This window comes from Miscanthus floridulus, chromosome 19 (genome assembly GCF_019320115.1).
Source record: "Miscanthus floridulus cultivar M001 chromosome 19, ASM1932011v1, whole genome shotgun sequence".
In the NCBI taxonomy this organism is placed as follows: domain Eukaryota; kingdom Viridiplantae; phylum Streptophyta; class Magnoliopsida; order Poales; family Poaceae; genus Miscanthus; species Miscanthus floridulus.
Window position 1 is genome coordinate 23,333,041 of NC_089598.1, and position 144,179 is coordinate 23,477,219.

A 144,179-nucleotide genomic window follows, 5' to 3' on the forward strand; every position below is an offset into this window, starting at 1 on the left:
CGTCCTATAAGTAGGACACCCCGAAGCCTCAGCCACTTCCATCTGCCCCACCACTTCTGTGGCAAACCACACCATCACCACCCACCTGCCCGAGCCCAAGGAGAAGAGAAGGGGGTGAAGAAGGAGAACGGGAGCTTGCTGGAGCCGCTCGAGACCGCCAGAGGCGAGGACGACGCCGTGATTCGCCCACGACGACGTTGCGGCCCTGCCGTCACCGCATCCCCACACCATGGCCTTGACCCTCCACTCGCGCCTGCCTGGACCGCAAGAAGAAGAGGAACCAGAGCCATCCCGATGACACCAGCGCCGCCCGTGCCTGCCGGAGCGGGTGACGTCGCCTCGATCGACCACATCGACGCTGCTGGTCGGAACAGCACTGCACCGCTTTGTCACGGCCACGACTCTCCTCTACGCCACCAGCCTACCACCCCAAGCCCCACGATGAGCTTCCCCTGCCTTATCCCATCCTCACCGTCGTGGACTCGCCATGAACGCCGACATGTTCTCCCAATCTAGGAGGACCAGAAGCCAAGCCCTGGGCTCCACTGCACACACTATGCACGCACGCAGACCACCAAGATCCCTCGCGCAGCCTTGCCGAGCCCTGGTGGCTCGAGAACGCCAGAGCCGCCATGCCTCCTAGTCGCGCTCGCCATGACCGAGCCCAGCCATGGCGCTGCTCCGTTCCGGCCCTACCGTGAAGACCTAGGTGTTAGGAACAGCCTCTTCGTCCAAGCCCTGACGAGGGACACACCCCGCTCTAGCCCTGGCCGAAGAGGAGCCCAAGTACCCCGAGAACCCTCCACCACGCCGGCGCGGACGCGCTCCAGGGCGCCATCATGCCATGCACGTCCTGCTCGTCTCCGGCCGCCTCGCTCGACATGGTCGCGCCGATGAACTCCAGCTTGGCCAGTCGCACTTAGCCACCTAGCTGGTTGAGTCCTTAGCCTGCCCAAACCCCTTCATCGCGGTCGACCAGACTGCATCGGAGCTCCGCCGCGTCTCTCGCGCCGCAGTGGACTCCTCTGTGAGTCTTGGTCACCGGAGCCGCTACCTATAGGTCCGCCTTTAAACCCCACAGCATGCTCCATGTGGCCTTGCGACGCGCACCACCCAGCCATGGGACCCCACCAAAACCAACCCTGCACGCCCTGCCGCCGGCGAGATACCAGAGTAGAAACAGGGGATCCAAGCACCCTTTTTCCCCGTTACCATGTGCACTGGATGCACGATGCACCGCACTCAGCTACGCCCGCGTGGATGTGGTCCACCAAGAACCCTCCCAGCGTTCCACTAGGCCACACCGTGTCGTCCACCACGGACTAGCCCCCAACTTGGCCCAAGCCTGGCCCACCTAAGCCCGTTAAGAGCCTAGTCACTGTTGACTATTGACCAGTCAACGATGATCGTTGACTGGGCCCACATGTCAGTGACCAGTATCGAGGGCCCACCTGTCAGCCACAGTTTAGCTCTAATAACGCCATGCTGATGTCATGCCAAAGATGAGACCGTGCCAGCGTCGAGGACTTCGGCAATCTCACCGACCACGTCGATGACCTCTCCGACCACCTCGGCAACCTTTTCGACCACGTTGGCAACCTTTTCGACCACTTCGGCGATCTCACCAACCATGTTGGTGATCTCTCCGACCACCTCGGCAACCTTTCCGACCACCTTGGCGACCACTCTGACCACCTCCACGATCACTCCGACCACCTCGGCGACCACTCCGACCTACCTCTCCTAGACCAGCAGGAAGACCCCCACCATCTTGTCGGACGCTTTCTTCACTAACTCTTGCGGTGTTTGGTAATAGCAGGCACATCTTAGCCAGTCGCTGCCATGGCCAGCCAGCCATAGCCAGCCTTTGGCCAACCATAGCCACCTGTAGCCAGCCGCAGCCAGCCACAGCAAGTTGCTGCAAGCCACAGCTAGCCACAACAGGCCGTAGCTGGCCTCAGCTGGCCAGAAGAAGCCACAACCCTCCAGGACAAGTTACAACAGCCTATGGCCCTCCACATCTTTGCCGCGAAGTCAAATTCTAGTCGAACACCATTCCCCACCGGCGAAAGCCCCTTCCTACTTATTCTTATACTCGTTCGTACACTTACAATACGTGATCTTGATCTATCTATATCTGTCTGCACTGTGCCCTTGTGCAGGTCTACCCATCCCTATCGCTGTGGAATGTGCTACTCCGCGGTCATGTCAAGTTGTTACGTCTTTCGGTTGTGTGTGGTTCTTATCGCAGGTTGTTGGTGTTGTTGCCTGTGTGCCGAGCCTTCGAGCCGGCTGAGGGATCGTACCACGTTCGGACGTTACAATCGCGAGATCCATCTCGCCATGACCGTGATGCCGAGTGTAACTCGACCCCTCGCTTTTTAGATGACTTCATAGTACCACGAGTGTTAGCTCCTGTCTTCGGCCCTAGAACATGGTCGTGATGGATTCAATGTCGATACTAACATCGATGCGGATATCACCCGCACGCCTTGAGCCCACCAACGACCAAGTCCTGTGGGAGATGACCTGGGAGATAACAATCATGGAACGATGGATGCCAACATGTGTTGATATAGCTTGTGGCTGTGAGTCCACCTCGCCATAACCATGGAGCTACGCATCTCTTTCGCTTTTGGTTGCTTCTTCGTGCCCAAGCCCTTGTATACTTGTACCCCGTTTGACCATCATGTTTCTCTGATTCTCGCTGTGACAACCGCACCGCTTCGAATCCGAGAGATATCTCAGTGCCAGTGCACCTAGGTTGGGTACCCTATGAGTGGCTTACGATCTTGGTGTTCTTGAGTGTCGCTCCTTCCGATGCCCCGCCTTGGTCGTAGCGTGTGCGTTAGAAGATGTTGACCTTGCTCTTGGTTGTTCTTACTCTTATTGCTCTGATAGCCCGCTCTGTTCGATCCCATCTTGCCCGTGACGATTGGATCACAGACCAGACTATTCCCTTTTGTTAGCGAAGCTATGGTCTATGTCGTACCTCGAACCCGTGCGTGTTGACCCGATCGACCATCTAAAACCATCTTCCCCGAAGATGTGTCTGGGAACATAACACGGACGTGCCTAGCTAACCCCGCATCTTTTGCCGTGTTGAGCGACCCTTTTCTCGGCTCCCGACGTTATTGTGTCGTGTGGATCGAGGGGAACCGTTGATGTTCAATCTCTTTGCGCTACCGCTTTCTACCATAGCGGGCGAGCCAAAGTACGTTGGAGCCAAGTCACAATGGTGTTAATCGCTCTTATATGCTACTCGTGTCCAATTGTGACTTGCAGGATAAGGCTATAAGAGCCGAACCCCGTCGTTCTTCTTTCTTGGGGCCCGACTTCCAATCCCCGTCAATTCAATGACACCAGATCAAAAGATCATGAGCCGTGGTGTTTGCTCTAGATAAGCTCTGGCTTAAACCGTTTATCGTAAAGCAATACTGGCTTGGCCATGACTTAAGCTTGTGCTTAGCAAACCACCACTTGTGATTCTTTGGCCCGAGGAAATCGGACAACCGCCGAGAGGGCTAAGCCATGCATCTCTTATTGTCTCGCTAGTGTTATTGGATTTTCCTACGTCTCGTCATCTTTTCGAGTGTTGAGTGCTCTCTTGCCTTGCATGTCGCTCTGTGAAATAGCTAACGATCGGACCAAGAGAACGTGGACGACGACAAGAACTACGGAATGGAGTCAACACAGGAGGAGGTGGCCCCGCTAACGGAACACCAACGAATGGAGAATTGTACCACTACTACCTCTACATCGCAGGTGTCATGGCAGCACCCTCTTTTAGAGAATCCTATTAGACATTGCATAATATCTAGAACTGCTAGCGCTTTATAATTATTCCTTTGATAGTACTTTGATGCATGCTACTACCTGAGCCATTATTACCCTGATGCAACCCACTCTACCATGTCACCTTGCTTTGCGCATTTGCTCACTTATATATGCTTACTTGCCTGCTTGCTTGCATATTACACCACTATCTTATTATTAACTCCACTTCGCATTATATCAGGGATGTGATGCTGGTGGTGAACCCCCTGGGAATGGTTTAGCTATGGGTGCCGGACTTGGTGGTGTGTGAGCGTGCTGCGTGTGTCTTGGGTGCGTGGAGAGTGAGGGTTGTGTCGACCGAGCTAGAATAACGACGAGCCTGGGGCGAGTCTTGCCATGTGGTGCTACCTGGGCACTTGGATATGGTATACCTATGGCGGGTAAATGGTAATTGGAGGTGGCCTTGGGTGTGAACCTCGGAGAGGTGGAGCCTGGGGTAGAGGTGCTGTGGTGGCACGTAAAATGAAAACCCTGATGAAGATATTCTGGCTTGGTCAATCCCTAAGGACTTACTAGTACTCAGACTCACCAGGAATCCTTTACATCCCACTCACCCTATATGGTGCGGGACGGTCGGACTACTTGGTAGAACAATGCCACTACTGCTAGGCGAATGTGTGCAAGGAGGTACGGGGCGCGCGGTTTCCCCCACACCCTTCCAAGACTTTAGGAGGCTTTATGGACCTGGCTCTTGACATCCGGAGGGCCCTGGCTCTGTCTACGACTCACAGTATCAGCCATCCCAGACTAGACTTGGGATGTTCCAGGGCTAAGAGGTAGGGTGGCATCGTTCAAGGCTAGCAAGCGGCCGGAATCTGCCTAGACAGGGCACCGTCAAGGATGGCTATCTTGTGGGTATGTAAAACCTCTGCAGAGTGTATGGTTGATCGATCGATACATATGCCGACTTGTTGGCTATGGACCTTTCCTGGGTTTTGCTTAAACTAGATAGGAGATGAGTCCTTCTTTTCTCCCTCCAGGGATGGGGTATTTTCCGGTCGTGAGCCTTGGGGCTGTGGGCCATTGAGACAAGGCCGAGAGGGAGTTGGCCTGTCGACCTGAGTGTGTGAGATGAGATAAGGTGTGGTGGTGTGGAGATGGTTTGGGATGGATGGTTGGTGGATGGATATGGATGGTGTGGTGGTGAATGTGTTAAAAATTGGATATTATTATTATTATACAATTGTTATTTACTTCTCATGCGCTAAGAATGCAAACCACAGCCAAATATTAGGATTGCCAGATCCCTTGTTTATCTTTTTTCACTAAAGCTCATCGGTGCTGACCATGGCCTGCACACATCTGGCGGTGTGCAGATTTCCTGCTTCTCAGAGATGCTGACTTTAGAAGGATTAGGTGGTCTCGTGCCTACGCTCAAGTTTGGTTCGGAGATGGAATCTACGCTGCACTACGCCAACTCTGATGATGACCCGTGAAGGAGGAGCCTTCACTCGATAGTCTTCCGCTAGATTAACTCTGTAATAGGTGTGTTTCCCCCGTGATATAATATCTTGTATCCTTGTAATCTTACGATGTATGATTATGGTATCGACTGATATATGATAATATGATGGAATCAACTATTGGTTTCATCATATTATAATTCATTCTGTGGATTTTCTCTTCGCGGAAAATTGAGGATGTTTCAGTCATCTTCACCACTGAGTCACTCTGCTCGAAAACAGACAGAACCAAAGCTCACCCCTCTCCTCCATTGTTGCTTCTCCATCCCTCAAGCTAACCCTTGATTCCAACCATCAAAACTTGAGAGAAAAGGCAGCACAACTCGATTGGAGAGAAGATCCACTGATTCCCAAAGTCTAAGAGCATTTGGTTCACGTTTGGCCAGCGGTTCTAGGGTTTGTTACTCTTGGAGCTTGCTCCTAGCCAGCTAGGCGTCGCCCTTATGCTTTCCAACTTATGTGGCAGCCTTGGGAGGTTTGTAACCTCATTCGAAAGCTAAGAAATCACCCCTCACTTCAAGAGTTCACTCTCTTGATTTGAGAATGAGGGTAAGGCAAGCCTTTGTGGCGAGCTCAAGCCTTTTGTGGCTTCCTCAACAATGTGGACTTAGGCAAACCTTAGTGGTGAGCTGAACCACGGGATAAATCTTGTGCCTTGCATGCTTCGTCTTTATTATACTTGCTGTTTACTTTGTTGCTAGCTGTTGTTAGGGTTTAGTTGCTCGATTCACATTTGTGTGAAGTTTCTATGGTATCCAGTCTTCGAACTGGATCTTGAAGTTATATTGCAGGATTAAGCAGCTAGTGGGGTCAGGTTCATATCTATTAAATCTCAATTGTGTTAGATTATTTTTCGTAGAGCGACAGTGCCGCCCTGTAAAGCCGGTAGTGTCGCCCTCTGTTCTAACAGAGTTTTGAGTTGAATTTTTACAGGCCTATTCACCCCCTCGAGGCCTTATTTATCTTCTTGTAGATCCTACAACAAGGGAGAGCGGCAACGGTCGTGGAAGACCATGTTCCCTTCCTCGTAGAATCGGAGCTCTTCCGTGGCCAAGTACGGTGCCGTCCGGTGGAGAAATTCTTGCCGAGATGATCACGTAAGCAAGGTCAACTAGTACGGATGGTTATTTATTTAAACATGTTTTTGAGCTAGAATTTGATGGATATTTGATAGATATAGTTTTTATTTTTTATAGATATATCTAGTGGTGTAAAAGCTAGATGGCTACCCCGAGAGACAACATGGATGAAGAAATGATGGATATTATCAACACCGACACTCAATTGGTCGATGGTGACCAGCAGGATGTAGATGATCTGAGTCAATACCTGGCTCTTGAAGATAACCAAGAAAATATTGTGCAAGAAAACACTAGCGAGGTTTATATATTTATATATATATTTGAATATTATATATATATATATTTGAATATCTATCATCTATTATGTGTACACATGATATTTATTCTTTTTTATACGTAGCCCTTTGGATCGACGACCACAACGACGAAAAGCAAAAATATTCAAGGCCCGAAAAAGCCATTGGAGGGGCGCTATATAATATCGGAATTCAATATCGAGACAGGCGAACCACTTGGTCCACATGCAAGGAAATTCGTGCAACACTATGGGTACCCTGTAAGGAACAGACTTCCGATCAGTGCCCATGAATGGAAGCAAAAGATCAACAAGCCTCATGTTAGTTTTGTCTCTGATCTTGATAAGAATTTAATTTGGGATGATATCCTTCAACATTTCACGTTGCAAACGGATGATTATGATGCTATCAACGATGATGAATTGAAGGAACTAGTTCGAAAGTGGGCTATCAAGAAGATGGCCACACAATTTCAGACTTGGAAGAAATCCCTATATACGAAATACGTCAAGAAGAACCTAACGCCCAATTTCAATACTAGTGGCCCGCTCGCGAAGTTGAGGCCCTTCTGGAATGATTTTGTACAATACAAGACATCGGAAGAGGGTGAGGAATGGGTGAGAAGGAACCAAGAGAATGCCTGACAGAAGGTATACCACCATGGCATGGGATCAGGTGGCTACGCGACTGCCATCCCCAAGTGGGAAAAAATGGAAGCGGACATTCTTGCCAAGAGTATCATACCAGAATCACTCAATTGGCCCAAACATGTGAAGAATTGATTTTTCGCTCATGGGGGAAGACTGGACCTAGAGACCGGGAAGCTGGTTCATAGCCCAAAACTCGAAAGAGCAACACAAAGATTTTCTTATGCTCTACAAGCTAAAGCTATTGGTGCGTTCGGGCCCAATAGAGAGAAGGATGAACTAACGTATGCCATTGGGACTGCTGAACACAGTGGCCGAACGAGAGGTTTAGGACAGAACATTTCTTGGGAGCATAGTTTCCCTAACGACAGAGATACCTACAGAAGCCGGCAGAGAAGGAAGGATGAGGAAGCAACACGGATCAGCAGGTTGGAGGAATATGTTCGTGAGTCACGGGAGGAGTTGCTTCAAGCATAGGAGCGCGAAAAAGACATGCAAGCTAGAATGCAGGATGAAATCATAAAGCAAGTGCAAATAGCAATGAGTGCCCAAAGGCAGGCATCAGATCTAGGAATCAACATTAATATTAGCCCCCATGATCAGTTGAAAAGCAGTTGCGCTTCCACGGAGTTGCCAAATCAAGATGACACAATGCTACGTTTTCCCGTGGATGACATCACTGCACCGTTTATATCATGTGAGCTACATATTCCAAAAGGGAATGCCACAATTATGGTGGCTCTCGGTGTTTTTTCTCCTCCATATCCTACCAAGACACCAAGAATCCATGGGGCAATAATACCACCTGGATATGTTAGCGTCTCAGTGGATAGAGTTAACAAAGGTTTTAGCGGTCTGGCTCTTGACATTACAGGAGGTGATGGGAAGAAGACTCTAGGAGAAGCAGAGAAGACATTCATACTATGGCGCAAGCGCTACATCATTATTTATGGGGTCTCTAGTCCACCGCCGCTTCCTCAACTGCCAGACAATAGGTACGGACAAAAGTGAACGAAATAATTTTTTCACTAATTTTCTATTGACATGCATGATTAATAATAACAATTTCTTATACCTAATTATTATTTTTTGTACTCACACAGCAGGGCCTCCGCCAACCTAAGTCCAATTATTCAATCTCCAGATCATCATAGTGCTCCGGGCAATGATTATACAACACCGCCACCGCCGCCACCTCCAAGGAGGTCTCCAACGCCTCCAAGGAGGTCTCCAACGGCTGCCCCGCCTCCTTTCATGACCAAGAAGTAGCCAACTCCTAAGAGGCCCACCATGTAAACGAAGTCGTTGGCCCACCAGCCGGCAAAGAAGAAAGCCTCCTCCAATCCAGTTATTCCCCAAAAACTGGTTTACGAGAAAAGTGAAAAGGAATTAAATGCTCCAGTACAAAAAGGTGTGAGCAGTTTCTTCGAAAAAGTAAGAAAGCAACGAGAAGTGAGGGAGAACCTAGAGAAACCATACTTCTACCTACCTCCAGATCTTCTAAGAAAGGTGGACCAGAAAAAGCGGGAATCTCAAAAGATCTTGCCAAAATCGGACTACGACCGCTCCCTCACCAAGTCATTTGAGGCGAAGCAGAAAAAGACTAGAGCAGGGAAAGGTGTTGCACAACTCGGACAACAATCGCAACAATCAGTCCCCCCTCTTGTCATTCGTAATGAATATGGTTCAAACTTAGACGTACTGGACGTCAATTTTGAGGACCCGGCTCGGTTTTACGAGAATACCGGTTTGGATCTTACCCAAGTGCTCGCTGAAGGACCATCTGCTCCGAAAGTAGATCCTTGGCAGAAATTTGAACATGAAAAGAGTCTATACAACCCTGAGGCCTTAGGTGAACTGGGTACGTAAATGTACCTGTTAAACAAGTGGTACATGGCGGCGTGTGAACAGGGAGAGACCTTTGTTTCTGTCAGAGTTAGAAACCAACGTTACTTTCGTGGCGATGACATTATATATGTCGAGTTTTCAGAATTACACCAACTATGCCACCTGGACTCTCTCGACAAAAGTCTCATTAGCTGCTATTGTCTGTAAGTGTGATTATTTTCTACTATTAAAATGTATATATATAAAGCTACATGTATATATATAAATTATATATCCTCACACTATATTTTTATATATGCAGATATGAGATGACAGAACTCAGAAAGAGAAAGGATAATGATGTTGGTTTCGTTGATCCAAATGACGTATTCAAACACCCTAATCCCCCGCCTCAATGGAAAGCTGAACTCGAGAAAAATCTCATGAGGTTCTTAGTGAACCAACAAAATAAGGACATACTCTTCCCCTACAACTTCAAGTGAGTGTTAAATAATTAATGTCGATCATATTGATATTTGTTTAGTTATTTGCTTACTAGCTAAGCTATCTCCCATATATATATATATATATATATATTGACTCTAGTTAATGTCGATCATATTTATGTATAAAAACATATGCAGCAATCACTGGATATTGATGGTCATCGATATGGCCAATAATCGGTTGAGCATCTTAGACTCGTTAAGAAAAGAGCAAACAGAGTACCAAGACATGATAAATATTATCCAAGGGTAATTTGGTCTCTCTAGCAACTATATATACCCGATCTCTTAACTGCAACAATTATTAAAGGCCAAATTAATTTTTTATTTTATTGGACGCAGTGTTTAGAAAAGTTTCATTGAGGAACACCATATGAAACATTGCAAAGCGCCACTGGATGTAATCGCACACAAAGTAAGTACTAGCTACATTTATAAATATATAATTCAATTAACACCATGTATGCTTTCAATTCATCGGATCTTTTTTCTCGTAAAAGTGGGTTCTGAGGCAAGAACAGGGGAACAACTACTGCGGATACTATGTTTGCGAGTTCATCATGGCGTACTCAAAAAGAACTCCTGAAGAGAACCTCAAAATACGTTATATAAATATATTCATATATTCACAATTTCTTTTATTGCTCATATATATAAGTAATCACGTGACCAACATATATATATATATATATATATATATATACTTTTCCTTTAACTTTTATTGAAGACTCTATGGTTGAAGAAAAAAGTCATACGACGTGACCAACTGAAAGCAATTCAAGAGACCATACCAGGATTTCTTAATGACCAGGTCATAAACCCTGCCGGCGAGTTCTACAATGACGTGAACGAAACATGGAAGCCAAACCAGATGAAGTGAATTTGTTATGCCTAGAATATGATAGAATATACAATACAAACTTTATTTGTAATATATATATACATATTATATATACATAAAATAACGTACAATATATATATATATATGCATGTAATATATACGTTAGTTTCATACTTTAGTTTGTACAAAATGTTCGAACATTATAAACGTGTAGAATACGTATATTATTAGCGGCGTAGAATGCGTATTCGAAAAGTTATTCAAAAACCAAAATGAATCATCTATTAAAATAGAAATAAAAAAAGAAAAAAAAAGAAAACCTTTAGTCCCGGTTGGTACCGGACCACGTGGCCAGGCCGGGAGGCCTCTTTAGTCCCGGTTGGTACCAACCGGGACTAAAGGTGGACCTTTAGTCTCGGACGCGAAACCGGGACTAAAGGAGGGACCATTTAGTCCCAGATTCATGCTCCCGGTTTCAAAACCGGAACTGAAAGGGATTGAGAACCGAGAGTACAGTCTGTTTCTCTACTAATGCAGTGAACCATCGAACCGATGACCTCACCAGTTCGATGTCCAATCCGGTCATAATAGCTATGACCCAAACCAGCGTTAGCCTTTATATTTTTGTTCGAGTATGTTCTATTCAGCACATGTTAGCACAAGGAAGCCGGTTCCTATAGGCCATGTCCTAGCCACCGTGATCTTGAGGGTCTGTTCAGCTGGTATTAAAGTCGGCTGATAAGCCGGATGAAACTGTTTTGTTGTGAAAGAAAAATACTGTAGATTCTAGCTGATAAGTTGGCTGATAAGTTCAAGCGAAGGGAACAGACCCTGATTCTATTTTTTCAAACATGACCTGCCTGGTATAAGCCTGCGATTACAGTTCGTCTAAGAGCAACTGCAACAGAGTTGCTATTTAAGTCGTGCATTCGAAATTTGACTATTTTAGAAGAAAACAGGGGTTCAACAGATGCTCTATCTTGTAGTCTAAAACAGCACGCTGTCGATTCCGCATATCTCGCTCGCTACAGAAACCAAGCCAGGGGCGCTCGCCATCACCTCCCCTGCGCGCGATTCTCGCATGCAGCTTGCCCTCCCTGCACACGCGCCGAGCGATGGATGTTCTCTGCTCCTTTCCTGCGGCGCACTCGGACTCCGCACACCAAAGGGGCGCTTGGCTGGAGGTACCAGGGTCGGCTCCGGCCAGGCCGCCGGCGGCGGCGCGCGGCGCTCAACGCGGATGGGTACGTGCGTGGCTTCCGCGCGGCCGGTGGCGGTGTGCCATGCATAGGGTGCAAAAGGGCGGCGGAGTCTGAGCGATGGGTAGCTTCAGGGGCCGTGGCGCAACTGCTTGCAGGGAACGTGAGCGGCACATAGTTGTGGAGCAGCATGCGAGAGGTAGAAGAAGATTCAGCCAAAACAGTGGCAGCTTTTTTTAAGCCCCATTTGCTTAGAGAAATTTTAGAGGAATCTGAAGAAATCTGGATGAATTTAGAGGAATTTGTGAGAGAAAACATTGCTCCAGATGAAAAAAGAAGCGGATTAAATCGGGTTTAAGGGCACACAAACGGGGTCTAAATATGGAGTCTTAATTTAGATAGCACGTTGGAGTAGTCTAGTTTATTTTAACCGGGATTCATTTTAGAAAATTCTAGTTTATTTTAACCGGGATTCATTTTAGAAAATAGCCAAAAACTTGGATAGTCATTGTGACTAACCTCTTGAAAATGCTCAAAGAGACTAAGACGTTTTTTTCTATCCTTCCCACTAGAAGTAAAAGGGTGTACCGTAGGCCGTAGCATTGCCCATTCCAGGACGAGAAGCACCCGGCACGCCAAGGTCATCGCTGATTTTCATCGAAAATACACAATGCAAGGTCGTTTTCTTTCTTTCTTTTTTTTCACTTAGCAACTGTTCATCAGCATCAGCAAGGTCGTAATACACACGCCCTTTCATCCGTGAACCGACAAAGCCGTCACCTTGCTCTCAATCTCAGCGGCCCGTCGCACAGCACAGCGCACAGGCGCACTCCGGTAGCCGACGACCAGTTGCCCGCTCGGAGACGGCGACATCGACGGACACGGACCCACCACACCAGCGCGATGCCAGCGTCCAACGCTACAATGGAAGGGCAGCCGCTGCATATCTAGTTATCTACGGAGCACTATGATATATCCCCACCGACACAGGCGGAACCTGAGCGGCGTTGGGTGCAGCAGCAAGTGGAGAGTTCGTCCACCACACCCAGCCCAGGATGGTCGAGATGAGCGGCAGCGGCGTGGGAGTGGTTCTCGCCGCATTCACAGCGGCGCTGGTCCCGTTGCTGTGGGCGGCGCTGGTGCGCCAGGTGTGGCGGCCGTACGCCGTGGCGCGGGCGTTCGCGCGGCAGGGCGTCCGGGGCCCGCCGTACCGCTTCTACGTGGGCAACAACCCGGAAGCGAGGGCGATGCTGGCGGCGGCGGCGAGCGGCGAGGCGCTGGAGCGGAGCTCCAACGACATCGTCCCCCGCGTGATGCCGCACGTTCGCGCGTGGGCGTCGCTCTACGGCAAGGTGTTCCTGTCGTGGACCGGCTCGACGCCGAGGCTGTGGGCGGGCGACATCGACATGGCGAAGCGGATCCTCTCCGACAAGGCCGGGCTGTACGTGAAGCCCGACCCGGGATCCGCCTTGCTAGCGCACTTGGGCATGGGCCTCGCCTTCACCGAGGGCGACGACTGGGCGCGCCACCGCCGCGTCGTGCACCCGGCGTTCGCCATGGACAGGCTCAAGTCGATGATGGCGGCGATGGCAGCGTGCGCGGCGGAGGTGGTCCGGGACTGGGAGGCGCGCACCGCCGCGGCCTCGGCGAGCGGGGAGGCGACGGTGGAGGTCTGCGGCGGTTCACGGAGCTCACCGCCGACGTCATCTCGCGCACCGCGTTCGGGAGCAGGTACCGGCAGGGCAAGGAGGTGTTCCTGGCGCAGCGGGAGCTCCAGCTCATGGTCTTCGCCTCCATTAACAATGTCGTCGATCGTGCGCGTCCCGGGCATGGAGTACGTGCCGACCAAGGCCAACGTGCGCCGGTGGCAGCTCGAGCGCACCGTGCGGAGCACGCTCATGGCCATCATCGACGAGCGCCTGGCCTCGGCTAAGGAATCCAAGGGCTACGGCAACGACCTGCTCGGCCTCTTGTTGGAGGCCAATAATGCCGGCGACGACGATGGCAAGGGGCGGCAGGCCATGAGCATGGACGAGATCATCGACGAGTGCAAGACGTTCTTCTTCGCTGGCCACGACACGACCGCGCACCTCCTGACCTGGGCCATGTTTCTCCTCGGCACCCACCCCGAGTGGCAGCAGCGGCTCAGGGAAGAGGTGCTCCGCGAGTGCGGCGGCGCCGAGGTGCCCCTCAACGACGACGCCCTGAACAAGCTCAAACTTGTAAGTAATTAAAGCCCTGATCGACCATGGTGAGTGACGATGGTGTGGTTAAATCGACGGTGCCGTGGTTAATCTGCAGGTGACGATGGTGCTGTACGAGACGGCTGTACGGCCCGGTCAACACTATCGTGAGGCAGGCGACGGCGGACGTGGACCTCGCGGCGTGAAGGTGCCCAAGGGCACGCACCTGGCGATCCCGTTCGCGATGCTCCACCACGACGAGGAGGTGTGGGGCGCGGAAGCCGGCGAGTTCGACCCGCTTCGGTTCCAGGACGGCGTGGGTAGGGCGGCAGCGCACCCGAACGCGCTGCTGTCCTCCTCGGGCCCTCGGTCGTGCATCGGGCAGGACTTCGCGATGCTGAAGGCCAAGGCGACGCTGGCGCTCATCCTGCGGCGGTTCGCCTTCTCGAGGTGGCGCCGGAGTACGTGCACGCGCCGGTCGCCTTCGTGACTCTGCAGCCGTCGAAAGGGCTCCCCGTCGTGCTCAGGCTCTTGGATCCGCACACTTTGGCCAGTTGAGACATTTAAGATTCCGTAGGCATGCAACATGTGCCTTATCGACCCCTCATGCCAGTGTCAGTGTCGCCTTCTCTTCTTTCTTCTCCGTTGTCTCCAGCAGGATCCACGGCTTGAGCAGTCCCCTGGCGGCAGATTTCGGCGGGCCCTAGCGGCAGATCTCACATTTTTTCCTCCTCTTTCTCATCTCAAATCCAATCAAATTTTAGTATGCATGATTTTTTTTAAAAAAATGTTTCAATAAATTTTGTTCAGAAATAGTTTGTGGCTCATTTTGTGCAAACAAAATTTGTTAAGAAACTTTGCGCATAATTCTTTGTTTTAACAAATTGTACCAGAAACTTTTGCATGCACAATTTATGTTCACAAATTAATCATCTCCTGTTTTCAGAAGTTATGTGAATATTGTTTTTCCATTTTCATATTTCTGTCTACAACTAGCAAATATGCTCGTACGTTGGGACTGCTCTACACAATTCTGCTCCACACAATCCACCATGGAGCAGCTCCACAAAAAACCTAGAGTTTATGGTACACCCTTTTAACTACTCTCACAACTCCATATTTTTTTTCTAGAGCAGAGCTACATGGAGCTGGACCTGTTTGGCTGTGGAACTGAAAAACATGGAAACAAAATGAGGAAAAATCTACACATTTATTTATTTATTATGTTAATTTTTTTAATAAAATTTTAAAACTATAAATTACTCGTTAATAACTATGACTTCTATAATTTAAGTTAATGTTTGCATTAATATGACAGTGTCCTATTAAGTCCGTATCAAATTAAAACACAATTGTAATAGAGTTTTTCTCTCACATCAGTAATATTTACGCGTAAATATGTCATAATATCAATTTTGATACTATATATATCACGTGTTTGATTATGCGGCATCCTGTGGCACTGGCGTGGTTGTTTTCTGGGTGATGTAGATTCTGGAGGGCGTATGCATGTATAACACGCACACACACTCACTCTTATAATCACACGTACGCTAACATCAGCATCTTCGAAGGACTGAGTCGGCAGATCTCGAGATTCATGAAGTTACCATAGGAGCCTCACTGTCGATGAGGACATCACCTACCACTAAAAGCATAGCGTCGATAAATCCTAAAATAAATAAATTTAAAAAAATACGAACACCCATGAAGTCGCCACGAGAAACCCCACCAACTCGTTTGATACCGTCCACTGCATGTGAATTTGTGTGTCACCGTAACAAAAGAAAACGAAACCAGAAACGCTGGGAACTCGGTCGAAGGTCGGTCGTCAAACAGCTTGCGGCAGCATTGGAGTAGAGGCCGTACACGACGCCGAGGTGGTGATTGCTCCGGCTCTCATCCATCTACTTGCATGTGCGTGTGGTGAAGAGGCAAACACCATACGAATCGAAAGCCCACCATAAGCGGCAGGCTTGCATGTTGCCTTGCTTTTCGTCGCCGGCGGATGTGGTCCTAGTGGACGCCGAACACCAACAGCATGCGTGTGTGGAGAGATCGAGAATTCGAGATCGATCTAGATTGCGCAGCAGGCGTTGACGCCAATGAGAGCATGCCCGGCCGTCCTCCGCCTCGGTTCTTCCGTGCGTTTCTTCCGGTGGCCACTCGCGGTGCGGCGTTGATGGGACGCTCAACCCGGAAGAGACCAGGTAGGCACCTCCTCGCCGCACCTCCAGCATGAACTATCTCGTGGCCTCGTCGTCGTCAGCGAAGTCGGTGAGCGAACGGTCAAACGCTGCGCGCGAGCGGGCGTCGTCGTCGAGCCTGACCTCCGCCAGGACGCACTTCGGCGTTCCGGGCCGGGGCACGCCGCCGCGGCCGCGTCGACCAGGACGTAGTGGGTCCACAAGGATGCCGCCCGGTTGTCGTCCTCGTGGGCGCCGCCGTACACCTCGCTCCGGGCACGCCACTCCTAGAAGAGCTCCCTATAGCGGCGGTGGGGTCGTCGGCGCCCATCTCCATGTTGGCCCGGGCGCTGTAGACGGGCGTAGTCGGCGCAGCGGGCGAGCGGGGCACGGAAGACGAGGCGCCCGCGCTCCATGTCATCGCCGCGCTTGTACGCGTGCCCCGTCCAGCGAAAGGCCCGGCCAGGGTCGAGTGACTCGAATCGAAAACTCTAAAAAGCGCTGCCGCGCGGCCTCCGTCGCCGCGTCGCACGACCCGTCTTCTTGTGGGGGCAACTTGCTCGGTGTGATCCCCATCCATGACGTTTGATCAATTGGGGCCACGGCTGCGGGCCTTGTCGTTCAGGATATTGGATATACAAGGGCTGGTATACGCATGCATATATCAGGATTGAACATTGAAGCCTATATTGTGTTTTGAATCGGAATCAAGTGTTTGTTTCGTTTCCCTACTTACGCCGGGAGAAGCCGTGTCCGTTCAGCCCGACGAAAACAATCGTGGGAGACTGTAACAGACGGTTGCATGATTGCCGAAGCCGAGCTATTTTTAGGATTATTAGGTTGGACGGAAATCTAAAGTGGTTAGAAATTTTGTTTCTTTATTAATAGGTATAGATATAGATATCGATATAGAATTATGAGCATAGTTTTTTTCACATATTATGTACAAATTGTGAATATACCTCCACGTAGATTTCAAGGCGGCCCAATGAGCCAAACAATTCCTAAGGGTACACATAATTTGTTGCTTGTATAATATTTTTCCCTACTTACAAACAGACATCATTTCTTGTTTGTATAATAAAATTTTCTACTTACAAACAGTGCAATTTCTTGGACCGTTGGGATTGACGACTACACTGATTAGTAGGCCGCTATTGGCACGCAATTCACAACAGATTGAGCTTCCATCACTGTAGCATGCCGCTATGACGCCCAAGTCACAGTGCAACATGCCAAATGAATAATGTACAGCTGAGGATGAGGAGAAAGTATGATTGTTTCGGCCCACAAAGATTTGACTCACCAAAGATTATCCGATTCGTTTCTTTGTTTTTTTTAACTAGCAAAGTGGCAAGCGCAAAACGCACATCTACTGTGCTGTCAACCCTAAGTACCACTTCGTATAAACTCTAGTATGGCTAAGTGTGCCCTTCCCCTTCTTTTTCTTGTTGTTCTAGGTTGCTTTGGTTTTTCTACCACCGTCTTAGCGGCTTGTAACCTGTGCAACGAGGGCCCTATCTTAGTTGCATCATGTAATTCTGTTTCTCTTAATGAAACAAGTGTAAACACATCACCAAGGCATGTTCGTGAAAAACTACCATAACACAATTGCGGAAGAAACTCCTTGAGATCCTCAATCTACGCTTGGGAGGACACTGGGGAAATGGCCACACACCGAAGACTTAAATTGGTTTTCATCTGGCTCAAAATGCATTCTATGGTAAAAAAAAAAGCTATGTTCAACGATGTCCTATTTGTCAGAAGAATGAGTCCGAAAATGTTCCATACCCTAGACTTCTACAACCTCTCCCTGCCCTTGATATGGCCTTGAGTTATATTTCTACGGATTTCATTGAAGGCCTGCCAAAGTCTAATGGAAAAAATGTGATAATATTTGTGGTTGCATGTTTACTAAGTTTGCCCACTTCTTAACTCTAACACATCCATTTGCTGAAGTATATTTCATTCAGGTTTTAATGTTTTCATGCTCCATGGATCTCCTCTTGCCATTGCCACTGGTTAAGATGGGATCTTTACTAGTATATTATGGCAAGCATGATTGAAATCAATGAGGATCCAACTAAATTTCAGCCGTGGCTATCACCCCTCAATTAGATGGTTAAACCGAGAGAGTCAATCAATGCCTATGCATGGATTTTTGTCAACCCACCAAATGGTTCTATTAGTTCCCTTTGGCAGAGCGGTGGACTGGTGGTACAACACATGCTTCCATACATCACTAAACATGACTCCATTTCAAGCACCTTTTTTTTAACCAAAATGGCAAGAGCTCCGCCTTTCAATTAAGATAGAAAAGAGAGTTGAAAGCACACAATCATCTAATTGATGATCATGGCAACATCAAAGTGGCCCCAGTTATGATTCTTCAACGTCGTCTTGTCCCTCGCAACATTGAATCAGTAGTCCAATGGTTGGTTGAGTGGCTCAACATGCCTGCTTCTAAAGCTACATGGGAGGATGCAACTTTTATTAGGAAGATTTTTCCATCATTTCATACTTAAGGGCAAGGACCTTCAGATGGGAGGTTTTGTCAGCTGAATGTGTTGCAATGCCACTCTTCAGTTTGTTAGGTCAGCCTATGGAATCAGGCTTAGCCACACATTGACAATCTGATGGCACACAAGTGAGTTAGTGGCCTATGCCTTTTGGTGCCTAAATGCACATTATCCATTCTGTCAGATATTTAACAGTGTTAAGGCTCTTTATTATGTTAATGATCGTCCGTGCTATTTAGGTAGACTCAAATGCAGAGTAGAAGTAACAGTAGCTTAATTCCTCGCCACCAGCGACTTCTGTATCAGGATGGACTCATTTGATATCTGGTATCTGCTACTAGTACCACCTGCATCTATTTGCTTCTTGATCCTTCAGGTATTTGCTCTTGCTTTCCAATTTTCTGGGTGTGACTTTCACAGATAGCCAGTAAAATAGAATTCTGTCCTCGGAGTCCTTGACGATATTGATAGACAGCCATTTGTATTCCAAATTTCCAATACAAATATTGAAAAAAGAAGCAGTCTATCAACCTTTCTTTCACAAGTCCACATGTTGATCTCATGCATGACTCAATCAAGTCAGATAAAAAAAGCATGTTACCATCGGAAAGACGGAGATAATAAAGACATTAAAAAAAGATATACCCTAGACATACGCATGCCCCAAGACTCTATATAAGAAATTTATAAATAGGGATTTGCTAACTTTTAGGTGCCTAAAATATAGTATTTGTTTAGGCAGCGGCTGTGTGAGGCATGAGATGAAGATCTAACGGATCAGATGTACGAATCTTAAAGCAAGATCAAAGGATCACGTTATTGCCTGAACCAAAGACAGATTTCAGGCACCTGCTCTTTACGAAAAGTGTTATAAATAAGGCAAAGAGGATCTCCACTCACATCTAAATGGTAGATAATTCCGAGAGCCATCTAGGTCCTTGTTCACAAGACAAGATGATCACTCATAGCGATGTACGTACGAAGAATCTATATGCTAACAAAACATATATGACCACTGAGGATGTATGAAAAAAAAAACGTATACGCTTGCAGCCTTCGAGAAAGCAAGTACGTTGTTGCTATCCAGCCAGTATCCATATGCTCACCGAGTCATCCATGATCTCACCAAAAGGCCCCTGCCGGCTGTCGCCGTGCGAGATCGCTTCAAGCCTGCGCCGTCCATTCGCAAGGCCGTCGCATCTTCCCCCGTCGTCAGGCCTTGATTAGCTGGGTGAAGTTTGAGATTTTGGCTGCCGTAGCACTTTCGTTTTTATTTGACAATTAGTATTGAATCATGGACTAATTAGGCTCAAAACGTTCGTCTCGCGATTTCCAACCAAACTGTGCAATTAGTTTTTTTTCGTCTACGTTTAATGCTCCATGCACGTAGCGCAAGATTCGATGTGATAGCTAATGTAGCACTTTTTAGGAAAATTTTTTGGAACTAAATAAGGCCTCAAACAAAGCTCTTGCCTTGTAGCGTCTGGTTGTTGGCGACATCGCCGAACGCCCTAACCCACGAGACAGCTCCAAGTGCGCGCGTAGCAGAGAAGCCGCTGTCGCATCGACACCATATTTTACGATGGCGAATCAGCTTTTGCACACGATATATACACACAACAGTCACACTGGCGCGCGCACACACACAACGACGACATCACAGCGCAGTACTATCTACGGGTACTGTTTAAATCCAGGCCCTAAAGTCTTAGGGCTCGTTCGGTTACTCCGGAATCAGCCCCTGGATCGATTCCCGGCTCGAATGGTTGACAAATTTGTATAAAGTTGATGAGCAGGAATAGTTTCGGGCTCCGACTAACCGAAGGGGCCCTTAGGGTGTCCCATCGGGTATCATATGGAGGTGTCGCATTAAGTGTTCGGATACTAATAAAAAAACAAATTATAGAATTCGTCAGTAAACCGCTAGACGAATTTATTAAGCCTAATTAATCCGTCATTAGCACATGTGTTACTGTAGCACCACATTGTCAAATCATGGACTGATTAGGCTTAAAAGATTCGTTTCGCAAATTAGTCGCAAACTATGTAATTAATTATTTTTTAGTCTATATTTAATACTCTATGCATATGTCTAAACATTTGATAGGACAGCTCGTAAACTTTCTGGGATGACCTAAACAAGGCCATACCCTCCGTGCGGATTGCAGTTTGCTTCGCAGGGTGGGTGCACCGCGAGTTCTCGTATCCTGTTAGCTGCTCGACATGGGCACGGGAGGTGCAGCGCTGGTCGCCGTCGCCCTCGCCGTGGTGGTGGTCACCAGGCTGTGGACGGTGCTGCTCCACCTGGTGTGGCGCCCGTACGCCGTCGCGAGGGCGTCCGCGGGCCGCCGTACCGTGTCTTCGTGGGCAACAGCAAGGAGGTCCAGGCGATGCGGGCGGCGACACGCTGGACCTAAACTCCCACGACTACATCCCGCGCGTGGATGTCGCTCTAAACGGTAAGGTGTTCCTGACGTGGTCCAGCTCGACTCCGGCGCTGTTCGTGGGCAGCTACGACATGGTGAAGCGGGTCCTCTCCGACAAGTCGGGGCTGTACGGCAAGCCGGACCCGGGCCCCACCATACTGTCCCTGGTGTGGTCCAGGCAAGGTGTTCCTGATGTGGTCCAGCTCGACTCCGGCGCTGTTCGTGGGCAGCTACGACATGGTGAAGCGGGTCCTCTTCGACAAGGCAGGGGAAGGAGGTGTTCCTGGCGCAGCGGGAGCTCCAGTTCATCGCTTTCGCCTCCATCTACAACGTGCGCGTGCCGGGTATGCAGTACGTGCCCACCAAGGCCAACGTGCGCCGCTGGCAGCTCGAGCGCACGGTGCGGGGCACGCTCATGGCCATCATCGGCGAGCGCCTCGCCGCTGCAAAGGAGGCGAGGGGTTACGGCAGCGACCTGCTCGGCCTCATGTTGGAGGCCAACGCCGCCGGCGGCAAGAGGCAGCAGGACATGAGCATGGACGAGATCATCGACGAGTGCAAGACCTTCTTCGTCGCCGGCCACGACACGACCTCGCACCTTCTCACCTGGGCCATGTTCCTCCTCGGCACGCACCCCGAGTGGCAGCAGCGGCTTAGGGAGGAGGTGATCCGGGAGTGCGGCGGTGCCGAGGTGCCTCTCCGCGGCGACGCCCTCAACAAGCTCAAGCTCGTGAGCCTCCTCCGCCTTAAGCTTATTAAGCTAGCTAGCGCCTAGCAGCTGTATATCCACACGGTGACCGCCGGCGAGCGTGCATCACGGCCATGTTCTTATGTTGTTTCGCAGGTGACCATGGTGCTGTACGAGACGCTCCGGCTGTACGGCGCGTTGCCGATGATCGCGAGGCAGGCGACAGCGGACTCGGACCTCTGCGGCGTGAAGGTTCCCAAGGGCACCCTCCTGCTGATCCCGATCGCGATGCTCCACCGCGACGAGGAGGTGTGGGGCGCGGACGCCGGCGCGTTCAACCCGCTCCGGTTCCGGGACGGCATGGGCAGGGCGGCGGCGCACCCGAACTTCGCGTTGCTGGAGGCCAAGGCCACGCTGGCGCTCATCCCCCGGCGGTTCGCGTTCGAGGTGGCGCCGGAGTACATGCACGCGCCGGCCGACTTCCTGACGCTTCAGCCGTCGAAAGGGCTCCCCGTCGTGCTCAGGCTCTTGGATCCGTATAGTTGGCAACAAACATGTTGCAGTCCTATTGGCGTCCATCTCCAGTTTGACGATAGTAATTTGCTCCGAGTGAACGCTTTTGTCTAGAACTCTAGAAGTCCACGTGTGGACTGTGCCTTATCGACTCGACGCCCCATGGGCCGTGGAGGTCGACGTCGACCTGGTGGGGAGTTCGGCCCCCCAGCGAGCGAGCGACGTCGACTTGAGCGGTCCCCTTGCGGCAGATTTCGGCGGGCCCTAGCGGCAGATCTCACGTTATCTACATACATGTGTTTTAGTATAAAAAAACATATAGATTTTCTCTCTCTCCCTCTCTCTTTTCAACTGTCTCCCTCGCCGGTTAACGCCGACGGCGAACCCTCTGGTGAAGCTCCGGACCCACAGCTGGGACCTGGTTGGGGCCCAACCTTCCAGCAGGCGACACCTGCCGTCGTCGGATCCATCCTATGCACGATCTTCCCGGGTCCTGGTCCAACTGGGGGTGCCACACGCAAGCAAGGCTCGCTGCTGAGGGAGGCGTAACGTCGACTGCATTTGTCATGCCGGTTTCGCTTGTCCTCTTGTCCTTCCATAGAAAAAAATTGTTTCTTGTGATATGTGGATCTGTGATCTTGTGATTTGTGATTGTCTGGAGGTAGAAGAAGGCTGGAGGTAGAAGAGGGATGGAGGTTGTTGGATCTTAATTATATGGTGTAAAAAAAATCATATATTAAAACTGAATGAAACACATGGTTGTTAGGTAGATAGACTCTTATCTTTTCCTCTTTCTCATCTGTTATCTCATTCAAATCCAATCAAATTTTTGTATGCATGATTTAAAAAAAAATATGTTTCCATAACTTTTATCCAGAAATTGTTTGTGGATGACTTTGCGCAAACAAATTTTGTTAAGAAAACAGTGGACATTCAGGAGAGATCAAAGAACTAACTGAGGCAATTACAATGTTGTACAATTGATTTTTTTTTTCTACAACAATTGTTGAAACCCTGAAAACCTCTCATCGGGACATTGTTGGGTCAAGCTACATTCAGCTTCAATGGCTTTCAGCAGAGATCACAATCACAATTTAGCTGATATACTCTCTCCATCCTAAATTATATGTTATTCTAATTTTTTTAAAGAGTCAAAGCATATTAAGTTTGACCAAATTTATGTAATAAAATAATAATATTTATGATACTAAATAAGTATTATTAGATTCTTCATTAATTATATTTTCATAGTATACCTATTTATTGTCATAAATCTTTACAATTCTCTCTATAATTTTGATCAAACTTGACATGTTTTTACTCTCCAAGAAAATTGGAACGACTTATAATTTGGAATAGAGAGAGTATAAGATAAGAGTATGTGGATTGTGTGTACATGTAGGGAATTCTTCAGGAATGTGTTCAAGCTGAACGAGAGCATAGTGTCTCCATTTTGGGTTACGGCAAAATGGGCTACAATATAAATTTGTCTAGTCTATTTAAACTTCTATATATTGCTTACCTTACTGTAAAATTATGTCAATCCGTAATAGATTCTACCACAAGTTAGATTAATGACACCGGTCACCATACTCCTTCCATTCCAAATTATAAGTCATTCTATTTTTTTAGAGTCAAAATATCTTAAACTTGACCAAAATTATAGAGAGAATTACAAATATATATGGCATCAGATAGACATACTACAAAAATATAATACTTATATGATATCATAAATATTATTATTTTATTATATAAATTTGGTTAAACTTCAGATGTTGTGACTCTTAAGTAGTTGGAATGGCCAGGGAGTATGGGAAGGAGCAGTTTAACAAACTCGACATGTTCCAGGTCTAACGTTCATACCATCGCTGAGCTATATAACATCTCCTACACGGACGAAATGAGGACATCACGGTTGAATTTTGCATCTTTTATGCCAGCTTGATTTCTAAACTCGATTAACTGTAACATGGACATCAAACTTTTCAGGTTCCCCGTTCCCATTTGCAGCGGATATTGAGCAACTTACTTGCGATAGAGCATTCACGAGCCCGATCGATTCCTTCCTTACTACTAGTGCAAATGCATATCGAAGCGTTCATACGAATCGTTTATCCAAAATGACAAGCCCCGGGCGAATCCTTCCTTACTCGTGCAAAATATATCATTCAGTTCTTCTTCGGCGTCAGAATGCTGTTGAGCCAATTTGCAACCCGTGATAGAAACTTGTGATCGCAATGGCTAACCAGAGGGCGGCCTTGCATTTACAACTACAGCTAATGCTGCCGCTCACAAGTCGAAGGCGATCTCCCAGGATCGTAGTCAAAATAAGGTTGTGTATAAGCAGCGCCGTCGGCAAAGCCATCGCTTGTATCTACGGAGGCAACAAATAACTGTGACAGCGCACGTATTCAGATTCAAATCACAGTGCTCATAAATCACCACAGAAAACACTAGAAAGCTGTGTAATCTGCAGTACACCTTTCAGATCAGGTTATGTACCTCAGAGCATACCAGCACAGGTGCTAGCCATAACGGCAAGATCAAAGATAAACTAGCAAAACAAGAACTAGGATTCGCGAAAGCAACCATATTCTGCGATAATTTGTTCCAAAGGCACTTAGGATAAACAAGTCTACTAAATTATCCAACATAACAAACGAGATATGATGTTCCAGATATCTCGGACACGACAGCTTATAGATACATTCTCCAAAATTAGGCCGAGTCCTGGTACCAGAAAGCCACTGCTTCAGTTCACTCCTTCACTTCTTTGCCTTTTTTGGTGCACTGTGACAATGGAGTGTCAAAAAAAATGTCAACAAACACATGATCATCTAAACCAAGGAACCTAGGTTAGTGAAGTAGTTCCAAGGCACTTACGCTGCAGCTGGGGCAGGAGTTGCTGCTGGTGCTGCGGCGGGTTCTCTTGGGCCCTACACAAGGATGAAACATGCATTTAGAATCCAAACAAATGAAACAATGGAAGAAGAGGTACATCCAAATGCCACAAGCTGTTAGAAAACATGTACCAGATCTAACAGTTTAAAACAAACTAGAAGGCATGGTATGACTATGGAAGACAATGAAAGTAGTACACTAAAACCCACGTCCAATCATATGCCACGAAATAAAGCTCAAACAAAACCAAGCATACTTTTTTTAACAGATCAATATAGAACTAGTGCTTGCAAATTTAATTACCGTTCATCGATATTACAAATCGACAGTTATAACAATGTAAAAATTTGCAGTTTCAGCATGTTCAAATCTTACCTGGGCCAATCTTTCCTCCCTCCTAGCAATTTTCCTTTCACGAGATGCCTTGCTCTTGGCCCGCTTAGCCTCAAACTGATCAGAGAGAGTCTTCTCTCTGGTCTTCTCTGCCTTCGTCTTGTGGATGCTCTCCATGAGCACTCTCTTGTTCTTAAACATGTTGCCTTTCACTTTCATGTACATTGCGTGGTACATGTGCTTGTCAATCTTCTTGGCTTCCCTGTACTTCCGCAGCAGGCGCCTGAGAACACGCATCCTGCGCATCCAAAGGACCTTGGTGGGGAGCCTAGCCTCCCTGGTACCCCTCCTCTTACCTGCAGGGAGATCAGATTAGCATATATTGCAGGACTCGAAAAAACAGAGATCTCAGATATAAATTCACATGGCAATGAACATAGTAAACGAGTGCTGCAGCAGTATACCATAACCAGAGTGCCTGCCCTTCTGTTTTGCTTCATGGGCCCTCCTTGCGCGGGACCTGGAGTGGATCTTTTGCGGCTTCTTGATGATGAAGCCATCCTTGACCAACTTGCGAATATTTTGTCCTGCAAGTATTGCAGAAAAATGGTCATACATATGTACCTTCTGTTACTCAGTAGCAAAACAAGTTTAAGAGTCAATGTTCAAACAAAAGTACAAGCATAGCACTCAAAATTGAACAAGAACAAAAAAAGAGAAAACAACTACACAAGTCCATGAAGGCAAGAATAGCCTGAGCACAATACCTCAGGCTAACATAAAAGCATACGTGTAAATCGTCAGCAGTCCATGAAGGCAAGTAATAGCAGTCATAGCCAGAATCTAAGTAATAAACCAAGTAGGACAGAACATTCGGTTTGCAAGAACAGCATCAACAGAATATGTATTGCTTAATAAACAGTTCTTTGCAAATCATCAGCAGTGCACAAAATAATCAAATTACACAATAAACTTTATGCACAATTGCATCACTTAGCAAACATTCGCTAGATCTTCTTCAGCAAAACAAAACTAGATATCCCAGACAACTTAGACTGTACATTAGTAGCAGGAAATAAATACATTAGTAGCAGGAAATAAATTATAACAGCAAAATCAACATAGGCAAAATTTAACAGTTTAATATCCTGTACGCTAAGATAAGCCACAAAACTAGATGAGATGGCACACCGGCGAAGTGAGTGACCTAATATTAACACCTGCAGCCACAGAATGCAAACGGAACAAGATTTCATTTTCATCGATCCCACAAACTAAACTGCCTCGGTATATATATTCGGCAACAAACCTGAGGTATATCAACAAGCGACCGCGGCACCACGCTGGTGGACGGCGGGTCAAGCCTCCGCGACTGCATCTGGAGGCCTTGTCCGAGGACGGGTCCGCACGAGGCGGCAGCTCATAGGAGCCGCCAAAAAGATACGCGCAGAAACACAGATCTACCTCTACTACACCAACCCAGCCCACAGAGCAATCAAGAGATGAACAGATCGTCCATGGACGGACGCGCTTGCTCGTCGACGGGCGTACTAGCCGCGCAGCAAACACGAAGTGGACGGAGGGGGAGGAGACGTATGGCAAGCGGTGGTGGTCTTACGGGAGTTAGCCATGGAGATCTCGGAGACCTCATTTGGATCGAGCCATACTTTGCCTTTCCCGCACTTGAGCACACTCGCTGCTAGCCGCTTCTGGAGCTTCAAGGACACCATGGTCTCCGCCGGCGAAGAGGGTCTCCCTACCGGGTGTGTGTGGTGGCGCAGAGGCTGGGGGAAGAGTGGCGGCCGCGCGGAGGGTTATATACCAGGGGGTTAGGGTTTCCCTGGAACCCTCTAAAGTGGGCTGGGCCTGTGTGGAGAAGTCGGGCTTATTGGGCCACGGCCTACTAGATGGCCCGGACAAAAAAGAGCGGTTCAAGTCCTTCTGGCCTATTTCTCAAAAGAAGAAAAAAAGTCCCTTCTGGCCTTCTATTTATTTACGTTTGTATTTCGCAAAAAAAATTGATGTGGAAGTACTTTTTCTTAGAGTAAAGGATGATTAACTAGACTATCCTAATTTATTTTTTTATAACTTTGTAGTATACTCGGAGAAGCCTCAGCTGCTTCAGCTAATCTACATGGTTATCCGAGGACCTGAATTTAGCGTTTACACACAAAACCGAACTGAGGGGCTGCATGAGTTTTGCAGAATCTACATGCTTTGATCCTGCCGTCAGCAGGGCACGTTTGCTTATTGCTCCAGAGTGCTAAAGAGCTTCTTTATCTAGCTGCTTCAACCGTATGTGCACAACTGACCATTCTGGTATCCAACACAATCTCCATCGCGCAAGAACCACCCTACCTTGCTTAAAAATTAGCAATGCCGTTACGGAGGTCCAGCTCAGAACTACTATGAAATGTGTGTCATTTTGTTGTGTTTCGATTAATTGGTTCTAGGTTGAAGGGAAACTCTGACCAAATACCATGCGAGAGAAGGTCAAAGCCGAGAATGTGAATTAGAAACCAGTGCTGAACTGTCTCAATTTTGACAACCTCCTCCCTATAGGACAAATTCTTGACCTGCAGCAGGATGTATGTGGTGCTTCCGGGTAAGAGCGCGTTTAGATGCAAATTTTTTTGGATTTTGGCTACGGTAGCACTTTCGTTTGTATTTGGCAATTAGTGTCTAATTATGGACTAATTAGGTTCGAAAGTTTCGTATCGCGATTTCTCACCCAACTGTGCAATTAGTTTTTTTTCGTCTACATTTACTACTCCATGCATGTGCCGCAAGATTCGATGTGATGAGTATTGCACAAAATTTTTTGGGAACTAAACAGGCCCTAACTATCACATTTGTTATTCCTGTATATGATACATGTACTCCATGAGATGAGACATAATACACACATACTAGGAGAGAAAAAAAAAACTGTCTACATGTTTCTTGGGGAAAGGGTGAGATCGAATGGAGAGGTTATCCTTGGGAAGAAAGCAATGTACATGTTTTTGGGGAGAAGGCAATGCAGGTAGTCGACGGTTCTTCTGGGGAGAAAGGAGTCAAAGCAGTGCGGCGTCGACTCGCCTGGCCGCGTGCGGCGCGGAAGCCTGTGCAAGTGTGCTGCGTACTACTCCGTAGACCCTTTGAGACCTCTGTGACCCTGTCATATTTGTAGGGTAATCAATCAGGTTTTCATTTCCTATGAGATGTTTTCTGTGAAGGACAAAAGAAGATTAATTTCTTATGATATGGTTTCTCTGAAGACAAAATAGAGAATAGTTTTAAGAATCGGAACGTTTTCTGCGAGGAGACAAAATAGAGACTCGAAAAAGAAAAGATCAGATAGAGAATCAAAAAATCAAATAAGTAAGAAAAATTAATCATACAAGCAAACGCCGTCCGTGGGATTCGAACCCACGACCACACGGTTAAAAGCCGTGCGCTCTACCGACTGAGCTAGGACGGCTATGGAAATTCATCACACGAAATAATATTAATCTGGTGATATCAATACTTGCGTTCTGTCAATCCTCTACTTCCCCCACGCTATGGTTAGTACCACCGTTTAAAGATGCACTGTCTATCTTCCTAGTTCTCGTTTTATTTTAAGCCAAATTATTTAACTTTATTCTATCTATTTTATATTAAAAAAAGGTATTTTAATGTTTATGATATAGTATAAGTAGGTGAAACGATGCATATATTTAGTAATGAATTTAATGACACTTATTTAGTAATACAAATATTGGTATTTTTTTATAAATTTGATTAAATCTTAGATGGTTTACTTATAACAAAGCTAGAATGTCATTCTTTTCTGAGATGGAGGAGGGATACATCCCTTTTATTTGCAACTTCATCTTCTTCTTTCTTCGCAGAGCCATACCTTCTGTGTGTGTAACTTTAGGTTGGCTTTCTTAACAAGAATACTCGATGCACTAGAGTTTATATGTTAGGAGAGCAATAAATGTATTTGATGCGTTCCTAAACTCAAGTCAAATAGAAATGAAGCAAAGAAGGATAATTCTTCGAAATATATTGTTTCATGCCATCTTAGTCAATCAAGTAAGAATTTGGGAGTCTCCTTTTCTTCATTTGCACTTTTCACACAGATTAATCACTGAAATACTTTATAAATCTCGTTAACTCTTTATATGCATTATCAATCATTCACCAAAACCCACAATAGGGTTAGATATGCCTTAATGGAAGTATGTTGATATTATAAGTTTACATATACATTTGCCACGATCATATGACGTATCATTCCCAATCGACCCATTACATGCTCCCTCTACCGGTCTAAGCAAACTAAGCAATCAACCAACACTCCAATGTATGAAAACAAACAAAGAGCGGTAGGTGTGATAGGTCATGGGCCTACGTACGTAAACATGCATCTTAAGTAACATAATCGAGTTATGATATTAATAAATGGAACAAGATGCTTAGAAGTCTGTCTTGAGGATCAATTTGGGGTTCAATTGGTTCTAGTTTGGCAGCAAACTCAACTTCATGCACACGTCTCGTCTCCTCAGTTGCTCCAGTTCCTATGAGTCCGATGTAACATAAGTAAAACATGATGCATGTGACATACATTGATGATGCATGAATGAGGTAGAAAGACTAGACATAACTTAGAATGAAAATAGGGACCATAAGGTGACATTACTACTTACACTTAGGTACTTAAGCTACAGCTACCGGTCGACATACATGGATCACCTGTCTAATTAGTCTGACTATTTGGATATTTAAGTCGGACCGTCCATCCAAGGAGTCGGATTGTTTCCCGTAGAACTGTGTGTGCTTTAGACTTAAGTGAGCTCACGTGGACCATCAGGTGCTGACTACCAAATCGTCTGAGACTCCGAGTGAACATTTTTAGACTTAAGTGAGCCTAAATCTTGAGACACACCACTGTCCTGATAGATTTACTAAATTCTGGTGCTTACGTGGCATTCCCTTATGTCAAAAATACTTGCTACATATTAATGTGTGTACATCGTTGAAACTGACTGAAAAACACAGTTCCGATTGAATTGTTTTTTTTTTGAGAAATACACTGTTCTGAATAAAAAAAACCGAAAAAGCCGAATATACCTCTGCCCGGCTTCGTTCTCCTGGCGCTTCGTTCGCTCCCAGCAATCGCACGCTCGTCAGCCTGCGGTCAGCGGCCTGAAAAAGGAAGGCCCCGGCTCTCTCGCAATTCCCACGCGCTCCCGCAGTCGCGCGATCGCGATCCCCCGGCGCTCCGTTGTTACATCGCGCGATCAGCAAAAGTTATCGTCCACCGGCAGGACGTCGCCGCCCGATCATGCGCAGCGCCAGCAAATTACGGCAGATCACGGAAATCTTGCCCGATCAGCCGCACCCTGGCACTCAGGGATCCACAGAGAAGCGCAAATCATAGAAGGTAACCACCAATCAAATCTTGTTGCAATTTATGTACGTCCCCACGTCCATGAATATCTCTGCCTCCCGTCCACGACCATGCCGACGCTGCTCCTGCCCCCACGGGCCACGGCCTCACGTCCACTATCACTTCGACGTCGTCCCTGTCCATGCCGAGTACACGGCCACTGGACACCACAGCAAGTCGACATCAAGGTTTGAATCACCTCGACGACGGTCTTTTTCAAATCTCCCGACCTTAGCTTGATAAGGATCACTTTCACTTCTCTGTCTATCTGGTTTTTCCTCGCCGTCCTATTCGTCTCACTCTTGATCTTTATATTTCATCTTAGCTGTGCTTATATATTTGGGACTTCAATCGTCGCGCTTCGCAGTGTTAGGACTTCAAACATCAACTTTGTAAAAATGAGCCTCCAAACGTTGCGCTCTTGATTTTCTTGACATTATGCGTATTTTTTTCTTTCTCTTTGTAGCATGTATACCTGTATTTTTTACATGCATGGACCCTTTTGCCCCGATAACACACGTTATAGCATTTATTATAGTAATACATATAACTATGTTGTAGCATTTATTATAGTGACATAGGCACGTGCGCCACCCATAACTATGTTATTTGAAATTGATTCTACAAACTATCTACAAACAGTTAGTTCTACTTCTAAGAATTAATGTGATCATTTTTTGTTTAAAATCTTTGTACTATGGCTACATGTTTAATATAAGATCAACCATCATTTTTTAATTTGTTGATATTTGCAATTTTTTATGTTTAGATTTTGACATACAGAGCACTCTGAATTCTGCGATGCTAAAAGGTCGTCATTCTAATTAAGGTAAGATATATCTTTAACTGGTTTGGAGATACATGGTTATTGTAATTGCAGTAGTAGCTAAAAAATCTAAAGACGTGCTAGTTGATGGAGGAGCTGTTTGGTTGCCTGCCGACGTGCGCCACATCACACCTGCGGCTGCCACGGAGAGTTAGGCTGGTGTTTGGTTCGCTGCGCACGCAAGCCGTCTGTTCGTTTGGCCGTGACTAGTCATAAACGATCGTAAATTTTTAGCTGGAACAGTATTTTTCTCTCATATAAACCAGTCAGTAATACTTCTTTATAAATTAGCAACGATACGAACCAGCCAACTGAACAGACTGTGCGGCGGCCACCGGTCTGCGGCTGCTGTTTGGTTCGTGTGAAAGCTGCGGCGGCCACAGCTACTCCCAGCACAAAATCACGCCACACCTGTGGCGTCGAAATCCGTCGCCTAACCTTCGGTGCTGCCATTGCTGCAGCGTGGCGGGCCACAACCACAGACCGAAAAAGCTTGGACGGCGCCACACATGGCATGGCAGGCTTCGGCAGCAACCAAACATCCCGGAGTGTTTCTGTATGCATTTTTCCAGAAACCTTTCATACTTTATGACCAATAGCATGTCGGACATAAAAAGATTAAGACTATTTGCTACCATAAAGGTTGTAACTGAGCTCGAGAGAATGTCTTTGACTTGCGAAAAAGGTTGTAACTGAAATTAGCAAGTCTCTACAACTGGACATACCGTGTTTCATATTTGTTTGGTGTTGTAGGTCCAATTGCAACTTGTTATATAACTTAGATTTCAACACTCTACGAGTGAGACAACCATTTGTATTAGAGATGTTACTACTTTCACAAAGTCATCATTAAGACTCAAAGCTATTTTATTTGAAGTGGAAACCCTTCAAATTTTATTGCAAACAAAGCTGTAGTGGATAAATTGTTGCGTGTTCATCAACCTTGACTTTGGCCGCCGCTCGGCCCACGCTGAGGTGGTCAGGCATTATTTTGTTCCCGTTGCATGATCCTAGTCCCTAAAAGCCTTGTATAATTTTGTTTCTTAATTCCTTTTAATTTATTAGAGTTAAAAAGTTTCTAATACAAATCTACACATATATCCTACGTGTTTTAAAAGTGAAATGAAAAAAATTAAAACGATTGATGTCAAAACGATACGTTTTTATGACAAACGGAATACAGAATGCACGCGTCAATAAAAATTCCATCAAAACCTACGGTTTGCTTCTCCAAACAACTCTAAAAAATGTTTATGGCCCTGTTCGCTTGTCTTATAATTCGTATTTTTTAGCTTATTTTTTTTTCAGCTGGAACAATATTTTTCTCTCACAACAAATCAGCCAGAACAATGTTTCGACTTGTTTTTTCAGCAAAACGAACGGGGCATTTGGCCAACATTGCATCCGGAGATAAAAGAAATAAAAAAAAGGAAATGCTAAAGGACATCCGTGTTTTTGTCTCTCCCCGGCACACGGTTTTCTGATCATTCGATCGCTGGGTCTGTCCATAGTTGACCGTCTGATCCCACCGATTTAGCTATCTGTTTTTTTCCTTGTCGCTGACAAGTTGTTCCGCAAGTCTTCTCTCGTTTCATTTCATCGTCTCCCCTTGTCAACAACGACTATAGAAAAAAATGTCTCATTTTATAATATATTATTTATTTTAATTCTTGTCTAACTATAGAAAAAATTATGACTGGTTAATTGTCTTTATGTCAACATTTATATTATTTTTTGTCCTTGCCTAACTATAGAAAAAAAATATGATTTGTTATAGTAAATCACTTAGTAAGGAATTACTGTAATATCGTAAATTAGCATGGTAATTATTGTAACTCAAAGTGACCACAGAATAAATTATTCTATGGTCAGCTGCAGAACAGTAGTTCTCTCTCTATATATATATATATTATTTTTTTGTCTAGCTATAGAAAAAAATGTTACTTGTTAATTGTCTTTGTGTCAACGTATATTAGATTTCGTTAGGTTTGTATAGTTTTGTGTATCGGGTTTTTTATAATCTGATTCGAAAATTGCAGCTGTAATTTTATTATAAAATATATGCAATAAGTATGGTGTCCGTTGGATTTCGATTTAATGGTGGTAGAATTCGTACGCTACTGTTATCTAAAGCAACTGAATTTGTTTTTCATAGAAATCGTGCGTTTTACATGAAACTCACAGCCGTGTGCCAGTTGGTCACGAAACACGTGAATATAATATAGACATCCTCCGTAAAAAAAAACATTGCATACTGTGAGCTGTTGCATTTCTGATTTCTCTTTCCCCACTTCGAAATTTTCCTCCATTCTCTCGAACCCCAACGCAATCGAATCTCGCCTCTGCACGCCCACGCCCCCCCTGCTCTGCGTAAACGTCGCCCAGCTTCCCGCCCGCTCGCCTATCCGCCCCAAAGTCCCCCCAACCCATCTGAAATCACGCCGCGTTGGCGTGTAATCAGCGATTCGGCGGCGGGGGCGATGGAGGTGGGCGACCTGCACAAGGTGTGGGAGGTCCGTGCGCTCAAGACCAAACCCGACGCGGCCGCCGCCCGGGCGACCCTCGACCGCGTCGCCAGGCAGGTCCAGCCCATCATGCGCCGCCACAAGTGGCGCGTCAAGGTCCTCTCCGAGTTCTCGTAAGCGTCCCCCCCACGAACCCTAACCCTAACCTCCCTTCTCCCGATCGATCGATTGATGGACGCCGTGCGTTTCGGGGGGTGTGATTGATCAGGCCGCGGAACCCGAGGCTGCTGGGGCTTAATGTCGGCGCGGGCGTCGAGGTCAAGCTGCGGCTGCGGCGCGCCGGCCGCGACCACGATTTCATCCCCTACGAGGAGGTGCTCGACACCATGCTCCACGAGCTCTGCCACAACCAGCGCGGGCCCCACGATGCGCAGTTCTACAAGCTCTGGGATGAGCTCCGCAAGGTGCGTTGGCTGCTCTGTGCTTTTATGCTGCTGCTTACACAATGTTGGATTCTGGTGGTTGTATATATTGGCATGGAATGGTTTTTGCATATGCGCACAAGTGAATGTATTGCTCTGGTTTAAACTATTCCCAAGACAATGTTCACCCTGATTGAATGATTCATTGTTGCACATGTTAAAAATTTTCTCCTCTTAAAAGGATTATTTGTAATGATGCTGTACTTAAAAATTTAAAGTGATTTTTAGTTCTAGTACATCTAACCTAGATTGATATTTGATTGGATGTCCTACTATGGTTATCAAAAACTAAAATAGATGGAACTTGTTTTTTTTTTCTGTGCAACATCCAAACTTAATTCAATGGGAACATCTTTGTCTCTATCAATCCATATGATTATTACCCCACTTGTATCATAGACATACGACTATTATTTTACTTCGTAATGGTTTATACACTCTGGAGATGTTGGGAGTGGAGTGGGGAGAAGAGCTTTACCTGTGTTTGCCAAGCAATAACGCGAAATGAGGGTATTCAAATCAGAATGAAGTTGTAGTGAGGACACTGGACTATATTTGGGGGAAAGTTGTGGCAATTGGCAAGGTCTTTGGAATGGAGTTTTACTTCTGTTGAAATCCTTACAAAAAACAAATGCAAATCCTGTTATGTTTCAGGACCACGGTTTCTATCACTAAATCGATCTTAACTCAAGTTTGTATTTGGTGACGTGTAAGATTGAGGTAGTGAATCTGTTATTTTTTTATTGTACTTGAGTGAGCTTTGCTGTATCTTTGTACCTTATTTGTGACCAAGCACATCTAGTTCTGTCATTTGTCATTTTCTTTGTGTCAGTTTTGTGCTCTTGAATGCAATTTCAGTTTTGCTCATGTGGTGCCATATTTTTTAATAATGATCCTTCTGTTGTTTATGATATATCTTTCAGGAATGCGAAGAACTTGTTTCAAAGGGTATCACTGGAACAGGACAAGGGTTTGATGGTACAGGAAGGCGAGTCGGTGGATTTACAGTACATCCACCACCACCATCTCTGCGGCAAGCTACGTTAGCTGCTGCACAGAAGCGGGCAAGGAATGGAGCTCTATTGCCTTCTGGACCAAGAAAGTTGGGTGGAAACAGTGAAATTATGAGTGCACTTAGTCCAGTACAAGCTGCTGCAATGGCGGCTGAAAGGAGAATGTATGATGATTTGTGGTGTGGATCGCATGATCAATCTGGTATTGATGATTCGGATGATGTTATTATTCTTCAAGAATCACCAGACTTGGTGACAAGGGATGGAAAAAACTCGAAGGGTAGCTGCTCCAACACTTTTGCAGAGCCCAGCACTTCTTCTGGAATTCATATAGCAGCACGAGATGATAGGACAACAAGTGATGCACTGGATAGTTCAAAGTGGGAATGTGGTGCTTGCACTCTTCTGAACCAGGCAAGTTTTCAAAGTGCCGAATTAAAATATCCATTTCACCTACAAAACTGTGAGTTTATTCATGGATTATGGCTCATTTTTTACTCTATATAGAAAATTTATAGGAGAAATCTCTTAGATGTTATAGTAGGACAAACAGATCTTTTTCATTCTGAACCATTTAAATTTATCTTTGAAATTCATCCATTTCATTAACACATGCATATGCTGAGCATGATAACCCTGTAGAATCTTAGTTAAATGCTTGTTTAGATTAGAGTATGCATGTCTGAGCTTCAGATGTGTATTTATTGTGGTGCTTGTTGATAAGTTCTGAGCCAAGCTCAGTTGGTGAGGGTTATGGATGTATAGCTCTAGGGCCTGTTTGGCAGGGCTCTAGAGCTAGAGTTTCAGCTCTGTTCTACAGGCTACGGCTCCACAGCTCTACAACTCTACCTGTAGAGCCACTCTGTCCGTGTGGGTGTTTGTCTAGCAGGTTAGCTCCAGATCCTTGAATGAGGCCAGAAAGGATGAATTAACATTACTACCCCTGCCAAACAAGCCCCTAACATGTAGTTTTTGGTACCTTTCTTGTTATTACTGCAAGTTCCTCCTATATTTTCTCATTTTTTCTTGAGCTTATAGTAATTTGCTAGTCACATCTTAATCAAAGTCAATGAGTAGTGTCGGATACAGTGAGAAGGGGTACCCTAAGCAGGAACCAAAAAACGACTGCTTAGACTTCGTAAAAGTCGAAACCAGCTAAACACTGCTGGCCTCGGCCGATTCTCCGACTCGCCCGAGGCCCCCTCACCACTAACCTCGAGCGATCCCCCACCAAAGGCCTCGGCCGGGCCACCGACCCTCCGTCTCGCGCGAGGCGGGCTCGGCAGCACTCCGCTGCCTCTTCCTTCACCCGTCCCTCTAACAAAACGTCGTGTCGCATTAACTCAGCCAACTGCTGCCCCTAACATCGGCCGCATGCTCGGCACAGTACGGCGGAATGGCCAACGGGACAGGAGGCAGGACTGGGCAGGGGTTACCCGCCACTGTGCTAACCACTATGCACATGGTTGACGCCCATACCTCACTGTGCTACCAACCCTTGCTCCGAGGACAACGCAGCGTGGGGAGCCACGTCGGGGCTACTGTGGCCTCGGAATCAGTACCCAGGACCAATAATTCCCTCCAAGGCCTCGGCAGTTGACTTCAGGGGCTCGACAGCCTGAGGATCCATGTCCGCCGAGCCCCCCGCGATGGCTCGGCCTCGGCATCTGCAGAGCCACAGCTCCCTACGACGTCATCACACGATGACCAGCTGAAAGGACCTAGGATGCCGCCTAGAGGGGGGGTGAATAGGCGTTTCTGAAAAATCAACACCTTTAAAAGCGGAAATGATTAGTAAAAGGAGTTTCCAAAATGAAAACTCCAAATCAGAATAATACCACCCCTCACAAGTTAGCCACAAAGTATATAAAGATACTAGATAAACCTAGGGAGCCAAATAGCTACAACCAAAGAGTTAAATCAAAATGCACTAGTCAGTTAATGTCGGAAGTCCCGACGTTTGGGTCGGAAGTTCCGACGTGTCAGAAGTCCCGACAGTTTGGGTCAGAACTTCCGACGCAAACTGTCAGCACTTCCGACCCCTACGGGAAATGAACTTCAAGTGCTAAAATGAACTTTGTGATGCCGATAACTTACAAACCCACTTCCTAGTGGTAAGGTAAGGTGTTGGGTCACTCTCTTGACGTTGATAAGCCACCACTCCGTAAATCGAGGCCCAAACCCTAATGAATAGCTAGAGAGGAAGACAACCAAATACATGTAATTTCGAGCAAATCACAACAACAATAAGCACGCGGGAGACAAGAATTTATCCCGAGGTTCGGCAGCCCCACAAAGGAGCTCCTACGTCCTCGTTGTTGAGGTGACCACTTAGGTCGGAGTCTTTTCCACCTCCTTTCCTCACTCAAGGATACCACAAAGGTCACTTGAGTTTCTTCACTAGAAAACAAGGGTAATACAAACTTCCCAAGGCTCTTCCACAAGATGAAAGCGCTTGGGCGACGCCTAGCCGGCTAGGGGAAAATCCCCAAGAGTAACAAATGCAAATCAAACCGGCTTGACGAAGAAATCAAGTGCTCAAGCTTGCTCAAAGTGTTTTTCTCACTCAATCCACTCTCCAATCACTCAAACCCTTTGGGAATCAAAGTTGGAAGTAAAGGAGTGAAGAGAGGGGAGCCTAGAATGCTTGGGGGCTGTTTTGGCCGAGTGTTTGACGCAATGAAATGAGTGGGCAACGGTTAGAATGGAGGAGACGGGTATTTATACCCCAAGGCAAAATCTAACCGTTCAGATCTACGTCGGGAGTTCCGACGCAGCTCCGACGCAGATCTCGGGACTTCCGACGTATGAAGAAAACACTGTTCACACGAGGTCAAAAGTCCACGGGTGCAAGTCAGTGTCGGAACTTTCGACGTTCGTCGGGACTTCCGACGTGCACAGTTGAACAAACAGTCAGCACCACTGATGTCGGGACTCCCGGCCTGGGTCAAGTCAGTGTCGGAACTCCCGACAAACGTCGGGACTTCCGACGGTCGGGACTTCCGATGATCGTCGGGACTTCCGACGGGCACAGACAGCAGGTCAGTAGAACCATCGATGCCGGGACTCCCGGCTTGGGTCGGGACTTCCGACTGTCGGGAGTTCCGACTCACGTCGGGACTTCCGACGTCCACAGTCACCGCGCAGGCTGTGACTGGGAGTCAGCGCTTCCGGCAAGAGTCAAGACTTCCGACTGTCGGGAGTTCCGGCTTACGTCGGGACTTCCGACACCAACAGTCACAGAAAAATTATTCTATGTGCTCGTGAAGTGCTATAGTGTCTCTCTTTGAATTTAATTATTATGCTTGAGCACTCTATCTTCCTCAGACCACCGAAACTTGCATCCCTCTTAATAGTACGGCATACCTATTAACTCAAGATCAAAAGATACGAAATTAAACCTTTTGAGTTGATCTTCTTGAAAATTGATGCCGTGTCTTTCAATCTTCATCAAGTGAGGGTGCCAACATGTCAATATTGATCTTGTCACTTGAGCATAGCCATCTTGAGCACGTGACTTGATTCCATTCATCAAATATGAATAACTCCAAAATGTATCAAGTCACTTCCATCAAACATTCCAATAGTGATTTGATCCTCCACATAAACATGGCCATCATAGCTTGATTAGTACCTCAACTAAATGCAAGTACTTCCTTCTTCACCCTAGCTAGGTTCTTCGGTCGCCAAGCCGTCGCTTGCCCTTCACCCTTGCTTAGTACCTCGAAGCCTTTCCTTGCTATCTTCACCATCTCAAGCCATCAAGTCACATCTTGTGTTGAATCATCCATTCATGTATTGTCATCTTTTTCATTTCAATTTAGCAAGCTTCACTTAAGAGACCATTCCATATGCAATCCCTCATGTCTCATTAATTAATCCTAACGAGCTTGCTTTCACATAGTACATGGAATCCCACAATAGATAAGCCTTTGTATGAGTTTCATTTGCATTGTTGTCTTGTGCTTGAACTAGATTGTTTATACAACAACACATCATTTTGGCTTTTCATTAAGTATCTGTGAGATAACCTATTACCTGTTCACACTTAGCAAACGGGTGAGACCTTTAATCATGTTGTCATTCAATCATCCAAAACCCACTAAAGGGCTAGATGCACTTTCAATCCCCCCCTTTTTAGTGATTGATGACAACTTGATTAAAGCTTACAAAATGATATAAACATTTAAACTTTTGGGTTCAATGATTTATGAGAGGCTCCCCCTTAATATGTGCTTATGATTAGAATTCACAAAATGACCTCAAATGTCAATTGCACATACTAAAACATATAGGAGACTCTCCCTAAATCATTGCATCCGTGGGGTGCATGTGTGTGTGACAAAGTAAAACCGTGATGCATATGACAAGATATATCACACAAGAATAAATATAAAGGCATCACATCAAGTATTTTCATTCTAGCATGTAGAGTCCTTATGAAAATAAATATAACACATGTATGTCACACATAGCACTCATTACACAAATTTCTCAAGTCATATCTCTCCCCTTGTCATAGCTACTCTCCCCTTTCATAGCTAGACACAAGGTTGCACTCTTGAAGCTTTAAACATATCTCTCCCCCTTAAGAGCTATGACAAGGGGAGAGATATCTCTCCCCCTTAAGCTTTCATCTCTCTCCTCCTTAAGCTTTAATCATATCTCTCCCCCTTTGTCATCTATCGCCAAAAAGGGTCACACAAAGCACAAAGGGTGCTTAAGGTTTAAACTTTGTACCAATCTCTCCCCCTTTGTATTAAACTCTCCCCCTTTGTCATAGCGTGGGTCATATTACTTGTCACTCCCCCTTTGTCATCTTAAAGAGGTTGTACTTGTCACTTGTTAGCAATTCAAAATAGATCAAGTACATGGGTTTACTAGCTCATGAACAAACTCATACACTAACCACTAGATCATATAATCATTCAGGCAACAGTGGTAGTCTATGAATCTAAAAATTTTTATTTGTAGTGCATGATCCTATATGCATGTACTATATGCACTAACCGCATACTAGTAAGGGATGAAAAATGATCATGCACAATACAATGATACCTTTGCTATGTTGGAGAGGAAGATAGTCATATAGATTTCAATTCATTTCTCCAATAGCACCATGAAGTCCAATTATAAGCTTGGTGAAGACCAATAGATACCAATTCTTTGAATTCCTATTCTTCACTCATATGAATTGAGAATCACTAATGATCAAGTGTATTTTTCTTGTTGTGGTTGGCTTGCTTCTTCTTTGATCATTGCTTGCTTGAGAGAACTGAAAGATGCACCACTTGTAATACCACTTGAAATTTCATGATACCACTTGAAATTTTATGACTTGTTTTCTTTTGGGTGTTGCTTGCTTTTTAGACCAATCTCTTGATTTTCTTCAACCAAGTACCTCAAATGTCCCTTTAGATTACCACTTAGATTTTAGCCATCCAAGCCTAGAGCGAAGTGACATCTCTCCAAAGAACCATCCTTGATACTCACTTGAAATAACTTGAAAGAAAATCACTTGATCCACTTGAAAGATTTTGTTTGATTGATCCATATTGTTGGACTTAATTTGATGAATAACTTTAAATCATTCTTTAAGTCCTTTTCTTTCTACTTGTGTAAGTCCTTTTCTTTCTATCAAAAGATCTCCAATTATCACTAGAATTTAAACTCCATCTTCATCTTGATCTTGGTCTTGATCTCTAGCTTGAGTACCAAATATGTACTAGATACACTCTTCAAATAAATTGTCTTGTACTCATCATTTGTCATGCTTCTATCTCAAACCAAAACCAAAACATAGGTACCTCAATCACTTATAGATATGATTCTAATTTGCGGACCTTTGAATCTAAGCGACTTTTGATCAATCCGATAATTGTCACTTTCCTGGCAGATTCTGTACTCTTCAAAGAATAAATCATATCTCCCAAAGTACATATCCAAAAACCATGAAATTTGGTGAAGATGTGACACACTAAGTCTTCTAGTAGCTGTAAAAATTTGAGCTTCTTTGGACTTCTATATTGCTACTAGATTTCATATCTTTCCACACAGGTACATGCTGAAAACTGCTACACTATAGCTGATAAGATCTACTCCGAATCCGAAGTATCACTTATCCAAATCTCATGAAATTTTACCATAAGTGTAGAGCATGCAGACTAAATTTCAAGCCAATACAAATAGATTTGATTACTCAAACATGTCTATGATCACTGCTAGCTCAGATTTTCAATATTGGACAGATTTCAATAATTGAGCCATTTTTCTCCAAATTGAACCAAACTTGAAATCAACTTGTTTGAATACTCTCACAAGACATATGTCCATTCAAACCACTTACTAGAAGAAATCTTATGAACATATCCAATCAAACCAACTTCAAACTTGATTACTTAAGCATTTAATCCATTCAAACATCTCATAGCAAGCAACATATGCATATATATCCAATTCAATTAACTCATATGCACCTAAATAAACTTTGATCAACAAGAGATATACCTTGATAGCTTATGATCATCTTTGCAAACTTCAACTCCACTTATTTGCATGCCTTCAAATATATCAATAAATTCCCACAACTTGAATATGACACTTGTATGTTGATAGCATATGGACTTCACTCAATTTTGACTTGGCATTGGGATAGAATTGCACTAGGCTTCAATACTTGACTCAACATAAGATGAACAATAATAATTCCATTAAATCAAGTCTCCAATGCCATGGTACCTACAAACGATCATTCACTTTTTGATGGTACCCAAACTAGTTTGGGTCCTCCCATGTTAGACGCAACATACTTAGGCATAGCCTTAGTATGAATAGCGAAATATTTTTGCAATACTAACCAATAGGGTACCATAACAAACCTTCCTAGGCATAATAATTTCATCAATTGAAATAGGCTTAGGATTCTCACTTAGGGGACATAAATTAGTCAAGAATTGATTTTCTCTTTTTCGAATATTTGGCAAATTTATGATTTTTAAAACTTGAGAGAGATTTTAGTGGGACATAGGGATATTTATAGACTTGAGAGAACCATGTCACATGTGATTAGGCAAATAATCAACCAAGGGTAGCAACAATCACAATATGACATGACTAGGTCACAAAGACCCAAAAACCACATGATTTTCAAAAACCACACCACCTACACATGCTAGTTAGGGATTTTGTAAAACATCTATCCTATATCACACAAATGCACACACTAGCGTATAAAGGTCCTTAGATGCACTTACAATGCACGTATGTAACTACATATCTTTGCCTTGAGCCCACAATATCACCATTGAGATAATACATGGCATGACAACATCATGTTGACCTCACTTGTCAAATAATCATACCATATATGAAATCAATTTTCATCCAAAGGACTACAAATTATGCTAGATAAATTTATTAGTCCACAATGGTGCAAAATAAAAACTGAGGTCCCCCTAAATAAGTACCACAAGTAATTTGAATGACTTTCAACAAGCACTTTATTCTTTTAAGAATTTGGGAGTCAATTTTCTATTTTGACCAACACAAAGTAATTTGCCATATTTAAATTTCGTTGAGACATACTCACAACCCACTTAGGTTTGATAGATCACAAGCTTCTGAGCAAATTAAGGATATATGAAATCATATGGATCAAACCTCAATTGCATCCCAATTAGTGCTCTGGTTCCTGCCATACCAGACACGTCCGGCAGACATACCGGACACGTCCGGCATGTGAAGAACATAAACACTTTTCCTTTCTACGCTGGCCATACCGGACACGTCCGGTAGGTGCAGGACAGAAACAATTGAAGCACTGCTTGTGATTCTTCGTTTTAGTTCTAGTACTTCTTGTATGCCTGCATCTGAACAATTGCATTGCTCTACTAGAGAGCCATTAAAAGCATCACATGGCAAACATGATAATTATTAAATGAAACTAATTAGCCACTTCCAATTATTTCATAAATATACTTATTTGTGAGCCATTTAGCACTAAACACAAAGTGGCTATCCTATAAGGTTTTTAGGTACTTGTTACCAATGGTAGAGATGAAGTAAATGATATGGTCATTGATTTATCTTTGGGTCAACCATATATGAGATTATGATAAAAATTGATTGATAGATTGAGTGAATATTTTCAATTTGCTTGCTCAACCACCCCGAAGCTTCCATCTCATCACCAAGTACCTACATCATTAACCTAAGCACACTTTGGTACCCAACTCTTGTTGGGTCCTTTTGGGTTAGTCAACAAGTGCTTAGGCACCCAAATGGCTTTAGCACTAGTTTGTGGTGAACACATCACTTTGCTAGTGTTAACTCCGTTTGTGGTCTTCCTAAGCATATTATCATAAACAAATGTGTTTGGCTTAGGGATGTTACCATTTGGGCAATCATAACTTAGATGCCCCTTTCTCTTATAAGCATAGCATATGCGGCCTTTGCTTGCTTTATGCTTGTTTTGCTTGTATGGACATCTATCAACCTTGTGGCCCATCTCATTGCATCCATAGCATCTTCTTGTTGCAACTTGGGCTTCCTTTCTTGCATCTTTGTACATTGGGCATTTCTTGGCAGGATGCCTCAATTTCTTGCTCATGAGACAAGCGCTTTGTCCATCACTCTTCATTTGCTTGGCCTCCTTGGTAGAAGCCTTTTGATAGGCGGCTTCAACCTTGTCGGCCCAACTCTTGTGTGGACACATAGCCGACTCATGTCCATTCACTCCACAACCATAGCATAGTCTTTTTTCATGTTTCTTACTCTTGGTTGTGTTGGCCTTGCTTGAAATGTGATTCTTTTGTTGGGATTTGGAGGAAGCAAAGTTTGAACCCTTCTCAAGCTTCTTCACCATGTTAACACGGTTATCTTGAGAAGGTTGTGCTCTCTCCTTACCCTTCAATCGAATCACATCATTTTTTAGCCTTTCCACTTCTTCCTTAAGCTCTACATTTTCTATAAATTTTTGCTCAATCGAAAATTGGCTTGCTTGAGAAGCACACTCATTAGTACAAGAAATATTCAATTGAGAGTGTGTACAAGTGAGTGTGTGAGTGGGAGGTTGAGATGATTTTACCGTTGTAATCACAACCTCATGAGCCACCTCAAGCATAATGCTTGATTCTGCTAATTCTTCATGAGCGCACTTGAGATGAACATAGTTTGCTTGTAGCACATTATAATTGCTTGAGAGTTCATCTAATTTTGCCTTGAGCTCAAAGTTTTCCTTCTCTAGTTGTGAAACACTAGAAGAGGAGTTAGTAACTAAAGCATGCTCAATTGATAATTTTTCATACCTCTCATTTATGGCCTTTAGCTCTTGCAATTTGGAGATGAGAAACTTTTCTTGATTTTGAAGTGATTGCTCTTGTTTCTCATTCTCTTCCTCTAGCTCATCATTCTTCTCAACTAGCTTCATGAGAATGAGCTTGTCTTTGTTGCTTAGATGATCAAGAGTGTAGCTATCTTCAATTTCAATATCACTCTCTTCTTGATCATCTACTTGTGCTATCTCCTTGGCTTGATCTTTCTTGCTAGCCTTCTTCTTGCTTTTCTTGGCCATGAGACACAAGTGATGAGTATCATGAGATACTGAGGTTGACTCATCACTTGGCCACCACCGGGCTTGAGCCTCTTGCTCCGGCTCAGCGCTCTTGAGGTCTTGTGAGGCTTCTTCGCTGCATGAAGACATAATGGACGTATTTTTCATTGACTCGACCTCAAGTGCATCATCGTATTTGGATTTTCCATATAACTCAACGAGTTTGGTCCAAATGAGATGAGCACTCTCCGGAGGTGGTTGTCCATTGAATATTGCCTCATCTTGAACCTCTACACTCAATGTACTCAAAATGATATTAATAGCTTGAGCATTGAGTTGCACACATATCTCTTCCTCTTTTGATAAATTCTTATAGTTGCTCCAATCAACTATAGGAAGAGGTATGCTTGCAAACACAATATGCTCAACAAGAGGACTAATATCTCCAAAAGCATTGAGTACATGAATTGACCAAGGTAGAAAGTTTGAACCATTATTTTGGAGAAGCACCGGCTCCAACTCGATAGGCGTCGACATCCTTTTCTCACGGCGGTGAAGCTTTAGGTGAGAACCTTGCTCTGATACCAATTGAAAGGACCTAGGATGCCGCCTAGAGGGGGGGTGAATAGGCGTTTCTGAAAAATCAACACCTTTAAAAGCGGAAATGATTAGTAAAAGGAGTTTCCAAAATGGAAACTCCAAATCAGAATAATACCACCCCTCACAAGTTAGCCACAAAGTATATAAAGATACTAGATAAACCTAGGGAGCCAAATAGCTACAACCAAAGAGTTAAATCAAAATGCACTAGTCAGTTAATGTCGGAAGTCCCGACGTTTGGGTCGGAAGTTCCGACGTGTCAGAAGTCCCGACAGTTTGGGTCAGAACTTCCGACGCAAACTGTCAGCACTTCCGACCCCTACGGGAAATGAACTTCAAGTGCTAAAATGAACTTTGTGATGCCGATAACTTACAAACCCACTTCCTAGTGGTAAGGTAAGGTGTTGGGTCACTCTCTTGACGTTGATAAGCCACCACTCCGTAAATCGAGGCCCAAACCCTAATGAATAGCTAGAGAGGAAGACAATCAAATACATGTAATTTCGAGCAAATCACAACAACAACAAGCACGCGGGAGACAAGAATTTATCCCGAGGTTCGGCAGCCCCACAAAGGAGCTCCTACGTCCTCGTTGTTGAGGTAACCACTTAGGTCGGAGTCTTTTCCACCTCCTTTCCTCACTCAAGGATACCACAAAGGTCACTTGAGTTTCTTCACTAGAAAACAAGGGTAATACAAACTTCCCAAGGCTCTTCCATAAGATGAAAGCGCTTGGGCGACGCCTAGCCGGCTAGGGGAAAATCCCCAAGAGTAACAAATGCAAATCAAACCGGCTTGACGAAGAAATCAAGTGCTCAAGCTTGCTCAAAGTGTTTTTCTCACTCAATCCACTCTCCAATCACTCAAACCCTTTGGGAATCAAAGTTGGAAGTAAAGGAGTGAAGAGAGGGGAGCCTAGAATGCTTGGGGGCTGTTTTGGCCGAGTGTTTGACGCAATGAAATGAGTGGGCAACGGTTAGAATGGAGGAGACGGGTATTTATACCCCAAGGCACAATCTAACCGTTCAGATCTACGTCGGGAGTTCCGACGCAGATCTCGGGACTTCCGACGTATGAAGAAAACACTGTTCACACGAGGTCAAAAGTCCACGGGTGCAAGTCAGTGTCGGAACTTCCGACGTTCGTCGGGACTTCCGACGTGCACAGTTGAACAAACAGTCAGCACCACTGATGCCGGGACTCCCGGCCTGGGTCAAGTCAGTGTCGGAACTCCCGACAAACGTCGGGACTTCCGACGGTCGGGACTTCCGATGATCGTCGGGACTTCCGACGGGCACAGACAGCAGGTCAGTAGAACCATCGATGCCGGGACTCCCGGCTTGGGTCGGGACTTCCGACTGTCGGGAGTTCCGACTCACGTCGGGACTTCCGACGTCCACAGTCACCGCGCAGGCTGTGACTGGGAGTCAGCGCTTCCGGCAAGAGTCAAGACTTCCGACTGTCGGGAGTTCCGGCTTACATCGGGACTTCCGACACCGACAGTCACAGAAAAATTATTCTATGTGCTCGTGAAGTGCTAGAGTATCTCTCTTTGAATTTAATTATTATGCTTGAGCACTCTATCTTCCTCAGACCATCGAAACTTGCATCCCTCTTAATAGTACGGCATACCTATTAACTCAAGATCAAAAGATACGAAATTAAACCTTTTGAGTTGATCTTCTTGAAAATTGATGCCGTGTCTTTCAATCTTCATCAAGTGAGGGTGCCAACATGTCAATATTGATCTTGTCACTTGAGCATAGCCATCTTGAGCACGTGACTTGATTCCATTCATCAAATATGAATAACTCCAAAATGTATCAAGTCACTTCCATCAAACATTCCAATAGTGATTTGATCCTCCACATAAACATGGCCATCATAGCTTGATTAGTACCTCAACTAAATGCAAGTACTTCCTTCTTCACCCTAGCTAGGTTCTTCGGCCGCCAAGCCGTCGCTTGCCCTTCACCCTTGCTTAGTACCTCGAAGCCTTTCCTTGCTATCTTCACCATCTCAAGCCATCAAGTCACATCTTGTGTTGAATCATCCATTCATGTATTGTCATCTTTTTCATTTCAATTTAGCAAGCTTCACTTAAGAGACCATTCCATATGCAATCCCTCATGTCTCATTAATTAATCCTAACGAGCTTGCTTTCACATAGTACATGGAATCCCACAATAGATAAGCCTTTGTATGAGTTTCATTTGCATTGTTGACTTGTGCTTGAACTAGATTGTTTATACAACAACACATCATTTTGGCTTTTCATTAAGTATCTGTGAGATAACCTATTACCTGTTCACACTTAGCAAACGAGTTAGACCTTTAATCATGTTGTCATTCAATCATCCAAAACCCACTAAAGGGCTAGATGCACTTTCACCAGCACGTCGCCCGGACCGGGCAGGAGTTACCCGCCACTGTACTAACCACCATGCACATGGTTGACGCCCATGCCTCACTGTGCTGCCAACTCCTGCTCCGAGAACAACGCAGCATGGGGAGCCACGTCTGGGATACTGTGGCCTCGGAATCAGTACCCAGGACCGATAATTCCCTCCAAGGCCTCGGCAGTTTGCTTCAGGGGCTCGGCAGCCTGGGGATCCATGTCCGCCAAGCCCCCCACGATGGCTCGGCCTCGGCATCTGCAGAGCCGCTGCTCCCTACGACGTCATCGCACGATGACCAGCACGTCGCCCGCCATGTCCTGCATCAAGCAGTACTGGAGCCCCACGACGCACAAGATCAAGTATGACCGGCGCGTCACTTCTGCACAACAAGGACGGGGCCACTCCATCGACCATACCACAACAGTGGCCGGCTACAGGGTTCGGACACGCCACCCCCATTTATAGAGCGCTATGTATGGACGTCCCGGGTTCTCCCTTAGAGTATAAAAGGGAAGGACCGGGGCCATTTCTAGGAGAGAGCAACAGGCAGAAAGACGAACACACAGATAGAACTACACACTCCTACACTGCTTGGGAACAACGCCTCAAGCAGCCCGCGCCACCCTCGCCGAGACATGGGGCTAGCTCCCTCTCTCACCTAGCTTGTAACCCCATACTACGAGCACTCCGGTGCAAGGAATACAAGATCGATCTCTCAGACTGGACGTAGGGCCTCGATTGCCTGAACCAGTATAAACCTTGTGTCTCTTTGCATCACCATCCGGGATTAGGGGCACGCAGCACAAATTCACTTGTTGGTTGAGGGACCCCCGGTTCCAAAACACCGACAGTTGGCGCGCCAGGTAGGGGCCTCTGCGTGTCAGCTTCGTCATCCTAACAAGTTCCGGATGGCAGACCCCATACGACCACTACATCTCGGCACGATGATCTGGTTCGGGAGCCTAGAGTTCATGTCTCTAGGATGCGAGTACGACATGGTACTCCTCACGCCCCGAGCCCCGCCGACCGACGTCGACATCACGCACCGGCAGCCTAGGCGCAGACGGCGCCCGGGCGGCCGCTCTCGTCATGCTCGCCAGGCGCAACGCGGGCAGGACCACCCCGACACCACGCGAGCTCATGGTGGCGCACCGCGTTCTGCCGGCACCCCATGTCCAGCTGTTGGCACAAGGTCCCTGGTTGGGGACCTGACTTGCCTGAGCCTGGACATGGGTGAAACGCCGGCGGCATGCGGCGACGCCCCGTCGGCATCCCATGCCCGGCTGTTGGTACAGAGTCCCTGGTTGGGGACCTGTCTAGCTTAAGCCTAGGCAGGGGAAAGACGCCGGTGGCGCGGAGCGACGTCCTGCCATCAAGCTCTGCCCCGCCACCCCCTGAGGAGCCGATTTCTTTCATCACCCCATTCGACATGTACTGCTATGTGACTATGCCATTCAGTCTCAGAAATGCAGGGGCCACGTACCAGCGGTGCACCACCTAGGTCTTGGGCGAGCACATCGGACGAACCGTCGAGGCCGGCGTGGACGACATCAAGGACAAGTCCAGGAAGGCCAGTGACCTCATTGACGACTTGGAAGTTGGTGGCCCGCCCAAGTACTAAAGCACGGGACCTACAAGCTAGCCTACGAGAAGGGCGAAATCCTCACCAACACTTGGAACATAGAATAGATACGTCGTTTCTACCCTTAAATTTCCAAACGTTGTTTACATTGTTTCTCGAAATACAATAAAGAAGCGTTCTTAGTTGTTATAATCTTTCGAGGAACCCCCCTATAGACAAGTCGATTGTATAGAACCTAAGGACCGTACGATCGTCTCAAAGGCGAAAAGGCCGGCCGAGCCGTGAGAACGGCCCACGCCTCCGGGCTACGGCAGCTCCCTCACCACCTTTTCACCCAAAGGACAGCATAGGCTCCGAGGAAGTTCTGTGCAGAGAGCTTGTCTATCAATAGGGGCTCGACGTCACAATAGCGCTATAAGGGAGACTCGGCTCTGCCTCTGCAAAGCCGAGCCTCCCTCGGGGGCTAAAAAGGGGGAACCCCCTAAGTCCCGAACACCGTTTGTTAATGGTCTTTCAAAAAATTTCTACGCCAAACTCTCTCGCGCTCCGACGGGACCTTCGCAAGAAACCCAAAGACCAAAAGCTTGTCTGGAGGCCGAAGGGCCGGTCGAGTCGTGAGAACGGCCTACGCCTCTGGGCTACGGCAGCTCCCTCACCACCCTTCGCCGAAGGACGGCTTAGGTTCCGAGGGATTTCTTCGCGGGTTCCCAAGATCGAGACAGAGGGCACAGGCTCGGAAGTAGAACAGAAAACGGTTAAAAGACCCACGCACGCAAATACTTTAAAGGCCTCGACGGCCACAAAAACGTCACGATACGGCAACTAACTCAATCCGGTTACATGGCCCCTTTTGGCCCAGGTCAAAGCTCAAGGATCGGCGGCCGGCGCGGGAGGGACCACCTCTTCTTCAAATAGACCAGCCAGCGCTGTGCCAGGTGCCTCGGCCGCCTCCAACAGCTTCACGACCTCCGCATCAGCCTCCTCGTCATCTTCTGGCAACACGTAGCCGTCGCTGACAGCCTCGAGGTTGATGGCGTAGTGCGACGAGACGACGGCCAGGGCGCGCTTGACACCCGTGTGCAACGCCCCCCGGAGCCTCTCGTGGACGCGGCCGCTCAACGCAATCAGGCGGCTCCCAAGGGAGCTGGCTGATTGGACCTCGACGTCTAGGGCCTCGCAGGCGGTACGGACAGCGCTGCGCAGCGCCTTGTGCTCCCGGACCTCAACATCCAGCGCTGCTTGCGCTGCGACGGAGGCCTCAGCCGCCTGGGAAGCCTCTTTCTCCAGATCTACGTCGCAACGAGGGGTCAGGAGTCAAACGCGAACCGGAACAAATGAAACAAGGAACACGGTTCAGCGGAACTTACCCTCGGCCTTGCTCTTCCAGGCTAAGACCTCGACCCGAGAGGCCTCGGCCGCCTTGGTAGCCTCTGCCAAGGCGACTTTCGTCGCCTGATGCTCGCTCTGCTCCGCACCCAGCTGCCCGGCTGTGGCCTTCGCAGAGGCCGTCGCTTCTTGGGCCCGAGACCTGAAGGAGTCTCGCTCCTCCTCCAGTTCCTTGATCTTCGCCACCAGAGGGGCAGACTGCCCCTTAGCCGTGGCCAACTCGGCGTGAAGGTCAGCACAACGAAGGCGGAGGTCCTCCACTTCCGCACTCCGCGCCGACAAAAGCCCCTGGGCATCGGCAAGCAGGCCCTTCTGCCGCTGGAGCTGGTCCCAGATATCCCTCTCCCTTCGTAGGAACACCGATTTCCCAAGGGATCGGGTCTCGAGCTCCTAAAGAGGTAAAAAACGCACGTCAAACGCTGCGAGGGGGCTCGAAGAGAAAACAACTCGGCACGAGAGACGAAAGTACTTACCTGAGTGACACCAGGCAAGTCCCCTTCCATAACAGTCATCGCTGTCTGCAGCGACCGCACTGCCAGTTGGCGGTACTGCTCGAGGGTATCCCACCACCCCCCCTCTGCGATATCTTCAAGGGCGAACACAGGCTCCCCCTCGGGATCAGCCTGGTTCCGCCAGAAAACACGCGGGAAGTTCCACCCATGGGGCTCGGGCCGTAGCCGGGCAAGGGCCGAACTCCCCTCGGCGGGATCTGGGACTGGCTGCTCCGCGGTACTGGCCGCCTCGACGTCCGCCGCCTCCTTCCCTCGGGAGGAATCATCAGACGAGATTGTCTGAACCAGGGGCGGCGCCAAAACTTGCTCCGTCTCCACCTCCATCGCCTCGGCCTCGACGGACCTGGGGGCTCTGGCCTCCGCCATCTCTACCTCGGTGGCCTCGGCGTCCACCGCCCTGACTTCGGAGGTCTTGGGGGCTCCGGCCTCACCCTCAATGGCCTCGGCAATGGTGGACGCCCCAGCCTCCTTCGCCCTAAGGCCCGCGACATCGCGAGGCGTGGGCTCCTCCTCCACTCGCTCCGCGGCCGCCTCGGCACCCTTTTCCTGGGCAGCCGCCTCCTCCGAAACGGCCCCGCCCGACGCCGCGCCACGCTGCACGCCAGCCTGCGCCTCCGCTGCCTGATGGGCGGAGGAGCTAACGTTCACCTTGAGCGCCTTACGGGGCGCCAAGGCAGGATCTTCCACCAGATGCGTCTGGCTGGAAGCAAAGACACTCCCAAGGTCAGCATGCGACCAAGGGGCAAACAAGAAGTACTACGGACTCCACCAGAAAAGACGCTTACCGCGAACGGGGATGCAGCCGCTTCGACACCGCCAGCCTCCTCTGCAACGGCGGCGGTGGTGGCAGCAGCGCGGCCTCGGTGTCCACCGGTGCCAGCTGGACTCCGTCGGACCCCGGCACCTCCTCGACCCTTCGCGGAGACAATGGGGTCGCCCCCACCGTCGCTCGCTCCACCTCCACCGTCGAACCCATCGGGCTGACGGCACGCTCCTCCGACACCCGCGCCTCGGGCGCGTCGGCCTCGGCCCCGGGACGGGCCGCCACCGGCCCCGGGACACCTCCTCCTAGGAGCGTCAGGCTCCTTGCCGGCGCCCCGGGCACCATCTCCCTAATGTCGGGGAGGTGTTCCAGGCAGGCCGTCCCCACCTCGCGCCCGCCGCCGTCGCCCGAAGAATCCGACACCGACGACGAGGGAGACGGCTCCAACGGGAGACCGTCGAGCTTCTGACGCCGGCGACGGGCGTCCAGCTTTTCGCGCGCGAGGAGCTTCTTCGTGCGCTTCGCCTCCTTGGCATCTTTCTTCTTCTTCTCCTCCTCGGCGCGCGCCCTGTTCACGGATCGCCGCCGGGCGTCCTCGGGAACGGGCGGCGGGGAGCCTCGCACGTCTCTTATCCCCTGTGGGAACGACGAAGTAAGACAACAGACAAAAAAGGCGAAAAACAAGAAGGCCGTGAAAGCCTCGGCAACATCCAACTGACCAGTGAAATGTGCCCCCGCGACGGGCGCATCGGGAACGGCATCAAATCGTCGATCTTCGGCTTCCCGTCTACCGCCTCTCTCACCCGACGCAGGGTCTCGTCGTCGGTAAGGGGGAAGGCGGACATCTTGATACCGGCAATCGGGTCGCTCGGGGTCATCTCGAACAGCCGCCGCCGCCGGGCCATCAGCGGCAACACCCTCCGGCGGTGAAAGGCCGCCACGACCACGGCCGCCGAAAGGCCGCGGTCACGCAGCTTCCCCATGGCCCGCAAGAGCGGCTCCAGCCTAGGCTGATTAGCCTTGATAACGCCGTATCCCCATTTCTCTGGTTGACTCTCTACAACCCGCCCGGTATAAGGAGGAAGTCCTCCGTCGTCATTGCGGAGGTAGAACCAGCTGTCGTACCAACGACGGTTGGACGATGACAGCTGGGCCGGGATGTAGAGGGACTGCCGGTCTTGGCGCACGTGAAGGGTGCAGCCGCCGGCCCTCTGCACCTTCCGGGCCCCCCTCGTTCCCCCCGGCTTGGTGGTGAACGTCGCCCGGAACAAGTGGAGCCACAACTCCCAGTGGGGAGCGATCCCCAAGTACCCCTCACAGACGGCGACGAAGATGGCCGCCTGCGCGATGGAGTTGGGGCTGAAATTGTGGAGCTCCACGCCATAGTAGTGCGGGAGCGCCCGCATGAAGTTATCCACCGGCGACCCGAGGCCTCGCTCGTGGAAGACGACGAAGCTCACCACGTAGCCGTCGCGCGGCCTCGGCTCCGACTCGTTCCCCGGAGCAATCCACTCCGGCTCGTCAGGGTCGGTGATCGGGCGAAGAAGACCGGCCTCCACGAGCGACTGCAGCTTCTCCTTGGTGACGTCAGACCGCTCCCAGGGATCCGCCGGGAGGATGACGGGACCACCAGCCATTGCGCGGTGGAGGTCGCTGCTACGGCGGTAATCTCTCTCTCTCTTTCTTTCAGTCTCTCGCTCTCGCCCTTCTCCTCCCCGGCGCTCTACGCTCTCAGCAATGGCACAGAGGCAGCGAAAGCGAATGCGGAAAAGGTAAGAAGGGGGAGGGCGAGGCTCTTTGCGTATTTATGCAGGGACGAAACGAAACCACCGGGCGACGAAATCGGGGAAGTTCCCCCCAAAAAATCCGGCGCGGTTATCCAGATCCGGTCTTACCGCCCACGCGCCCACTCCCTCCTCATTAATCGCGCGTGCAGATACGTCCCGTCGGCTGACGCCACGTCGCGTCCAACCACAGCAGCAGCAGGCGCCGTTTCGCCTCCCCGAAAAAGCCGCCTCAAAAGACGCGCCTGCCGTTATTAGCCGTAGGAAGAGAAATAACCCCCCCCATTCCTTTCAGGCAAAGGAACTGGGCACCGAGACCGCTACGGTCCAGGGGTTCGAAGGCTGGGCCCTTAGGGGTTTCGACAGCCGCCCCAGGGCAACAGAGTCAGGGGCGACTACGGGCGAGCCTATACGAGGCCGAGGCCCAAGCAAGCGCAACGCTTGGGAACGCCCGGTGTCGTGTCCGAGACCGGCAGGGAGGTCTCCGAATGGGATCCCACCGTAGGGAGGCACCGAGCCACCGAGGCCCAGCGAACGGCCTCGGCACCCACTAGAGAAACCCTCCGGTACTCTTGGAGCGCGTCTCCGGACCGCTAGCCGACCCCCAGCGAACGGGGTACGGGCCTCCACTCGGACTTACCCGATAACAGCTCACCGGAAGTGCCATCGCTCGCACCCACCGAGGGTAGCGCGGCACATTCCACCCCTCCTTCCGAGCGAAAAGGAAGCGTGAGGGTCGAGTAAAAAGTCAGGAGAATCCCCGACGGCCCTCTTGCTCCACGCAGAGGCTAAGGGACTCTTCCTGCAAACCATTGCCGAGGCCCAGCGACTAAGGCTCGCACACGAGGGGGCTCGGCAAAACAAACCCTCCTTCCGAGCGAAAAGGAAGCGCGAGGGTCGTTCAAAAAGCCAGAAGATCTCCTGACGGCCCTCTTGCTCCGTGCAGAGGCTAGGGAGCTCCTTCTGCAAAAGACGCCGAGACCCCGCGACCTAGGCTCGCACCCGAGGGGGGCTCGGCAGACAGACCCTCACGCGCGAGGGGCGAACCAAAAGCCAGGGGGACCTCTGACCGCTCTCTCGCTCCGTGCGAGAGACTCGGGGGCTCCTCCTGCAACTTTGCCGAGACCCAGCGGCTCAAGCTCGCACACGAGTGGGCTCGGCAAACAGCCCCCGTCCGAGCGAAAAGGACATGCGGGAGACGGACAAAAAAGTCGGGAGGACCCCTGACCGCCCTCTCGCTCCGTGCGGAGGCTCGGGGGCTCTTCCTGCACCCAAGATAAAGACAAGCGACCCGAGCCCGTTACAGTCCAGGGGTTCGAAGGCTGGGCCCCCAGGGCAAAAGAGTCAGGGACGACTACGGGCGAGCCTGTATGAGCGCGCCCTGTGTCGTGTCCGAGACCGGCAGGGAGGTCTCCGAATGGGATCCCACCGTAGGGAGGCACCGAGCCACCGAGGCCCAGCGAACGGCCTCGGCCCCCACTAGAGAAACCCGCCGGTACTCTTGGAGCGCGTCTCCGGACCGCTAGCCGACCCCCAGCGAACGGGGTACGGGCCTCCACTCGGACTTACCCGATAATAGCTTACCGGAAATGCCGTCGCTCGCGCCCACCGAGGGTAGCATGGCATCTTCCACCCCTCCTTCCGAGCGAAACGGAAGCACGAGGGTCGTACAAAAAGCCGGGGGAACCCCTGACGGCCCTCTCGCTCCAGGCGGAGGCTAAGGGGCTCTTTCCGCAGCATCGATGAGGCCCTGCGATCCGAACTCGCACCCACGGGCCCGGCAAACGCAACGAAAACCCCTCACTCGAAAGAGAAAAAAGCCCCTGAAGAAGTGAAATCACTCCTCCAGGGCCTCGGGGGCTACACCCGGCGGGTGCGCTCGCGCGCACCCACCGAAACCTCAAGTACAAAACACCATCCCAACAGGAACTATCAAGAGCCAATTCTCGTCAGAACCTTAGGGGGAGTGCCTCCACTCCCCCCAAGGCTCGGGGGCTACTGTCGGATACAGTGAGAAGGGGTACCCTAAGCAAGAACCAAAAAACGACTGCTTAGACTTCGTAAAAGTCGAAACCAGCTAAACACCGCTGGCCTCGGCCGATTCTCCGACTCGCCCGAGGCCCCCTCACCACTAACCTCGAGCGATCCCCCACCAAAGGCCTCGGCCGGGCCACTGACCCTCCGTCTCGCGCGAGGCGGGCTCGGCAGCACTCCGCTGCCTCTTCCTTCACCCGTCCCTCTGACAAAACGTCGTGTCGCATTAACTCAGCCAACTGCTGCCCCTAACATCGGCCGCATGCTCGGCACAGTACGGCGGAATGGCCGACGGGACAGGAGGCAAGACTGGGCAGGGGTTACCCGTCACTGTGCTAACCACTATGCACATGGTTGATGCCCATACCTCACTGTGCTGCCAACCCTTGCTCCGAGGACAACGCAGCGTGGGGAGCCACGTCGGGGCTACTGTGGCCTCGGAATCAGTACCCAGGACCAATAATTCCCTCCAAGGCCTCGGCAGTTGGCTTCAGGGGCTCGACAGCCTGAGGATCCATGTCCGCCGAGCCCCCCGCGATGGCTCGGCCTCGGCATCTGCAGAGCCACAGCTCCCTACGACGTCATCACACGATGACCAGCACGTCGCCCGGACCGGGCAGGGGTTACCCGCCACTGTACTAACCACCATGCACATAGTTGACGCCCATGCCTCACTGTGCTGCCAACTCCTGCTTCGAGAACAACGCAGCATGGGGAGCCACGTCTGGGATACTGTGGCCTCGGAATCAGTACCCAGGACCGATAATTCCCTCCAAGGCCTCGGCAGTTTGCTTCAGGGGCTCGGCAGCCTGGGGATCCATGTCCGCCAAGCCCCCCACGATGGCTCGGCCTCGGCATCTGCAGAGCCGCTGCTCCCTACGACGTCATCGCACGATGACCAGCACGTCGCCCGCCATGTCCTGCATCAAGCAGTACTGGAGCCCCACGACGCACAAGATCAAGTATGACCGGCGCGTCACTTCTGCACAACAAGGACGGGGCCACTCCATCGACCATACCACAACAGTGGCCGGCTACAGGGTTCGGACACGCCACCCCCATTTATAGAGCGCTATGTATGGACGTCCCGGGTTCTCCCTTAGAGTATAAAAGGGAAGGACCGGGGCCATTTCTAGGAGAGAGCAACAGGCAGAAAGACGAACACACAGATAGAACTACACACTCCTACACTGCTTGGGAACAACGCCTCAAGCAGCCCGCGCCACCCTCGCCGAGACATGGGGCTAGCTCCCTCTTCACCTAGCTTGTAACCCCATACTACGAGCACTCCGGTGCAAGGAATACAAGATCGATCTCTCAGACTGGACGTAGGGCCTCGATTGCCTGAACCAGTATAAACCTTGTGTCTCTTTGCATCACCATCCGGGATTAGGGGCACGCAGCACAAATTCACTTGTTGGTTGAGGGACCCCCGGTTTCCAAAACACCGACAGTTGGCGCGCCAGGTAGGGGCCTCTGCGTGTCAGCTTCGTCATCCTAACAAGTTCCGGATGGCAGACCCCATACGACCACTACATCTCGGCACGATGATCTGGTTCGGGAGCCTAGAGTTCATGTCTCTAGGATGCGAGTACGACATGGTACTCCTCACGCCCCGAGCCCCGCCGACCGACGTCGACATCACGCACCGGCAGCCTAGGCGCAGACGGCGCCCGGGCGGCCGCTCTCGTCATGCTCGCCAGGCGCAACGCGGGCAGGACCACCCCGACACCACGCGAGCTCATGGTGGCGCACCGCGTTCTGCCGGCACCCCATGTCCAGCTGTTGGCACAAGGTCCCTGGTTGGGGACCTGACTTGCCTGAGCCTGGACATGGGTGAAACGCCGGCGGCATGCGGCGACGCCCCGTCGGCATCCCATGCCCGGCTGTTGGTACAGAGTCCCTGGTTGGGGACCTGTCTAGCTTAAGCCTAGGCAGGGGAAAGACGTCGGTGGCGCGGAGCGACGTCCTGCCATCAAGCTCTGCCCCGCCACCCCCTGAGGAGCCGATTTCTTTCATCACCCCCATTCGACATGTACTGCTATGTGACTATGCCATTCAGTCTCAGAAATGCAGGGGCCACGTACCAGCGGTGCACCACCTAGGTCTTGGGCGAGCACATCGGACGAACCGTCGAGGCCGGCGTGGACGACATCAAGGACAAGTCCAGGAAGGCCAGTGACCTCATTGACGACTTGGAAGTTGGTGGCCCGCCCAAGTACTAAAGCACGGGACCTACAAGCTAGCCTACGAGAAGGGCGAAATCCTCACCAACACTTGGAACATAGAATAGATACGTCGTTTCTACCCTTAAATTTCCAAACGTTGTTTACATTGTTTCTCGAAATACAATAAAGAAGCGTTCTTAGTTGTTATAATCTTTCGAGGAACCCCCCTATAGACAAGTCGATTGTATAGAACCTAAGGACCGTACGATCGTCTCAAAGGCGAAAAGGCCGGCCGAGCCGTGAGAACGGCCCACGCCTCCGGGCTACGGCAGCTCCCTCACCACCTTTTCACCCAAAGGACAGCATAGGCTCCGAGGAAGTTCTGTGCAGAGAGCTTGTCTATCAATAGGGGCTCGACGTCACAATAGCGCTATAAGGGAGACTCGGCTCTGCCTCTGCAAAGCCGAGCCTCCCTCGGGGGCTAAAAAGGGGGAACCCCCTAAGTCCCGAACACCGTTTGTTAATGGTCTTTCAAAAAATTTCTACGCCAAACTCTCTCGCGCTCCGACGGGACCTTCGCAAGAAACCCAAAGACCAAAAGCTTGTCTGGAGGCCGAAGGGCCGGTCGAGTCGTGAGAACGGCCTACGCCTCTGGGCTACGGCAGCTCCCTCACCACCCTTCGCCGAAGGACGGCTTAGGTTCCGAGGGATTTCTTCGCGGGTTCCCAAGATCGAGACAGAGGGCACAGGCTCGGAAGTAGAACAGAAAACGGTTAAAAGACCCACGCACGCAAATACTTTAAAGGCCTCGACGGCCACAAAAACGTCACGATACGGCAACTAACTCAATCCGGTTACATGGCCCCTTTTGGCCCAGGTCAAAGCTCAAGGATCGGCGGCCGGCGCGGGAGGGACCACCTCTTCTTCAAATAGACCAGCCAGCGCTGTGCCAGGTGCCTCGGCCGCCTCCAACAGCTTCACGACCTCCGCATCAGCCTCCTCGTCATCTTCTGGCAACACGTAGCCGTCGCTGACAGCCTCGAGGTTGATGGCGTAGTGCGACGAGACGACGGCCAGGGCGCGCTTGACACCCGTGTGCAACGCCCCCCGGAGCCTCTCGTGGACGCGGCCGCTCAACGCAATCAGGCGGCTCCCAAGGGAGCTGGCTGATTGGACCTCGACGTCTAGGGCCTCGCAGGCGGTACGGACAGCGCTGCGCAGCGCCTTGTGCTCCCGGACCTCAACATCCAGCGCTGCTTGCGCTGCGACGGAGGCCTCAGCCGCCTGGGAAGCCTCTTTCTCCAGATCTACGTCGCAACGAGGGGTCAGGAGTCAAACGCGAACCGGAACAAATGAAACAAGGAACACGGTTCAGCGGAACTTACCCTCGGCCTTGCTCTTCCAGGCTAAGACCTCGACCCGAGAGGCCTCGGCCGCCTTGGTAGCCTCTGCCAAGGCGACTTTCGTCGCCTGATGCTCGCTCTGCTCCGCACCCAGCTGCCCGGCTGTGGCCTTCGCAGAGGCCGTCGCTTCTTGGGCCCGAGACCTGAAGGAGTCTCGCTCCTCCTCCAGTTCCTTGATCTTCGCCACCAGAGGGGCAGACTGCCCCTTAGCCGTGGCCAACTCGGCGTGAAGGTCAGCACAACGAAGGCGGAGGTCCTCCACTTCCGCACTCCGCGCCGACAAAAGCCCCTGGGCATCGGCAAGCAGGCCCTTCTGCCGCCGAAGCTGGTCCCAGATATCCCTCTCCCTTCGTAGGAACACCGATTTCCCAAGGGACCGGGTCTCGAGCTCCTAAAGAGGTAAAAAACGCACGTCAAACGCTGCGAGGGGGCTCGAAGAGAAAACAACTCGGCACGAGAGACGAAAGTACTTACCTGAGTGACACCAGGCAAGTCCCCTCCCATAACAGTCATCGTTGTCTGCAGCGACCGCACTGCCAGTTGGCGGTACTGCTCGAGGGTATCCCACCGCCCCCCCCCTCTGCGATATCTTCAAGGGCGAACATAGGCTCCCCCTCGGGATCAGCCTGGTTCCGCCAGAAAACATGCGGGAAGTTCCACCCACGGGGCTCGGGCCGCAGCCGGGCAAGGGCCGAACTCCCCTCGGCGGGATCTGGGACTGGCTGCTCCGCGGTACTGGCCGCCTCGACGTCCGCCGCCTCCTTCCCTCGGGAGGAATCATCAGACGAGATTGTCTGAACCAGGGGCGGCGCCAAAACTTGCTCCGTCTCCACCTCCATCGCCTCGGCCTCGACGGACCCGGGGGCTCTGGCCTCCGCCATCTCTACCTCGGTGGCCTCGGCGTCCACCGCCCTGACTTCGGAGGTCTTGGGGGCTCCGGCCTCACCCTCAATGGCCTCGGCAATGGTGGACGCCCCAGCCTCCTTCGCCCTAAGGCCCGCGACATCGCGAGGCGTGGGCTCCTCCTCCACTCGCTCCGCGGCCGCCTCGGCACCCTTTTCCTGGGCAGCCGCCTCCTCCGAAACGGCCCCGCCCGACGCCGCGCCACGCTGCACGCCAGCCTGCGCCTCCGCTGCCTGATGGGCGGAGGAGCTAACGTTCACCTTGAGCGCCTTACGGGGCGCCAAGGCAGGATCTTCCACCAGATGCGTCTGGCTGGAAGCAAAGACACTCCCAAGGTCAGCATGCGACCAAGGGGCAAACAAGAAGTACTACGGACTCCACCAGAAAAGACGCTTACCGCGAACGGGGATGCAGCCGCTTCGACACCGCCAGCCTCCTCTGCAACGGCGGCGGTGGTGGCAGCAGCGCGGCCTCGGTGTCCACCGGTGCCAGCTGGCCTCCGTCGGACCCCGGCACCTCCTCGACCCTTCGCGGAGACAATGGGGTCGCCCCCACCGTCGCTCGCTCCACCTCCACCGTCGAACCCATCGGGCTGACGGCACGCTCCTCCGACACCCGCGCCTCGGGCGCGTCGGCCTCGGCCCCGGGACGGGCCGCCACCGGCCCCGGGACACCTCCTCCTAGGAGCGTCAGGCTCCTTGCCGGCGCCCCGGGCACCATCTCCCTAATGTCGGGGAGGTGTTCCAGGCAGGCCGTCCCCACCTCGCGCCCGCCGCCGTCGCCCGAAGAATTCGACACCGACGACGAGGGAGACGGCTCCAACGGGAGACCGTCGAGCTTCTGACGCCGGCGACGGGCGTCCAGCTTTTCGCGCGCGAGGAGCTTCTTCGTGCGCTTCGCCTCCTTGGCATCTTTCTTCTTCTTCTCCTCCTCGGCGCGCGCCCTGTTCACGGATCGCCGCCGGGCGTCCTCGGGAACGGGCGGCGGGGAGCCTCGCACGTCTCTTATCCCCTGTGGGAACGACGAAGTAAGACAACAGACAAAAAAGGCGAAAAACAAGAAGGCCGTGAAAGCCTCGGCAACATCCAACTGACCAGTGAAATGTGCCCCCGCGACGGGCGCATCGGGAACGGCATCAAATCGTCGATCTTCGGCTTCCCGTCTACCGCCTCTCTCACCCGACGCAGGGTCTCGTCGTCGGTAAGGGGGAAGGCGGACATCTTGATACCGGCAATCGGGTCGCTCGGGGTCATCTCGAACAGCCGCCGCCGCCGGGCCATCAGCGGCAACACCCTCCGGCGGTGAAAGGCCGCCACGACCACGGCCGCCGAAAGGCCGCGGTCACGCAGCTTCCCCATGGCCCGCAAGAGCGGCTCCAGCCTAGGCTGATTAGCCTTGATAACGCCGTATCCCCATTTCTCTGGTTGACTCTCTACAACCCGCCCGGTATAAGGAGGAAGTCCTCCGTCGTCATTGCGGAGGTAGAACCAGCTGTCGTACCAACGACGGTTGGACGATGACAGCTGGGCCGGGATGTAGAGGGACTGCCGGTCTTGGCGCACGTGAAGGGTGCAGCCGCCGGCCCTCTGCACCTTCCGGGCCCCCCTCGTTCCCCCCGGCTTGGTGGTGAACGTCGCCCGGAACAAGTGGAGCCACAACTCCCAGTGGGGAGCGATCCCCAAGTACCCCTCACAGATGGCGACGAAGATGGCCGCCTACGCGATGGAGTTGGGGCTGAAATTGTGGAGCTCCACGCCATAGTAGTGCGGGAGCGCCCGCATGAAGTTATCCACCGGCGACCCGAGGCCTCGCTCGTGGAAGACGACGAAGCTCACCACGTAGCCGTCGCGCGGCCTCGGCTCCGACTCGTTCCCCGGAGCAATCCACTCCGGCTCGTCAGGGTCGGTGATCGGGCGAAGAAGACCGGCCTCCACGAGCGACTGCAGCTTCTCCTTGGTGACGTCAGACCGCTCCCAGGGATCCGCCGGGAGGATGACGGGACCACCAGCCATTGCGCGGTGGAGGTCGCTGCTACGGCGGTAATCTCTCTCTCTCTTTCTTTCAGTCTCTCGCTCTCGCCCTTCTCCTCCCCGGCGCTCTACGCTCTCAGCAATGGCACAGAGGCAGCGAAAGCGAATGCGGAAAAGGTAAGAAGGGGGAGGGCGAGGCTCTTTGCGTATTTATGCAGGGACGAAACGAAACCACCGGGCGACGAAATCGGGGAAGTTCCCCCCAAAAAATCCGGCGCGGTTATCCAGATCCGGTCTTACCGCCCACGCGCCCACTCCCTCCTCATTAATCGCGCGTGCAGATACGTCCCGTCGGCTGACGCCACGTCGCGTCCAACCACAGCAGCAGCAGGCGCCGTTTCGCCTCCCCGAAAAAGCCGCCTCAAAAGACGCGCCTGCCGTTATTAGCCGTAGGAAGAGAAATAACCCCCCCCCCATTCCTTTCAGGCAAAGGAACTGGGCACCGAGACCGCTACGGTCCAGGGGTTCGAAGGCTGGGCCCTTAGGGGTTTCGACAGCCGCCCCAGGGCAACAGAGTCAGGGGCGACTACGGGCGAGCCTATACGAGGCCGAGGCCCAAGCAAGCGCAACGCTTGGGAACGCCCGGTGTCGTGTCCGAGACCGGTAGGGAGGTCTCCGAATGGGATCCCACCGTAGGGAGGCACCGAGCCACCGAGGCCCAGCGAACGGCCTCGGCACCCACTAGAGAAACCCTCCGGTACTCTTGGAGCGCGTCTCCGGACCGCTAGCCGACCCCCAGCGAACGGGGTACGGGCCTCCACTCGGACTTACCCGATAACAGCTCACCGGAAGTGCCATCGCTCGCACCCACCGAGGGTAGCGCGGCACATTCCACCCCTCCTTCCGAGCGAAAAGGAAGCGTGAGGGTCGAGTAAAAAGTCAGGAGAATCCCCGACGGCCCTCTTGCTCCACGCAGAGGCTAAGGGACTCTTCCTGCAAACCATTGCCGAGGCCCAGCGACTAAGGCTCGCACACGAGGGGGCTCGGCAAAACAAACCCTCCTTCCGAGCGAAAAGGAAGCGCGAGGGTCGTTCAAAAAGCCAGAAGATCTCCTGACGGCCCTCTTGCTCCGTGCAGAGGCTAGGGAGCTCCTTCTGCAAAAGACGCCGAGACCCCGCGACCTAGGCTCGCACCCGAGGGGGGCTCGGCAGACAGACCCTCACGCGCGAGGGGCGAACCAAAAGCCAGGGGGACCTCTGACCGCTCTCTCGCTCCGTGCGAGAGACTCGGGGGCTCCTCCTGCAACTTTGCCGAGACCCAGCGGCTCAAGCTCGCACACGAGTGGGCTCGGCAAACAGCCCCCGTCCGAGCGAAAAGGACATGCGGGAGACGGACAAAAAAGTCGGGAGGACCCCTGACCGCCCTCTCGCTCCGTGCGGAGGCTCGGGGGCTCTTCCTGCACCCAAGATAAAGACAAGCGACCCGAGCCCGTTACAGTCCAGGGGTTCGAAGGCTGGGCCCCCAGGGCAAAAGAGTCAGGGACGACTACGGGCGAGCCTGTATGAGCGCGCCCTGTGTCGTGTCCGAGACCGGCAGGGAGGTCTCCGAATGGGATCCCACCGTAGGGAGGCACCGAGCCACCGAGGCCCAGCGAACGGCCTCGGCCCCCACTAGAGAAACCCGCCGGTACTCTTGGAGCGCGTCTCCGGACCGCTAGCCGACCCCCAGCGAACGGGGTACGGGCCTCCACTCGGACTTACCCGATAACAGCTTACCGGAAATGCCGTCGCTCGCGCCCACCGAGGGTAGCATGGCATCTTCCACCCCTCCTTCCGAGCGAAACGGAAGCACGAGGGTCGTACAAAAAGCCGGGGGAACCCCTGACGGCCCTCTCGCTCCAGGCGGAGGCTAAGGGGCTCTTTCCGCAGCATCGATGAGGCCCTGCGATCCGAACTCGCACCCACGGGCCCGGCAAACGCAACGAAAACCCCTCACTCGAAAGAGAAAAAAGCCCCTGAAGAAGTGAAATCACTCCTCCAGGGCCTCGGGGGCTACACCCGGCGGGTGCGCTCGCGCGCACCCACCGAAACCTCAAGTACAAAACACCATCCCAACAGGAACTATCAAGAGCCAATTCTCGTCAGAACCTTAGGGGGAGTGCCTCCACTCCCCCCAAGGCTCGGGGGCTACTGTCGGATACAGTGAGAAGGGGTACCCTAAGCAAGAACCAAAAAACGACTGCTTAGACTTCGTAAAAGTCGAAACCAGCTAAACACCGCTGGCCTCGGCCGATTCTCCGACTCGCCCGAGGCCCCCTCACCACTAACCTCGAGCGATCCCCCACCAAAGGCCTCGGCCGGGCCACCGACCCTCCGTCTCGTGCGAGGCGGGCTCGGCAGCACTCCGCTGCCTCTTCCTTCACCCGTCCCTCTGACAAAACGTCGTGTCGCATTAACTCAGCCAACTGCTGCCCCTAACATCGGCCGCATGCTCGGCACAGTACGGCGGAATGGCCGACGGGACAGGAGGCAAGACTGGGCAGGGGTTACCCGTCACTGTGCTAACCACTATGCACATGGTTGACGCCCATACCTCACTGTGCTGCCAACCCTTGCTCCGAGGACAACGCAGCGTGGGGAGCCACGTCGGGGCTACTGTGGCCTCGGAATCAGTACCCAGGACCAATAATTCCCTCCAAGGCCTCGGCAGTTGGCTTCAGGGGCTCGACAGCCTGAGGATCCATGTCCGCCGAGCCCCCCGCGATGGCTCGGCCTCGGCATCTGCAGAGCCACAGCTCCCTACGACGTCATCACACGATGACCAGCACGTCGCCCGGACCGGGCAGGGGTTACCCGCCACTGTACTAACCACCATGCACATAGTTGACGCCCATGCCTCACTGTGCTGCCAACTCCTGCTTCGAGAACAACGCAGCATGGGGAGCCACGTCTGGGATACTGTGGCCTCGGAATCAGTACGCAGGACCGATAATTTCCTCCAAGGCCTCGGCAGTTTGCTTCAGGGGCTCGGCAGCCTGGGGATCCATGTCCGCCAAGCCCCCCACGATGGCTCGGCCTCGGCATCTGCAGAGCCGCTGCTCCCTACGACGTCATCGCACGATGACCAGCACGTCGCCCGCCATGTCCTGCATCAAGCAGTACTGGAGCCCCACGACGCACAAGATCAAGTATGACCGGCGCGTCACTTCTGCACAACAAGGACGGGGCCACTCCATCGACCATACCACAACAGTGGCCGGCTACAGGGTTCGGACACGCCACCCCCATTTATAGAGCGCTATGTATGGACGTCCCGGGTTCTCCCTTAGAGTATAAAAGGGAAGGACCGGGGCCATTTCTAGGAGAGAGCAACAGGCAGAAAGACGAACACACAGATAGAACTACACACTCCTACACTGCTTGGGAACAACGCCTCAAGCAGCCCGTGCCACCCTCGCCGAGACCTGGGGCTAGCTCCCTCTCTCACCTAGCTTGTAACCCCCTACTACGAGCACTCCGGTGCAAGGAATACAAGATCGATCTCTCAGACTGGACGTAGGGCCTCGATTGCCTGAACCAGTATAAACCTTGTGTCTCTTTGCATCACCATCCGGGATTAGGGGCACGCAGCACAAATTCACTCGTTGGTTGAGGGACCCCCGGTTCCAAAACACCGACAAGTAGATTGAATTATCAAAATATTTGGCATTTCCTGTAATGTATAACTCCACTCATAATAGTAACATACTCGGCCTAGTATTGAACTGCATGATAACTGTATGCCTCTTTAGTTTTGGGAAACCTGCTGTTTGTGATTTATGCAGAGAGTTTCTGTCTGCAGGTTTTATGACTTATAGCTAGTAGCCTAGTGTACTGGTCACCACCCATATTTATTTTGACTGTACGCAAGCCAAATTCCAATTTAAGCTACCAAAATCACCAACATAGTTCCATCCTTGCAAAGTGTTGAAAGTTTCTTTTGTCCCAGAAAAACATACCTTGTAGTCACATTTGCTTGCTTAACTATACTTCTTTTCTCATTCTTTGGTATATATACTTGTGGTTTGGTCTTACATCTAGTCTTCACTTCTTCCATATTTTTTTTCTACTACACATTTTACTTATAGTTATTAGCATGCTTTTCTCTAACACATTACAAAATCTGAACCTCTGCAGCCTCTGGCACCAATCTGTGAAGTTTGTGGCACCACAAAACCTAAAATTGCAAAGGCGAAGTACATGACTTGGTCTTGTAAATTTTGTACTCTAGAGAACAGCACTAAGCTTGACAAATGCTCAGCATGTGATCAATGGAGATACTCATATGGGCCACCTGTAGCCACATATGGCCCAAGCTATGATTGAGATGACGGTGAAGGCTACAATAGTACAGTAAGTAATCCAGAGTACTGTGTCAGGTTTATAATAATCTTTTAACTTTCCCGTGTGCACTATTCACTTTTAATTTTGTTGTGTTGAAGCGCATATCATTTACACTGACCTGTTGGATTTATAACAGCCACTAGTGTTCTGCACACCTTATTTCTCAAGATTGCTTTGTTACTTCCAATTAACATTAGGTGCTTGCATGCCCAAATAGACATTATGCTAGATTTTATTGTGGTGTATGCACCGAAGGCTTAGTGTGGGACACACTATATCTAACACTTTAAATAGTCTCTGCAGTTGTTATTTTGCTTGGAGCTTTTTAGTAAACTTCCTTTTGTTTTCTAGGCTATTTAGTTCTATCAGGACCCCATACTTGGACCTACACAAACTGATTTCTTGATAAATCCTTTTAAACTGCATGTTTGCACATCTGAAATGAAATATAAGCTACTTAACACGCAGACTATTCTTGGAACTAAGTCTTCACTTGAAGTGTATATCTGAATGTGCAAAGCTGCAGCTCGTTTTAGTTAACTAACACAGGCTCGTTCAGGATATAGCTTTAGTTGATCGCCATTTGAATATTCTGTTTCCTGCATTTGCTTCCACTGCAATAACATTTGAAGAGTTACCCTTATTTAAAATTATCTGCATAACTCAACTCTAAAAATGATTTCATGTGGTTCTTACAGGATGACACTTCTGAGCAGGCATCTGCTGCATTGTCGATATAAGTTGTCTTATCTGCAACAGTTCTTGCTCTATTACCACCCCCTTTTGTGGACGCTGCTTGGAGCAATGAGCGGATTGGTAGAAAGAAACAATCTTAGTCCATGGCTGTAAACTTTAGCCCCAAGCCCGGGGCATACAGCCTCTGAACCAGGTTGCCCATCCATGTCTCGCCTTCTTGGTGACAGATAACAGCTGGTACCTAAGGGCACACTGTGGTCTTTTATCTGCTCCGATGTCGTCTGCTCATGTTGCCGTATGGGTGACTGGGTGAGGAAATTTATTAATTACATTAATGTAAGGGTTAATACAAGTATCTGCAATGTTCTTTTAAAAGAATTTACCTGCTCGTCAGATCAAACCCAGAAAATCCAGAGCCAAAGCTTTTACATTTGCTCATCCATGCCGTCACGCTTTGCGTCATCAGTGAAGTAACCAAGTACACTGTATTTTAATTATCCTCGTGGAAGCTCTGTAGTTAGAGCGACGAGTGTCGCAGGGTCGCCACTGACTGCTACCGAATGGTCAGGTTATCTTGCTAGCACTTCAGAAGCAGATGATCACCCTGGCCTGAAAGGCATCCCCATTATCCCCGTGTAAGAAACTGGAAAGTGAGGTCGACAGGTTCTGCAGTCCATCGATCTTTGCCATTTTTCTGGACACAGGTGCGTGCACGGACCGCGTATGAATCTTTTATCGCACGTGGTCTGGAAGATGCTCAGCGATGACATTCGTAGCTTCTTTCGGTAGAGTTGTGTACCTTATAATCATTGATCACAGGAAGATCACCGAAGACTTCATGTATTGACACGCCGCGCCGTCCAACCTTTCCCGCTGTTCGGCACTAGCTGATCATTCGAATTTCGAGCACGTTCTGTGAAAGCCGGCCTGGGTTTTATTGGCCATCAGCGGCTAGGTGCGCGTTACCAGATTCTCCCTGAATTAGGTCGACTTGAACCTGAGATTTTTACCCTTCTTACTTCTTATCACACAGCCGTCGTATGTCAAGGGGCTTTTGCTTCGTGACTACACTCTAGCGGCATATGTTCGCTTGTTCATAAATGATCGTAAATTTTCAGTCAGAATAATATTTTTTTCTCACACTAAACCAGCCAACAGTAATAATCCACGATCGTATACGATCGTTTCAGCCCCAGCCAAACAGGCTGTAGTACTATACAAAAGTTAGACAATAATATCATAATCCAACTAATAACAAAAATAAATCTGGTGTGGCTTGCGTTGCACAATTTGTGGGGGTGGCAAATCCTTGCAGTCAGGCAGGCACGTAGGAGTATCATGTACGAACATGAATGATGTAGTACATGTACGGGTCATGTATCAACATCGCATACCTGTGAAACAGTAGGACAGTGCATCCGAAACCGTTAGCATTCCTAATACGCGGAACAATCACCTGTTCGCTGGCTGGCGCTGATGCTGGTTTGAACTTGCTGGTGCTAATATTTTATGAGAAAAAAATACTATTGACTGGTTGAATAAGCCTGGCTGAAACCAAGTATGAAGATGAATAATTGTACTTGTACGGCGGCAGCAAGTAGTAGTGAAGGTCGGTACGCCACGGTCCGTCTCCAACGAGGCATCGCGTCGCATCTCCGTTCGTCCTCCAGCTGTTGGGGTTGCCGTCAGGCGAGGTCGTCGCCTCGTGAGGAACAGCGACTCAATTGCTGTAGTGGCCTCCGGGGTCCCCGGCTCCCTCCCGTCCCGTTCCTCAACCCGACGAGCGATCAGGCTGTGTGCTCCAATAAACGGGCACCGCAGCGCCACACGACAAACCCCGAGCGGCAGCGGGGAGGAGAAGAAGAACCGAGACGCAGTCACGCAGACGCCATCACCACCACCCCCCGCCTAACGAACTCCTCCCCACCCCGTCCACGCCATGCGTCCGGGCGGCCTGCCGACCCAGCAGCAGCCCGGCACGCCGAGCCGCGCGCGCCGCCGCCCGGATCTCACCCTCCCCATGCCCCAGCGCGAGGTCGCCACCTCCCTCGCCGTCCCGCTCCCTCTCCCGCCAGTCCCCGCCTCCGCCGGGGGGCCCACCCCGCCGGGCGTCCCCGCTTCAGGCGCCGCGCAGCAGCAGCAGCCGCCCCCGCTCGCGGAGCTGGAGCGCGTGCGCCGCGTCGGCAGCGGCGCCGGCGGGACGGTGTGGATGGTGCGTCACCGCGGGATGGGGCGGCCCTACGCGCTCAAGGTGCTCTACGGGAACCACGACGACTCGGTGCGGCGGCAGATCGCGCGCGAGATCGCCATCCTCCGCACCGCTGAGCACCCGGCCGTGGTCCGGTGCCACGGCATGTACGAGCGCGGCGGGGAGCTGCAGATCCTGCTCGAGTACATGGACGGGGGGTCCCTCGACGGTCGCCGCATCGCCGCCGAGCCGTTCCTCGCCGACGTCGCGCGCCAGGTACTGTCCGGGATCGCCTACCTCCACCGCCGCCACATCGTGCACCGCGACATCAAGCCCTCCAACCTCCTCATCGACTCGGCGCGCCGCGTCAAGATCGCCGACTTCGGCGTGGGGCGCATCCTCAACCAGACCATGGACCCCTGCAACTCCTCCGTCGGCACCATCGCTTACATGAGCCCCGAGCGGATCAACACCGATCTCAACGACGGCAGCTACGACGGATACGCTGGGGACATCTGGAGCTTCGGCCTCAGCATTCTCGAGTTCTACCTGGGCAGGTTCCCCTTCGGGGAGAACCTCGGTAGGCAGGGGGACTGGGCCGCGCTCATGGTCGCCATCTGCTACTCCGATCCGCCCGAGCCACCGCCCACCGCCTCGCCCGAGTTCAGGGGATTCATTAGCTGCTGCCTGCAGAAGAACCCGGCCAAGCGGCTCACGGCCGCGCAGCTGCTGCAGCACCCCTTCGTCGCCGGCCCACAGCCGCAGCCCCTAGCTGCTCCTCCCCAGTCATGACCACCGTTTCGGATTGGGATCTCATCTCAGTTCGGACTTGGCTGCAGGCAGTGTGGACTCCAATCCGGCATTCCAGGTGTATCCTTGGATGGACGGAACTGATGTGTGAAGGGAATTGGCTGGCCAGATTCGGTGGTGTTCTATCCATCATCGTCGTCCTCATCCATCCATGGTTGCTGCTGCTGCTGCAGTTAAGGTCCCCTTTGATGTTCTTCAAACCAATTTTGGGTGCTGTGTCCATCACCAATTCATCACCACGATCGTCCTCAACCAGCTCCTCGCTGCGATTAAGGTTCTTTCTCCTTCCTGTTGTTTGATGTTCTTTTTACTTCCAGCGATGATAGCACAACGAGAGGAAAAAAAGTGTGTACAAATGATTTTGTAAAAGACCATATCATATCATATGTCAAGTACAGAGAGGTCCACTTCGTACCAATTTTCATTGTTCTAAAAAGGTTTGGTTAGAAACTTCAACTTTTCCTTTTTATCTCCAATCTCCATGTAGCAGAGCTGTCACATGAACTGGCAATTGTGCTAGGCTGCTAGCATCTCTCTCTGATATTTTTGGCGCATAATTGGTTGACGATGATTGAGCGCATGATGATGATGATACTGCTGCCGCAGCTGCTGCTGCTTGATAGGTTCTTGGATTCCTTTATCCGGATATATGATTGCATAGAGCGATTCCGGAAATGCGAATAGAACCCAACTTTAATTAGTTTATTGTCTCTCTCTTGATGCTGCTCCTGAAATCTCAACCATGCCTTTCTCTCTTGCCAAATCCGATCTGCCTTTTTCTTAGCCCCGGGCAAAGGTGGTGGTGGCAAGTGGCATGCCGATGTTCTTTTGTTTCTTGAGACTTGAGAAAGTCGTTTCTTATAGCACCGCCGTGTTTAGATCCGGCGCGTAAAGTTATGGGATATCACAGATGTTATATTGGGGTGTCGTATGGGGTGTTCGGATACTAATAAAAAAATAAATTACAGAATCCGCCGGTAAACCGCGAGACGAATTTATTAAGCCTAATTAACACGTCATTAGCACATGTGTTACTGTAACACTTTATTGTCGAATTATGGAATAATTAGCCTTAAAAGATTCGTCTCGCAAATTAGTCGCAAACTGTGCAATTAATTATTTTTTAAGTTTATATTTAATACTTTATGTATGTATCCAACACATTCGATTTGACGGGATGTAAAGTTTTGGGGTTTGATCTAAGCAAGGTTTATATCTCCTCACTTGGCACTACCTACAAAGCACGTTACCATATCGGCACGTGGTAATATATCATGGTAGGCGGTAGGCCCATGGCAGACGCAGAGGAGAGTCATGAAACATGCGTTGCATTGCACTTGCACCGGGTAAGAGTGTCAGACTTGTGATGTCCATGATCTTGGAGACTTTTTGTGGATTCATAGGGCAGGGCCAACGCAGGCAGCAGCAAATGTCCCATTCGCTTAGTTGATAAGCTATGACTGAAAGTACTGCTGACTAATTTGTTGTAAGAGAAAAATATTGTTGACTTGATTGACTTAAAAAATATACGGCTCATAAACGAGCGAACAGGACCGGAATGAGGTTGAGACGGAGTGCATGCCGTGAATCTCCCAAGGGAGGCAGTACTTTTCCAGAGCTTTTGTCAGCCACACCACTTCCCACTCCGTCTCCCTCTGGTGCTACTCTCCAACGCGGGCTCAAACAAGTGCTTCGTGTTTTTGTCAGTTGAAGCATAGGAAGCTCTGACGCCCTGCGAGGATGCTGTTCGCTGTGACATGGAGCCATGGCTCGGACGTGGAGGCTGGGGCAGCTGTCCAAGCTGGTGCGTTGGGCACGGACACTGCAAAGAAACAGAGCGCGCGAGGGAAAAGTCTCAGAACGTGGCTAGCTCCCTCAACTCAAGAGCGTCATCCTGGGCTCCTGGCAAGTGGTGCTGTACCAGTTGGTGGGGATGATAGTGTGTACCACGACAGATTGAGAGATCCGTCTGTTGTGAATGCTGTCTGTGCTTGATGAATGAACGCTGTGCAGGGTGCAGACCAGCTAGGATTAGGATGGAGCCCTGCCCTCTGCCAAGTGCCCAGCCCATGCTGCTCTTGTCTTCTCGCAATCCCACGGGTCTGTTCGCTTGAACTTATCAGCTAGAATCTACAGTATTTTTCTCTTACAACCAAACAGTTTTAACCGACTTTAATACCAGCCGAACGAGCCCGTGAATCCTTGCACAAGCGAAACCGGGGCTTGCGAGTTGCGACAGAAGTCACAGAACCGCACAACACGCCAACAAAATAAAGGGAGTTGCTATCCTTGGTTGTCTGAATTTTTTGTGTTTCAGGCAACAATTTGCAAGAGACAATTGATACAATTATTACTTTTTTTATAGCCAAATAATAATAAATTACATTTTATCTGAGCACAAAAAAAAAAATCAGACACCTGAGATATAGGGGAACCGGAGAAGTGACAAAATAAACAAGGCTGGCAGCAGACAGCAGTAGGTAAGGTGAAGAGCCTCCGGAACAGGCACCGGTTGCTGTCGCTGGCACTGTTTGGAGTCTCCATCTCCGTCTCGGCTGCCTGCAAATGTGATGAGCAACTAATCGGCATCTCCGTCGTATCCAAGATTCCATGTTGGGAGGGATTGAGGAGGTTTGGCTCGGCCCTAGGCCCAGACCTCAAAGGAATTAGAGGTTTGCACACCTCTGGCTTCATCTTCCATTCGTTGTCTATAGCCTATGCCCTGTAGAAAAGGATTGATTGGGAGGAGGGTTTCGTTTCTGCCTCTATGTTTCCCTGCTAGTACAAGAATATCTTTGCGCCCTTTCAGAATCAGAAAAAGGAATACATCTTTGCGAAATCTGCTTTCTGATATCGGGGGCGTTCGGCTGGGGAAAAAAAAAACACTGTAGCGACTGAAAGTTACTGTTTATAAATGAAAAAAGAAACAAAGCCGGGTTTGATGTCAGCCGAACAAGGCAAGCAGAACTGCTGCTGTGGTCATCTGGTACGCCACGAAGTCCTGTTGGGTCACGACGGATTCCTTTTCTGGTGGAAGATTGTGGTGATGTTTACTGATCATCCTCTCGTGCTCTCGCTCCATTGTACTAATAAATCATATAGCTTAGTTTGGCATTATTCTAATAAACACGATATTAAACAAGTTTGGGCATTGGAGTTTGAAAGCTTGGTTGCCAAACCATCTATCAAAAACCGAGTTATTATTAAACAAGTGCTCCCATTATTAAATATAATATGATAAAGTTTTAAACTTGCCCTCAATCATATAAATTGGATCCTCAGGGTCAAAAATAGCCGAGTTATATGGCCCTCCATCGGTTTTAATGCTATGAACCCCACTATCAACATAATGGCTCCGTTCGTTTCGCTGAAAAAACAAACCAAAACAATGTTCTGACTGATTTATTGTGAAAGAAAAATATTATTCCGGCTAAAAAAATAAACTAAAAAATACGGATTATAAGAGAAGCGAATATGACCAATCATACTACAACGAGGATGTTGGTAAGATTATCCAACTCATATAGAAAATATAACCACATATACATCACCAATTTCTCACAAATTACTATGCGGGTAATGAATGAGTTATATATGAACAAGACAACGACGAGGACGGATACGAGTTATTTGGACAAGGTATGCTCGACGCCTTAAAAATATATTTCAATCATTACGTAACTCATACTTAACTTTTCCATGCTTCAAATAGAACTAGAAAAGGACAGAGAAGTGGAAATGGAAACAAGACAAGATGATCAAAAATCAATACACGGGATTGTGACATCCCTGGTCCAAATGAGGTCGTCTATAGCAATATACCAAAGAAAACACACATGCTGAAAAGTTTAGAAAATTGTAGATACTATAATGAAAAAAATATAGTATGAAAGTAAGGGATTATGTTGCAGAAAAAGTTAAATCAGACTAGCCAATCCAGACACGCCACCTGAACTCATGAGACTTTGCACAAGCAAAGCCAAACCACCTCCTCTTCATTCTTAAAAAAGACGATTGGACTTGGCCATCCATTCACAAAAGGGTGTGTCTCTATGGCAGCTACCTGCTTTTCCATCGGTCATCTTCAACCTCCAGCCTCCTCCTCGTGACCCCTTCTTCCTCGTGCCCCACCCACGCCTTCTTCCTCCTCGCACCACCCCCGCCTGCCTTTACAGCGGCCGCGCCCTCTTCCTGGTCCTCGCCTTGCCGCGGCGCGCTACAGGTCCGTAGAGCTCCGGCGAATCCCTACCGCGTCCGTGGTGGCCGCCTTCTTCCCCTACCCCCTCCTTCTATGGCGAGCTCCGACCATGGAAGCCCCTGCCCCGACCTAACCTGGCCGCCTCCACCACCACCAGGACCCTAAGCCATCCTCCTGCCGTCCCCACCACCTGGCCGCCCTGCCTCCCCCGAGCCCTTCTCTCTAGGCCCGCCAGAGTTGGAAAAGAAAAGAGGAAGAGTCAGAGAGAGAGAGAGAGAGAGAGAGAGAGAGAGAGAGAGAGGTGCCGCCACCGCTGCCACCATCTTCTTCTTCATCTCCGGCGTGGGCGCGACGCGTGGGAGGAAGAGCATGGAGAGGCGGGTGACTGATGCAATTGCAAAATATCAAGCGACGGTGAAGGAGTAAGTATGTTCACAAAATCACAATATTATAGTTCCATTGTGAAATACGATAACGAAACTGAGAAAACACATCCCTGTTCACTTCGCTCAAAAGCCAGGCTGAAAAGTACTGTTCGCTGATTTATTATGAGGAAAAAAAATGTACTATAGCTGATAAGCCAGGCTAATAAGTTCACGCGAATAGGGCCTCGCAGAGGACAGAAGCCTAATTAATGACTTGCCAGGTCACACATGAATGCCGTAGGAAATTTATACTCCTACTTTAGTTGTAGTTCCTTGTTCGCTTGTCTTATGAACCGTACTTTTTTAGCGAACAAACAGCGTTTTTCTCTCACAACAAATCAGTCAACGGTACTTTTTAGCCTGGCTTATCAGCCGAGTGAACGGAGCCCTAGTACGAGGTGGCGTCTAGCTGAAAACCAAACCACCTCCTCTTCTTCTTTTAAAAAAAAAAAGATGATTGGACCTGGCCCATCCATTCACAAAATCACAGTATTTATTAGTTCCATTATGAAATACGATAACAAAACTGAGATAACACACAGCACAGGATAGAAGCCTAATCAATGACTGGAAGGTCACCCATGAACGTTGTAGGAAATTTATACTCCTACTTCAGTTCAAATGGAACTTGTGACAAAGATGGCTTCTAATCCTCTCTACTACACATCCAAGAGCTTGAGCACGACCGGGAGCCCTTTGGACGGCTGCAGCGTGAGGAAGTCGACCGGCGCGTGCACGTACTCCGGCGCCACCTTGAACGCGAACCGCCGCAGGATGAGCGCCAGCGTGGCCTTGGCCTCCAGCAACGCGAAGTCCTGCCCGATGCACGACCGCGGTCCCAAGGAGAAGGACAGCAACGCGTTCGGGTGCGCCGCCGCCCTGCCCATGCCGTCCCGGAACCGGAGCGGGTTGAACGCGCCGGCGTCCGCGCCCCACACCTCCTCGTCGCGGTGAAGCATCGCGATCGGGATCAGCAGGAGGGTGCCCTTGGGCACCTTCACGCCGCAGAGGTCCGCGTCCGCCGTCGTCTGTCTCACGATCATCGGCACCGCGCCGTACAACCGGAGCGTCTCGTACAGCACCATGGTCACCTGCGAAACAACATAAGAACATGGCCGTGATGCACGCTCGCCGGCGGTCACCGTGTGGATATACAGCTGCTAGGCGCTAGCTAGCTTAATAAGCTTAAGGCGGAGGAGGCTCACGAGCTTGAGCTTGTTGAGGGCGTCGCCGCGGAGAGGCACCTCGGCACCGCCGCACTCCCGGATCACCTCCTCCCTAAGCCGCTGCTGCCACTCGGGGTGCGTGCCGAGGAGGAACATGGACCAGGTGAGGAGGTGCGAGGTCGTGTCGTGGCCGGCGAAGAAGAAGGTTTTGCACTCGTCGATGATCTCGTCCATGGTCATGGCCTGCTGCCTCTTGTCGCCGTCGTCGCCGGCGGCGTTGGCCTCCAACATGAGGCCGAGCAGGTCGCTGCCGTAACCCCTCGCCTCCTTTGCAGCGGCGAGGCGCTCGCCGATGATGGCCATGAGCGTGCCCCGCACCGTGCGCTCGAGCTGCCAACGGCGCACGTTGGCCTTGGTGGGCACGTACTGCATGCCCGGCACGCGCACGCTGTTGATGGAGGCGAAGGCGATGAACTGGAGCTCCCGCTGCGCCAGGAACACCTCCTTCCCCTGCCGGTAGCTGCTGCCGAACGCCGTGTGCGAGATCACGTCGGCGGTGAGCTCCGTGAACTGATGCCCCACCTCCACCGTGACCCCCTCCCCGTCCCCGCTTGCGGCGGCGCGCGGCTCCCACGCCCGGATCACCTCCGCCGCGCACGCCGCCATCGCCCCCGTCATCGACTTGAGCTTGTCCATGGCGAACGCCGGGTGCACGACGCGGCGGTGGCGCGACCAGTCGTCGCCGTTGGTGAAGGCGAGGCCCATGCCCATCAGGGACAGTATGGTGGGGCCCGGGTCCGGCTTGCCGTACAGCCCCGACTTGTCGGAGAGGACCCGCTTCACCATGTCGTAGCTGCCCACGAACAGCGCCGGAGTCGAGCTGGACCACGTCAGGAACACCTTACCGTAGAGCGACATCCACGCGCGGTACTGCGGCATCACGCGCGGGATGTAGTCGTGGGAGGAGATGTCCAGCGTGTCGCCGCTCGTCGCCGCCCGCATCGCCTGAACCTCCTTGCTGTTGCCCACGAAGACACGGTACGGCCGCCCGCGGATGCCCTGCCGCGCGAACGCCCACGCGACGGCGTACGGGCGCCACACCAGGTGGAACAGCACCGTCCACAGCCTCGTGACCACCACCACGGCGAGGGCGGCGGCGACCAGCGCTGCACCTCCCGTGCCCATGTGGAGCAACAGGAGGATACGCCCTGCGAAGCGAACTGCAATCAGCACGGAGGAGGGTAGTACTGCGATGTGATGTCGTTGTGTGTGCCATTGCCACTGTGTGTGTGTGTGTGTGTGTGTGTGTGTGTGTGTGTGTGTGTGTGTGTCTATATATATATATATATATATATATATATATATATATATATATATATTATTAAGCCGAAGCTGAATTGCCGTCGTAAAATACGGTGTCTATGTCAAATTTTCAACAGCTTCTCTGCTTCGCACTTGGAGGTTTGCCGCTTTGTTGTGCCTCCGGTGATGTCACCAGCGACTGATTGCGAGTTGCGACCGGCGTTAAGTACAAGGCAAGGGCTTTGTTTGACGAGGGAAGTTGCCGTCTTGCTGACGGACGGTCGTAGACTTCAAGCGATCTCGCAACGGCGCTACTAGCGTCCAGACGCCTGGATCTAGGGGCGTGTCCAGACGCACCTCCATCCCCGTCCGAGTGTCCCGCTTCCACACACGAAACCATGCCCCCACCGCCTCCGGAACAGTAGACTCGTATCGATCCCCGACCAAAACAACGAAGCACCTAGCGCCCCGCCGCCCCACAAAACAGTAGATTCGTTCCGTCCTGCAGGCGCCGCCATCCCACCACCCCACGCGCTGCCCCATCCCCCCCCCATCCCGTCGCGCCGCCCATCCCCCGCCGCGCCCACGCTAGGCGCGTCGCATCCTCATCGCGCTCTCATCCTCATCACAAATGTAACGACAGAACAAAGCTACAGCAATATGAGATGCAACATCAGAAAATAGAAACTAATACAACAAAAAATATTACTTGTTGCAACACCGTAACAAGGCTACTAAAACAAAAAAAACAGAACAAAAGCGCAAATACGAGAAATCAACATCAGAAAAAAGATCAATGCAATAAAGAAAAATTACCTGTTGCAACAACAAAACAAAGTTACTGCAACAACAACAACAAAAGAACAATGCGAGATGCAACATCAGAAAAAAGACTAACGCAACCAAGAAAAAATGCTTGTTGCAACAGCAAATTAACGATACTGCAACAACAGAAACAAAGCGCAATATGAGATGTAACATCAGAAAAAAGAGACTAATACAACAAAGGAATATTACTTGTTGCAACAACAAAACAAGGTTACGGCAACAAAGCTCGCCGGAACCCGAGTCAGCGCGTCGTCCCTCAGATCTAGATCCAGAGGAGGAGGAGGAGGAGGAGGAGGAGGAGGAGGAGAGTTCAGATCCAGAAAAGGAGGTGGAGGAGGAGGGCTCAGATCCACCTGTCAATCTAAGGTGGGTAGGAAGTTTTTCTGGTGACAATAGATTTTCAATTCCTTCGCTTCTTTATAGTATAGATTAGGTATAGATATAGTCCAGTTGATACATGTCCTAGTAGGACTTCATACATGATTGAGTAGGACTCTACATCTACTTGGAGTATGATACTATTTCTAAACCTATTGTATCTTTAGAACTTTGTCTCTATCCAGAACCATATCTATATATACTTCTATAACAAAGATCATATCTGAAATTAATAAGAACATAATTTCCTTATAGAAGAAGTAAAGCGATCCATCTTTTCTTGTAACAACCGTACACAACATATCTGAAATTAATAAGAACATAATTTCCTTATAGAAGAAGTAAAGCGATCCATCTTTTCTTGTAACAACCGCACACACCACAAGGTTCACGCTTATCATTCCAGTAGATGAGCACGTCCTTGGGATCCCGGCATACGTACACGATCCGGCACCGGGAACCCTCCTCCGTGATGGCATGGGGAAGCTAGGAGTAGGGAAGGTGTGTTGCAAACAGCCGTGGAGAAGAAGGGAGGGCCTCATACAAACCCCTTGCACCGGCGTCGTCGTGCTGCTGCTGCTGGATGATCATGAACTCCAGGAAGCCGACACAGTCGTGCGGGTTCCGGTGGTTGAGCGGGTGATGGCCGTCGGACGGCGAGTGTGTGGCATGGTTGAGCGTCGCGAAGGCAAGGGCCTTGAGCCAGGTGGTGCCGGACTTGGGTAAGCTGGCGAGGAAGATGTCTGATGCTTCTGGCTCGAAGCATGTGCTAGCGGTAGCCATGCCCTTGACACTACTGCAGACGGGCTCTTTGCCGAGTGCTTAGGGCACTCGGCAAAGCCCCTATTGCACTCGGCAAAGGCTTTGCCGAGTGCCGCACTCGGCAAAGAGAAGTCGGCAAAGAACCCGTCGGCAAAGGTTTCTTTGCCGAGTGCCACATATCGGGCACTCGGTAAAGCCTTTGCCGAGTGTCACGTCAGCACTCGACAAAAAAAATTCCGACGTCAACTCTGACGACCTCTTTGCCGAGTGCCACCTCAGCGGCACTCGGCAAAGAATTTTTTTTAATTCTTTGCCGAGTGCCATACTCTTGCACTCGGCAAAGAATTTTTTTTTAAAAAAAATCTTTGGCGAGTGACATGGCTCTGGCACTCGGCAAAGCTGAGAAATTGGGTCTCTGCTTCCCAGCTTTGCCGAGTGCCATGGTCACGACACTTGGCAAAGCTCTCTTTGCCGAGTGTGGCACTCGGCAAAGAGGGGGAAAATGCTATTTTTTTTGTTTTTTGCTTTCCATCAGCACAAACAAAGAAATCACATATATATCAACACACAACACAGGATATATCACATACACATCCATAACCCATCACATACACATCCACCATCCATAATACATCACATACAAATCCATTGTCCATAATCCATCACATACATTCGCATTATCCATGCCAATATCCATCACAATATATATATATCTCTAGTAGTAGTCCAACATAAGGCTAAATCTAACACAAGTCCATACAACATGAAAAGAAACAAATAAACGGTACCTACTGCCAGCCTCCCCACCTAGAGTGTGAACTGCCACCTTGAGGAGGGCTAGTTGGCCACCCGGCCTGTGGAGAAGGGCCACCTTGAGGAGTCGGGTTCGAACCCGTCGACTGTGGCTGCACAAAGGAGAAGCGAATTCATGAGTATCTACAGGAGGGCCGCACAAGCTAAAGGAATAAACAACCATATATACTCACCGGAGTCCCTACAGGAGGAGGAGCCACAACTGGAGCGAGCAGCGACTGGGGCACGACCACACCTGGCAAGGCCTAAAGGCTCGCCATGAAGCTGAACATGTCCTGCAGCCTCTGCGCCTCGGCCGCCCTCTGGGCTTGTACAACCTCCATCTCCAGCCGATGGGCCTCCGCCTGGGCCGCCTGCTGGGCCTCCAACCTCCACAAGTCGGCCTGCAACATTCCACCCGCAATGTTTAAACAATACAAAGGCAAGGTAGATGTGTAAAAGCAATGAACGACGAATAAAACAGTACTAACCTAGAGTTCCGCCATCTGCTGCTGTGAGCTCTGCTGTCGAGAGCGTATGGGGAGGGAGGAGCTCGTGCTCCTTGCTCGAATCTCGACGAGGATGGGAACAGAGGCAGAGTCGACTGTGCTGTCCGCCATCCAGTACCGGTCGTGCTGCTTCCCTCCTCCCAGCCTCATCGGGAGGTCTGTGTCCAGGGGCTGGGTGGCCGGATCGAAGTCCTCCCCATGGCGTTCGCGGGCCGCTGAGGTGTACTCGCTAAGCTTGCTGTGGATGCTCGTGTTGGTGTACGCCTCGGGCCCGTCCGCCGGGTTGTAGGTGACTTCCGGGGCCGTCGCCTTGCCCTTGTGTGCCAGGGCGTACGCCATGAACTCGTTGCATTCCTGGCCTTGGTGCGCCTGGGACTGCGAGGAAAACACAAAGATGATTACAAGTAATGAGAATTGAGCGTTAGAATAAATAAATAAAGATGAAAACATAAAGAAGATTACCCATGTCTGGACGTACGTGCTGATGCTCGGTTGCCTTGGTGGTGTGGCGCCCCACCCATCTACAGGCGGCAGTCCCGATGGATGTTGTGCTTCTCCGCCCACTCCTCTGTCCACAATGGCCTCCCAGCAGAGGCGGTGCCTAGCGCACCAATCAGGACATTGTTGCATGCCATCAAGTTATTGATATGTCAGAAGATGAAATGAAGCCTACCTATTCTTCATGGAAGGAGTCAGTATTAATGTTTCGTACTTATCGAGAGATACTGCTCCTTGGTGAGCGTCCTAGTCCTGGCATCGGCCTTCCTCACCACCTGACCAAGGACGTCGGCGCTGTAGTTGATGATGCACTGGAGTCGTGTCTCGTGGTACAGGTCCGAGAGTCGGGACCTACAGACCTTGTCCTGCACTCGCACCGCCCGGTCCTCAAACCCTTCGTCGCATCTGAAGAAGTCCTGCATACAAACATCATGTATCGTTTCATTATTTCAAGAACGACCAATGAATGTGTAGTACTGACCAATTTAGTGTGATGAAGACTCACCAGAACTCAGCCTTGATCCACGCCACAACGGTGCCGAACTCACTGTCCTCGGCAGCATAGAAGTGGTCCCATGTCCAGGGCGGCGAAGTCACCGAGGCGTAGGTGACCATGCCAGGGTAGTGCTGCCGAATCAGAAGGCCCAGGGTGCCATTGATGTGCCGACCCGTTCCGGACACAACTTCCCAGTTGCTGCAAGAGTCATTAAGAAGAATTGTTAGTCTCCAGTTCGTTTTTCAACATGTCATATGAAATAGTAGTGAAATAATACTTACTTGTCGCCGCTGGGTCGAATCACCAGGCGCCGGTGAAGTGGGATCGGCCGCGCCGGGAGCTGCGAGGGCCCGCGCAAGTAGACTCCCGATGAGGTAGAGCCAGAGGTAGTGCAAGTGGAACCCCTGCTGTCGCTATCGCCGCCTCCCCATGGTTTGATGAGTCAGAGGAAGTGCCACCCCCTCCTATGTGCAGGCCCACTGCCTGGTCATCCTCGTCCACTGATGGGGTGGCAGCCGGCTGCACCCTCGTCCTCGGACGGCCGCGGGGGCGGCCGCTCCTCGTCGTCCTCGTCGACGGCTCTGGCAAGGGGTCCTCCTCAGCGTGGGGTGGTGAGCGCTCCCTCATGTAGAGGGAGTTGACCCCCCGACGGGCCTGCCTTCCGCCCGGCATTTTGTCGAGTGCCTGCAATTTCAAAGAGTAAACCAATTAGCACAGTTAAATTACAAGTACTTATAAAGAGATGCAAAATGAACAAAACATAATTGCAATAATAATAATAATAATAATAGTAATAATAATAATATAGTATTACATGAATTAGAAATATTCTTCACGATCGGCAGCGGCTGGATCATACGTGTCGTCATCACTATCAATATTGTTGAGTAAATCGGGCTCATCTCCATTGTTGTCATCATTGTCATCGCCTAACTGTAATCGCTCAAGCATTTGTAAGTCCTTAGCATTTTGCACCTCTTCTCCGTCGTCCTCATCTCCATCGTCCTGATCAATGTCATTGTCTACTTCCATGCCCATCAGTGAAAACATGTCTATGTCAAACCTCCCTTCTAGCCCCTCTGGTTGATAGAACTCCCGTGTGTTTGGGTCAAAGTTGTAATCCTCATCGTTTGGGATAGGCAGTTTACTGTGTGGCGATACCAACTGCACAAGGTACCAACCGATAAGATTGGGGTCTTTTGGCACGCCCATGGGAGATAATAAACTTGCGTGGCCTGTTGAGCCACAATATAGACATCCTCTCCTTGATAGACAGAATCCTGTCGAATTTCGACTTGTCCAATCTCAGGGGCTGTTCTCGTGACATTAGGATCAAACCAATGGCATTTGAATATGACTGGATTAGGAGCTTTGCGACACTCAAAATTGAGCTCGTATATTTCTTCTACTATGCCATAATAGTCGCGCTCATCGGTGCCGGGCGTACGAACTCCGGTATTCGTGGTTTTCCGATTGGGCCGACTCCGCTCGTAGTTTCTTGTGTGAAAGCGATAGCCATTCACATCATAAACGGTCAATGACTTGACCTTGTAGGCAAAGCCTTTGGTGAGCCCTTTCAACTCAGCATCCATTTCCGCATCCTTGCGGGCCTGCAAGGTGAGGCCGGATAGATCGTTACATTACTCGCTCGTAGGAGCAAAGTGGGATGTCAAAGATTGAACGAGGTAAATTGGACGGTACCTTCGTATCGAACCAGGATATGAAATCGGGCACACCATCTTTGAGAAGACTATCTTCTTCTTGAGGGGAAGGAGCCCTATTCCCTCTCTAGTATTTATTCAGAAATTCCCTGAAAAAACAAGAGATAAGGGGGTTGGATAGATGGAGGATAGTGACAAGGGCGTATGTAACAAGCTCATTGAGAACTTACTGCACATAAGGCTTCACTTCGTCAAGGTTCAACAACACATACAACATGATAGTGCGCCACTCATCATGCCGCAAGGTCTTGGTGCCCGATGCGCTTGCCTTTCCGAGTTGCCCTTTGAAAAGGCTGAGGTTCGATGAACTCTCGTCCGCGTTGTAACGAGGGGGACGATTGTGCACGCTGGGAAGGCCATCCTTATAGTATGCTGTTGTGAAGTTTGACACCTCCTCCAGAATGAATGCCTCTGCCACAGAAGCCTCAATTTTGGCTTTATTTCTACACTTTTTTCGAAGAATCTTTAGACATCTCTCAATTGTATAGCACCAACGGGCCTGCACGGGCCCCCCATTCGTGCCTCGTACGGCAGGTGCAAAATCAGATGCTGCATCGCTAGGAAGAAGCTGGGTGGGAAGATCTTCTCCAACTTGTAGAGCAACATAGGTGCCACTTTCTCTAAGTCATCAATCATGTCCCGAGATAACTCCTTGGCACAAAGCTGGCGGAAGAAATAGCTCAACTCTGCCAGCACGCGCCACACATGCTCAGGGACGTATCCTCGGGTCATCGCAGGAAGGAGCCGCTCAATCCATATGTGGTAGTCATGACTCTTCATCCCTAAGACTCGCATAGTGGACAAGTTCACTCCTCTACTCAAATTCGCCGCATGCCCATCAGGTAACATTAACGTCTGGATCCACTGCAGTACTTCCTTCCTTTGGTCCTTTTTCAAGATGAAATCACCGGAGTCCTTCTCCATTTCTTGCCAGCGCGCGGGAGGCTTCATCACTTGCTTTGGCCTATCGCACATCGTTGCCAGGTCCAGTCTAGCCTTAACGATGTCCTTTGACTTATCAGGAATGTCCATGAGTGTTGCAAAAAGCGCCTCGGCGATATTCTTTTCTGTGTGCATTACATCAATGTTGTGTGGAAGAAGAAGGTCATTGAAATAGGAGAGCCTAGTCAAGCCCGATTTATGAGTCCACTGGTGTTTCTCACCATATCCAATAAAACCACCTTTCTCTTTATCATCTTTGAGAGCCTCTATCTCAGCACGGACCTTGGCACCGGTCATCATCTGAGGTGCAGGGTCGGTGACTTGAACCCCTTTTCTGAAGTTCTTGACGTCTCGTCTGAATGGATGGTCAAGAGGGAGGAATTGACGATGTTGGTCAAACGAAGAAAACTTGCCACCCCTCTTCAGCCAAGTGAACCTCATAGGTGTCTTGCATATTGGGCATGGGAACTTCCCGTGAACACGCCACGCGCAGAATATGCCATATGCCAGGAAGTCATGCAGGGAGTAGTGGTACCACACATGCATTGTGAAGTTCTTCTTTGTAGCTCGGTCGTATGTCAGTACCCCCTTTTCCCAAGCAAGGATCAATTCATCAATGAGAGGCTCCATGAACAAACCCATCTTGTTCCTCGGGTGTCCAGGAATTATCAGTGACAAGAATACGTTCTTGGGTTGAAACATGACGCCGGGGGGGGGGGGAGATTGAGGGGGATCACGAACACGGGCCAACAAGTGTATGGGGATGCCAGCAATCCATAGGGGTTGAACCCATCTATTACCAGTGCTACACATACATTCCGAGCCTCCTTAGCTTTACCATGATGTATGCCATCGAAATGGGTCCATGCATCGCCATCTGATGGGTGTACCATCTTGTTAGCATTGTATCTTTTGCCATGTTTGTGCCATGTCATCTATTTCGTGGACTCCTCTATCATGTACAGCCGTTGGATCCTCGGTATGACAGGAAGGTACCATAGGACCTTCGCAGGGATACCAAGCTGTTCCTTCTTGCCATCACTAGTGTCGACCTCCAGATGCCTAGAGGATTTGCACTTTGGATAGTGCGTTGCTTTCTCATGATCTTTCCTAAATAGGACGCAACCATTCGGACAAGCATGGATGTGCTCATACGACATCTTAAGGGCACGAAGAAGTTTCTGTGACTCATACAAGTTCTTCGGCAGAATGTGACCCTCCGGAAGCAGGGATCCAACAACTGCCAACATACCATCGAAGTTGTCTCGACTCATGCTACACTGCGACTTGAATGCCATTAGGCGTCCAATGGCATCCAGTTGCGAAACCATTGTCTTTTCGTGAAGGGGCTTCTATGCCGAAGACAACATATCATAGTATGCCTTTGCGGATTCCTCTGGCTCGTCCTCTAATCCTTCACCAAACCGTGCCTCCTAAAAGTCATCCATCCAGTCTGCTACCCCAGCATCTCCATCAAAAGCCTCGAGGCGTGGTCTCACCACCTCCTCTCTAATATGATCGGCTTCACCATGGTGGATCCAGCAGGTATAGTTTGGCGTGAATCCATACTTACAAAGATCTTCCCCCATGTTCTTCCTATTCTTTCTTACACGGTTGTCACATTTGCTGCAGGGACACGACATCCGACTCGACCCTCTAGCAGCCTCGCTAAATGAATGCTCCAAGAAAGCATTAGTCTTAGTCATCCATTCTGGGGTCATACTTGTGTGGCCCGTGTACATCCAATCACGGTTCTCCATCCTCTGGCATATACATATGTAAGCGAGTAATATAACCAGCAATTACATCTGCACGGCGTTCCTACCATCTAATAGGTGAGGATAGGTCCTAATCCCACCCACGGATGCATAGATGAGGTCAGTTTCAATGCTCCGCTCCTATCCGAGACAGAATTTCGGCAGCACCTCCCTGCTATTCTCCCGATACACGTCCTGTAAGGGAGAGTGTGTATCCGAAGAACAATAGGGAGGTGATGCCGAAAGTCTGTCTCGGACCGGAGCGAACCATGGAAACTAACCTCATCTATGCATCCACAGGCTGTCCAAAATACATGGACAATTCGAAAGAGATACGGTCGCAGATATGCAAAGATCTGCATACCTCCGACCGTATCTCTTTCAAACGGGAGATGCCTAACTAGGCTACGTGACCATATAAAACATGCATGCAAAGGAGGAGGGGGTTATACCTAGGGTGGCGGTGGAGTCAGGCTAGCGGGGCAGTGGCGTGTCGGTGCAGTGGTAAGGCGATACGGTGCAGGCAGACCAGCAGCGCCGACGAAGACGATCGGGGTCGCCGAGTCCCTCCCACGGGTCCTTCTCCTACATAAAAAGGCAATAGGTTAGAATCCATTGAAAATTTCGGCAGCACCTCCCCTGCACGGGGAGGTTTCCAAAACCTACAAGAAACGTAGGCGCGATGGCCAACAACCACATATATACCAAACATAGGCACGAAGGCCAACAAACATATATATACCAAGACGAGCCATGTACTTTAGTTCTCTTTCCATGCAGATGAAAGTATCGAAGTAGTACAACAAGTACTACTACCACTACAACTACTACTAACACTAACACTACTACTACTAACACTACTACTATCACTACTTACTACTAACAATACTACTAACACTACTAACTACTAACTACTACTACTTACTAACTACTACTAACACTACTAAGTACTACTACTAACTACTACAGGTGTAGGGCATACCTTCGCGACGAGAATGGCAACAACGAGGGTCGGCGACGATGGCGGGGACGACCGCAGCGGCGTGAGGGTCGACGGGCCTAGGCCGGCACCTTCCTTCTCCTCTCCTTCTCCTTCTCCTCCTCTCTTCTCCCCTCCTCCTCTCTTCTCCCCTTCTCCTCTCTTCTCCCCTGCCTCCTCCTCCTCTCTTCTACAGTGGCCGCCGGCGGGGGCAGTGGCCGCCGACGGGGGAGGTAGCCGCCGACGGGGGCGTGCAGGTGGGGGAGGTGGCCGCCAAGGGGGCCGGCGTGGGCGGTGGAGTCCGGGCGGGGGCAGCGGCTGCGCGAGGACCCGGCGCGGGGAGGTAGACAGGGACGGGCCGCGCGGGCCACCGCGTGAGGCGCCGGCGCGGGGAGGCGGACGGGGACGGGCGCGGCGGGGGCCCGCGCGGTGGCCGAGGCAGAGGCGCGGGCCGGCGATGTGCGGCGGCGGCGGCTGAGGGAGAGAGAGGTGAGAGGGAGAGAGAAATGAGAGAAAGAGAGAGAGAGCGCGCCGGCCGGGCGCGGGTGAAGGGATAAGGGCGGCTTTGCCGAGTGCTAGATCGGCGGCACTCAGCAAAGTCAATTTTCTTCGCCGAGTGTCGTGATCTGGCACTCGGCGAAGTTTTTAAAAAAATTCAGCAGCTCTTTGCCGAGTGCCAGCTGGGCGGCACTCGGTAAAATAATTTTTTTTTGGTTTTTTGCCACCAATTTTTTGAAGCTTTAGTACACTACCACAAACAACATGTTTAAATTTGGGACATTTTCATTGCCTTTTGGCATATTTCTATAGTTTATTTTATTTTGTTGAATTTTTCCAAAAAATGTAAGTTTGAATTGCAGGTGCATCGAATAATGGATTACATTCATTCAAAAAATGTTATCCTTGTTTCTTAGTGTAAATTTAGGCTAAATCCAGGAACTGTCTCGAAATTTCGATCAACGTGCTCACGGGGCAACGCCGCCAACTTGCGTGGGAGTGGTATTTTAATTGTATAAAATGCGAACGAATTCCGAAAATCATGAAACTTGTGGAGTTGTCGCCGTATCGTATGCGTATGCCGTGGAAAAAATTTGAAAAAGTTTCGAGCACGTTGTCACGTATGATGCTCACAAACCAGGACATCTCCATCCCCCGCCGCGCCCATGCTAGGCGCGTCGCATCCTCATCGCGCTCTCATCCTCATCGCGACTGTAACAACAGAACAAAGCTACAGCAATATGAGATGCAACATCAGAAAATAGAAACTAATACAACAAAAAATATTACTTGTTGTAACACCGTAACAAGGCTACTACAACAAAAACAGAACAAAAGCGCAAATACGAGAAATCAACATCAGAAAAAAAGATCAATGCAACAAAGAAAAATTACGTGTTGCAACAAGAAAACAAAGTTACTGCAACAACAACAAAAAAAAGCACAATGCGAGATGCAACATCAGAAAAAAAGACTAATGCAACCAAGAAAAAATGCTTGTTGCAACATCAAATTAACGATGCTGCAACAACAGAAACAAAGCGCAATACGAGATGTAACATCAGAAAAAAGAGACTAATACAACAAAAGAATATTACTTGTTGTAACAACAAAACAAGGTTACTGCAACAAAGCTTGTCGGAACCCTAGTCACCGTGGCGTCCCTCAGATCCAGATCCAGAGGAGGAGGAGGAGGAGGAGAGCTCAGATCCAGAAGAGGAGGTGGAGGAGGAGGGCTCAGATCCACCTGTCAATCTAAGGTGGGTAGGAAGTTTTTCTGGTGACAATAGATTTTCAATTCCTTCGCTTCTTTATAGTATAGATTAGGTATAGATATAGTCCAGTTGATACATGTCCTAGTAGGACTTCATACATGATTGAGTAGGACTCTACATCTACTTGAAGTATGATACTATTTCTAAACCTATTGTATCTTTAGAACTTTGTCTCTATTCAGAACCATATCTATATATACTTCTATAACAAGGATCATATCTGAAATTAATAAGAACATAATTTCCTTATAGAAGAAGTAAAGCGATCCATCTTTTTTTGTAACTACCGTACACAACATATCTGAAATTAATAAGAACATAATTTCCTTATAGAAGAAGTAAAGCGATCCATCTTTTCATGTAACAACCGCACACACCACAAGGTTCACGCGTATCATACCAGACTAGAGTAGCCCATGTGCCTCCTGACCATACGTGACGTATGGATGCAAAACACCAAACCTAATGATCGATACACAACTAGATCCATGATTCCATGCAAACACAAGTTGTACAATCTTTATTTTTCGATGATGGAAAGTAATCTCTAGATCGAACACAGTGCCATCGATCTAAGATGATGGTGAGAACGCTTCTTAATTAACCTCGACCGAGGAGTGAGGAGTCCCCAAAGGTGAGCCCAGAACCTCGGGTGGCCTCCTCAACAATCTTATCCAGCTAGCCTCGCCGCCATGTCCATGGTCATGTAGTTTTTCCAGTCGACGACCTGCCCCTTCCTGAAGAATGACTCACTCTTGATGCCCAGCCGCGTACTCCCGTTCTTGTTGACGTCCTTGCTCTTGAGATTCTCCAAGCTGCACAGCTCCACGATCTGATCCACCACCCCATCCTCCTCGTCCTCCTCAGAGAAGGTGCACCCCATGAACGCTGCTAGCTTCTTGAGGTTACCCACCGGATCTCCCAGCATGTCTTCTCGTACCTGAGGAACAGCACCTGGTCCGGCCTCCTCTGGCTCGCGTGCCAGTATTCTAGGGCATGCAGCCAGTGTGGCCCTCCGGGGAACCGTCCCTCACAGAAGAGCTCAAAAGCCTCCTCGAATTTGGTCACGCCTGCAGAGTCCTGGCCGTCGCCGTCGCCACCGGCAGTGGCGGCTGCCGTCGCTGCCACCTTCTTGTAGAAGTTCCAGTAGGAGATGAGCACGTCCTTGGGATCCCGGCATACGTACACGATCCGGCACCGGGAACCCTCCTCCGTGATGGCATGGGGAAGCTGGGAGTAGGGAAGGTGTGTTGCAAACAGCCGTGGAGAAGAAGGGAGGGCCTCATACAAACCCCTTGCACCGGCGTCGTCGTGCTGCTGCTGCTGGATGATCATGAACCCCAGGAAGCCGACACAGTCGTGCGGGTTCCGGTGGTTGAGCGGGTGATGGCCGTCAGACGGCGAGTGTGTGGCACGGTTGAGCGTCGCGAAGGCAAGGGCCTTGAGCCAGGTGGTGCCGGAGTTGGGTAAGCTGTCGAGGAAGATGTCTGATGCTTCTGGCTCGAAGCATGTGCCAGCGGCAGCCATGCCCTTGAGTAGGAACTCAGCTTGCCAGAAGCCTCCATACTGCCGACGGCGCACCATGAGCCGCGTCTCCAGGGGGAGCGAGTCAATTATCTCAGCTGCAGGTACGTTGGCGTACAGGCTCGGGTTCCTATGCTTCCTCGTCGAGGGAGCTGCTGTTGCTTCCGATGATGCAGGTGCAGTAGCCACTTCTTCACCGGCGGCTGCGGGGACGGCTGCAGGGGGAGCAGCATCAGTGCTCATGGTACCCTGTGTTTCGCATAAGCGTTTACATGCATCAGAACATCCTTCAGTGACGACAGAAGGCTACAAGCTAAGGGATTGCATGCCAAAACTCACCAGAATGTCCTCCAGATCGAGTTGTTGTTGCTCCTCAGCTCGCCCCTGTTCTTGATGCACAACGCCGGCCCCCAACCACTACCAGAAACACTGAGAGTATGCCGCCAACCTGCAGTACCAATAATTAAGTGCCCATTAGGAGTTGTTTTGTGGGACAACGGTTGGGGCTTTGGCATCCTGACATTATTGGTGAAGCTTGTTCTATCTCTATATACAAGGATGCAGCAGAGGTCAAACCTGCGCTGCCTTCCCCAGAAAATATTCTTTTTTCAAGGGACATTTATTACATATATTTTATACTGAAATTCTAGTTTTAATTCGTTGCAATTTAATCCCTCTATCCAGAATTAGAAGACGTTCTAGAAGTTGTCGCAGAGACCAACGTGGACGCAAAAAAGACTCTGGCAGGAGCAGCGCTCCGGCTGGGAGGCCTCCCACACCATCTGATTCTTTTCATTTTTTTTGTTGGTATAGTGGATGACAGGAGGTGATGGATGGACCAGTACTCTGGTATAGGAGCTAGTAGCTAAAACGTCTTCGTTTCTGATATTTTTTTAAATGCTACGACGGCCTCTATTCTGGGACGGGACGGAAGGAGTACATAAGTATAATCTACAATTTTCGGTTTCGACAATAAGAAGCCTGTGACAAAATCACAAATCTGATAAAATATGATTTGTGTTGGCACAAAGATAATTAATAATTTACATTTGTTTATATAGTTTGGCAATGACAAAATTTTAATATGTTATAATACAAAGACAAATAACAATCAACCTATACTAGTTGGTTGTACCAAATTGTTGTCTAAAATCATCTTTAAATTCAGACATCTGAAATATAGAAGTGATAATAAAATTGTTCCGTTAGTTGAGAACAAAATTTGGAATTTGAGTGGAAGAAAACACCCACAGTCCCAATAAATACGTAAACAGAGGTCATAGAAGCAGAACAAACACATAATTGTACAAGTAGAACTGGGCATAGCAAACTCCAGAAAATACAAGCATGGAGACAAAACAAAATCGTAAGTAGCGGGCATACAATGTAATCACCAATAAGTATCATGAATGCATGGCAGCTGCTATAGGAGTTCTGGCCCTTGTGTTTATTAGCACAACAAGAATGTAGGACACTGAGCAATTATTGATGTGGGCGTGTTTACCTCTTATTGACCTAACAATAAAATCATGAGGCCAATCCCCAAATGTTTGTGTGATCATGTAACATCCTCTAGATTATCCAACTCTCTCTCTCTCTCTCACACACACACTAAGGGTGAAAATATAACCACATATACATCACCAATTTCTCACAAATTACTATGCGGGTAATGAAGGAGTTATATATGAACAAGACAACGACGAGGACGGATACGAGTTATTTGGACAAGGTATGCTCAACGCCTTAAAAATATATTTCAATCATTACGTAACTCATACTTAACTTTTCCATGCTTCAAATAGAACTAGAATAGGACAGAGAAGTGGAAATGGAAACAAGACAAGATGATCAAAAATCAATACACGGGATTGTGACATCCCTGGTCCAAATGAGGTCGTCTATAGCAATATACCAAAGAAAACACACATGCTGAAAAGTTTAGAAAATTGCAGATACTATAATGAAAAAAATCTAGTATGAAAGTAAGGGATTATGTTGCAGAAAAAGTTAGATCAGACTAGCCAATCCAGACACGCCGCCTGAACTCACGAGACTTTGCACAAGCAAAGCCAAACCACCGCCTCTTCATTCCTAAAAATGACGGTTGGACTTGGCCCATCCATTCACAAAAGGGCGTGTCTCCATGGCAGTTACCTATTTTTCAATCAGTCATCTTCAACCTTCAGCCTCCTCCTCGTGGCCCCTTCTTCCTCGTGCCCCACCCACGCCTTCTTCCTCCTCGCACCACCCCCGCCTGCCTTTACAGCGGCCACGCCCTCTTCCTCGTCCTCGCCTCGCCGCGGCGCGCTAGGGGGCCGCAGGGCTCCGGCGAATCCCTACCGCGTCCGTGGCGGCCGCCTTCTTCCCCTACCCCCTCCTTCTATGGCGAGCTCCGAACATGGATGCCCCTGCTCCGACCTAACCTGGCCGCCTCCGCCACCACCAGGACTCTATGCCGTCCTCCTGCCGTCCCCACCGCCTAGCCGCCCTGCTTCCCCCAAGCCCTTCTCTCTAAGCCCGTCAGAGTTGGGAAAGAAAAGAGGAAGAGTCAGAGAGAGAGAGAGAGAGAGAGAGAGAGAGAGAGAGAGAGAGAGAGAGAGGTGCCGTCGCCGCTGCCAAAACCCTATTGCTGCCACCATCTTCTTCTTCATCTCTGGCGTGGGCGCGACGCGTGGGAGGAAGAGCATGGAGAGGCGGGTGACTGATGCAATTGCAAAATATCAAGCGACTGTGAAGGAGTAAGTATGTTCACAAAATCATAATATTATAGTTCCATTGTGAAATACGATAACGAAACTAAGGAAACACATCCATGTTCGCTTCGCTCAAAAGCCAGGCTGAAAAGTACTGTTCGCTGATTTATTGTGAGGAAAAAATAATGTACTATAGCTGATAAGCCAGACTAATAAGTTCACGCGAACAGGGCCTCGCAAAGGGCAGAAGCCTAATTAATGACTTGCCAGGTCACACATGAATGCTGTAGGAAATTTATACTCCTATTTTAGTTCTAGTTCTAGGCCATGTTCGCTTGTCCTATGAGCCATACTTTTTTAACGAATGAACAGTGTTTTTCCCACTACTACAGAATCGATTTTTAGGGGCGGCTCGTAACTATTTATAGGGGCGGTTTGGCCAGCCGCCCCTACCGAACCGTCTCTACAAATCATATATTTGTAGGGGCGGTTCCCAGGCCGTCCCTACAAATCAATTTGTATGGGCGGCTGTAGTACCAGCCGCCCCTACAAATAGGTATTTGTAGGCGCGGTTCAATCCAGAACCGCCCCTACAGTACGTTTTCCCGCAAAAAAAATTCAAATTTATAATTCAAAATTACGTTGCCGAACGTCCCGCGACCAACGTTCCGAACCGCGTTCGCGTTACCGAACGCCCCGCGACCAACGTTCCGAACCGTGTTCGCGTTGCCGAACGCCCCGCGACCGCGACTACAAGCACAAGAGTATTCTATAAACTACAATTACAAGTCCAATTCACAAGAATATATACAATCCATCATTAAATATACAAATTCCATACACATTGTTATCAACGTCCTAGAGCTAGCCTTTCAGTCTCACGAAGGTGTTGGTACTGAGGATCTGTACCTAACTCAGACTCTCGGTCATGGTAGGCGCCTCTGACGTGTACAATCTGGTCCAATATGAAGTTGCAAAGGTCGCCGACGAGCTCTAAGAGTTGGTCATCCTTGTATTGGTCTCTTTTCATTCCTTTCTCTTCTCTCCACTATAAGAGAACAAGTTTTGGTTTAGTATTTCATACCATATACGAAGTTTTTATACTACGGATGAAGAGGTTCAAACTTACCCTTAAGGGGTGTCTTCTGTAGGCACCGGTGTTACTCATCATATAACATATATAGTATCCACAATGTACACTCCCAGGCTTCTGCTTGGGGCACTGTGTGTTTTGCATATGAAAATATTAAGTAATGCTTTTGACAGCCACGTAACGGAGTACTGAAGAAGTAAGTTACACTTACCGCACATAGTATTTTTATAGCCAGTTTTTTCTTCCTTGCTGGATCATACCTTCTATGATGATTAGTGACATAGAACCTAAATGCCCTGTTCGAATTATTTTAGCAAATACAACTTGTTAGTTTCCAAAAGTGAACGTTACAAGTATGTATACAAACATATAAGCTAATGAGGATTGTCGATATGTATACGTCTTGAGAATCGATATGAAGTCTTTGTATGTCACCGTGTCCCTATCTAATGAATCAAAGACTCATGCCATGCTCTTCCCGACATCGATGGCTATACAAATCCAGTGGTTGCTGTATGGATTTAATCATAGAACTATATAAGCTCTTTTGCATCGAATAAAATATATCGAACAAAGCTTTAAGTGTAGAGTTGAACTTACTCGAAGTTGTATGGTAGCCATATAGTAGAGTGTTGTTGGAGATTTTTGAAAGCCAGGGCAATGTATGTCGCAACCTTAAGGGACTCTTTCCTTAGTTTCACCGTACGGATGCGCTCTTTGTCCCGAAGAGTCTTTGCAGCAGCTAGCTCTTTGGCATCCAGTGTCCACCGTTTAGGGTAATTAAAATTTGTTTGGGTTATAGCTTGAGAGTCTACATACCCGACTTTCACACTTGGCATTTGTTTGACAATGTGCACTTGCATTCTACAAATCACGGCGTGGGTTAGTTACAACAAAATTCAAAGATTACATTCATATCATATCGGGAGGACAAGGACTTATAGGCACCACGTGCGAATTAGATTCATCTCCATTTCTCCCAAGTGAAAGCATGTGTGCATGTCATTGAAGTCAAAGACAATTTTCCCGGCTGGGCTTCCAAATGTGCCGGTAGGGAAGCATGCTTGTATGAGATCTATGCTCGTGGGAGAACACGCAAGTACCAATCATGGAACCTTTTCATTCCAAGTGGTAGGCGCTGGATGTCCTAGTTTGGTAGGAAGGACTTGCCTCTTTCATATGTTTTCGGGCAATCCTTTGACCATTTGATGGCATCAACATTTGAATACTGCTTTGCAATTTGGTGGAGTTTGCTAGTGACGGCCTCCTTAGAACCCCATGATGGGACTTTTTAACTTGGTTCTCAGGCTTGAACTGGTCATGGGAAAACCACTTGGACACTGACGAGACGTCTTTGATTGGAACATAAACTGGCCTTATGGTGATTGGATGCTTCTTTTGAAGTTCCCATTCAGGCACATGCTCATCTTCTTGTGCATCACCTTCTTCAGGAGGCACTCGTTGTTCATGTATCGGCTGTGCTTGTTGAGAAGACTGTGGTATCTCATGATGCACTTGCTCGGTACGAGCTGGAGAAGGTTGTGGCATCTCGTCAGGCACATACTCGCTAGGAGGCAGGGAAGAATATGGCATCTCAGGAATGTGGGGGTCACGAGATGGTGAAAATATCTCCCCGACCTCAACAACTCGCTCCAAATTTGGGAGAGGGGGAGGCGGCGAAGAAGCAGTCAATATAATGTCCCGTTTGTGCCAGAGGATGAACTGCCCCATAACGTCTCCGAGTAACACCAGCCCCTCGGGAGTTGCGTAGTCTATCCTCCACTGCATGAACTCAGGCTTCACTGTATGCACCTCGACCCTAGTGTAGTCCGGCGGTATCTTATTATTGTGGTGTAAGCCACCGGGAGGATGTGCCACACCTGTTGCCACCTCCATCACAGTGTTCTGCCGGCCGCTGAGAAACACCAAGGTGCAACTAGTTGGTTCCCGTATGCGATCGACGGGGGTTGTGGCTACAGTGAAACCTTGGCTGCTAGGAACTTTCGGAGGGCTGCCAACTAATGCCAGTTCTCCCGACGGCGTCACTAATATCCGTGGCTCCATAGACAGTCCTTGCTCCTCCAGCGCCTTCGCAACTAGAGCCTTCACTTGGAGCTCAAGACTAGTCTCCCGATCTTTGCCATGTTTCTTGTACATGTGCCTATCCTCTTCGAATTCTTGCTTCCAGGTCGTCCTTTTCCCTAGCCCCCTGGTGCGGCCTGTGTGCTCCTTATTTCCCAAGCCAAGGCTAAGCTCGTCCCTCTCTCTGGAAGGATTGAATGTGCCCTTCTCCTTGTCTTCAGCATATTTCAGTATCCTTGATACTGCCTCTTGGGTTTCTGGCTTATCAAACTTAAGATTACCGCCGGATGATTCTGTACTCCTCGCATATATCCAGTTCCTTGAGCATACCTTCAAATTCGTCACATCGATATTCCCAACAGTTGTGGCCTCTTCATCCATCTTCCTAAACTGCTCTTCCTTGGCATAGTAGCCACCGAGGCCTAGATGATGGTGGTGTTTGTTTCTCTTCGCCAGCTCGATGTTACGGGCACTGAGCTCCAATGCCTCCGGTGAAGTCTTCTGAGCCACGAGTTCCTCCCATTGACTAGGAGTTATTTTGCCGAACTCGTTGAAGGGAGTTAACCCCTTTTGGATATACTTCATGTTGAGCTCCGACCTCCAACGTCGGAATGACTCTCCCATCATCCTGAAAGCATTTTTTTACCAATTTGTGCTTACCCTCCAGAAATCTAAAATTGAGCTTCAGCTGCCTATCCCATAGTGCATTCTTTGTGTTCTCTGGTACGTCTTTCCAGTTAGGGATTGCTGGGTTCAATTTATCTCTTACTAGGGCTCCGATAGTATTACGGAATCGTCCTCTTAATTCCTTTGGCGCAAGGATCTCCCCTGCTGGCCCGACCTCTGTTATCACATAGCATGCCTTATCTGGATATAGATTTCCTTTTCTATCCCCTCGTTTCCTCTTAGGCTTAGTAGTCGTGGTTGTGTCTTGAGGTTGTGGAGCAGAGGCATCGTGATCCGTCTCTGTGGTTGTTGCCTCTGCTCTCCTTTCCTCTACTCCGTCTTGTCCAGCGAGATGTCGCGGACGTCGACGTCGTCTTTTCCGAGTTTCAGGAGGGACCTGTATATACGACAGGTTAAAGTGTTAGCAGAGGTAACACAATCAAAGCTTTAGCAAAATTTACAAGCTAAGGCTTTTTCACTACCTCCTCGTTCGGGTCAAAATCCCTGTCCAAATCTTCCTCCGTTGGCCTCCTTCTGGCTTCACGTGGGAAAGGATCCTCGGGACTTTCATATCCCTCTTCTGAGTCATCATCATCATCACCCTCTTCTTCTTCGCCTTCAGCAGCCTCTCCTTCGGGGCCTTCCTCCTCGTCACACTGCTCCTGAGTAAGTATCACTTCTAGATCCTTTTCTACCTCGTTATCGAACTGTTCCTGAGTAAGCTAGTCCTCTAGTGCTTGCTCCTCAAGAGTTGGCTGCTCATCATGCTCGGGGCATCGGGCTGCACTGTCTGGTATCCGCGATATTATTTCGCGCTTTGTTCTAATAGATACAAGAAAGTGTGCTTTAGGTACGCGAGAAGGTATAAGAAATAAAAAATGTCTATAAAACAAAGTAGTCCTATAAAACAACAATATGTCAAAAAAACGAGAAGTAGCAGTAGTAGAGGTCTCAGAAACATGTCAATCATCATCTGATCTTGAACTTGGAGCATCAAGGCATCATAACAGAGAAGAGAGGGGAAGGTAATGTAGGGGCGGCTGCTAATGATGCCAAGTTCCTCACAAGTTTTTGATCATCAGCTCATATTTCATATAATGTATGGACTTAGACAATTTCATCATCGGCAAAACAAAGGAGAGGGTAGATTTGGCCAAAAAAAAGCTACAGCTACTTAACAAACATAGAGAGGAAAATTTGTAAAAACAAGCAGCTGCTGCTTCCCAAACATAGGGGATAGAAAAAATAGCCAAAAAAATAGTTGACTGCTGCCACATGGTTGGAAGACCCCTGCAGATCAAAATCTGATAACTTAGATAGCCAGCTAGTAGTAGTAGGAGAGTAGCTAGCAGACAGCTAGTACCAGTAGTAGTTTCTAAGAGTATAGGGAAAAGGGCAGAGCAGCAGCCAACACTAGAGTAGTATAGAGTAGTAGTAGAACAGCAGCAGCAGCAACAGCAGCAGTAGTAGTAGTAGGACACTAGTATAGTAGTAGTAGAACATCCAATGTGTTTCAGGAAATAAAGTCATTAATAAGAACAATGTGATAGAATACAAGCATCAGTAGTACCATGTTGACAATGTGATAGGAAATAAAGCCAATTTGTTGACAGTTTAAATGAGCAATTGAGGAAATATGATTTATTAACTTGCAAGAAGACTCACTGTGCATATATAAAACAGTGGCATATATAAGCATATATTAAAACAGTTGGCATATATAAAACAGTCCCCATGTTAAAAATTGACAACAGTCCCATGGAATAGTGGTGCATTGCCCACTATTCCACCACGGCAGGCTATTGCGCTTAGTAACCCTCCAAAGCCAGTGCAAGATCTGGAAGTGTTTGTTTGGGCCTGGATGGGCATCCTCACAAATGTTCCGGCCGAACAAACCCGGGGGGGGGGGGGGGGGGGGGGGGGGGGGGGGGGGGGGGGGGGGAGAGGGGGGGGGAGGCATACTGATGAAGCAGCTAGCTGATTTCAAACCCGTGCAAGTTACTGCTGTGTATGGTGACAATGGGTATACTGGTTACGTCATTGTTCTTTTCACCAAGGATTGGATTGGGTTCAAGAATGCCTTAGCATTCCATAACTATTTCAAGTCACAGCGCTTGGGTAAACTGGAATGGAAGGAAACAAAGCAACATGTAAAATATGTGTTTGGATGGCTGGCAAAAGAAGAGGATTACAAATCAGGTGACCCAGTTGGTAGGTTCTTGTCAGCAAATGGTGACCTCAAGACAGTGTCTGAATTGGAACAAGAGATGTCCAGCAAGACTGACAATCTCATAGCTAATTTGACTCAACAGATCACCGCTAAAAGCAAGCATCTGCAGGAACTAGAGTGTTGTAATCAAATGAATCTCTCCCTTCAGAAAGTTATGCAAGAAAGTGATTTGCTGCACAAACGTTACACTCATTGAATTCCAGTTGTGAAATATTCTCCTGTCTGAACTTTATGGATGTTATGCTCATTTATATTGCCTAAAATGATTGTGCCTATTGTATTTTTATTTATCCTTTTCACAGAAATGAGGAATATGCAGTCAGCTGCCCGTGAGCATACACAGAGAGTTTTTCAGGAGACTGAAAAACTGAGAAAACAGTTGGCTGAGAAAGAGAGTAGCATCGAAAGGAGGTCCAACGAACTAAATGAACAAGTTGCTCAAACTGACATGGAAAGAAGAAAACTGGAGGAAGAGAGGAAAAAGGTATTGGTGCATCCTCATTTCTATTGGTGCTTCTTACCAACCAACCATGTGCTTCTACTCTAGGAATAACTAACGATTCTGCGGTAAAGACTCTAGTAGAATTCAAGTGATTTCTTTCAACCGGCATCTCAAGCCAGCCTCCTGACCACAGAATTAGCAGTAAACGGCAAGATAAATAACGTAAGAGAGTTGATTGCTTCCCTGTTGTGAACCTAAAACTGTTCCAAAAATTGTGCTAAAATAGTAAAAAACTCTAAGTGACAGCATACCTAAAGCTCAGGCCATCTAGACATAATGTAACTAATTTGATTGCCTTTTCTTAAACCAGAGATGAGCGCACGCATTAAAACTCAGTCCATGATTGCAGGACACAGTCATGCAAACAATGTAAAAGTTTGAATAAATGCAAATATTCGCATGGAATGGCATTACAGGAGATAACGAATTCCCAAAAGCTGAAAAATCACTCTTGGGATTTCACCCATTTCTATTGACTAGTAATGACTAATGGCGCTGCAGTTAAGAACCTAGCAGGCAGAAAAGTGAAGTTAAAGTGATTTCATAAAGATGGCATCACAGGCCAGCATCATTTAAACTAGCAATACACAGATGGTGCTTATTTTAGAGCCTCCTGACCACAGCACCAGCAGCAAATGGTAAGATAAACAAGACAAGAGTAAACATTTCTTTTTATTGCTTCCCAATTTTGAACCTAACTATCACGCCTGAGGGGGATTAGAGTTAGACAGTCCGTCACCAAATCCGAATGCAGCAAGTTCGTTGCATTCAATTCAACAAAAGGGCTATGAACCTACAAATCTACACAATATTTCAGTCTCCATTCATACCCATAGCAACACAGAGAAATCGCTAACAGAGGACTTAGGTCATGGCTGCGCTACACGGATGGCGGGTGCTAGAGGACTCACCGGAGATCCACGGAGACGGGGACTAGAGGCACGCCGCAGCGGTCGATTTGGTCGATGGAGGGAGGGAGCGTCCGCGGGCCGCGGCGGGTCAGGCTACTCGAGCCCGTCCGTTGGATGGCAGACGGGGGGACGCCGATGCCGGTCCGCCACAACTCAAGCCCTAGCTGTGGCCCGGGGGTGCGGAGAGGGGGGCGCCGATGTCGGGAGAGGTCCGGGAGGCGGCAGCGTCGGGGGAGGCCGGTCGGGGGTGCGGAGAGGCAGCCTGACAGTGTTGGGAGGAAGAAGAGAGCGCCCAACAATTTGTCACCCGAGCGCCCCTGTTTATATACCAAGGGTGATTTGTAGGGGCGGTTCCTGATCCAGCCGCCCCTAGAAATGCATTTGTAGGGGCGGTTCCTGATCTAGCCGCCCCTAAAAATATTTCTATTTAATTTAATTATTAATTCTGTATTTTGATATCACAAAAACACAAAGTAATATAAAAACAATTGTATATATGCACAAATATAATATTTTGTATTATTCTATATATGCAGAAATATATATAACTAAACAATTGTAGTCAAAACAATATAGAAAACAAAAAAGTAAAAAATAAAAATTTGAATTTTAAAACTTCGACTACAATTTTATGACATTAAATGAAATAAAATGAAAATGTTGTAAACATAAAAGTTGTATAACTCATCAACATGTACACCTTTTATTTTGGTCATCTTGTCATGTGACTTTTTTTGAACGATTTAAAATTTGAAATTCAAACAATTTTAACTTGAAACAATATTTTGAAAGAGTAAATGATTTCAGCTAAAAAACTCATGAATACCAAAGTTGTAGAACTCATCAATATGTACAACTTTTATTTTGATCATCTTTTCATCTAACCAAATTTGAATAGTTGAAATTTTGAATTTCAATAAATGGCAACTTCAAACAAGATTTTGAAACCTTAAATGATTTCAACAATAAAAGTCATGAACATAAAAGTTGTTTAACTCATCACTATGTACAACTTTTATTTTGATCACTTCTTCATGTGATAAAGTATTAGTAAACATTGTTCATAAATTCACATATGACTCATAGTTTCATAAACTATCTGAAAGTGCATCTAGCCCTTTAGTGGGTTTTGGATGATTGAATGACAACGTGATTAAATGACTAACCCGTTTGCTAAGGGTGGACAGGTAATAGGTTATCTCACAGGTACTTAATGAAAGCCAAAATGATGTGTTGTTGTGTAAACAATCTAGTTCAAGCACAAGACAACAATGCAAATGGAATTAATGCAAAGGCTTAATTATTATGGGATTTCCATGTACTATATGAAAGCAAGCTTGTAAGAATTAACTAATGAGACATAAGGGATTGCATATGGAATGGTCTCATATTTGAAGCTTGCTAAATTGAAATGAAAAAGATGACAATACATGAATGGATGATTCAACACAAGATGTGACTTGATGGCTTGAGATGGTGAAGATAGCAAGGAAAGGCTTCGAGGTACTAAGCAAGGGTAAAGGGCAAGCGACGGCTTGGCGGCCGAAGAACCTAGCTAGGGTGAAGAAGGAAGTACTTGCATTTAGTTGAGGTACTAATCAAGCTATGATGGTCATGTTTATATAGAGGATCAAATCACTATTGGAATGTTTGATGGAAGTGACTTGATACATTTTGGAGTTATTCATATTTGATGAATGGAATCAAGTCACGTGCTCAAGATGGCTATGCTCAAGTGACAAGATCAATATTGACATGTTGGCACCATCACTTGATGAAGATTGAAAGACACGGCATCAATTTTAAAGAAGATCAACTCAAAAGGTTTAATTTCATTTTTCTTTTGATCTTGAGTTAATAGGTATGCCGTACTATTAAGAGGGATGCAAGTTTAGGTGGTCTGAGGAAGATAGAGTGCTCGAGCATAATAAATAAAATTAAAAGAGAGACACTCTAGCACCTCACGAGCACATAGAATAATTTTCTGTGACTGTCGGTGTCGGAAGTCCTGACGTAAGCCGGAACTCCCGACAGTCGGAAGTCATGACTCTTGCCGGAAGTGCTGACTCCCAGTCATAGCCTGCACGGTGACTATTGATGTCGGAAGTCCCGACGTGAGTCGGAACTCCCGACAGTCGAAAGTCCCGACCCAAGCCGGGAGTCCCGGCATCGATGGTTCTACTGACCTGCTGTCTGTGCCCGTCGGAAGTCCCAACGATCGTCGGAAGTCCCGATGTTTGTCGGGAGTTCCGACACTGACTTGACCCAGGCCGGGAGTCCCGGCATCAGTGGTGCTGACTGTTTGTTCAACTGTGCACATCGGAAGTCCCGATGTTTGCCGGGAGTTCCGACACTGACTTGCACCCGTGGACTTTTGACCTCGCGTGAACAGTGCTTTCTTCATACGTCGGAAGTCCCGAGATCTGTGTCGGAACTCCCGACGTAGATCTGAATGGTTAGATTTTGCCTTGGAGTATATATACCCCTCTCCTTTCTTCTAACCGTTGCCCACTCATTTCATTGCAACGAACACTCGGCCAAAACAGCCCCCAAGCATTCTAGGCTCCCCTCTCTTCACTCCTTTGCTTCCAACTTCAATTCCTAAAGGGTTTGAGTGATTGGAGAGTGGATTGAGTGAGAAAAACATTTTGAGCAAGCTTGAGCACTTGATTTCTTCGTCAAGCCGGTTTGATTTGCATTTGTTACTCTTGGGGATTTCCCCTAGCCGGCGAGGCGTCGCCCAAGAGCTTCCATCTTGTGGAAGAGCCTTGGAAAGTTTGTATTACCCTTGTTTTCTAGTGAAGAAACTCAAGTGACCTTTGTGGTATCCTTGAGTGAGGCAAGGAGGTGGAAGAGACTCCGACCAAAGTGGTCACCTCAACAATGAGGACATAGGAGCTCCTTTGTGGAGCTGCCGAACCTCAGGATAAATTCTTGTCTCCCGCGTGCTTGTTGTTGTTGTGATTTGCTCGAAATTACTTGTATTTGGTTGTCTCCCTCTCTCTAGCTATTTCTTAGGGTTTGGGACTTGATCTACAGAGTGGTGGCTTATCAACGTCAAGAGAGTGACCCAACACCTTACCTTACCACTAGGAAGTGGGTTTGTAAGTTATCGGCATCACAAAGTTCATTTTAGCACTTGTAGTTCATTTCCCGTAGGGGTCGGAAGTGCTGATAGTTTGCGTTGGAAGTTCTAACCCAAACTGTTGGGACTTCTGACACGTCGGAAGTTCTGACCCAAACGTCGGGACTTCTGACACGTCGGAAGTTCTGACCCAAACTGTCGAGACTTTCGACATTAACAGACTAGTGCATTTTGATTCAACTCTTTGGTTGCAGCTGTTTGGCTCCCTAGGTTTATCTAGTATCTTTTATATAATTTGTGGCTAACTTGTGAGGGGTGGTATTACTCTGATTTGGAGTTTCCATTTTAAAAACTCCTATTACTAATCGTTTCCGCTTTTAAAGGTGTTGATTTTTTAGAAACGTCTATTCACCCCCCTCTAGGCGGCATCCTAGGTCCTTTCAATTGGTATCAGAGCCAGGACTCACTACAAGCTTCACCGCTATGAGAAAAGGATGTCGACGCCTATCGATTTAGAGCCGGTGCTTCTCCAAAATGATGGTTCAAACTTTCTACCTTGGTCAATTCATGTACTCAATGCTTTTAGAGATATTAGTTCTCTTGTTGAGCATATTGTGTTTGCAAGCATACCTCTTCCTATAGTTGATTGGAGCAACTATAAGAATTTATCAAAAGAGGAAGAGATATGCGTGCAACTCAATGCTCAAGCTATTAATATCATTTTGAGTACATTGAGTGCAGAGGTTCACGATGAGGCAATATTCAATGGACAACCACCTCCGGAGAGTGCTCATCTCATTTGGACCAAACTCATTGAGTTATATGGAAAATCCAAATGCGATGATGCACTTGAGATCGAGTCAATGGAAAATATGTCCATTATGTCTTCATGCAGCGAAGAAGCCTCACAAGACCTCAAGAGCGCTGAGCCGGAGCAAGAGGTGCAAGCCGAGGCGACTACGCTGTCTGCAAGCACATACCTGCCGTGTCCAGTATCCCTACCAGACGTGTTCGGTATGGCCGAGGCAGCCGGACAACAGGCAATCTGTGATGATGAGGCTCAAGCCCGGTGGTGGCCAAGTGATGAGTCAACCTCAGTATCTCATGATACTCATCACTTGTGTCTCATGGCCAAGAAAAGCAAGAAGAAGGCTAGCAAGAAAGATCAAGCCAAGAAGATAGCACGAGTAGATGATCAAGAAGAGAGTGATATTGAAATTGAAGATAGCTACACTCTTGATCATCTAAGCAACAAAGACAAGCTCATTCTCATGAAGCTAGTTGAGAAGAATGATGAGCTAGAGGAAGAGAATGAGAAACAAGAGAAATCACTTCAAAATCAAGAAAAGTTTCTCATCTCCAAATTGCAAGACCTAAAGGCCATAAATGAGAGGTATGAAAAATTATCAATTGAGCATGCTTTAGTTACTAACTCCTTTTCTAGTGTTTCACAACTAGAGAAGGAAAACTTTGAGCTCAAGGCAAAATTAGATGAACTCTCAAGCAAATATAATGTGCTACAAGCAAACTATGTTCATCTCAAGTGCTCTCATGAAGAATTAGTAGAATCAAGCATCATGCTTGAGGTGGCTCATGAGGTTGTGATTACAACGGTAAAATCATCTCAACCTCCCACTCACACACTCACTTGTACACAATCTCAATTGAATATTTCTTGTGCTAATGAGTGTGCTTCTCAAGCAAGCCAATCTTCGATTGAGCAAAAATTTATAGAAAATGTTGAGCTTAAGGAAGAAGTGGAAAGGCTAAGAAATGATGTGATTCGATTGAAGGGTAAGGAGAGAGCACAACCTTCTCAAGATAACCGTGTTAACATGGTGAAGAAGCTTGAGAAGGGCTCAAACCTTGCTTCCTCCAAATCCCAACAAAAGAATCACATTTCAAGCAAGGCCAACACAACCAAAAGCAAGAAACATGAAAAAAGACTATGCTATGGTTGTGGAGTGAATGGACATGAGATTACCATGTGTCCACACAAGAGTTGGGCCGACAAGTGTGAAGTGACCGATCAAATGGCCTCAAACAAGTTGGCCAACCAAAGGAAAAGTGATGGACAAAGCACTTGTCTCATGTGCAAGAAGTTGGGGCATCCAACCAAGAAATGCCCAATGAACAAGGAGGCAAGAAAGGAAGCCCAAGTTGCAACAAGAAGATGCTATGGATGCAATGAGATGGGCCACAAGGTTGATGGATGTCCATACAAGCAAAACAAGCATAGAGCAAACAAAGGTCGCATATGCTATGCTTGTAAAAGAAAGGGGCATCTAAGCTATGATTGCCCAAATGGTAACATTCCTAAGCCGAACACATTTGTTTATGATAATATGCTTAGGAAGACCACAAATGGAGTTAGCACTAGCAAGGTGATGTGTTCACCACGAACTAGTACTAAGGCCATTTGGGTGCCTAAGCACTTGTTGACTAACCCAAAAGGACCCAACAAGAGTTGGGTATCAAAATGTGCTTAGGTTGATAATGTAGGTACTTGGTGGTGAGATGAAAACTTCAGGGTGGTTGAGCAAGCAAATTAAAAATATTCACTCAATCTATCAATCAATTCTTATCATAATCTCATATATGGTTGACCCGAAGATAAATCAATGACCATATCGTTTACTTCATCTCTACCATTGGTAACAAGTACCTAAAAACCTTATAGGATAGCCACTTTGTGTTTAGTGCTCAATGGCTCACAAATAAGCTTATTTGTGAAATAATTGGAAGTGACTAATTAGTTTCATTTAATAATTATCATATTTGCCATGTGATGCTTTTAATGGCTCTCTAGTAGAGCAATGCATTTGTTCAGATGCAGGCATACAAGAAGTACTAGAGCTAAAATGAAGAATCACAAGCAGCGCTTCAATTGTTTCTGTCCTGCACCTACCGGACGTGTCCGGTATGCCTACCGAACGTGTCCGGTATGGCCAGGGCAGAAAGAAAAAGTGTTTATGTTCTTCACATGCTGGACATGTCCGGTATGTCTACTGGACGTGTCCGGTATAGCAGGAACCAGAGCACTAATTGGGATGCAATTGAGGTTTGATCCATATGATTTCATATATCCTTAATTTGCTCAAAAGCTTGTGATCTATCAAACCTAAGTGGGTTGTGAGTATGTCTCAACGGAATTTAAATATGGCAAATTACTTTGTGTTGGTCAAAATAGAAAATTGACTCCCAAATTCTTAAAAGAATAAAGTGCTTGTTGAAAGTCATTCAAATTACTTGTGGTACTTATTTAGGGGGAGCTCAGTTTCTATTTTGCACCATTGTGGACTAATAAATTTATCTAGCATTATTTGTAGTCCTTTAGATGAAAATTGATTTCATATATGGTATGATTATTTGACAAGTGAGGTCAACATGATGTTGTAATGCCATGTATTATCTCAGTGGTGATATTGTGGACTAACAAATTTATCCAGCATTATTTGTAGTCCTTTGGATGAAAATCGATTTCATATATGGTATGATTATTTGACAAGTGAGGTCAACATGATGTTGTAATGCCATGTATTATCTCAGTGGTGATATTGTGGGCTCAAGGCAAAGGTATGTATTTACATACATGCATTGTAAGTGCATCTAAGGCCCTTTATATGCTAGTGTGTGCATTTGTGTGATATAGGATAGATGTTTTTCAAAATCCCTAACTAGCATGTGTAGGTGGTGTGGTTTTTAAAAATCATGCGGTTTTTGGGTCTTTGTGACCTAGTCATGTCATATTGTGATTATTGCTACCCTTGGTTGATTATTTGCCTAATCATATGTGACATGGTTCTCTCGAGTCCATAAAAATCTCTATGTCCCTCTAAAATCTCTCTCAAGTTTTGAAAATCATAAATTTGCCAAATATTCGAAAAAGAGAAAATCAATTCTTGGCTAATTCATGTCCCCTAAGTGAGAATCCTAAGCCTATTTCAATTGATGCAAATATTATGTCTAGGAAGGTTTGTTATGGTACCCTATTGGTTAGTATTGCAAAAATATTCTGCTACTCATACTAAGGCTATGCCTAAGTATGTTGCGTCTAACATGAGAGGACCCAAACTAGTTTGGGTACCATCAAAAAGTGGATGATCGTTTGTAGGTACCATGGCATTGGAGACTTGGTTCAATAGAATTATTATTGTTCATCATATGTTGAGTCAAGTATTGAAGCCTAGTGCAATTCTATCCCAATGCCAAGTCAAAATTGAGTGAAGTCCATATGCTATCAACATACAAGTGTCATATTCAAGTTGTGAGAATTTATTGATATATTTGAAGGCCTGCAAATAAGTGGAGTTGAAGCTTGCAAAGATAATCATAAGCTATCAAGGTATATCTCTTGTTGATCAAAGTTTATTTGGGTGCATATGAGTTAATTGAATTGGATATATATGCATATGTTGCTTGCTATGAGATGTCTGAATGGATTAAATGCTTAAGTAATCAAGTTTGAAGTAGGTTTGATTGGATATGTTCATAAGATTTCTTCTAGTAAGTGGTTTGAATGGACATATGTCTTATGAGAGTATTCAAACAAGTTGATTTCAAGTTTGGTTCAATTTGGAGAAAAATAGCTCAATTATTGAAATCTGTCCAATATTGAAAATCTGAGCTAGCAGTGATTATAGACATGTTTGAGTAATCAAATCTATTTGTATTGGCTTGAAATTTGGTCTGCATGCTCTACACTTATGGTATTAGTTGCTGTGCAAATTTCATGAGATTTGGATAAGTGATACTTCGGATTTGGAGTAGATCTTATCAACTATAGTGCAGCAGTTTTCAGCATGTAGCAGTGTGGAAAGATATAAAATCTGGTAGCAATATATAAGTCAAAAGAAGCTAAAATTTTTACAGCTACTAGAAGACTTAGTGTGTCACATCTTCACCAAATTTCATGGTTTTTGGATATGTACTTTGGGAGATATGATTTATTCTTTGAAGAGTACAGAATCTGCCAGGAAAGTGACAATTATTGGATTGATCAAAAGTCACTTAGATTCAAAGGTCCTCAAATTAGAATCATATCTATAAGTGATTGAGGTACCTATGTTTTGGTTTTGGTTTGAGGTAGAAGCATGACAAATGATGAGTACAAGACAATTTGTTTGAAGAGTGTATCTGGTACACATTTAGTACTCAAGCTAGAGATCAAGACCAAGATCAAGATGAAGATGGAGTTTAAGTTCTAATGATAATTGAAAATCTTTTGATAAAAATAAAATGACTTAAACAAGTAGAAAGAAAATGACTTAAAGAAGGATTCAAAGTTATTCATCAAATTAAGTCCAACAATATGGATCAATCAAACAAAATCTTTTAAGTGGATCAAGTGATTTTCTTTCAAGTTATTTCAAGTGAGTATCAAGGATGGTTGTTTATAGAGAGGTCACTTCGCCCTAGGCTTGGATGGCTAAAATCGAAGTGGTAATCTAAAGGGACATTTGAGGTACTTGGTTGAAGAAAATCAAGAGATTGGTCTAGAAAGCAAGCAACACCCAAAAGAGAACAAGTCATGAAATTTCAAGTGGTATCGTGAAATTTCAAGTGGTGCATCTTTTAGTTCTCTCAAGCAAGCAATGATCAAAGAAGAAGCAAGCCAACCACAACAAGAAGAGTGCACTTGATCATTAGTGATTCTCAATTCTTATGGCTGAAGAATAGGAATTCAAAGAATTGGTATCTATTGGTCTTCACCAAGCTTATAATTGGACTTCATGGTGCTATTGGAGAAATGAATTGAAATCTATATGACTATCTTCCTCTCCAACATAGCAAATGTATCATTGTATTGTGCATGATCATTTTTCATCCCTTAATAGTATGCGGTTAGTGCATATAGTACATGCTTATAGGATCATGCATTACAAATGAAAATTTTTAGATTCATAGACTACCACTATTGCTTGAATGATTATATGATCCAGTGGTTAGTGTATGAGTTTGTTCATGACCTAGTGAACCCATGTACTTGATATATTTTTGAATTGCTAACAAGTGACAAGTACAACCTCTTTAAGATGACAAAGGGGGAGAGTTTAATACAAAGTTTGAACCTTAAGCACCCTTTGTGCTTTGTGTGACCCTTTTTGGCGATAGATGACAAAGGGGGAGAGTTATGATTAAAGCTTAAGGAGGAGAGAGAGATGAAAGCTTAAGGGGGAGAGATATGTTTAAAGCTTCAGGAGTGCAACCTTGGGTCTAGCTATGACAAGGGGAGAGATATGACTTGAGAATTCTTTGAGATGAGTGCTATGTGTGTGATATATATGATATATTTACTTTCATAAGGACCATGCATGTTTTAGAGTGACTTTGTATGGTGTGATGCTTTATGTTTATTCTTGTGTGATATATCCTGTCATATGCATCACAATTCTACTTTATCACACACACATGCACCCCATGGATGCAATGATTTAGGGGGAGTCTCCTATATATTTTAGTATGTGCAATTGACAAATCAAGGTCATTTTGTGAATTCTAATCCTAAGCATATATTAAGGGGGAGCCTCTCATAAATCATTGAACCCAAAATCTTAAATGTTTATATTCTTTGGTAAGCTTTAATCAAGTTGTCATCAATCACCAAAATGGGGGAGATTGAAAGTGCATCTAGCCCTTTAGTGGGTTTTGGATGATTGAATGACAACGTGATTAAAGGACTAACCTATTTGCTAAGTGTGGACAGGTAATAGGTTATCTCACAGGTACTTAATGAAAGCCAAAATGATGTGTTGTTGTGTAAACAATCTAGTTCAAGCACAAGACAACAATGCAAATGGAATTCATGCAAAGGCTTAATTATTGTGGGATTTCCATGTACTATATGAAAGCAAGCTTGTAAGAATTAACTAATGAGACATAAGGGATTGCATATGAAATGGTCTCATATTTGAAGCTTGCTAAATTAAAATGAAAAAGATAACAATACATGAATGGATGATTCAACACAAGATGTGACTTGATGGCTTGAGATGGTGAAGATAGCAAGGAAAGGCTTCAAGGTACTAAGCAAGGGTGAAGGGCAAGCGATGGCTTGGCGGCCGAAGAACCTAGCTAGGGTGAAGAAGGAAGTACTTGCATTTAGTTGAGGTACTAATCAAGCTATGATGGTCATGTTTATGTGGAGGATCAAATCACTATTGGAATGTTTGATGGAAGTGACTTGATACATTTTGGAGTTATTCATATTTGATGAATGGAATCAAGTCACGTGCTCAAGATGGCTATGCTCAAGTGACAAGATCAATATTGACATGTTGGCACCCTCACTTGATGAAGATTGAAAGACACGGCATCAATTTTAAAGAAGATCAACTCAAAAGGTTTAATTTTATTTTTCTTTTGATCTTGAGTTAATAGGTATGCCGTACTATTAAGAGAGATGCAAGTTTAGGTGGTCTGAGGAAGATAGAGTGCTCGAGCATAATAAATAAAATCAAAAGAGAGACACTCTAGCACTTCACGAGCACATAGAATAATTTTCTGTGACTGTCGGTGTCGGAAGTCCCGACGTAAGCCGGAACTCCCGACAGTCGGAAGTCATGACTCTTGCCGGAAGTGCTGACTCCTAGTCACAGCCTGCACGGTGACTGTGGACGTCGAAAGTCCCGACCCAAGCCGAGAGTCCCGGCATCGATGGTTCTACTGACCTACTGTCTGTGCCCGTCGGAAGTCCCGACGATCATCGGAAGTCCCGACCGTCGGAAGTCCCGACGTTTGTCGGGAGTTCCGACACTGACTTGACCCCGGCCGAGAGTCCCGGCATCAGTGGTGCTGACTGTTTGTTCAACTGTGCACGTCGGAAGTCCCGACGAATGTCGGAAGTTCCGACCGTCGGAAGTCCCGACGTTTGCCGGGAGTTCCGACACTGACTTGCACCCGTGGACTTTTCACCTCGCGTGAACAGTGCTTTCTTCAAACGTCGAAAGTCTCGAGATCTATGTCGGAACTCCCGACGTAGATCTGAACGGTTAGATTTTGCCTTGGAGTATATATACCCCTCTCCTTTCTTCTAACCGTTGCCCACTCATTTCATTGCAATGAACACTTGGCCAAAATAGCCCCTAAGCATTCTAGGCTCCCCTCTCTTCACTCCTTTGCTTCCAACTTCAATTCCTAAAGGGTTTGAGTGATTGGAGAGTGGATTGAGTAAGAAAAACACTTTGAGCAAGCTTGAGCACTTGATTTCTTCGTCAAGCCGGTTTGATTTGCATTTGTTACTCTTGGGGATTTTCCTCTAGCCGGCGAGGCGTCGCCCAAGAGCTTCCATCTTGTGGAAGAGCCTTGGGAAGTTTGTATTACCTTTGTTTTCTAGTGAAGAAACTCAAGTGACCTTTGTGGTATCCTTGAGTGAGGCAAGGAGGTGGAAGAGACTCCGACCAAAGTGGTCACCTCAACAACAAGGACGTAGGAGCTCCTTTGTGGGGCTACCGAACCTCGAGATAAATTCTTGTCTCCCGCATGCTTGTTGTTGTTGTGATTTACTCGAAATTACTTGTATTTGGTTGTCTCCCTCTCTCTAGCTATTTCTTAGGGTTTGGGACTCGATCTACGGAGTGGTGGCTTATCAACGTCAAGAGAGTGACCCAACACCTTACCTTACCACTAGGAAGTGGGTTTGTAAGTTATCAGCATCACAAAGTTCATTTTAGCACTTGTAGTTCATTTCCCGTAGGGGTCGGAAGTGCTGACAGTTTGCGTTGGAAGTTCTGACCCAAACTGTCGGGACTTCTGACACGTCGGAAGTTCTGACCCAAACGACGGGACTTCTGACACGTCGGAAGTTCTGACCCAAACTATCGGGACTTCCGACATTAACATACTAGTGCATTTTGATTCAACTCTTTGGTTACAGCTGTTTGGCTCCCTAGGTTTATCTAGTATCTTTTATATACTTTGTGGCTAACTTGTGAGGGGTGGTATTACTCTGATTTAGAGTTTCCATTTTGAAAACTCCTATTACTAATCGTTTCCGCTTTTAAAGGTGTTGATTTTTCAGAAACGCCTATTCACCCCCCTCTAGGCGGCATCCTAGGTCCTTTCACTATCCGAGAAACATGTTGATTTGTGAACAATGTTTACTATAACTTTGTCAGATGAAGAAATGATCAAAATAAAAGTTGTAGATCTTGATGAGTTATACAACTTTGGTATTCATCACTTTTTCAGCTGAAATCATTTAATGGTTGAAAATCTCGTTAGAACTTGTTATTTTTTTAAATTTGAAAATTTAAATTGCTCAAACTTTGTCAAATGAAAAGAATGACCAAATCAACACAGTAACTTGATAGGGCATGATTTTAGAAAATTTTAGGGAAAAAATCATCACATTTGGAGTTAGTATGAGGGAGAAAGACTAGTTACAAATTTTACCCAGAGATTAAAAAGAAAATCACAACTGTTCATGATGATCAATGATGAACAAGTGTGATTTCTCTTTTTAATCTGTGGCCGAAACTTGTAACTAGTTTTTCTTCCTCATACTAACTCCAAATGTGATGGGGGTTTTTTCCTAAAATTTTCTAAAATCATGCTCTATCATTTGAGTCTAGTCATCTATCTTTGTCACTAATTTTGAACAGATCAAATTTTGAGTTTCAGAAAATGACAGCTTGAAACCTGATTTTCAACCAATAAATTATTTCAGCTGTCAAGGTGATGAATATAAAAGTTATTGAACACATCACTATCTACAACTTTTATTTTGGTCATCTTTTTATTTGATAAAATTTGAACAGTTCAAATTTTGAATTTTAGAAAATGACAGTTTCAAACCTAATTTTCAGCCACTAAATGATTTCCAGTAAAGGTGATGAATATAAAAGTTGTATAACTCATCAAGATCTTCTACTTTTATTTTGGCCATTTCTTCATTTCATAAAGTGTTAAGTGATTTCATAAAGTTTTAGTAGTAATAGAATGAATGTTGAAATAGATTCATCTGGATGTTGCAAAGGGTAATCTCACACATGCATAAATATAGTCTCACACATATACAAAAACATATAGTCTTACACGCATACATAAATATATAGTCTCACACGCATGTATAAATGAAGTCTTACAAACACACACTTACACAAACACTCCACATTCAACAACTAGCTAGCCCGCTGTAACGACTTTCCCCTTGACACCTTTTCGTTCCCATAGCAATATGCCTTTGGGAAGGTTCTTTTCCACAACACTAATCTTCTTAGGAAAGTCTGTGAATAGCGGCATCTCATCGTAGTTATTGTAAGCTTCAACATCGTCCACGCCATCAACTCCAATAATATGTTGTTTTCTAGAGGCAACCACGTGCTTTATCTTCTTCTTCGGGGGGAGGTTACTTTGTGGGTCAGGCATATAGAAAACTTGTGCGACACGTGAAGCGAGCACCCAAGGGTCATCTTGGTAGCCTAGATTCTCGAGGTCTAGGACTCTCAATCCAATCTCGTTCAGTTGATGTTGTTTGATCCAGCGGCATCGAAACAGGGCCACCGTTATATCCCTTCTATAGTCAAGTTCCCATATCTCTTCAATGATGCCAAAGTATTGGATCTTTCACCCTAATCCATCGAGAGCCTCTATTCGAATGCCGCTGTTTTGGTTCACATATTTACTATCCTTTGCATGGGTATAGTACGTATACCCATTGATGTCATAAGCATTTCAAGATGTCACTTGTCTCGATGGCCCCTCTACTAACCTACTGATGGTAATAGAGTCTATGGTTTCTCCAGGCGGTATGTTTTGGTCCTTCAACCATGTAGTTAGTCGTTGCTTGTGTTGTTTCATGACCCAATCATCCGAACGGCTATTTCTCTCCGTCATAATGATAGCCAAGTGTTCATCAATGTACGGCTGCATCAGTTGTGTACTCTACAAGACACTGTAATACGCCCGACTCACCTCTTTGTAATCATGGTCGATGAACATTTTTCTACCACTGGTGCCCTTCCTAGCTAGCCTACCCTTGTGATGAGAATCAGGTTTACCAATCCCTTTCTGTACTTTTAGGTACTCTTGACAGCACTCGACGACTTCTTCAGTACTGTAACCCTCTATCATGGAGCCCTCTGGGTATGCTCGATTATGCACGTATCGACTTAGAACTGACATAAACTGCTCGTAGAACCACATTTCATGCAAGTAGCAAGGGCCCAACGCCTGTATCTGATGAACCATTTGAATCATGAGATGTGTCATTATATCAAAAAAAGCAAGAGATAAACACATCTCCAGTTGATTTTGTGTCTCCACCACAAATTCATGTAGGTCACTCAGCTCTTGCTTGCCAATCGTCTTCTGTGAGATCTTCGAAAAGAAGTAGCACATGCGGGTGATGGCCATTTTCAAGAACTCTGGCTTTATAGCCCTGATTGCAATAGGTAGAAACACTGTCAGCATCACATGGCAATCGTGAGCCTTATAGTGTGTTATTGACAAGTCCTTCATCGACACTAGCTTCTTCACATTTGTTGAAAACCTAGTCAGGACTTTGATCCCCCTCAGAAAAGTGCATATAGCTCTCTTCTCGTCTGGTGTTAGGTTGAAGTACGCCGCGGGCAGAGTGTATTTTCCATTAGCCTCAGGTACCGGGTGAAGCTGTGGCATCACGTTTAGCTGCACCATGTCTTTCCGTGCTTTCAGACCATCCTTTGACTTACCTGTGTCCATCAAGGTAGCAATGAGACTCTCAAAGACATTCTTCTACACGTGCATAGCATCAATGGCATGGGGGACCTCCAAGTCTGGCCAATAAGGCAGATACTGAAAGAAGATCGATTGTTTCTTGAAAGGTACTCCTTCGACAGGAGGTGTGCTTCTATCTCTATTCGTCCCATCTGGATTCTTTTTTCCATAGACGACGCGTATGTTTTTCACCATTCTGTACACGTGTTCTCCGTTATGACGTCTCTCCGAAGGGGGTTCAATCTCCGGGGTGTTGTCATAAAATCTAAAGAACAATTTGTTGCGGTACTTGTGACTTATCTTTAAGAAGCGTCAGGTCCTTAGATAAACTATCTTCTTGGATGCATCCAGGTACACCCATGTAGTACCATCCAAGCAAACCAAGCATCCCGTGTTTCCTTTGATCTGTCCAGACAAAGCAAACAACGCGGGGTAATCATTGGTAGTAACAAATATTATTGCTCTACATATGAAGTTCTCCTTTCGGAACACATCGTACATCTGCTCCCCATGCCTCCATAGCCTCTCCATTTCTTGCATCAAAGGCTCGAGGAACATGTCTATATCAATGCCTGGTTGTTTAGGGCCAGAAATAAGAATAGTGAGGAGAAGGTACTTTCTCTTCTAACACAACCATGTTGGGATGTTGTACATGGTCAAGATCACTGGCCATGTGCTGTGGTCGCTTGTTCTCTCATTGAAGGGATTCATTCCATCGATGCTCAAGCCAAACCGTACGTTCCTTGGATCATCGCTGAATTCTTTGTGCTTCTCATCAAACCTTTGCCACTGACTACAATCAGCCGGGTGTGCAATCTTATCATCATCCACCTTACGCTCATCATCCCACCATGTCATGAGTGTGGCTTCTTTAGGGTTTAGGAAGATAAGTCTCAAGCGGTCGGTCACTAGCAGGTACCACATTACCAAGACAGGAATTCTTCTCTGCTTTGCATCGTTGCCTAATGGAGTGTCCTCTGGGGGCTGAGATTCTTGTACCACCTTTTTTGTACCCTTGTTATTCCTCTTTTCCCCTGTGGAGGCTTCGTTCCCACCGTAAAGGTCATTGTTCTTGTATCGGTTGGCCCCCACACCGGGGACATTTATCCTGTAACTTGAACATTTCACCACGAAAAAGTATACAGTGGTTGGGACATGCATGGATTTTTTCAACCCCCATTGTCAATGGACTTATGACCATCTTTGCGTGGTATGTGTTGGAGGGAACTGAGTTTGGTTGTGGTAGCACCCATGACAGGAGATGCAATAGATCATTGAAACTACAGTCTGACCAGCCGTACTTAGCCTTCAGGATGAGCAGCTCAAGCACAAAATGTAGCAATGTCCAATGTGTCGGACAGCCCTTTTCAACACCATACACAGTCTCCTTCGATGCTTTTGTCACTCTTTTCAAATTTTCTAAACATTTTGGGCTATTTAGTAAAATCTCTGGTCCAAGGGCTCAAATCATGTCCTCCAAATCATGTTCATCCCCGACACGTGCTCCATCATCATTATTGGCACTACCTTCGTCGTTACCATCCCAACCACCAGCATCACCACCTTGTTCATTGCCAAACTCGAAATCCATTCATATATCAAGCTCTGCTGAATATTGGGACATGGATTCTAGGGTTTCGTCGTCGTATTCGTCCTCATCCTCGTCGTTAACAATAACCGTTTCACCATGATGAATCCACACTGTGTAGTCCTCAACAAATCCTCGCATAATCAAATATAATCTGATGATAGTCACATCTGTTTATGCCATACGGTTCTTGCAATCTTTACATAGATACATAATTGTATCCTTATTCTCTTTCAATGTCGTTGCATACTTTTTTACGGTTTCAATAAATTTATCCACCTCTTCATGAAAACCTGCCTTGAACCTTAACGAACCATACATCCAAGAGTTCCTGTACTCCATCTTTTACAACAACAACAAAATAAACATTAAATGACTACTTATTCAGATATATATAAAAATAAAATAAATTAATAATTACTTGAGAATAATTGTATATACTTTAAATATATATGAATATAAATCTAATATAATTACATGAAGCATACAAACACACCATGGTAGAGGAAAATTAATTAATGGCCCATTTATCCATAAATAATTAAAATACATATTTATTGATTACAATAAACAATTTTAAAGACAACAATTAGCAACAATTATACTTTACCCAATATCTTTCGTACAAACCCTAGTCCAATTTCATCAAACATAAATTTACAAAAATAAAATTAATAAAAAAACCAAACCCTAGATCTAGATCCACATGCACATGAAACATCCATAAAACTAACTAATTGTTCACTAAAATCAAGAAACATAGACCAAATAAGGGTATGACCTTGTTCCCCTCCCTAATTTACCCTAGTACATTTAAAACTTGGGTCTAATTTGCTTCATCAGTAGCTCAAGCACCATAGAAGAGAGAGAAAAATAAAACTCTAATTACTCACTAACCAACCATTAAAACTTCAAAAAAAATGTGGAATAACATTTTCTTACCTTCTACAACATCTTCACCAAAGAATTTGAGACCAAAATATTCCCCCTTAGTAGAGTAATTTTTGGGAGGTGCCCAAGGCCTCCCCACCTTTCTTTCACGGGTTGGAGTAAGTGACCCGAGAAGAAAGAATGTGCTGCAGCTGTTTTATATGTGGGTCATTTGTAGGGGCGCCTGGTGATTGAGCCGCTCCTACAAATCGGAGCTATATATACGGGGGTATTTGTAGGGGCGGCTCAATCACCAGCCGCCCCTACAAATAGCAACTCTAGGGACGGCTGGTGATTGAGCCGCCCCTACGAATCTGACCCTATTTGTAGGGGCGGCTCGTATCACCAGCCGCCCCTGCTGATAACACACTGCAGAGGATAGAAGCCTAATCAATGACTGGAAGGTCACCCATGAACGTTGTAGGAAATTTATACTCCTACTTCAGTTCAAATGGAACTTGTGACAAAGATGGCTTCTAATCCTCTCTACTACACATCTAAGAGCTTGAGCACGACCGGGAGCCCTTTCGACGGCTGCAGCGTGAGGAAGTCGACCGGCGCGTGCACGTACTCCGGCGCCACCTTGAACGCGAACCGCCGCAGGATGAGCGCCAGCGTGGCCTTGGCCTCCAGCAACGCGAAGTCCTGCCCGATGCACGACCGCGGTCCCAAGGAGAAGGACAGCAGCGCGTTCGGGTGCGCCGCCGCCCTGCCCATGCCGTCCTGGAACCGGAGCGGGTTGAACGCGCCGGCGTCCGTGCCCCACACCTCCTCGTTGCGGTGAAGCATCGCGATCGGGATCAGCAGGCGGGTGCCCTTGGGCACCTTCATGCCGCAGAGGTCCGCGTCCGCCGTTGCCTGCCTCGAGATCATCGGCACCGCGCCGTACAGCCGGAGTGTCTCGTACAACTATGGTCACCTGCGAAACAACATAAGAACATGGCCGTGATGCACGCTCGCCGGCGGTCACCGTGTGGATATACAGCTGCTAGGCGCTAGCTAGCTTAATAAGCTTAAGGCGGAGGAGGCTCACGAGCTTGAGCTTGTTGAGGGCGTCGCCGCGGAGAGGCACCTCGGCACCGCCGCACTCCCGGATCACCTCCTCCCTAAGCCGCTGCTGCCACTCGGGGTGCGTGCCGAGGAGGAACATGGACCAGGTGAGGAGGTGCGAGGTCGTGTCGTGGCCGGCGAAGAAGAAGGTTTTGCACTCGTCGATGATCTCGTCCATGGTCATGGCCTGCTGCCTCTTGCCGCCTTCGTCGCCGGCGGCGTTGGCCTCCAACATGAGGCCGAGCAGGTCGCTGCCGTAACCCCTCGCCTCCTTTGCAGCGGCGTGGCGCTCGCCGATGATGGCCATGAGCGTGCCCCGCACCGTGCGCTCGAGCTGCCAGCGGCGCACGTTGGCCATGGTGGGCACGTACTGCATGCCCGGCACGCGCACGCTGTTGATAGAGGCGAAGGCGATGAGCTGGAGCTCCCGCTGCGCCAGGAACACCTCCTTCCCCTGCCGGTAGCTGCTTCCGAACGCCGTGTGCGAGATCACGTCGGCGGTGAGCTCCGTGAACTGATGCCCCACCTCCACCGTGACCCCCTCCCCGTCCCCGCTTGCGGCGGCGCGCGCCTCCCACGCCCGGATCACCTCCGCCGCGCACGCCGCCATCGCCCCCGTCATCGACTTAAGCTTGTCCATGGCGAACGCCGGGTGCACGACGCGGCGGTGGCGCGACCAGTCGTCGCCGTTGGTGAAAGCGAGGCCCATGCCCATCAGGGACAGTATGGTGGGGCCCGGGTCCGGCTTGCCGTACAGCCCCGACTTGTCGGAGAGGACCCGCTTCACCATGTCGTAGCTGCCCAGGAACAGCGCCGGAGTCGAGCTGGACCACGTCAGGAACACCTTACCGTAGAGCGACATCCACGCGCGGTACTGCGGCATCACGCGCGGGATGTAGTCGTGGGAGGAGATGTCCAGCGTGTCGCCGCTCGTCGCCGCCCGCATCGCCTGAACCTCCTTGCTGTTGCCCACGAAGACACGGTACGGCCGCCCGCGGATGCCCTGCCGCGCGAACGCCCACGCGACGGCGTACGGGCGCCACACCAGGTGGAACAGCACCGTCCACAGCCTCGTGACCACCACCACGGCGAGGGCGGCGGCGACCAGCGCTGCACCTCCCGTGCCCATGTGGAGCAACAGGAGGATACGAACGAGAACTCGGCGTGCACCCTGCGAAGCGAACTGCAATCAACACGGAGGAGGGTAGTACTGCGATGTGATGTCGTTGTGTGTGCCATTGTCACTGTGTATATATATTATTAAGCAGAAGCTGAATTGCCGTCGTAAAATACGGTGTCTATGTCAAATTTTCAACAGCTTCTCTGCTTCGCACTTGGAGGTTTGTCGCTTTGTTATGCCTCCGGCGATGTCACCAGACTGATTGCTGAATTGCCGTCGTAAAATACGGTGTCTATGTCAAATTTTCAACAGCTTCTCTGCTTCACACTTGGAGGTTTGTCGCTTTGTTATGCCTCCGGCGATGTCACCAGACTGATTGCGAGTTGCGACCGGCGTTAAGTACAGGGCAAGGGCTTTGTCTGACGAGGGAAGTTGCTGTCTTGGTGACGGACGGTCGTAGACTTCAAGCGATCTCGCAACGGTTTCCTAGAGTCCGGACGGTCCGATTTAAGGGCGTGTCCGGACGCACCTCCAGCCCCGTCCCAGTGTCCTGCTCCCACGTACGAAGTCATGCTCCCGCCGCTTCAAGAACAGTACTCATTTCGATCTCTGACCAAAACAACGAAGCACCTAGCGCCCCGCCGCCCCATGGAACAATAGACTCGTTCCGTCCCACAGGCGTCGCCATCCCACCATCCCACCGCGCCGCCCATCCCCCGTCGCGACCACGCTAGGTGCGTCGCATCCTCATCGTGACTGCAACAACAGAACAAAGCTACAGCAATATGAGATGCAACATCCGCTGCGCTCATCGCGTCCTTCAGATCCAGATCCAAAAGAGGAGGAGGAGGAGGAGGGAGGAGGAGGAGGAGAGCTCAGATCCAGAAGAGGAGGTGGAGGAGGAGGGCTCAGATCCACCTACCTCGTAGGAAGCTGCCACCGCCGTCCTCCTCTCGGGTGGCATGGAGGTCGCGGAGGGAGGGAGGGAGGGAGGGGCGGCTCGCCGGAAGCCGCCGCCGTCGCCCTCCTCTCCGGTGGCATGGAGGTCGCTGAGGGAGAGAGGGAGGGAGGGGAGGCTAGCCGGAAGCCGTCGTCATCGCCCTCCTCTCCGGTGGCATGGAGGTCGCGGAGGGAGGGAGGGAGGGAGGGGCAGCGGTGCGCGAGCGCTGCGTGACAGCAGCGGGATAGTGGAGGAGCGGGAGGAGCAGGCGAGCTGTAACACCCTGGGTGTTAAGCATGCATTAACCTTGACATTGCATGATCACAAGCATCATTGAGCATAAGCATATCATGTATTCTATCTTTGTTGGCTTATATTGTATGTGATGTTACTTAATTGCCTTACTTAGATTAGGGTTTACATGTAACCAATGTATGAAATGTGTGTGGAACCTTGGGAATACCTTAAACATGTTTAGAATATCTTAAGGAACAACTTTGGTATTTATGACTAAGTCTAGTTTGGTCTCTAAGTCATTGGTAATGTGTAAGTCATCATTTTTAAGTTGTATGTTTGAATAGTTTGAACTATGTCATGGAGTCTTTGCATGGCAGCGAACCTTTAAGCAAAGTTGTAGTATTTGAGTAGAGCAACAACTTTTATTTTTGGGTCATGAGCTAATTCAGTGCATAGCTTAGTCATTTTGTGCTCACAAAATCAATATTTCACTATTTTGCAACACTTGAATTTTTCTAAGTCATTAGCGTGTTACAGTTTCGCTGGCTCGACATTGGTGATGAATTTACTCCTTATTCATTGAGAATTAGAACTTGATCCTTAAAGAAGAATTGTAGATGGTATGTAGGGCTATCACTTTTGTTAAGATTGTTTGCACTGATGAACTACGGATTAGGAGTTTGATCACCTCGAAAACATGCTGTCAGGCTACCTCGCTCGCTCTGTTGGCCAAACTGAATCGCGCCACAGTGCCGACCGGTTCAGAACTTGGACGCCGCGTGGCGGCCGTGTGTCGCCGTCGGCGCGCTCAGTCAGGCCACGTCGGGTTCCAGCGCGCCAACTCAAGCCCTAGCGCTCGCCCGTGACTCCCCAGCGCTCGCATTTCCATTTCCTGCTTTCTCCTTCGCCTTCCCGCAGTGCCCGTGGCAGCCGCAGCAGCTCAGGCAGCACCGCCGTCGCCATTGCCGGACCCAGCGCGCACCACGTCCCTCCTCCGCCACCGCAGTAGCTTCGTAGTACTTCCACCGCACCACCACACCCACATTTGCTTGCTAGCCACGCCAGGTAAGCCGTCGCGCTGCGCACGACCTTACCGATGTTCCGCCGCCGTGCCCCGTCACCGTGGCTGGGACACCTCCGTCCGTCATTCGCCGAAATAGTTGGTGCGCTAGCTTCGCCGTAGCCTATAGATGCTTGGCCGAACCCTAGATCGAGCCGTCACGGCCAGCTCCGGCGCCTCGCCGTCGGCCCACTCCGCCGCACTGCCATGAACGCCGCCGTCATCGATAGCTTCGGCAATAGGTCCAATTAGTTAGCTCAGTGTGTTCGCGATGTCTTGGTGATCATCGTAGTGTCGGTGCCGTCGCCGGAAAAGCTCGCCATCGGTGAACTCCGGCCGATCCGCGTCGAGCAGCGCCGCTCCTCTGTTTTTTCTTTCACTAATATGCGGGCCCGTCTGTTTCGAGGACCCCTGCTGTCAGCGACGGTGGAATAGAAAGCTAGTTCATTTATTTCCAGATTTGCATGCAACTTTGGAAAATCATAAGTGGAGTTTTAGAGGTCTAATTCTTGTGAACCAAATTTTGTTGTGTTCCTCATGAAGTGTAGTTTTTTTTATAAAAATATGAAATATACAGTTTATGATGTTTTTCTTGGTGATTAAAATATATTTAAATAAGTGTTTTTTGAATGTTAGTAATCTTGTAAAATAGATATCTTGAGCTAGAAAACTCATAAAATTGTGATTCCAATTTTGTTAGTTTTGTGTTGATATGCTCTAGCTAGAAAAAATAATAAACTTACTGTAAACTTGATTGAAGTAGGGTATTTCTATTTATCTAGTAATAAATGGTATTTTCTAAGGAAAATTGTAGGGATAAAAATATGTAACATATTGATATACAAATTTTTGTACAATAGTATGGCACTAATATGATGCTAGGAAAAATATATAATCTATTTTTTGGCACTTTTCTATAGGGTTTACTATTTTCTCTAAAATAGACCTTGCTAGGTTTTCATTTTTGCAAAGGATGTTATACAAGGTCAAATGGTATGAAACTTTTATAGTAGTCTACGGGTAGCACTTGTAAGCCACTGTAATTTTCTCAGAATTTATTGTACACATTTGGTATATGTTTATTATTTTCCCTTATCTAATTAAATTGATAAAGGCATTTAAATAAATAGTTTGGGCTTGGCCATTATGTTTTCTTGAGTGTTTTTGATGTTCTTGAACTGTTGGTATACTTGGTGATGTCAAATTTTGAATACTTACATGTAGTACAAATATTGTTGCTTTATAATTCGAGTTAGAAAGGTTTTCGGACAGATTCTGTGGTTTGGTATGTTGCATAGTGAAAATGATGTTTGCTGTAGAAATGGGTATTAACAAAGTTGTAGGGAACTTCTTCATCTATTTTGTGTAAAAATTTTAGGGCAATAGGCCAAAGGGTTTAGGAGTTATAGCTGTTTAAAGTTAGTCTCCCAAAATACTTGTTCTCTGGAATTTCTGGACAGCACTGGATAGATTGCTTGTTTTGGTTAGGATAGAGTGTGCATTAGCTTTTGGTGATTAAATAAGAGTTGTAGAAAATTTTATAATCTTTTCAGAAAGTCCAAGATCACAACATTTGGATAAGTAGAACTTTAGTTATGATATAAACTTGTAACTGTCATGTGTAGCTTAGATATTGCCTTGTGTGAAATTTGCAAGTAGATAGAGAAGAGGTATGCACCTACTAGGTAAACATGGAGTTAGCATTGTTATCATTGTGTAACTCAACATCATTGTTGCAGCATGTACCTTCCTCTATCACATCATCTGTGATCCTTCTTATGCATTCATGGGACTTACTTATGCATATGCATGCAATAGGTGCCACCGAGGAGATCACATTAGTGGAGCTCGACGTCGATCCTCAGGAGAAGAATCAGGAAGCGCAGCACCAGGAGGTTCTTGGAGAAGGCGAGCCTGAAGTTGATCACCTCCTGGAGTGCCCTAATCACCAGCTTTCAACGTTCATGAAAGGCAAGCCCCGGAGCATTATAAGCCTCTCTATTTTATTAATATCACTTAAAGTTATTCGTATTGATGCATTACGTGACATGAGTTCTTTGGAAACACTTGCTGCATATTACCTTTCCTTGATCAAAATTATCTACCCTGAATCCTATTTAAGTCCAAGAACGTTTATCATGCTTAGCTATGCTTAGACCGGTAGAAGTCGGGTGATTTTCTGTCACCTGCGAGCTATAGGTGATAACTTGATCACAGTTGGCTATACTGTGCTATCATGGAACATAACCTGGTATTGTTGAATAAATGGAGACTGGGCGGAGTCTTATATGTGGTATTGTAGTAATTCTGTCTGTGTCATTTAAGGACCGGACATTGGAGGTCATCTTGTCTTGTTGAACGCCTCTCATATAGTTAGCCGGATAAGTCGTTCCGACCGCGAAGCCGTGTCGACACGAAATTTCGTCCTGTGCCGAGGGCACATGAGCAAGACAGAAGGGTCTGCTTGATGGAGCTGTAGATCCGCCTAGCTTCAACGCAGGGGTTGTCGATCCTATGCACTCCTCCCGAGATGTGCCATTTAATTTGATCCTACAATTGACAAGGAGAGAAAGCTAATTATTAATTTAGGGCGAAACATGCTGGTGTTGCCAGACAGTCCCAAATGTGCGGCTTTGAGAGCCGATTTGGAAGAAGATCGACTAAATAGCCAATTCTAGCATGCTCATAAGAATAAATCAGTTGAAGCACATGGAATTATGGAAGAAAAATTGGTTATCATTCATGATGAACATTGTTATTTGGACAAATATTAGTCAATGGCAATAGGATATCAACATTAACTAGTCTATATTAAGCCAATGACTGCAAACAACCGAATTCCTTTTTACATAAAAGAAATAGTTTATCTTCATTTAACCATTTAATAGAGATAAACCTAATGAACATATTAGATCTCATCTATCGCTATGACCAGTGGGGCATGGGGCAGAATCATGCAGGCCGTAGAAATAACAATAGATTCGACGACCCTAACTTGTTACTAATATCAGTAGGGCATGAGGCAGAATCATACAGGCCATAATACAATAATAAGATCATGGGGCTAACACATCTTTCAATCTATCTTTACTTCAACGATCTCGTAACGTGAACTGTATGTGAAAGCACTCGATATCGGCTAAAACAGCCAATTCAGGCATAGCGCACAGTTAAGGTCATGCCCTATCAGGACCAGATCTACCAAATAACGATCCCCACTCCATGGTGCTAACAGTGGGGTGTGAGGCAGAATCACACAGGCCGTGATAACAGGCCACGGAATGGTTTTCGTTAGCCAATAGATCTATTCAAGACTAGACATGCCTTAACTGCATACTATGCACGATCAAGATTGACATAAAACAGTCGATAAAACATAACTCATCATTTTGAGGTGCAGATTAGATTAATTTTAGATTAATAAATGATGGGTTAAAAAGGATATAAGGCCGATCTAGATCAATCCCAATCGGGCGAAGTGATATTACTGTAATTAAATAAATAATGAAAGAAATAGGCAATATCGGTAACTTAATGAATCTATCCGAAGGACGCCACCCTTAGATAGAGCCGATAACTTGACCTTAATCTAGTTCGAGCAGTGGAGGTCGACCGGATCGATGCAGCCGTACTTGAACTAAACAAGAGTCGATAACTAACTTATTCGATCGGATCGATACAGCCGTACGAACAGAAGTATCAGCCATGACGGTACTTACAGACAAGTCAGAGGTCGGCCGGACCAATGCAGCCCTGCTCACTAAAGAACCCGCCGAGATCTACTCTACTCCTACTCCTAAGGGGTGGCCGGAGCCAAAAAAGTAAGTAACTTGTATTTGATTGATTGTGTGTCTTTACAATAGCCGGGGTTTAATATTTATACCCGGAGCCTAAACACGAATCCTACTCAGGTACGACTTGGTACAATCTTCGGTATGAAGAAAACATTCCTATCTTAAGATAACTTGGACCCTAATCTTTCCCCTTTTGTAGAGTCCGATATATATCTCCCTGACACCGATCGTAGCTCATCATCGTTATCTGCCGACGTCATTCAAAGAGAGCCGCTTCTAGTGTCGCATCCGAACCGGCTGATATCGACCCTTATGCAATCGATTTCTTGATTGGCACAATCTTGGAAGCCTGTGAGTTCCTGTGTTCGTCTCCTAAATTTTGGTGTAAACACATGCCCCCCATTTTTGGGATAAAATAATTTTATTCCAAAATTCCAGTTTATTGGTTTATCACGCTGCAACTGTTCTATCCCGAGATATACGCATGACTCCTGACTTCCTGGCATAAGTCTTATATAACATCCCAATAGTATCTCTTCCAGCTCACTTGGCCTGTTTGCTTTCTCCTTTCTTTCTTGAGCCAACTTTAACAGCCAACGCTGTTATCGCCAAGGCCTCAAACCATAGCAAATCATCTGTTCTAACAAGCCGTCATCCAAGCGATCCTCATCAGATTCAAACCAATTTCGGCTACAATGGCGACCATTGACCACGTCCCTAAGGTATGTCTCCAAGTTTCCACGCTCCAAGCATTGGCCGCTACCTTGTATTTCTTTTCTTCTCAAACTTATTTCGTCCGATTTTTAGGAAATGAGGAACGAAATCTTGATTCCATCAGCTGTTGCTCCTAATATCTATTTTCTTGGGCCTATGGGTGACCCTGATCCATCTGATTTCATCCATCAAGAAACAAACCAAATCCCCTTCAAACAGTCCGCAATGGATTTGTCATCTTGGAACATCAAAACTCCCTTCAGAAACTGGCCCAAAATGCCTAAGGGATGGAGAAATTGGTTTCATAGGGTGTCTGAGAAAAGGGTGGAGATTGGGAGCTTTATTATTTGAACCAATGCTTGACACTCTCATTGTCTGGGATGGAGAGGAATGATTCACTCCTGATATTCACATCTTATTTCTGGTCAAATGCCCTGAATGCCTTTATATTTGGTCACAGTCCAATGACTATCACTCTGGCCGATGTTTACATGTTGACCGACCTTAGAATCACTGGATCAATGTAGCCTTATGAGTACTTGAGTGCTGGTTCTAAGAAATTAGCCAAGATATCGGATTGCACATGATGGGCTAGTTACATTCTTAACCATATTGGAGATGGATCAGTCGTTAGCGAAAGAGAGTATGTGGCCTTCCTGAACATGTGGTTAGAAAAATTTGTCTTTTGTGGGTCATCTTGTGGTCCAACTTATAATCATAAACTCATGGCTGGGCATCTAGCATTAGGCAAGGATATCTCTCTTGGAAAGTATCTGCTAGGGGTTGCTTATCATCTGATGTACCAGGTGGCTGCCCAATTACTGAAGAATGAACCAGTGCATACTATCAGTGGCCCTTGGTGGTTGATACAACTGTGGCTTAACCTGTATGTGCACAAGATTACAAGACCCGACCTCAGAAACCTGAGTTTTCCTTCCTCCAAGTTTGATGAGGAATATAGAGGCGAAGAAGGAAGGACCCGTCAGTGCACAGCTATGGTGAGGCCGCATCGGTCATAATGATTGACATCAACATTGGTCATCTCTTCAAAAAGTTTTTCAGAGGGTTTGATGCAGATGTCTTGACTTGGCTACCATATGATGAGGATGAGGACAATGAGCTGACCTTTTCATTCAAATTTCGATTTGAATCAAGCTATTCGGATGAAATGGCGGCCGCAATCTTCAATTCTTTCATCAAGCCCTGTGTTCTTCTAGTCGAGTTTCGTCATGGACGTGGCAAAATAGCTACATGCTCTTTTCTTCTAGGCAACCTTCCAACTTATGAGTTTTACAATCTATCCTTTGCAGCTCGTCAGTTTGGTTTCGATCAATTGCCTCCTCAGCTATTCTTCAAGAACATATTGAAGCCACGGGAAGATATCAGAGAAGTACTTGAAGCCCCCAGAGTTTTTCAACTAGGATCAGCTCTTCCTTCCCTTTGCTTGCATGACTGGATTAGAGTCAGTCTCTCCTCCACTCTCTTTGACTCCTGGTGGCAAGACTGGCGCTCCCATCTTTTCTGTGGATTGGTCCATCCTTTGTGTATAGCTCTGGATAGGGAATTTGCTTCTGACAGAGAGGTAACTTGCCATTTCTTTTAAGGGAAATTATTCAATGAATCCTCTTGCCAACTGTTCTAACCGATCCTTTCAGGACATTGAATTTGACCCTCCAAGCTTGGATAGGAAGGGGCGTCCTATAAATTATCAGCCACCATACCCAGTTTCAAGAATAGGATCGGCCGCACCTTCACTGAAGAAATTGATGAACACTCACGCTGCCCCCATGATCGTAACATATCAATCTTCAAAGCGCAAGGCGGTCCAAGGGGCAACTCAGAAAGCCGTCACTAGGAAAAGACTCCACAGATCGAGGCCATCAGCTGCTCAGGTAAACAATTCATATCTTTCTCAAAATGACATTCAACTTCTGATCTCCTTTCTTCACAGTTATCATCCATGGCATCCCAATTGGCTCTGGGAGTGGAGCTGTTGTCTTAGGCGTTCGGGTCAGCATCAACTAGACCTTCATCAGCCGACCCCCGAGAAGAGTCGATTGTGGTTGAAGCAACAGATGCTTCCAAAACAACAGAAGATGTGAGTCCTTCTATTTTATCCTTAATGCTGCCGAAGTGTTTTCTCAAAGATTCTTGATTCTATTCAGCTTTTATTCTTCATCTGACTTCTTACCATGCCAAATACTTCTCGAGGAAACACCCATACAAGAGCAAAAGTCTGGCAGTTCACCCATTGGCAATGATCCTCTTGATGTTGAGAATGATCCCGTTGTTGACACTCATACTACTGACTCCCCAGTCCAGCATACAACTGATGGTAAGAAAATCATACATCCCTTTTATCCTTCTGCAATGATTATGAACTAAAAATTTTCCTTGATACTTGCAGATACCAATGTTGAAAGTTCAGAGCTGATTCAACCAGTCATCACTGGTGCATCATTAGCCATCCCTTCTCTTCAGATGGAGGCTATCATAGAAAAGGTATTGTATCCACTTTGCCATCCATTTTGTCATGAACTGATCCAAACCTTGTAATCAAGATTTTCTTAGATATAGGCACTCGATCTCCCAGCTTTGAGCTATTCATTCAATCTTGGGGAATATTTAGATGAAGATGAAGTCAGTTTGTCAGCCACCTCTTCTAAGGAAGCTTTGTCAGAAGAGACCAGAAATTGACTAAGAGATGTATTGCCAATGTTTGAGAAGAATATAGTCGATTTGGTCCAAGACACCGATTCAATGCAGAGAGTCCTCTTGGCCATCAATAGCAATCCATCTCCAGTTCTCTCCAGAGTCTTATCATCTTTATCTATCTTTGAAGTTCAGGCCCTAAAGGTGAAAAAGGCTCAAAGGAATCTGTCTGATCATGAAACTTTACTGGCCAAGAGGAACTTGAACAAGCAAGAGGCTAAAGAGCTGACATAGTTGATTGATGATCTAAAGAACTCCTCCCTCAGGATTGACCCAGAGTTGTCCCAACTAGAAATCAGGCGTGCAGAACTTGAGAAGGAACTAGAGAAGGTGAAAATCACCATTGATCATCACAAGTCCAACCTGGCTCAAATACCTGATGCCATTAAGCAAAAGAAACAAGAACTGCTGGCCAAGGTCAGAGAAGGCAGGGTCATCCGCAACGGCCTTGAGGACATCCCTGGATCGACCGAAGAAGACAAGCAACAGATTGTAGAAGCTGATGCCATCCGGCTAGAAGTACTGAAAGCAATCTAGGATGTTCTAGACTTGTAATTTGTATGATAACACGTTGAAAGCTCTAGTTTGGTTTTGGTGAATTGATGAAACCCTAAGTGCTAACCTAGTTTATCAAGTGATCATGAGATAGGTAGCACATTCCAAGTGGTGAAGCGAATGAAGATCATGATGATGGTGATGCCATGGTGATGATCAAGCGCTTGGACTTGAAAAGAAGAAAGAGAAAAACAAAAGGCTCAAGGCAAAGGTATAAATTGTAGGATCCATTTTGTTTTGGTGATTGAGACACTTAGTGAGTGTGATCACATTTAGGATCGATAGCGTACTATTAAGAGGGGTTAAACTCGTATCAAAATGCGGTTATCAAAGTACCACTAGATGCTCTAACTCATTGCATATGCATTTAGGATCTAGTGGAGTGCTAACACCCTTGAAAATGTTTGTGAAAATATGCTAACACATGTGCACAAGGTGATACACTTAGTGGTTGGCACATTTAAGCAAGGGTTAGGAACTTCACCAGTGGAATGTTCACCCGTTGAGTGTGAAAAGTCCAACGGTGCCACCAGCGCCCTAGACAAAAAAGATGGAGGTCATTGTAAGTGACCGGATGCTGGTCTCTGAAGAACCGGCACGTCCGGTCAGTAGCAGCAGAAAAAGCACAGCATCGGTCATCGACCGGATGCTGGCGCTAAAACGACCGGACGCTGGCTGGCTGCGTCCGGTCACACTGACATGGTCACGCATAGAGGAGTTGCCGAGTGACCGGACGCTGGGTGTGTCCGGTCGAGCATGAACGGATGCGTCCGGTCGTGAAAAGTCATGTCTGGATGCTTACTGGAAACGACCAGATGCTGGGGTTCAGCGTCCGGTCACTTTGAGCTATAGTGTCAGGTCATCACTTGACTGTTGAGATCAGGCGATCAACATTTGAAGAGAGGGGACATGTGGCACACATCGCGTGACCGGACGCTGAGGTCCAGCGTCCGGTCAATATTACCGGAGCGTCTGGTCACCCCGTGTTGTGCCCAGTGAAGGGGTACTATGACTCTATTTCATGGGGGCTTCTATTTAAGCCCCATGGCTGGCTCAAGCTCACTCTCTTGGCCATTTGCATTGACATAGCAACCTTGTGAGCTTAGCCAAAGCCCTCCCACTCATCTCCATCATTGATTCATCATCTTTGTGAGATTGGGAGAGGATCCAAGTGCATTGCTTGAGTGTTTGCATCTAGAGGCACTTGGTGTTCGTGTTTCGCTGCGGGATTCGCTTGTTACTCTTGGTGGTTGCTGCCACCTAGATGGCTTGGAGCAGCAAGGATCATCGAGCGGAGGGTGGTGATTGTCTCCGGCTCCGATCGTGGTGATTGTGAGGGGTTCTTGACCTTTCCCCGACGGAGAGCCAAAAGGTACTCTAGTGGATTGTTCGTGGCTTGTGTGATCCTCATCTTGTGTTGGTTGTGTGGCACCCTATTGAAGGTTTGGCATGTGATGCCAATTAGCGCGTGAACCTCCAAGTGAGTGAATCGTCACAACGAGGAGTAGCTTGCCGGCAAGCAAGTGAACCTCGGTAAAAAATCATTGTGTTCATCATTTGATTACGAGATGATTGGTCTTCATTGATATTGATTCTTGTGATTGATTGGTTCACTCCTCAACACGTCGGTATAACTATCTTGCTCTCTCTCTTTACCTTACCACAACTAGTTGTCAAGCTCTTTAGTATAGCTAGTTGTGAGAGCTTGTTAGTTTGGTTAGTGTGGCTCTTTAGTTAGCATTTGAGAGCACACTAACTTAGTGTAGTGACGTAGCTTCTGTGTGGATAGAAACTATATAAACTAGAATTGTGGTAGGTGGCTTGCATTTTTAGTAGGCTAGCGCAACACTTGCTTCGCCTCATAATTGTCTAACCGGATTGTTAAGTGTTGTTGTAGAATTTTTAATAGGCTATTTACCCCCCCTCTAGCCATTAGGACCTTACACACATATCTTGTGTAAAATCAATGATAACCATACTTCCCGTCGCTTCATTGTATTTCTCGTTTTTGGCTAAAGAGCCGATTTGAAAATAGCCGATCCCAGACTTCTAACCTTAATCTAATTAAGTTTGAAAATGCAGCCTTCATTAAGAGAACCCCTCGATCCTCTGTCCTTAGTCATCCGGCGCCGTATTCTCTTCAGTATTATTGGGGTGGCGTTTTGCCTTCTATTAATTGATGTTGCCTTTTGCACATCTCGAGGCGTCCACCTCTTCGCTCTGTGGCTTCAAATACCAGACAAGGGCTCCGGCCTCGAAAATATCCGCACTCGCAACCGTTCCTGTTCCTTTGCATTTCTCCACCCTCGTAGAACACTGTAGCAACCTTCCTCCCTTCCTGTAGTTCCGATCAACTTCATGGTCGGTGAGGAGAACCGCGGCAAGCGTGCGGTGGTGGAGGTTCTGAAGGAGAACATGCTGGTGAATCAGCGCCTCCGATGCATGGGGTGAGATCGACATCTTCTGCTTGTAACGACGAACTGTTCTGATTTATCTATAGATTCATTTTGAATGACAGTCTTCGTCCTCTTCCCAGGGCTAAAGAGCCCTCTGACGCTGCATCTTTCGTGCCGGCCTCATCGTCGGACTCCTCCGACTCATACAACGGCGATGACACCCGACATTTTCTTCGAGAGTGGAGGGCGGCTCAGAACCGCTATTCCGAGGTGACTCGGGAGAATGGCCAACTCAAGATCCACCTCAAGGTCTCTTAGGCTGCTCTTCATGCGGCCGAGGAGGAGGCCAGCGCCGTCCGAGTGCGGTTGGCCAAGTCTGACGCCATGGTGGTGGGAAAGATGAATTCTAGGAACACTTTATTCTGATTTCCATTATCTCTTATGTTGACAACTCTCCTATTTCTGCGATCGTCCGCCCTGACAGTGCAGTTGGAGTCTCTCCAACTAGCGGCGAACGCGACCGTGGATGCCGTCAATGCCCGGGGCTCCCTCATCAATGCTCGCCTCCATGACGTTCCACCCTGCGTTCAGGAGATCGCCCTCCACTACGTTCATCGTGGTGTAGCGATGGCGCTGACCGCGGCGCAAGTCCAGACTGGGTATGAGCTCCACACCATGGAGACTGGTTTCTAAATGGGCGATGGCCCCGAGGAGCATGAGGATTTGCTTGAGGAGTTTGTCATCGCGGCGGAGGCCGTTGTGGACATCACATCTGCTCAAGATGTGGTGAACAAGGTCTTCGATTAGCTTGTATCTAGGGCAAACTAATGAATGAAACCTTCTGTTCTTTCATGAATGTGTCTCAGTGCAATGCCCCTACATGTGTCATGAATGTCTTTGTTCTTTTTTGTTTTTGCTCTAGAGGCGATACATATAGTATCGGCTTTTCACATCTTCAATCTTATTTTTGAACTAGATGCGATATCCTTCTGGTACCGGCTATTAGAGCCGACGACTAAACAAATCGGCTATCAAGTGTTGATCAAATGCTGGGATAATACCCTTCAAATATATTTCACCAATCGCTATTGATAGATTGTACCAGAACTTTTCAGACCAAAGGTTAAACGATCGATCGATCTAGGCCAAGCATCTCATTAATCAAAACATAACTTCCTTTAATACATCCATCAACTCTGACTCGCACTTAGGATTCCACTTAGTGCTCACATACGTCGGCCTAAACCTATTTTTTGAACCAATGCTTATTTCTCTTAATCCATCAGTCGACATGAAGCCATGACTATTTACTAAAACAAACTCTTAGATCCGATTGCTTGGATCGACTGTTGTCCTTCATTACTGATCCTTATGAAGTCTCCTTCCCATATCTTGCAAAAAGCATTTGAAGTCTCCTAGTTCCTAAAAGACTGGATCGGCTATCACGATACTCACAGACTCATCAACGCGAACTAGCTCGACATCATCTCCATGCCATTGAATCAAACACTGATGCATGATCGATGGCACACAATAGTTTGCATGAATCCAATCATGACCAAGGAGTAAATTGTATGTCCCTTTTCCATCGATGACGAAGAATGTGGTAAGCAGAGTCTTACTCCCGATTGTTAGTTCAACATTCATTTCCCCTCGGGTCTTAGACGTATTACCCCTAAATTCCTTGAGCATCATGTCAGTCTCAATCAGATCTCCTGGTCCCTTGCCAAGTTTACAAAAAGTGGTGTAATGCATAAGATTGACAGAAGCACCTCCGTCCACCAACATTTTGTTCATCGGCTTCCCATCAACAAAACCTTTCACATATAAAGCTTTTAAGTGCCGATGCTTGACTGGTTTATCAAATATTGCTTGTTGTATGACAGTCAACTTGGCAACTATCTCCTCATACTATGATTCATCGAAATCCGAATAAACTTCTTGATCTACCGGAGCTCTGAACTCTGATGGCAACAGAAAAGCCATTTGAATATTAGCCGATGGTTGTATTTTATCTACTGTCTGCTTAGCATGCCATACTTGAGGTTTATCGGATGCCTGAGCCTGTTCTAACTCTCTATTCCTTAGGTGTTGCACCCTTCTCTTCTAGCTTCTTGTCAAACCTCCTGGACACCGTTGGCCTTGCTGCCAAACATATTCTTCTTTATTACTCTCCTCTTCATAATTAGCCCAGTTTTGATCAACAACTCTTTTTCCAAGCCAATTGTGAGTACTTCCATTTTTAAGCGCCAATCCATGTTATTATGGTGATATGCATCTTGAGCATGGATAGACCGGTAGTTGGTTTGAGATTGCCTAAACTCCTAATATTGATTGCTGCATTCTGGACAATCATGTCTGGTAGGCAACTTTAAACTTTCATTCCAGCAATGTCTGAAGAAAGGAAAATTCCAATATGATTTGGCTTGCTTCCTTTCATACTTCTCCTTTTCCCGTTGATGCTGGTATTCTTGTTCCTCTAACCAACGCTGATAATCCCTTTTTTCTGCCGCTACCACTTATTCAACAAAATCCGAGATGTAACCCGCGGCTTTGTTGCCCCATCTTTTGATGTTTCCCCTTCTTATATCGGCTCTTTTGCTTGTCGCGATGTCTTCTAATTTCTCTATACTCGTTAGCCGATATTTGCATCTTGGGATCGACTGTTCTAGCTTCTCTTGATTTGGTTGATGTCAAGACCTTAGTCTTTCCTTTGAGCAGCCTAGCTCGACCATATTTTGATCTCCTGGGAAAGGATTATCATCAATTTTCATTTTTTGAGGCGTATCAAATTTGAGTCTTCCTTGCTGAATAGCTCTTTGTATATGCTGCCGGAAAATTCTGCATTCAGTAGTGGAATGAGAAGTAGCGTTATGGAACTTGCAGAACTTCTTATTCTTTAACTGATTAGGGGGCAACATAACATGATTATCGGGCAACTTGATTTGTCTCTTCTCAAGCAGAAAATCAAAGAGCTTGTCTAATTTTGTGACGTCAAAGTTATAGCTCTCCTCGACTCCTCTTCCCCAAGGATTTGGCACCATTATTGTCTTTTTGCCCCAATTCCATTCAGCCATGACAACCTCTTCTTCTTCATCTTCATAGCCGTCATCGACTGAATATGGATTATAAGCCTTGGCCACTGTGGTACTTTTCTAGAATCGGGTATCTCTGCGTATACTCTAGAATTGGCTATTGAGCGCCACCACTCGTTGGGCCAATTGATCCAAGTTACCAAATTCCTGTCCCAACAATTTTTCTTTCCATGTTGGCAGCATTCCTTGCACGGCCAAAGCAGCTAGCTGACCATCAGCCAAGTTTAATGAGAAGCACAAATTTTTGGTCTCTCTGAACCTCTGAAGAAACTCAGTGCTCGATTCGTTAGTTTTCTATCTTATAGTTGTCAAGTCAGTAATCTTCTTTTCTCTAGTCCCAGTATAAAAATATGTATGAAATTTCTTTTCCAAGTCAGCCTAATTGACAATGGAATTGGCTGGCAGTGATGAAAACCAAGTGAAGGCTGGCCCTGATAGGGACAAGGAGAAGAAATAAACTCGATGGGCCTCTTCAATGGATGCCTCGCCCAATTGTGTAAGATACCGATTGACGTGTTCTATTGTGCTGTCCTGGCCAGTGAACTTGGCAAACTCTAGGAGCCTGTAATTTGTAGGAAGGGCGACCAAATCATACCATTCTAGATATGTGCATTTGTATGAGAAGGTTAGTCCTTTTGGCTTTAGACTGAACTGATTCTTCATCATCTCGGTCACTCTCAGCAACAACTCATCAACATTTTAATTTGGATTTCTCTAGACCTACTCACCCATCTGTGGATTGAAATCCCGTGTGCCTTGATACCCTGGATTCGGAATCATGTGAAGGGTGTTATAATCTATGCCATAATGATACCCCTGTGGAATCTCTATCTATTGGGTCCTTTGCTGATTTGCTGCTTGAAGTCTCTGATTGTAGATATGATGATCTATATCTCTATGGATCCTTTGAATTGATGGTGCTATTTTTTGAGCCGACAATGGTATGTGGCCTAATATGCCAAAATTAATTATCTGGTTCTGACCTTGCCCCGCCGGCTGTTGCACATGCTATACTGACGATCTAGGATTATACTGTATCTGATTTGTAGTAGTACCTTGAGCTTGCTCAGATGAACTCTGAACTATCTGGACGTCATTATCACCAGCTGGTGCTACTTCTTGATGGCTAGTACCGACTTGATTAGTCCCTTGAGTCGACGGATGTGGAATGTTGTAATAAGCCAGCAACATCTGATCAACAAGAAACCCATGAAACACCTCCTTCATGGTGTTGTGGAATGTGTCTAAGAAAGCTTCATTATGGCTTGATATAGCATCATGAACAGATTTATTTACAGCTTCCATGAAGAGACGTCTGTCTTCAGCTTCAACTGCATCTATCAGCCCGTGTAATAGAACTCTTGGTAGTGGATATTTTTGAACAATTGTATTATCACGTGTTTTGGTGTAGGACAACAAACACTTGTTCTGAAATTCTTCTGTAGCTTTGCTGATGACATCTTTATCTCCATTAGGTAGGTCTTCATAAGGTACCATGAGGATGTCATTGTTATTGTAAGCCGCCATGACAATTGTGGGGTCCCACCGGGCGTGCCAGAACATGTGTCAGCACAAAATTTTGTCCCATGCCGAGGGCACACGAGCAAGCCAGAAGGGTCTGCTCGATGGAGCTGTAGATCCGCCTGGCTTCAACACAGGGATGGTCGATCCTACGCACTCCTCCCGAGACGTGCCAGTCAATTTGACCCTACAATTGATAAGTAGAGAAAGCTAATCAGTAATTTAGGATGGAACATGCCAATGTTGCCAGATAGTCCCGAATGTGCAGCTCTAAGAGCCGATTTGGAAGGAGATCGACTAAATAGCTGATTCTAGCATGCTCATAAGAATAAATCAGTTGAAGCTCATGAAATTATGGAAGAAAAATCGGTTATCATTCAGGATGAACATTGTTATTTGGACAAATATTAGTTAGTGGCAATAGGATATCAACATTAACCAGTCTATATTAAGCCAATGACTGCAAGCAGCCGAATTCCTTTTTATATAAAAGAAATAGTTCATCATCATTTAACCATTTAATAGAGATAAACCTAATGAACATATTAGATCTTATCTATCGCTATGACCAGTGGGGCATGAGGTAGAATTATGCAGGCCGTAGAAACAACAATAGATTCGACGACCCTAACTTATTACTAATATCAGTGGGGCATGAGGCAGAATCATGTAGACTGTAATACAATAATAAGATGATGGGGCTAACACATCTTTCAACCTATCTTTACTTCAACGATCTCGTGACGTGAACTGTATGTGAAAGCACTCGATATCGGCTAAAACAGCCGATTCAGGCATAGCGCAGAGTTAAGGTCATGCCCTATCAGGGCCAGATCTACCAAATAATGATCCCCACTCTACGGTGCTAACAGTGGGGTGTGAGGTAGAATCACACAGGCTATGATAATAGGCCACGGAATGGTTTTCGTTAGCCAATAGATCTATTCAAGACCAGACATGCCTTAACCGTACACTATGCACGATCAAGATTGACATAAAATAGCCGAGAAAATATAACTCATCATTTTAGGTGCAAATTAGATTAATTTTAGATTAATAAACAATGGGTTAAAAAGGATATAAGGCCGATCTAGATCAATCCCAATCGGGCGAAGTGATATTGCTGTAATTAAATAAATAATGAAAGCAATATGCAATATCGGTAACTTAATGAATCTATCCAAAGGACACCACCCTTAGATAGAGCCGATAACTTGACCGTAATCTAGTTTGAGCAGTGGAGGTCGACCAGATCGATGCAGCCGTACTTGAACTAAACAAGAGTCGATAACTAACTTATACCAGAGTTGTAGTGGAGGTCAACCGAATCGATGCAGCCGTACGAACAGAAGTATAAGCCATGACGATACTTATAGACAAGCCAGAGGTCGGCTAGACCGATGCAGCCTTGCTCGCTGAAGAACTCGCCGAGATATACTCTACTCCTACTCCTAAGGGTTAGCCGGAGCTGAAAAAAGTAAGTAACTTATATTTGATTGATTGTGTGTCTTTACAATAGCCTGGCTTTAATATTTATACCCGGAGCCTAAACACAAATCTTACTCAGGTACGACTCGGTACAATCTTTGGTATGAAGAAAACATTCCTATCTTAAGATAACTTGGATCCTAATCTTTCCCCTTTTGTAGAGTCTGATATGTATCTCCCCGACGCCGATCGTAGCTCATCATCGTTATCTGTTGACGTCATTCAAAGAAAGCCGATTCCAGTGTAGCATCCGAACCGGCTGATATCGACCCTTATGCAATTGATTTCTTGATTGGCACAATCTTGGAAGCCTACGAGTTTCTGCGTTCGTCTCCCAAATTTTGGTGTAAGTGCGCACCCTAGAGGAAGTAAGGATGTGTGGAGAGCCAATGGCGTAAGCCCAAGGGCGGGTTAGAGTCCCGAGCCCCCTTGCCAGAGTGGTTCTCTAAGGGCACGGCGCTGGTCGTACCCACGATTTTACTTGAGTTGTACCAAAGGTGACCTAATGCGACCCTGACGGGGGAAGTATGGGCGTGTGTTAGGAATAATTCCCCAGCTGGGTAGGAATCGTTTTGAATCGCCGTCTCTCTCGGATAGTGAGAACTTGACTTGAGTTCCTTTCATCATAGTAAGTGATGGAAATGTTGGTTATGAGATGATGCAAGAACTCAACTGGATATGGTTATTATTGTGATGACTTAATGATACGAACATGTTTGGCATAGGATAGTTGCTAATCTAGTATGAGATAGGATTAATAACTGGTGATTCACAATTAATGAGATGTTGGATAACTTATGTTTTTTCTACAAATAATGTCTACCAGCTCTACTAAAGCCTTGCATACTCCTTGGTGTCTTAGTATATTAGTTGGACGGGTAAGTCTAGCTGAGTACCTTCTCGTACTCGGGGTTTTATTCCCATTGTTACAGATAATGTTATGTATCACGGCTACTGCAAGAACTGCTTTGCTCCTACAGTGGATGAGGACTAGGACCATGGGCAATGGTCATTCTGTATATCATCTCACCCTTGTGCTTTTGGTTGGAGATGACTATGACACTGGCTTTGTTTTAATCTACGTGTGATGTTGATGTTAAACTACTTTGCTTCCGCTACTTTCAAACTTGGTTTGTAATAACTATGTGAACTCCGATGTATGAGAAATATTTGTGAACCATGATGTAACATGTGACTGGTTGTGTTGAATCTCTATGATCTTGGTTTGTATGTTGGTTGTTTGAGATCCTTCGTGATTTCTTCGGACTACCAGGTTTATATGGGCTCAAGTATGATGGTTTGATTGCTTCGGTGATTGCTATTGTACTTGTGCTCTTATAAATTAGACGGTTCTGTGATAGCTGGCATCGGAGCAAGGATTCAACTTTAAACTTGTCATATGTGTATTTAAAAACAAAGGTTTTGTGTTATAAAAATCTAAAGTGTGCCAGTGGTCATCTCCTTTATGCCCAGTTAAGGACTTTTAGGTGGCTATTTAAGTACTAACATGGGGGTTTATACTTTTGTTGTCTATATGGTGTGCTATTGTATGGATACCACTCACTTGAATGGTAATGTATGGATCAAATGCCTCTATGCCATGGTAAGAAAGTTGATGGGTGTCATGACCGCAAAATGTGAGCGTGCAGTCGGGGAGAGCTAGTTTTGATACAGCTGTATATGCATGCTTGCATGTGTGTATGGTGCATATTTAATTGTGGTTATAAATTGTCATCGGGTAGCTTTGATATAGAAGTATATATATGGGTATACATATATGGAAGTATTTAGTTGCAACCTAGAGCCCAGATTTACATTTATGTACTTATATCTGTTGGGTTGGGCTAAAATGAATTTTCTGTAGGTACACTAACAACGAAACGTGTAGTTCGTCTAGTTACGATTATATTGAGAGAACATATGTATGCCACCACATATGTCATTAGGACTTATTTTTCTAAGTTTGTGAGGATGTACGGACCGAGCATACATCATGGTGCATTACTCCTTCATGTTCTTGCATTGTTCCGCCCTTAAATGATCTTATCGTTAAGTAACCCGTTTCTATAATGCGTGTCTCACTTAATTGTAACCTTTTGTTACAGATGGTAGCCCCAGGAGCCCCCGTTGCTTGTGACACCTTTTTGACACTGTTTGGGACTCCCACTTTATTGTGGTGGGTGTTGAACTCTGTCGGGTACGCGGAACCGCCTCGCTACTTTTGGAGTGAAGTGGTGACTAAAGGACAGAGGTAGTATGATGTGCGAGTCACTATCGCATCCCGCGAGGACAATCCTAAGTGGCAGGGGTGGAGTGTAGAGTCAGATGGACAGACCCTATGGGAAGGTGCCCAGGTGGCCGCATTTGAGATCCAAAGTGAGATTTGTCAAGAATTTGGCGATGAACTTGTGAATGGGCCAGTTGGATCTTTTCCCCGTGTGGATGTCTCATAGACCACTTGGACCCAGCTAGGTGGTAATGCTTTAGTTAGAGACAGTGATGAAAGAGCTGGAAGCAGTAATGCTGCAATGAGTGCGATGTATGCAGTCATGAGGATGTTTTATTCACGCCAAGATAGCTACATCAACTGCATGCTAGAGCTCCAAAGAGCATAGGCCGCACAGCGCAGGATGAGAGCACATGTGCACGGGCACCGAAGGGCAATCAGGGCAGCTCAGCATGAGATAGATGGCTTCGCAATAGCCTTAGAAGCTCATCGGAGGTAGTTTGGCCTTGCAGTGAGAGAAAGAAATGCAGCTCAGGCGAAATTACAGGGCGTCCGTGCTGAGAGGGACAATGTCATTCGCCTTGCTGAAAACAGAGAGGCAGCTAGGATTAGGACAATATTCTAGGCTGCTAGGCAGGCCACTGAGTTCGAGCATAGGGAGCAGGAGCTCATCTGCTAGATCGAGGACCTTCAGATTGATGTTCACCGCCTCAACAATAGTGGACCCAATTCTTCCTCCAGCTCCAGCGGTGGAAGAAGAGCCTAATGTGTTGATTGCCAATGATGATGGCATGGAGATGGATGCTGAAGAAGACCCCGAAGATGAAGAAGTGGAGCCTTGGGAGGACGACCATGGTGATGGTGTGTCCGACGTCGACAGCGACCACTCCCAGGAGTAGCTTAGCTATAGTCATAGTGAGCTTGATGTCTTAGCTCTTTATTCTCAATCATTATCTAAGGAACTCGTATGTAGGTCTCAATTTTGGGAGGTACCCTTGTGATGGTATTGGAACTATGCATGTGCTACTTGTTTCCCTTATTTGCTCGCATGTTTCATGGTTGTCCCGCTCCTGTGTGGGAGGACCCTGCTCTAAAATCCTTGTTAGATCTCATTGATCCTTCTTCTACACATGATCTGGTGCAATGCTAATCGCTATCTACCTTGGCTTTGGAACCTTTTCCTTGTAGATCATGTCGTTGCTTTATCAACTGAATCCCTAGTCAGTGCATTGGCTCTATCCCTCGAATCTTGTGTACTTTGTCTCCTACTCTTTCAAGTCTCTGGATGTTTATCAGTCTTGATCTCATGTTGCCCCTCGGCAAGACCAAATCTCATGTTAATCTTTACCTAGTAATCACCTTGGTGGACACAAGGCGTATATGGAAATTAAGCAAGAGTCCCCTGCTCAGTTGTCTTCGACAATTAGGCTATGTTCTCTTGCGCTGTGTTTTGATCTTTAGATTGCCTCCTTGTTGACTCCTAACCTTGTGACTACCTTTGTTTGCTATCCCTCCTTCTCATGGTGCTTGCTCCTGGCAACCAAATTTGTGCCACATGAAAATTCGAGTGGGTTGTATTCTCAGTAATGATGTTATGAGTAGCAACTACGGTGCCACGACGGAACCTAGGGCCTCCTTGTGGCTGGCCGGCACATGGTTGTGCTGCTGGGTGCACGCTGGTATCGAGGTTGCTAGTTATGATCCATTACAAACTATACCGATGTGTTATTTTTACGTGAACTCTTCCTTGGTTATCTCTCCTTATCTTGTCTAAAGATCTGTATGTCAAACCAGATGCTATAGGACTCCCTTCTGAAGTTGTTCAAAGGATAACTTTTGAAGAACAGGTCACTGACATGAACTTAACTGAGTGCAAGAGATGGTAGACTAGTGACTCTACGTGACTATCTCTGAAATGACATCAGTCATCTAGTGAGCAACTTATGTCGTCCTCGTTGGATCAGAAGGCTACACAATATTTAAAAGTTGGACAAGTTATCAGTCGGATAATAATTGGACCAAGATATTATGTCCTATGATGGGTCACCTGGTGCATATGAGCTTTCTATCTTAGCCTTGATCCTTAGGTGTAAGATGATCAATCGACCTTCTTTGGTGTGACCCCTTTTTGCTGACTTCAATGACGACCATCCATTATGCATCAACCGCGATTATGGCTGTTAGCAGAATTGAAGATTCAATTGCATGAACTTTTAGAGAAGGGTCTCATTCGCCCCAGTTCATCACCATGGGGTTGCCCGGCTATATTTGTGAAAAAGAAGGACAAGTCTTTGCGGATGTGTGTGGATTATCGACCACTCAATGCTGTTACTATCAAGAACAAGTATCCTTTGCCTCACATTGATATCTTGTTTGATCAATTATCAAAAGCAAAAGTGTTCTCTAAGATTGATTTGAGGTCAGGTTATCACCAAATCTAGATTAGGCCAGAAGACGTACTTAAGATTACTTTTTCCACTAGGTATGACCTTTATGAGTATTTAGTCATGTCCTTTGGATTGACCAATGCTCCTGCCTACTTCATGTACTTGATGAACTTGGTGTTCATGCCTGAACTTGCCAAGTCCGTGGTTGTGTTCATTGATGATATCTTGATTTATTCCGAGATGGCAGGAGAACATGAGGAGCACTTGAGAGTGGTATTGTTGAGACTAAGAGAGCATAAGTTGTATGCAAAGTTTAGTAAATATGAGTTTTGGTTGAAGAAGGTACCTTTCTTAGGTCACGTATTATCAGAGGATGGAATTTATGTAGACCCATCCAAAGTGCAAGAAGTGATGGGTTGAAAAGCCCCAACCTCAGTTCATGAAGTTCAAAGTTTTCTTGGTTAAGCTGAATATTATCATCGGTTTATCCCAGATTTCTCCAAGATATCCAAGCCTATGATAAGGTTACTTCAGAAGGATGAGAAGTTTGTATGGACACCAGAGTGTGA

General features: G+C 47.6%; 6 protein-coding genes, 1 non-coding gene and 3 pseudogenes across 7 annotated transcripts; 5 read left to right on the top strand and 5 right to left on the bottom strand.

Moving 5' to 3' along the window:
* Positions 1 to 12,762: 12,762 nt before the first annotated feature.
* LOC136526741 (cytochrome P450 709B2-like) lies at positions 12,763 to 14,439 on the top strand (annotated as a pseudogene).
* A 6,370-nt stretch (positions 14,440 to 20,809) lies between these two features.
* On the top strand, positions 20,810 to 22,327 carry LOC136525723 (cytochrome P450 709B2-like; annotated as a pseudogene).
* Positions 22,328 to 24,626: 2,299 nt separating this feature from the next.
* LOC136527879 (large ribosomal subunit protein eL19x-like) lies at positions 24,627 to 27,234 on the bottom strand. The gene is made up of 5 exons (XM_066520736.1): positions 27,069 to 27,234; positions 25,915 to 26,037; positions 25,493 to 25,806; positions 25,100 to 25,152; positions 24,627 to 25,006 (listed from the first exon to the last, which is right to left on the bottom strand). Exons 1-5 carry the CDS (start codon positions 27,178 to 27,180, stop codon positions 24,982 to 24,984), a joined length of 627 nt encoding a protein of 208 aa, XP_066376833.1. The 5' UTR covers positions 27,181 to 27,234; the 3' UTR covers positions 24,627 to 24,981.
* Positions 27,235 to 28,840: 1,606 nt separating this feature from the next.
* TRNAK-UUU (transfer RNA lysine (anticodon UUU)) lies at positions 28,841 to 28,913 on the bottom strand. Its single transcript has one exon. It is a non-coding gene; the product is annotated as a tRNA-Lys (tRNA).
* A 5,043-nt stretch (positions 28,914 to 33,956) lies between these two features.
* Positions 33,957 to 68,175, top strand: LOC136527979 (DNA-dependent metalloprotease WSS1-like). Its single transcript, XM_066520848.1, has 5 exons — positions 33,957 to 34,333; positions 34,429 to 34,624; positions 35,566 to 36,069; positions 66,885 to 67,100; positions 67,790 to 68,175. Exons 1-4 carry the CDS (start codon positions 34,176 to 34,178, stop codon positions 67,071 to 67,073), a joined length of 1,047 nt encoding a protein of 348 aa, XP_066376945.1. The 5' UTR covers positions 33,957 to 34,175; the 3' UTR covers positions 67,074 to 67,100; positions 67,790 to 68,175.
* A 1,208-nt stretch (positions 68,176 to 69,383) lies between these two features.
* LOC136528341 (mitogen-activated protein kinase kinase 5-like) lies at positions 69,384 to 71,221 on the top strand. The gene has a single exon (XM_066521291.1). The coding sequence runs from the start codon at positions 69,727 to 69,729 to the stop codon at positions 70,765 to 70,767; it is 1,041 nt and encodes a 346-aa protein (XP_066377388.1). The 5' UTR covers positions 69,384 to 69,726; the 3' UTR covers positions 70,768 to 71,221.
* Positions 71,222 to 75,981: 4,760 nt separating this feature from the next.
* Positions 75,982 to 77,801, bottom strand: LOC136528340 (cytochrome P450 709B2-like). Its single transcript, XM_066521290.1, has 2 exons — positions 76,614 to 77,801; positions 75,982 to 76,499 (listed from the first exon to the last, which is right to left on the bottom strand). The coding sequence occupies exons 1-2, from the start codon at positions 77,757 to 77,759 to the stop codon at positions 76,068 to 76,070; spliced, it is 1,578 nt and encodes a 525-aa protein (XP_066377387.1). The 5' UTR covers positions 77,760 to 77,801; the 3' UTR covers positions 75,982 to 76,067.
* Positions 77,802 to 89,705: 11,904 nt separating this feature from the next.
* LOC136529571 (cytosolic sulfotransferase 5-like) lies at positions 89,706 to 91,316 on the bottom strand (annotated as a pseudogene).
* Positions 91,317 to 99,335: 8,019 nt separating this feature from the next.
* LOC136525724 (factor of DNA methylation 4-like) lies at positions 99,336 to 100,419 on the top strand. The gene is made up of 3 exons (XM_066518611.1): positions 99,336 to 99,783; positions 99,904 to 100,085; positions 100,414 to 100,419. Exons 1-3 carry the CDS (start codon positions 99,336 to 99,338, stop codon positions 100,417 to 100,419), a joined length of 636 nt encoding a protein of 211 aa, XP_066374708.1.
* Positions 100,420 to 118,803: 18,384 nt separating this feature from the next.
* On the bottom strand, positions 118,804 to 120,521 carry LOC136529789 (cytochrome P450 709B2-like). Its single transcript, XM_066522853.1, has 2 exons — positions 119,337 to 120,521; positions 118,804 to 119,224 (listed from the first exon to the last, which is right to left on the bottom strand). The coding sequence occupies exons 1-2, from the start codon at positions 120,491 to 120,493 to the stop codon at positions 118,804 to 118,806; spliced, it is 1,578 nt and encodes a 525-aa protein (XP_066378950.1). The 5' UTR covers positions 120,494 to 120,521.
* Between the last annotated feature and the right edge of the window lie 23,658 nt (positions 120,522 to 144,179).

Coding starts and splice junctions, on each gene's coding strand:
- LOC136528340 (XM_066521290.1), bottom strand. CDS start 77,759: ATGGGCACGGGAGGTGCAGCGCTGGTCGCCGCCGCCCTCGCCGTGGTG. Junction 76,500..76,613: donor CCCTCAACAAGCTCAAGCTC/GTGAGCCTCCTC, acceptor GTTGTTTCGCAG/GTGACCATGGTGCTGTACGA.
- LOC136529789 (XM_066522853.1), bottom strand. CDS start 120,493: ATGGGCACGGGAGGTGCAGCGCTGGTCGCCGCCGCCCTCGCCGTGGTG. Junction 119,225..119,336: donor CTCAAGCTCGTGAGCCTCCT/CCGCCTTAAGCT, acceptor CAGGTGACCATA/GTTGTACGAGACACTCCGGC.
- LOC136528341 (XM_066521291.1), top strand. CDS start 69,727: ATGCGTCCGGGCGGCCTGCCGACCCAGCAGCAGCCCGGCACGCCGAGC.
- LOC136527979 (XM_066520848.1), top strand. CDS start 34,176: ATGGAGGTGGGCGACCTGCACAAGGTGTGGGAGGTCCGTGCGCTCAAG. Junction 34,334..34,428: donor AAGGTCCTCTCCGAGTTCTC/GTAAGCGTCCCC, acceptor GTGATTGATCAG/GCCGCGGAACCCGAGGCTGC. Junction 36,070..66,884: donor CTTGCACTCTTCTGAACCAG/GCAAGTTTTCAA, acceptor GAACCTCTGCAG/CCTCTGGCACCAATCTGTGA.
- LOC136527879 (XM_066520736.1), bottom strand. CDS start 27,180: ATGGTGTCCTTGAAGCTCCAGAAGCGGCTAGCAGCGAGTGTGCTCAAG. Junction 25,153..25,492: donor GGGAGGAAAGATTGGCCCAG/GTAAGATTTGAA, acceptor ATCCTTGTGTAG/GGCCCAAGAGAACCCGCCGC. Junction 25,007..25,099: donor ACTCCTGCCCCAGCTGCAGC/GTAAGTGCCTTG, acceptor CCATTGTCACAG/TGCACCAAAAAAGGCAAAGA.
- LOC136525724 (XM_066518611.1), top strand. CDS start 99,336: ATGAAGCAGCTAGCTGATTTCAAACCCGTGCAAGTTACTGCTGTGTAT. Junction 99,784..99,903: donor AAGTGATTTGCTGCACAAAC/GTTACACTCATT, acceptor TCCTTTTCACAG/AAATGAGGAATATGCAGTCA.